Source organism: Bicyclus anynana, chromosome 26 (assembly GCF_947172395.1).
Source record: "Bicyclus anynana chromosome 26, ilBicAnyn1.1, whole genome shotgun sequence".
Lineage (NCBI taxonomy): Eukaryota > Metazoa > Arthropoda > Insecta > Lepidoptera > Nymphalidae > Bicyclus > Bicyclus anynana.
In genome coordinates this window covers 4,448,153-4,582,170 of record NC_069108.1, presented here as the reverse complement: position 1 = coordinate 4,582,170, position 134,018 = coordinate 4,448,153, and the positions used below count along the sequence as shown (strand labels likewise).

Sequence of the window (134,018 nt, the reverse complement as noted above, 5' to 3'; positions counted from 1 at the left end):
GTACTTTTTTTATTGAAAGAATATTTGCACTGTGATATTTGCACATCTAGACTGTGATAGGAGTGGGTATGAGAACCATCTCCAGGTGTTGAGTTTAGCCTCTGTACCACTGAGCTATTGAGGCTCAAGTTGTGAAAAATTATCATACCATTTTATGTTTTGAAGTGTTAAAATAAACATGCCCAAAATATAATGTTATCTCTATTGTGTTTTGTTTCACAGATACAAACAGATCTATGGGTATCCAGCCCTGAGGCGAGTCCGGCGCCATCTACGGTGGCAATGGGTTGATTCCCATGACCGTGTTGATGAGCCCATTAATGACTGGGTCATGGACGACTCCGAAGAGTGCGATTCCGTCTTGACATTTTGATGCACGCGTCTTAATTCATTGTAAACTTTTTTTCACCAAGATGTCTGCCTCTACTTACCAAAAAATATAAAAGAAAGAATTACAACTTCTGCAAAAATCTAAGTTGCTTTCAACGCTGCCACAAAGTCATTAACAAATTCTGGCGACTGTAATCTTCGAGAAAACACTCGTGCGCTTCGGTCGACTCAAAAAGACAAAGGAAAAAGGAGCGAAGACGCCATTTCGGTGCTCGACGGTGATGCCAACAATCTACTCAAAGTGAGCCAGTTCCTTAACCACCCTTATCTTACTAATGTGGTCCCGGTTTCAAATTGTTGCAACTATATTGTTTCGAAGGTCTCAATCAATCACGTGCTTTTCGCGAGCGCTTATGCCCTAATTATTAACAGTTTAAACATAAATACTAATATGTCCAATGTATAAGAACTCAGTTATTAATAGTAATATCGAACTTTTTCAGGCCCCATGTCTGGCTCGACGCCTTAAATCTTTAGGGTTTGCCCGCAGGCCTTCCATAGTCTCACGAAAAGGAATATGCGCCCAGGAGATATCAGTGGTGTTACCTCAGGGGACGTTGACATCTTGGTATGGAGAGACGCTATTAAGATGGCCATGGCCATGTTCTCTACATATCATGGCAACGTCAGCAAACTTTCAAAAGATCCTCCAAACCCATACTGATATTGGATTACAATATTATGATGGAAAGTAGCGAAAGCGGACAAGGGTTTGGTACAAAAAAAGTTTTTAGAGACTTCTCAACGTCTCCGTGCTAAATTCATAAGTCATTCACAGACAAGTATATTCTTCTTCTTCTCCTCCAATTAAGCATCGTAACTTGTGATCGTTTCCGGGTTCCGATTTTTCGAGCCGCCAATTTGACTACTGCGACGTGTTCCCTTTGTTGTCGCATTGTTGTCGGTCTGCAAATATAGAACTGTTATTGATCATACTGACCATACTGATATTGGATTACAATATTATGATGGAAAATAGCGAAAGTGGACAAGGGTTTGATACAAAAAGGTTTTCAGAGACTTCTCAACGTTTCAGTGCTAAATTCATATGTCATTCACAGACAAGTATGTTCTTCTTCTCGACCAATTAAGCATCGTAACTTTCGTATAAACCAGAATTGTACGATAATTTTCCAAATTGCCACTAGGAGAACTTTAGAAGAAAAGTCAAAAGGTATGAGAAATGAACTTTTCAAGACATTTTTGTAAGACATCTGTCTAGATAAAAAAGCGTGAGACCACGACTTTTGATATTTGACGGAGCAGCATGTCATTCATATCTTTCCATCTGTCTAGATAAAAAAGCGTGGGACCACGACTTTTGATATTTGACGGAGCAGCATGTCATTTATATGTTTCCATCTGTCTAGATAAAAAAGCGTGGGACCACGACTTTTGATATTTGACGGAGCAGCATGTCATTTATATGTTTCCATCTGTCTAGATAAAAAAGCGTGGGACCACGACTTTTGATATTTGACGGAGCAGCATGTCATTTATATGTTTCCATCTGTCTAGATAAAAAAGCGTGGGACCACGACTTTTGATATTTGACGGAGCACCATGTCATTTATATCTTTCCATCGTCGATTTATCTGACTCACTTGGCATACATTTGTACTATTTACCGTCAAACACTACACTTGAACTGCAGCAGACGGAGCCGTCTGTCGATCGTTTGTGCACCATTGGGATGCTGAAGTTTTTTCCAGCGTTTTAGTTGAAATGTTTGACACACAACAATATTGGCTGTAGCGCGACTGGCTGGTATCCCTACAACCCACAGGTGATACCAGAGTTTTCCGACCCGGGCACGTCGAAGGCCACCAAAGTCACCACCTTACTCCATAGAGACCTATATATCTTCTATTAGACAACAGTAAGCTTGGCTCAGATGTCGAGCCCCCCCCTCCCCCCCCGCCGATTTTTCAGATTACGATTATAAAAATCGATATTTTTTCGAAAGAATCACCATCGCTTGTCCTTCTTTACAACTTTAACTTTAAAAATACACGGTTTTTTTTGTCTCGAACCTCACCACGTATCACCAAGAAGGAAGGGGGAATTTGAACCACGTGATTAATGGACGGCCCTAAATATATTCAAATATGTCGAGGAAACCTGGCTCACAGAAAATTTCTCATACAAGAATATATGGAGTAGTGTATTGTAGAATATGGTATAGTGGTAAAAACGGTCGACGAGACAACAGGTACATCTGTAGGAAATGCATACAATGTAATTACGGAGTAAAAAATACTAAGATCAACTCCGACTCAACCGGCAACTAATAACTATAACTAAACCCAGTTTCTACACATTGGATCACATGAGCAGTCAGTCAGGAGAAAATTTAACACATTTTTAAAACAGGAATCAGTTCAGTACAAAAAGCCATGGAAAAAGTTAACAATGATGATAGCCCGCCTAATTTTAAAAGTTTTTTTTTTTTTTTAAATAATATTTCCCATTCAACTAGTCGGGAAAGACTGTATTAGGAATGGGTACGACAATAGATCAACGGGGCGGGGATGGTACCACCACCCCTGGGTGATGAGTCCGACCGCTCTTGCCGTTGAGCTATTGAGGCTATATTGAAAACCAATGTTTATTCGTCGTCATCAACCCATATTCGGCTCACTGCTGAGCTCGAGTCTCCTCTCAGAATGAGAGGGGTTAGGCCAATAGTCCACCACGCTGGCCCAATGCGGATTGGCAGACTTCACACACGCAGAGAATTGAGATAATCTCTCGTATGCAGGTTTCCTCACGATGTTTTCCTTCACCGATTGAGACACGTGATATTTAATTTCTTAAAATGCACACAACTGAAAAGTTGGAGGTGCATGCCCCGGACCGGATTCGAACCCACACCCTCCGGAATCGGAAGCAGAGGTCATATCCACTGGGCTATCACAGCTCAATGTTTATTAATCATGCATAAATTTCAATAACATATTGTGTAATACAACACCACCACAAGAAAATGAATATATGTATATTTTCCATAGATATAACAAAAAAGTCTCTGCATCGGCCCTCAAAAACATATTTTTTTTTATTTAAAAAAAAAACAATCCTTGCCGTAATGGTAAATGTAAGATCATTCATTACATAAGTTTTTATTTTTTAACATTTATCTAAACTGATATTGGAGACTCCGACCTTATATCACGTGAGTTTTAGCCGTGTTTCATAATCAGTTATTGTGTATTTGTTTGTTTTTCCTCTGATTCTTATTCTTGGTCCTTTGACAGGCTCGTGTCTGGTTGGCTACATGGCTCTGACAGCGAATACCACATGGACATTAGCAACGACGATGACGATCTTCTTGCCGTGGGCAGGCCTGGCGCAATCCATGTACAAGTACTTAATGGTCATACATGGTCGCACCGCATCGAGGGGGCGAATAGGGATGATGAAAGTTTTTTTTAATTGTATGTAAAGTAAGAGTATACTAATAGTAAAGCAATTTTGTAAAAGTAACAGTTTAAATCGATATAATCGACAGATATTTTAAGATTCAGCCTCTTATGGAAACAGTGGGGCAAAATTGTTTGAAGCTTCAAAAAGAGGAACCATATAAAAATTATGAAATGATGGTTCCCTACAGAGGAACAAGAGCTAGAAGTCGTCAGTACCTGTCCAAGAAGCCAAAGAAATGGGGCTTTAAAAATATTTGTACGTGCGGGTGTTTTAGGCTTTCGTGCCTTGTGTACGATTTCTAACCATATCGTGGCGAAGATACTTTCAGAAACGATTTATTTAACGATTATGAGAACAGTTTATTACTTGGAGCTAAGGTAATATTAGTTTTTTGCAAAACGATTATAAATAAGCCATCTATTGCCATATATATATTTTCTTTGTCTACGGCGTCTCTTCACGTGATTTGTGAAACTCGTGTGAAAAAGAGAATCCAAGAAATGTAAAGAGTTCGTGAAAAAACAAAAAAATAAATAAAAATCTAAAAGAAGACGATAAAGTTTCTAGTTTGGCGCCGCCTCCCCACCATTGAGCCGCCCCGTTTTAGCGTTGGTGTAAAAACACCCCCCACCTCGGATAGTATTCTAAGAGGTTAGTCAAAATACAAAAGCAGTTAGTTAACTCCCAACAATCAGAGTACGTTTTACTATTCTATCGGACGCATCATTCCATATTTTTTTTTAAAAAAGGAATGAAGCGTCCGATTACATTAAATCCATGGATCTACTGATATGATTCTGGAGGGAGGAGTAATATTTTGAAGTTCAAGTTATAGTGTGGGCATAATTTGGCTTCCCCCACCTCTGGCTGGAAGTTGTCTAAAGGTGGAGCAAAGTATAAAAGCTGTGGGAATGTTAGTAAAGACAGATCACTGTGTACTATTTTGTCCCACATATCAACTTGCATTTAAATGTTCTCTCCATGTGAAGATAGAATAATATTTTAAAGCAAAACAAAGTGCATTTTTGTTTCTGGCTTCCCCCACCTCTGGCTGGAAGTTTCCTAAAGGTGGAGCAAAGTATAAAAGCTGTGAGAATGCTAATAAAGACAGATCCGCTAGCAAGGTCACTGCAACCGAGAGCCACGCTCGGTCACACACCTCAGATTCTGATTCAGACTCCGGAAGTGAGGACTCTCCAATGGAGGAACCTCGCAAGGAGAAAATCCCTCCAATGTTCATTAGGGACAAGGACGCATGGGCAAACAAAATTGTTCCCATGCTATTAACAAATAACATCCCCATTCCAAACGCCCGGCTTACAACCTTAGGTATTCGTGCGGAATGCGAGACATCCGGCGACCATAGGCGTCTTACAGCCTTATTGAGGTCAAACTCAATAGGCTATCACACGTACGCTCTGAGTGATGAGCGAGTCCTCCGCGTAGTAGTCCGCGGTCTCCCCAAGGAGCTTGATACTGAGCTCATCAAAGCCGACTTGCTCACACAGGATCTCCCCGTTCAGAAGGTACACAGAATGGACCGCAACCGCTCAAAAGAGCCACTAGACCTCTGTCTAGTGATCCTCCTGAGGGCAAGAGGATTCACAACTTGAAGGCAATATGCCACCTCTCTGGCCTTTCCTTTGAGAAGCCTAACAACCGTGGCCGCATAGGTCAATGTCATAGATGCCAGACCTATGGACACTCCCAAAAGAATTGTTTTGGACTTACTCGTGAATTACCCGTTGCTGTCTACTTGCTTGCTGAGGGCCCTTTGATAACTCTTCTTCCTAGACACTACATACATAGACTGAAATATTACCTGCCCCCGGGAGTTCGAGCTCTAGCGGTTATCGCAGGCCCCCCAACTGCCATTCGCACCTTTTTGTGAGCATCTATGGGCCCGTACTCACTGCTGGGCGGCGCTGGATGTTTGCCTAGACAATATTCGACTGTGTATATGTATATATCAAATAAACTTCTAAAGTGGGTTATAGAAGACCCAGTATTCAAATCATTCTACAGGAAGAAATTTTTTTTAGTGCGGATATTTTTATATTTTGTACATAAACAAAATTTAATGATCACGTATTTTTTCTTTTTTTTTTTAACTCAAAAATAACAAAATTATCGTTAGCTAAAGTTATTTACTTTTGAACAGAATTTTAGGGTCACCCTATTGTGCGTTTATTTTATTTTCGTTTGATACCTAAAGGACGTCACCAGATCACTTTTAAGCTGAATATATCTTGTTTAGTAATAATATGTACATTATTTTGTTATTTTAGAGACATAAATTAAAAAAAAAATTACATAAAATGTATCGAACTGTTTGTAGATTTATATTCAATTAATGATACAGAACCACGAAAAAAAATATCCGCACTAAAGACCGAATCACCCTGTATACATATTGTAGTGAGCAATATGTATAGAAAAATACTATGTCAAATAATGCGGACGATGAAATTGATGTTGTTTTGCCAATGAAAGCATATTGCCAGATATGTGTTAAAAATGGTAAAATATACCTTCTACATACATGTATCGTATGAAGAGTGTTTTGTTGTTGTGTTTATATTAATTAAGAAGTAACTAATATTTATATATTTTATTTTAGCTCAAATCAAACTGGAGGAGGAAGTGTGAAACGAAGAGTTGACGGCACAATACAACCTCAGAGTAAACGTACCTGTAATCTAAATCCTTCCACGTCTACTTCTAAATCACGAAGCTCAAATGGTGAGGAGTGTTCAAATTATGTAAATCCAAACAATAGCACCGAGTGTCCTAGCTGTCAAATGTATGTAAGTCGAAGATACTTTTACAATCACCTCAGAACATTCGAAGTAAATTGCAAATGTCTAAAGTTCTAAAGAATTCAGTGGAAAACTTAGATAATTTTCGATTAATAGAGAATGTTTTCGTGTAGCGGATAACTTATAGAATTTCTAATTATCCTAGCAATTCCAATCTTTTGAGTGACTAAGAGTTTGAAACTCCAGAATATTTTCTTAATACCAGCAAAATAACCGAGTTAATCGATAAACTTTCAAAAGTTCATAATTCAATTACAATGAATTTGACTTTAAATGGAGATTTTATTCAACCATCGTATGATTTAGAAAATAACTTTGACATCTAAACGTCAAATTTCGTAAACATAGGCAACGAATTTAATAATATTTTTCTGACATATTTGAGCATATTTCAATGAAAATAAGTAACTCCGAAAAAAGAGATGGTTGTTGGAGTTTGAAAAAAAATTAAACACATTGATTTAAATATTAACAATTTTAGTCCATTAAAAGGCTTCTTTTATAGATTTCCCTAAGATATAAAAAATAAAAACGCTGTAATTATTGTCAAAAATAATGGAAAATTATAGAAAGGTATTTAATCAACAGCAAGAAACATGCGAAATGTATAGGTTTAAATCTATTAAACACAATATATTTACTCGACAAAACAACAAAATATCCTTATCTCATTCGGATACAAAACGTTTTTTTATTAGTAACTCAACCGATACCTTAGCTTGGAGTCATTATCAAATAAATGCAAATTAATAATGACGTAAATAAGAGTTATTCAGTGATGTTTGTGAATGTAGACTACTATTTGATAATTTATAATATTGTTTATTTCTTTTTAGTATGTCCATGGTCCAAAATTGTATGGATGGTCCACAATTGTATGGAGTCCATGATCAGTCATTGTACCCTGGCGAAAATAAAAGATAATATTTAACTATTTTTGATTATACAAATCTACAAATTTACTTCATTTCTTTCGAAATAACATTCATTCTCTCCCAAGAAATGCAACACTATTTATGGGTAATAATGGCGAATTGATGACGTTTTCAATGCAGTAGTCGATTTGACGTTTGCTGTCAATTGTCATATCATAGTTGCTTTAAGGGCGCCATTTTGTTATAACTCAAAAACTTGGGTTTTAATTGGCTACTATTGTCCCGGAAAAATAAATGAATATTGCGGAACTTGGGGAAAACTGAATTTCATGCGAGCGTCCGGATATTTTAGAGATAAACTTTGTGGTATTGTAGGTTGTATAATTATGTATTATATCCCCATGTTCTCAAGGGAACGGGAACAACGCAAGTGCAATCGCAGGGCGTTGACTAGTAATGAAAAGAACTAAAACTATTTGCTAGAGCTGGTGGTTGTTGGCGACGAAGGCGTTGAAGTAAATGGCACGGACTTCTTAGCTCCTGGTGCTCATGTCAGGCATGTGTCGAGATGTAATAAATGAGAGGTATGAAAGAAGAATGAGTGGGCGAAGAGGCGGACGAAGGGGTATTAGGAGCGTGCGAGGACATTTTTCACGGTTTTACAATAGGGAGCGCGGATATTGGTATCCCAGTAGTAAGGGAATTTGAAAAGCCCTACAATCGCTTCTTATTGCTAAAGAAATGCCTGCATTTCGTGGACAACGATTCGGACTAGTGATATTTTTTTCTTTTTTCTCTGGAGACCTGTGACCGGTTTCAGCTTTTTCTGTCCTCGACAAGGTCGCAGAAGATAGTGAGTTTTTGGATCGCATACTGTTCACTGATGAGTGTCCATTTGCTAGAACAGGTGTATTTAACTCGCACAATGAACACGTCTGGTCAGTCGTTAATGCGCATGCCATTAAACCGAGCCATTTTCAACACCGATGGAGGGTTACTGTTTGGGCGGGAATAATAGGGGACAAAATAATTGGACCCTATTTTCTAACCGAAACCATGAACGGTGCAAACTATTTACAATTCTTACGAGAGCAGTTGAGTGAGGATCTTGACGAGCTAAGCCTCGAACTCGTACGTCGTTTGTGGTTTCAACATGACGGTGCTCTACCTCATTTCGCACGCCCTGTGAGAGAATATTTAAATATGAAACAGCCCTTCCCAACCGTAGAATAAAAAATGAGAATCCTCCATCCTTTACTAACAAAATAGAGAAATATCTCCATCCTTCTCCTTGTTATGGGCTGTAGTTGGTGGTGGCCATACCTATCTCTTTCATCTGTACACATAAATAAACGTGCACACTGTTACAATTCCAAGTATCGAAGAACTGATGTGATTGGTCGAATTTACACAAAGAAAAATGGCTTTTTTTGTTATGAATCAAAGAGAAATGTGTGCGATTCTTTTACGATTGTTTTGAATTTTTTGCCTGCGCCGCCATTGTAATTTTACTACGAATTTGCGAAAGATTCACTTTTCATTAATTGAAATCATTGAAATTCGCATGAGCGCCACTGGAATTACCAATAATAAGGATATATATTTCTTGTTAATTAATTATTTTCACTATTTAAAATACATTTTGATTAATAAAGAGATATAGTGCGATTTGTGCTTGGTCACTGATAAAAGTAATTTTGTTTTAAATTAAAAATGAGGCAATGTGTTATTCCTAAGGGTAAAACACGATCATATTTACGTGCTGTACCTTTTACTGATAACACTAGATGGGAGGCATGGTTGATCAATTGTCCAATATTACGGAAATATATTCGTAGGCAGTTAGAAAACGTTAAAATTTGTGAAAACCACTTTCTACCCAGGTATGTAATTAATCATAGATTGACAAAGGATGCTATTCCTACTTTAAATTTAGAAATAGCACTATCTAGTCCTAATTAACCCCTTTCATATTCCATCTACTTCATATACAGACAGACATCTTCAAATCCATTCAATAGAACAGTTTTCCATATTGTCACCTGGAAAATGTTATTGAAAATTCCAATTTACTAACTGATGTCGAGTCTACTTTACATACCAGTGCACGTTAGGTCATATAACAGACTTAAGTCCTGTAGAAAGCTAGATTTTGTTCATAGAGTTCCGGAAGAAAAGTTTGAAACTCCTCGTAAGAAAAATTTACGCCAAGCTAACAAATCATTAAAGAAACAACTAAAGAATAAAACTCAACAACTTAACAGATTAAAGGCTAAATATCAATCATTAACTAAATTAAAACTTTTTATATCAAAGTATCCACTGTTAAGTCATTTTGGAAAGCTATTAGTAGACTCACAATTAAGATTATCTGGTGTTAAATTAAGAGGTGCTAGATATACCAATGATGAAAAAAATTTTGCACTTTCCTTATCTAAAATTAGTCCAAAATGTTATCGCCATTTAAAGAAATTCTTAAGATTACCAGGCACAAGTACTATAAGCTCTTTATTAAGAAATGTTCCTGTAAGACCAGGTATTAATGATTTTATTTTTCAACATTTAGCAGATGCTGCTAAGAAAACTGACACCATGGGGTTACAATGGGGGCACGAAAGTGCAAGACAAAGAATTCTATAAGCCAAGGAGTTGTGTTAGCACGACGCGAGATGAGTGGTATGTGGTGCAGAGGAGTCGAAACAAATGCCTGAAAATGGTTCCTTTTCGACATATTTCTTAATTGGCTGGTTAAATAATATTTTATTAGTGTAACAGTAGTAAGCAAAGTACAATTTTCAATACTTTCTCAAGACAGTGTTATCGAAAATTCCAATTTACAAACTGATGTGGAGTCTACTTTCCAGACTACAACTGTGACTCAAGCTGATCCCATGTCACGTAATAGACACAAGTCCTGTAGAAAACTACATTTTCCACAATACATCAGTACTGTAGAAAATTTTCTACCATCTACTTGCCAGATAAAGATATTTGTATCCCGTAAATAAGTTTGAAACTCCTCGTAAGAAAAAATTACATCAAGCTAATCATTTTATTCAAGAAACAATGAAATAATAAAAACAACTAAACAAATTATAGGAAAAATATCAATATTTAACTAAACTAAAGCTTTTTGTATCAAAGTATCCCCTGTCAAGTTATTTTGGAAAAATATTGTAGACTCACAATTAAGTTTAACTGGTGTCAAATTAAGATGTGCTAAATATACGAACGATGAACATTTTAAAATTAGTTTTAAATGTAACCGCTATTTAATGATTTTTTCAAGATTACCAGGCACAAGTACTATAAGCTCTTTTTAAGTGTTAATGATTTTATTATTCAACATTTAGCAGATGCTGCTAAGAAAACTAACACCATGGGGTTAAAATGTGTGTTGTTGTTCGATGAAATGGCCATTAATAAAAAATCGTTTTTTTTACAACTTTCATACAGGTGTTATGAAGGTTTGAGGATGTAGGAGGTGGTGTCAGAACAAAAATAATGTTGCTGATAAAGTTTTAGTTTTTATGCTGCGTGGGATATTTTCTTCTTGGAAACTACCTTCAACTTTTTATTTTGTCCGTGATGGAATTAAAACTTTAAATTTAAAAAAAATCTTTAAGAACTTAATATCAATATAGAATAATAGAAAAATATCAATATTTAACTAAACTAAAACTTTTTGTATCCAAGTATCCCCTGTCAAGTTATTTTGGAAACATATTGTAGACTTAACACAGCACACCCTGTGATAAACAATTAAACACCTATTTTCTACAACTAAAAGTGTTAATTCTTGAAGTACGGTTTAGTTGTCATATTTTGCAATAACTGTGATGCAAATTCCTAAACGCGGGTATTAAAATAATTAACACCGGCATCGCTTCGTTAAGCAAAATACTGCTCTTGGAGATCATATTCACCGCTGCATACAACCGTTGCACGGGCGTGTTGGTGATAACACTCGACTCGCCGTGCAAACCCTGCCTCGGACAAGAAAATATTTTTCAATTTTTAATTTGAATATAATATTATTATCAACAATGGTTGGTACATGCGGAGCGTGCAGAGAACACATCAGTGTCACTGTAAAGAGAATTAAATGTACTTCGTGTAATTATATGTACCATTCCGATTGCGTTGGATTCACCGGGGACTCGACAGCAGCTAGGACTGATAGGAGATGCCCAAACTGCGGGGGCTTCACGAAAGGGTAGAGATAATGGCAACACTCCAGTACGATCAGAAAAACCGAGCAAGTCGCCGCGTTCGCTTGGCGAACCCGATTCCGATGATATTGCTATTTCTGGCTGTCACACTACTAGCGCATCTAATGTAAATACGATTCTATTCCGACGCTTCTCCTCGAAGCGTCGGAAACCTAACTCTAAATCTAAATTTAAATGCACCAAACACGAAGTAATCAAGGAGCTAAAAATGACTTTTTTCACTGAGCTGAGAAACGAATTGATACATGATACAACGATTGAACATCATATAGTCAACTTCAAACAGAAAACGAACACCTCAAGACTGACCTTCAAGCCCTGCGCAGCGTGTCTCGGACTCTGAGGACCAGGTGTCCCACCTATGCTCCCTATATGGTAAGGTATGCTATTTTTTTATTATTACAATTTCTGCTATTGGTGATGTGGTCCAATGATAATTTTATACTATGGATATGTTACGTCCCTACAAAATCACCGCAAACGTGATCCGAATTTAGCTACACCACTGAGCGCACCCATGCACAATCTTGTCTTTAATTCCATTCTTCAGATTTATTCAGCAAACAGTGTAGAATAATTTTTACAGGTTTTTCAAGTTAATTAGGTGATATGATAAATTAGGTGATATTGAGTCTATGATTTTTTGCTTATCTATGTAAAACTTGTCAGTCTTGGGCAATCTCTTAATTTTCGATTTGAGTTGAGATTTTAGCTTGATTCTGTTCCTTCTTTATCTGTCGTCACTGACAAATTATTTACATTTTTTATATTTTATTAGAAATATTTTGTAATGAAATATAACTCACTCTCTTTATGGACAAACTTTTGACTTTGGTTATTTCATTTTGATACAATACAAAGATACTCTTTTGTTTTAGTATCTAATTTTTAAGTTGCCGAAATTAGTAAAAGTAGCTGTGTCGATACTTTTGTTTTGTATTGTTTCTTTATCTTTGTTGTCGACACTGTAACTACTTATCGTTTTTCTTTTTCATTGAATACATTGTGTATATAATTTATTTCCAGGGCACATCAAATTATGTATGTCTGTGTCTGGTATGACACAGACATAAAAAGTAGTCACCAGGCCTTTTAAACTGGTTTATCGACAGGCTCCAAAAATCCACAAAAAGGAAAGAGATTAATAATTACTCATATCGGTAGTAGTGAAGGAGTTTTGAGGCTAAAAAAGGTGACGGCGATAACCTTGGCGAAATGGATGCCCACAAGTTCGAAAAATAGTAGGCATTAAAAGCAATATAATCAGTCCATGCCTTTGTTTACTGGGCTTTTAAAGAGATGTTATATTTTCTTCAATAGGTTTAGAAAAATATTAAATATAATGGAACCTGGGTCTGTTATCGTCAGTGCACCACTCCCGACTTATAGATCGAGTGCCCAACATGAGTTGGGAGAAGGTAGATAAAAATATCAACTATGACGACACAGATATAAAAGCGCAAATGTAATTGGGTTACGCCTACCTACCATAGCGACTTAATTCCATTCCCTTCATTCCAATTGAATTAAAATGGGCACAATTAAAATCGTATGTCGGGAGAAATAGTAAAACGTTCAAAATAAATGAAATGAAAATTTTAATAAAAAAAAAAAGGAACAAGTCCAATTGGTACGATGCCTCAGTTTAATTGCATTGAGCACGTGAAAAAAAACAATGTTGAAACTTGATGGTGTCCTAGATGCTGCTTCAGATGGACCGACTCCAAGTTTACAGCCCTATTAAGGTCAAACTCAATAGGCAAAATAAAAAAAAGGAATAAGTCCAATTGGTACGATGCCTTAGTTTAATTGCATTGAGCACGTGAAAAAAGAAGAAGAAACAATGTTGAAACTTGATGGTGTATTAGATGCTGCTCCAGATGAACCGACTCAATAGGCTACCACACTTACGCTCTGAGTGACGAGCGAATCCTCCGCGTGGTAGTCCGCGGCCTCCCCAATGAGCTCGATACTGAGCTCATCAAAGCCGACCTCATTAAGCAGGAGGTAAATCGCATTTACCGCTCCCGCACAAAAGGTAATAACACCCAAGGTGTATGAGATAATAAGTCATTTGCGATGAGAAGCAACTTCTCATTAAACAACAGTTTGGATTTCGGTGTAGACATAGTGTTCACCAAGTGCACCGCCTCACGGAACACATTCTACCCGGTTTTAATAAATTTTACAATCCCATCGCCACCGGGGCTCTGTTTTTTAGCGTAGCGTTTAGCGTCTGACCGAGTTTGGCACGAAGGCTTAATAAATAAACTGAACCGGTTCGGCGTGCCAAATAAAATGATCCGCTTACTACAGTTTTCTATCCAGCCGCACCTTTAGGTACCGTATAGACTGCACTCTCTCATCCCCCAGACGGATTCGCCCCGGAGTCCCTCAGGGCTCCATGCTCTCCCCGCTTCTATACCTCGCTCTTCACAAGCGACATTCCCACCCATACACATGATAATACCCGAATCAAAACCTTCTGATGACAACGACTTTTCCACGCAAGCTCCATCAACTTCGAAAACAAAGGGAATAAAGAAAATCACATCTACTCGTAATGTTCATGATTGTCTTAATGACTAATTGTTGTTGTAGCGGTGGTGAGGTATATATGGATTGAAAATCCAGCTAGTAATAAAATAACGTTTACCGGGCTCTGTTGCCATTCGCATCCGAACATCGGAGTGAGTAATATTCAAAATAGATTATTATTTACGTGAGTTTCTTGTGTTAAAGAGTAAAGATGGATAACAGCGTCGAATCACAGAATTCATACAACGAAGACGACGATTGTGTGAAGATTGTGGTCTTCAACGAAAATCAGCAGGAAACAACGGAGAATTTACAGGACCTGAATATTCACAGTATGTTCTGAAAGTGAAACCTGCAAACAAGAAAAGGAAGATTATGAAAGCTAAAACTCTGACTACAACTCAGAAGAAAGTTATTCGGAGCAGTCCTTTGATAAAATGGTTAGAAAATTTCTGGCAAAGCGAAAGTACACTGAGAGTGATGAAACCATTCCTAAAGAAAATAAGCGAATACACATTGAAGACGAAGAACATGCATCTATACGGAGTGGGTAAGACTCTTCAGAAAATAATGAAGGAGTTTTTCGTGTACATGAAAACTCCACAAAACAGTTTAATAGACTTGTTCTTACAATATTTTCGAGGAGTGGTGTTTAAACGAAGGATTATCCATGACGTCTGGGAAGCTCCAAGCGATGAATTGGGTACAAGATTTAGAAACAATATTATTCGACCATTACAGTACAGTTTTAGTGGAGTTCGAAGCAAAGCAAGCTCAGATGGACGAAATGGAGGAGAATACAACCCAGGAGTCTTCATCGTCGCGGAACACGAAAAACATCTCCATGTCATCCAAGACTGTGCATACTCCGGATCGACGTGTCGCTGCATCCACATACAATGACTGCGGCACTACATCACCGGTTATTAAAATATATATATTAATAATACTTAGTAACCAGCTTAGCTCAACGGTTTAATCCGCGTCCAACGGTGGACTGGTCAGTAAGCTAATATTTCCCATACCAGTCATTATTTTATTTTTAATCGAAAAATAAATTAAGAAGATGGGGATTATTCTTACGCCGGAACACGTTGATTACGAAACAAACTTTCAATAAATTATTGCACACGAATTCCTTTTAGCTATGCAATATAAAATTTATGAGCAAGTACCTTCATTGTCAAATAATGCGAGAAGCCCTAGTATGCAACCTAGTATACCAGTGAAACCACGAATAAAAATACCTTAATAGTTTTGCCCAAAATTCAATTCTAACCCACCCTGTATAACTGTATAGATATTTTTAAATTATGGGAGCAGGTATTATTATGAGGTCAATTGACTTTGAAACGAAAAATAAAAATAGTACCACAGTATACGAAAAAGTTCCCTCTATTAATAATTTTATACACAAAATTCGCGTGTATAGATAATGTAGTTCTTTTTGCGAAATAATTATGGCATGACAAGCCTCCTCCCACGAAACTTGAATCAAGATCCGCTTGAAATTTTTTGCAAAATTCGTAGTAACGGTGTCAGAAACACAAATCCTACATGCGATCAGTTTATAAATTCATATAAAACTTTTATCATTAACAGCTTTGGAACCCCCCATTCTGTAAACGACAATTGTGAGGACGACAATAATGTTTTATTTAAATCAATGGAAAATTTCGTTGAGAAAGAAACTTGTGCTGACAATAAAGACGAGAAAATGTGCAAAATATAAAGGACATTATCAAAATTTGCACCAGACTGTCTAGTTACATGCATATTTACTAAACAATTTTATTAAAATACATCCACCAAAAACTGAAAATTTGTTGTGAAAGCTGGATCGAATAGCATATGATTTGAATCCCTAATATATGTCCAAGCTTCACTTTAATGTTTTATTTGATGTGAATTACAAGTGAAGAATAACAAAATACTATTATATTTATACTATTTAAACCTCATTTCAAAGGTCATCAGTCCATTTTCAGTCTATAAGTCCAATGTTCCCATTTAGCTAAATAAACACAAATGACAACCATGTCAAGTAAATGATTGGCTTATTCAGCACCACAAAGTAAGGAAACTAGTGACGCGAAGAATCCGTATTTTATTGCCGGTAACTTTGTATTATTCGATAAAATGTGAGACGTCCCAAATGGGAACATTGGTACCTAATGGGATAATAATAATAATATGCCACAAACATTTACGCAGGAACCTGCATAACAACAGGGTCGCAGATATTTTTAAGATTTTTGCCACAGGCAATAACCATAATATGGCTGAAGAAACCAAGGCACAACTGTGGCTCATTTTAAACCCATTGCATGAAATACTGTTGTTTCATGGAGTTACAGGCAGCAATGCCTCGAAGGAAAAGTTTAAAAAGATGCTTCCAATACTTTTAAAAAGCAAACAAATTCTTTATGATTAACATTGATTTTACATATACATACAGGAGTATGTATTGAAAATTAAGAAAAATCAATGTTAATATTAATAAATATTAAGTACCACAGACATTTGCAGACCCTACCACAGATATTTTTTAGATCTTTCCAGGAGCAACCAACTATAATATGGCTGAAGAAACCAAGGCACAACAATGGCGCATTTTAAGCCCATTGTCTTTTGTTAGTGTAAAGGTAGCAAGCCTTTAAAGAAAACTTAAAAAAGATGGAAGGTTTACAGGTTTTAGACCAGAGTGAATTGAAAAATTCAACGAATATTTCAATTCACTAGAATGTGAATGTTATGTTTATTCTTCACTTACGAGTAAATGTTCTATTTTATGTACTTCATAAGTGAAGAATAATACATGTCTAATTTTGAAAGTAGACACACCACACAACAGAAGACAACCTTCTTCTTTAGTGTGGCAACAGGCAGCAATTTTTTCAAGACCAATTATGTAGAACACGATTTGAATGTTTGACTACATTTGCAATGTGCAATGTACAATGTACAAGTTGCTTTATCTTGGCAGCAGGCACAAGTAATGTAACCGGTTTAGAAAACTTAGTTGTATTGTAAAACTGATGCAAAAAAAAATGGAAAAGAAAATCATGATGAAAATTTAAAATAATATTAAAAAATTTAAATTTTTTCATGATTAACATTTACAGACATGAATTGTATGTATTGAAAATTAATAAAACATATAAGTGTTAATATTATTAAATATTAAACGCTGCAGTCGTTTTGGAGCCTGCATAACAGAACAAATGATATTTTAAGATTTTTCCAGAGACAAGAAACCATAATATGGCTGAAGAAACCAAGACGCAACTACGGCGCATAATAAACCCATCGCATGAACACTGTCCTTTGGTACGAGGCAGCAATGCCTTGATGCAAAAAATCAATTTTTATCCGATCGTGATGTTTCAGTACACTTAAATATGTTCAAATTCATTTCCGCTTTTATGTCTGTGCTTCACTTATTTTATGTGTTTTACTAGTGAAGAATAAGACAAACATTATTTGAATGTAGACACACGAATGACAAGCATCTTCTTTGTTCAGTGAACAAAGAAGATACTTGCAATATTTTTCAAACCAAAGAATTTTCTTTATGATTACTACTACACTAACACATGAACATTAAGAAAATACTGTGTTAATTTTAATAAATATCAAATGCACAGTCATTTAAGGAACCTGCAAAACAGGGGTGTATATATTTATATGATTTTTCCAGAGGCCATACATATAATATGGCTGAAGAAACCAAAACGCAACTACGGCGCATATTAAACTCATCGAATGAAGCACTGTCTTTAGTTAGGCTGGAGGCACCATTGCCTTGATGGAAAAGTTCAAAAAGTTTTGACAGGTTCTGAATTAAAAAATTCAATTTAATGAATGTTTCAATTCACTAGACTTCGAATATTATGTTTATGCTTTATTTAAATGTTCTATTTTTATGTACTTCATAATTGCAGAATAAGAAATACATGGGTAATTATTAAAGTAGACAGAAGACAACCATCCTCTTTGGTCTGGCAGAATACCAAAATTTTGTTAAAACTAAAGATTTTTTTCATAATTAACATTGAATACTGATGTATGTATTGAAGATTAAGTAATATATGTGTTAACATTAATAAATATTAAACGCTGCAGTCATTAACAGAGCACAGATATTTTAAGATTTTTTGCCAAAAGCAAGCAACAACCATAATTTGGCTGAAGAAACCAAGACGCAACTATGGCGCATATTAAACCCATTGCATGCAGCACTGTCCTTTGTTACAGTAAACAAAGAAATGCCTTTATGGAAATATTCAATTTTTATCTGATCTTGATGTTTCAGTACTTAAAAACTTACTTAAAAATATTTAAATTCATTTCCATTTTTATGTCTTTGCTTCACTTAAATGTTTTGTTGTATGTGAAGAACACACAGAAGACAAGTGTCTTCTTTGTTCAGTGAACAAAGAAGATGCTTGCTTGAATATGTTAATTAATTAAACCTTTATGGGAAAATTAAATTCAATGAATGTTTCAATTCAGTTCAATTGGAATCCCTGTACGATGAGGCTGCAGACAATTTTAAGATTTTTTCCAGGGACCAAAAAAACATAATATGGCTGAAGAAACCAAGGCACAACTATGGTGCATATTAAACCCATCGCATGAAGTGTTGTCTTTTGTTAAGAGAAAACGGAGTAATGCCTTTATGGAAATATTCAATTTTTACCCGATCTTGATGTTTCAGTACACTTAAAAATATTTAAATTCATTTGCACTTTTATGTCTGTGCTTCACATAAATGTTTTGTTGTATGTGTTTAACAAGTGAAGAACACACAGAAAACAAGTGTCTTCTTTGTTCAGTGAACAAAGAAGATGTTTGCAATATTTGTAAAACCAAAGAAATTTTCTTTATGATTAACATTACAGTGTTTATATCAATAAATATTATATACCACAATCATTTACAGAATCTGCTTAACAAGACTGCAGATAATTTGGAGATTTTTAGGCAATAAACCATAATACGGCTGAAGAAACCAAGACGCAACTATGGCGCATATTAAACCCATTGCATGAAGCACTGTCTTTAGTTAGAGTAAAGTAATGCCTTGTTGGAAAAGTTCAAAAAGATGAAAGGATTACACGTTTACAGGGTGAATTGAAAAATTCAATTCAATGAATGTTTCAATTCAGTTCAATTTTAATCCCTGTATTATGGGATCGCAGACAATTTTAAGATTTTTTCCAGAGACAAGAAACCATAATATGGCTGAAGAAACCAATGCACAACTATGGCGCATTTAAAACCTTTTGCATGAAGCAACAATGTCTATTATCTTGATGGAAAAGTTCAAAAAGGTTTTCATAGGCAGAGGATGCAGAACGAATCTCTTTTCTGATCTCTGAATCTCATCTGGTTAAATTTCAAACTTGATCATAGCTGTTCAGTTGCAAGCATTTTGATATTTTTCAGAATATATTTTGAAGTCCGCACAGTAACTATTTCAGCTTGTACCACGCCACCATTTTAACTTCACACTGCAAGAAATCAGGTAAGTTCTTATCCACAGCTATTTCTCCGCTGAGACATATCCCATTCAAGCTCACAATTTGCCATAGATAAAGTTGTTTTTATCAGGATGGAGCAATAACATTTTGACCTGTCTGATCTTAAAATCTTTTTGTATAATGCAGCTTGTGATTTATAAAACTTCATATTGTTGGTAGTATGCAAGTGATCTGCTCATGCAGAAACCAAAGCCTCAAACCAAGTTTCTTGGCCTCCATTGCTGTGTAGTTTTCCTTTCAAAATTGTAGTTCTGATGACACAATCTTCAAAAACTAAAAAGGAAAAAGTCAATGTTAATTGATACTCTACTAACAATACTACCTGACTTATGTGTAAGTACTAAATAAAAACACCTTTACAAATAAAGCTTTGGGTAGATTTTTTCACTTTCTACAGTAATAGGGCTCCCTCCTTAAAAGAGAAGGGATACAGTTACAGAGCTTGGACTTCGACGTACTCCGCCTACGGACTAAGCAATGAGAGTTGGCGGGGTAGTGATTAATGTTTGCTAAATATTTTATTTATCTATTAATACTATCAACTTACTTCAGATTCACGGAGGCATCGTAGGTACGCGAAAGCTTTTGAAAGAATCATGATGAGTGCTCCGTATTCTTTGTTCTACAGTGTAAAACATATTACGTATAAAAACGAAACAGCATCAACTTCATTCACAATGGAGTTTCTGACTTCTGTTTCGTTTTCGTACTTATTTCACTGTAAATTGTAATTACTTTTTTAGATATTTTAAATTTACTATAATTTTTGCTCTTTATGCGCACTCAGCCACTCACTCCTAAATTATTAAACGAAATAATAATTAATAGCGCACAAAACGAATGAATTTACGAATCAATAAAAAACAAAATGGCGATTTGGCTTGGGTTGGGTCATAGAGTACATTGAATATAGGGTATAGAGTCCTCAGATGCCATCTCCGCTTAGCGCCATCATGTGAGCAGATAGAGAACTACACCAATTATAATATATACCCATAAGTATAAAATGAACGTCGAATTACGTATATAAACCTATATCCATAGAGACATAAACATAATGTTTACCTACTAGTATTAACTGTTCTCTAATTCTATTATTTGATTTAGGAATTCGGATACAAATAATAAAAACACAAATGGGATACATATAATTATTTATTGTTTCTCCTTTTGTGAACATAAACAACTCCGTCTCTTTGAATAGAGTCATCTTCGTCAAAACCTCTAGTGGTACCCCTTAACAATATATTTGTTGACTTACACCAATTAAATGTAAAAAATCTAAAAGAACTCTACTAAATCTCAAGACAAGACATATATAACAGAGTTCTCGGAATCCAAAGTAAAGCACAGGTCAAAACGGTTTATAACAGTCACCAAAATCCATAAAAAAAGCCAGGTCGTCGGGAAAGATCAACGCAAAAAAACACCATGAAGAAAGCAGCAGAAATAAAACCGTTTCGTCCACAAAATTAAACAAAATGTCACAAGCCGCACAAGGTTATAATTTTTTTTTTAATACTTTTTTTTTTTTTTTTTTTTTTTTATTTGTCCCCAACTTTGGGACAGGCAAAGATCGTTGACCATACAGCCTGTTCAGACGTCAATGAAGTTCTTTCTTGAGTTTGTATTTTATTAGGCATAGCCTTGTCTATCGTGTGTTATGTTATATATTTTCTTCTATAAATATTAATCTTTGAAGATTCATCTGATTGTATTAATAAGTATAAACTTTCCGATTTCCGATTGGTCCAATCCAATCTTGTAATGTCATATTTTTATCTTTAGAGTCTTATCTGTGATGTATTGTATCTTTGGGATTGGCCCATTATTTTCTCATATTTGGTAGGTATTTCCGTGATGTCAATGTCAAAGTCTAACTCTAAATAGTAAATCGTTAATCCGTGATCAAAATTAGATTCAAATTTCTTGAACTGTGTTAATAATAAAGTGATATAAGTATTTATAATTTAGAGGATTTTTTAACAAATCTTGCAATGAGCGCGGCAAGTCTTCTATCTTTTTGTAAATACTGATTAAGTGATCAATCAGCATTAGGCGCTGTATGCCGAATGATGCACAAGAAAAGAATATGTGATCTAGTGTCTGAGATTCATTGCAATTGCAGAAGTTACATGATGATGAGTCAATTAATTTTAATCGATATAAGTGTGAATTAATGCGGCAATGTCCAAATCTTAACCTGCAAATTATTGTATAGTATTTTCTGTTCTTATAAATTGTATCTTTACAAAACCACGGCTTTTTATTTATATTATCTTTGAAGTTATACCACAATCCTTTATTTACATGTTCAGGGGAGTTCCTTATCTCTTGCCATTCATTTACAAATCTATTTTTTAAATTGTTATGAATATCTGTATATGGGACGGCAGCGCAACTTTTGTTAGTTTGACAGTTTTGTATGTTGTAATTTGATATGGTTTTTGCTAAGAAATCAGCATTTTCATTGCCTCTCACTCCTGTGTGTCCAGGAACCCAAACCAAAATTATACAAATTCCATTTAAATAAAGCTGATGAATTTTATTCCTAATTTCATATAATATATAATTACTTTTAGCATAAAGCCTGCAACTGACTAGAGCCTTAAGAACACTCATACTATCGCTTGCAATCGTCCAATATGAAGTGTAGTCTTTATGATTTCCAATGTATTGTAATGCTGACAGAATTGCAAGTGCTTCAGCTGAAAAAATGCTTGTACTGTGATCAATTTGCTCACCAGAGCCAATCTTTGACTTGCTATCATAAATTGCTATTGAAGTATTGTTATCATTCTTTGATGCATCTGTATATATAATTCTGTGATTTGGCCAATTTGAAATCTTATCATAGAATGTCTCTCTTGAAGTAACAGAACTATCTATTTCTATATTAATATTAAAAAATTTGGAATCATAAGTTCCATCAAAGCATGGCCAGTTAGTTTCTGTTCTGTGAATATTAAAGGTTTCGAGGAACTGTAAATACTCAGATAAACCATGGAGCAAGAATGAGGAATTTGTGTTCAATATTATTGATTCGGCCCTTTTAAGATTCTTTAACAAATTATTGGATTTTAATGAGTATATTTTTAACAAAAATTTATTTTTTAAATAATTAAATCTAGCACATAGAGGAGGAATATTGCATTCTATTTGCAAAATATTAATTGGAGTTGTTTTGAAGGCTCCTGTAATAAGGCGTAAACTTGAGTTTTGAATGACTTCAAGCTTTTTTAATAAGTTTTTATTGAAAGCATAACATAAATAACCATATTCAAAGTGACTACGGATTAATGACTTATAAAGTAAAAGTAAAATTTTAGGATCAGCTCCCCAATATGTTTTGGTCAGTGATTTCAAAATGTTCAAAGCTCTAGAAGCCTTGACTACTATGCAATCAACATATTTGTTCCATGACATATTACTAGTTAGTAATATACCCAGGAACTTCACTTCCAATGCTGCCATTATGCAAGTATTATTGTAATAAATGTGTGCTAAAGGGAGGGTTCTTTTTCCAAAAGTAACTACTTTGGATTTTTCTGAATTGATATTTATATCTAAGTAGTTAAAATATTTTTGCAATTTGAGTAAACTCAGATTGATTCTGTTTGTTATTTGGTCTATGGAATTTCCAGTTGAATAAATTACTAAGTCGTCTGCAAACTGTAGATTGTTGATGTAAGGATCTAAATTTACATTTATTCTATGTATGTAAAGTATAAATAACAAAGGACTCAATATTCCTCCTTGACATACGCCTTTAGAAGAATATTGAGGACCATACAAACTGTTATTCCATTTAACAAATACTTTCCTCTCATACAAGAAGCTAAATATCCAATTAATCAATTTTTTAGGTAATCCAATGCTGGAAAGTTCATTACACAGTATTTCCAAATTAACATTATTAAATGCTCCCTCTATATCAAGAAATACAGAGACCATAAGTTTTTTTTGGGCTATTGATTTCTGAATATCAAGTTGTAATAAGCTGATACTTTCTTGAGCAGATTTTCCTTTTCTAAAACCAAATTGGTTTTCAGGCAAGATAGAGTTTGTTTCGATGTAGTATTCAAGACGTTGTTTTAAAAGCTGTTCAAATATTTTACCAACACAAGACGTTAAAGTTATTGGACGGTAAGAGTCTTCGTGAAATTCTTTTTTGTGAGGTTTTAATATTGGTATCAAACAGTCAACTTTCCAATCTTCAGGAATGAGATTGTTTGTCCATAAGTTATTAAAAATGTGACACAAGATTCTCAATACATTATCATCCAATTTTTTTAATAAAATATATGGAATACCATCTAAACCAAATGCTGTGTCTCTTCTGTAATGTATTGCTGTTTTTAACTCTGTAACTGTGAATGGGTTTAAGAGAAAGCTGTTGGTAGGATTAATAGAATTGTCAACAAAGTTTAATCTATTTATATTTACATAGTCAGGAGTATATTTATTTAAAAAATTTAAAACCCACTCTCTGTCATTGTTGTTAAATTTTTTTTTATAAGAATATGTTTTATTAAATTTTTTCATAAATGTCCAAATTGTTGTTAAAGGAGTGGTGCGATTAAAAGATTGACATAACTCATGCCAACTAGCTTCTCTTTCCCTCTTTAAAGTTAGTTTTTTTAAAACTTAAGTAATTTTCTTGTGTTGGATCATGTTTAAATTGTATGTATGCCTGCTTACAGTTTTGAACAGCGTTGGTACATTTGTTATTCCACCATGGAATACACAACTTTTTTTTAAAATTATTTGGGTATTTTTTATGTATTTTTTTTTTTGGGGTAGATTTTTGCACAACTTTATGAATTAAGTTAATAAATTTCATATATGTATCCAATGGCGAATTTTCCTCCAAAATAAAACCTGAAATCATGTCTTGCATTTCTTTATTAAAAATATCCCAATTTATAGTTTTATAGTTGGGGAATTTTGGTAAATTGTGACCTCCTCTTATATCTTCAATATCATTCTGTCGTACTAGTACATTTAAAATTACAGGCAAATGATATGATCCAAGAGGGTCATCATGAACAGACCAATTACAATTCAAAGCAAGAGATGGAGAAACAAGAGATATATCTAAAACATTAGGGCGCCAAGATAGCGAGCCAATAGTTGTCAGCTCCCCGTTATTTAATAAGACTAAATTGTTATCATCAATGACCTCAAGAAGATTTCTACCTCTACTGTTAATATCATAACTTCCCCAAACTGTGTGATTAGCATTAAAATCGCCACCAAGTATGAGAGGCTTTGGAATATTTTTAATTAATGAATCTAAAATACTTCTGTTAAAATTAGCACTAGGTGGGCTATAAAAACTAATAATACTTATTTCTTTATCATAAATCTTAATTCCTATGCATATATTTTGATGATCATTGTCACAATAAGTGTTTATATTTGTGTATGATATACTTTTGTGTATAATGATTGCGACACCATTATGTTTGCTGCCTATATCTTTTCTTTCAATATTGTAGCCCCTGATATTCAATTTTTTTTCTGGCTTAAGCCATGTTTCACATATTAAGGCAATGTGAATGTCATGTTCATATAAAAATTGTGTTAAAATATGTTGATTACATAGCAAACTCTGAGCATTCCACTGAACTATGTTAATATAATCCATTATTTTTTGGAAGATGGCTTTTTACTGAATGTTTCAAGGAGAATGTTTTTTATATTATTTGTACTAATTGGATTATTATCTGTTTTTGTTGCTATGATTTTAATGATTGATTCTACTAATAAATTTAAAAAGGTGTCAGACTTGAAAGCATTTTGTAATTGCTTATTTGGATCATTATGTAAGGGTGGAAATGACTTTTCATTGAGTAAATCTGAGTACTTAACAGCTCTCGCCTTTATTTTATTTTCGTTAATTTTATTCTTTTTAATGGGACACTCTGCGGAGACTGCTATGTGGTTGCCTCCACAATTGCTACATTTAGCATTGGTTTTATCGATAGTACAGTCCTTGAAATTGTGATTTTCTGTGCAAATACTGCATTTTACTGCATTTTTACAATACTTTGCAATATGGTCAAATCTTAGACATTTAAGGCATTGCTTAACAGGAGGTATATAAGGACTTACCTCGTGCCTCCAAGAATCCAAATGAACGTAATCTGGTAGCTGGGTGGCCGCAAAAGTGATTGCTACCGTCCCTGTAGGCTGAAATGTATATTGTTCTGATGACTTAACTCTTGACATTAATCTTCTTACTTGAATTATGTTGCATGTACTAGCTAGTAAATTAAATATTTCCTTATTAGAAAGTGTAAGAGGAACTCCCCTTAGTACACCTGTGACCTCGGTAGCAGATGCCGGGATACTAGGATTTAAGTTCAGATGTTTGTGGAATTTTTCATTTTGTATAAATACATTGGCATTATTTGCAATATCAAATACTATACCTACTTTAAATTTATTTATTGTTTTTAGATATTTCACACCGTTAACACAATACTGTCTGATTCCAGACGAAATATTTAGTTTTTCTTTTTCTCCTATGGGGTTTTCGGAATTATTGCTGGTTAAAAATACAATATATTCATTGTTGCGTGTATTTTCGAAGTATTTACGTATATAATTGCTGGATTTGAAGGGAGTAAATTTTTCCTGCTCCATTTCACAGTCACTTGAACCGCCACTTGGAGAAGGCGAAGCCTCTTTTTTTCTCTTAAACCTGGAGCCCCCCATGATAAGGGGCTCCCGAAACTTAAAATTTGGTCTAATAAATACTTTAAAACAATTTATCAGAAAATTATTTAAAAAGATGCGCCCACTTAGTTCAAACGTTCCCGCGCTTTTTCGACTTTTTTCTTTTTTTTAATACCTGGCTTAAGATTACCTCAGAATCCTGCTGGTCAAAGTGCCTTAAAGCGCCATCTATTGAGCAAATAGGGAATTAAGGAGGCATATGCAATTTGTACTGAGGTCGTAATGTACAGACTGATTACACCCTGGTATGCTGTATGGTGAATGGTGATTGGTATTGGTAAAATGGTGAATGTGGTGTGAAACAGTGTTACCAACTCTCAAAAATATTTTTCCCTAAAGTTTGTGTCAAAAACCCCTAAAATCGCCTTAATTATTGATTTGTCCCTCTAAAAAATATAAATTCATAATGATTTAGAAATAATATGCTCTAATATTGTTGGAAATATTGTCTATGCGTCTACATCTCTTTTATAATATTTTATGGAAACACTCATCTGTCATTCTATGTAAGCTTGTCATGTGTGTTTTTTCCGGCTCTCTCTTTTTGGTTTAGCCAGTCATGCGGTGACAACCTATAACCCATATTGTTGTAAACTTTATTTCAATAAAAGCAAGTTTGATTCTTGAATTGCTGTGTTTTATCGTGCTGATTTTTTGAAATCATACATGTTGACACTTTTTTTATTGGATAAAATTGCTGTCAGTCGCCAGAGTGGTTGTAGAATTACGTATTATATGTCGTTATAAGTCGCAAGATCAAGAAAGAAACATTGATATTATCAATTTAAAAATACATATTAAAGAGTCAAAAAAATTCCTGAAAATACCCCTAAATAAATCCCATTTCACTTATTTATCCCCTAAATCTGGGGGGAAAACCCCTAAGTTGGGAACCCTGGTGTGAAAGCTGGAACCGGAAGCGGAAAACGTGTATTTTTTTTTAATTTATTTTACGGCCTTGGATACAAGTTCTTAAAAAACGTTTATGTTTTACACAGAATGCAGATTAACCAAAGAACTAATGTTAAGAGGAAATTAAATAAGGTCACGTGATCTGAAGCAAAAAATTCTTAAAAATGGCGCCGTAACCGCGCACTTTTAATACCTATATACCTAATACCCACAGATTAAAGAATAATAGGCAGATAGTGCGCACGGAATTATCTAATAAATTGATCTGAGGTGGTAGTGGCAAGTGGTTGGCAACATTGCCTAGAATCAAAGCCACATCAACTATCAAGGAGGCGCTAAATTAAAATTTTCAAATTAATGGATGCAACTCATCCAAAAAGTATTTATTGTTTTACCAATTTTGATTTATGTCATAAGTCTTTTTTAGACAACCGAATTTCGAGTTGTATTGAGTTTGTGAATTAAGGACAAATCATTTATTTCGGAAATGGCTTTCGCTCCTGAACTTCGAACTCACGCCCAAAAAGTTTGCACTCTTTACAAGAAAGCTATGCGGCAAATAGAGAGCTACTATGTAGCAAGGTATGAAGATTAGCTTACTACCAGCGACATACTATAGGTACTGTACTAATCCGACGCTCGACCGTGCATGCAGAATAATTAGAAAGCGTGGGCGGGTGGCACACTCACTTCTCAGAAACGCCATATTTAATCTAATGAATAAAATCTTTTTTGATTTTGTTTTCAGTTTTTTTTTTATTCAGAAGACGAATAGGCTCAACTATCTAACACTAGGGTAATATCTGATCTAAAGTATCATGCTTTTATTAAAATGCATTTTGTATGGATATTCTACTATCTTTCGTCGCTCACCTGAAATAACAAGATAAATATTCAAGAAATTTGTTAATGAATGAGAGGGCTTAGGCCAATAGTCCACCACGGTGGCCCAATGAGGATTGGCAGACTTCACACACGGAGAGGATTAGGAAAACACTCAGGCATGCAAGTTGTGTAAAAAAATACATATAATTATGTGTAAAAACTTAAATAACTACTGCTAATGTAATCACCAACTAGACCCCCCACCCCATATATCATCAGAAACAAGCAAAACAAAGAAGGGGGCATAGGTGTATATAGCGGGGATGCCGGGTGGGTCGTGCCCACCCTAGAATAGCCCTGTGCCATAGGGGCGTAGCTACCGCCGTATCAGCCTTATGTACGGGGTATACGGGGGATACGGGCCCCCGGACCATAGGGGCCCCTTACGTGTGAAATAAAATTATAAGTAATCCAAAATCTCTCTTTTTCCCTGGTTAAGCGTGTGCCCAAAAGTTAGTAACATTCTACATAGGTTAGGTCACTGTCATATTGATTTTAAGCGAGCCTTTTTTATTTTTTTGTGAGAAATCTTGACACTTCATTGGGGCCCCTCAACTAATTTGATACAGGGCCCCTCCAAGGCAGGCTACGCCACTGCTGTACCCCCTAGGATTCTGGGCTACTGATATGGAATTCTACTATGATACTAATATTAGACTTGATGTCAGGGGCCAGGCCCACCCTAGGAAATAATCCTAGATACGGGGCCAATGACGGGGGTCTAGTGCTTTATAGAACTTGACCGGCGACCCCTTACTTAATTTTTGTCTATAGATTTGTGGTAAGGTACCACCAAGTGATACTCCGCGCGCGCTTCGATAAGCACAAGTGTGAGGCGGACCCCAAAGAGCAGCGCCGGTTGTACTGGGTCGGCCAACAAGAGCTCTTTGACACTACACATCCAGTACCTATCGCCAAATGTAAGGCTATCATCATTCATACACCAAAACGTAACACAATAGTTTTTTTTACATTCCATCTGTATATTATTGGTTATTTTGCTTTAAATTGGTTAAAAATAAAAAAAAAACAAATTTAGAATTTGTTTTTTTGTTTGTTTCTTAAATGTCACACAGATTAATCAATAATGTTGATGGAGTGCACGGAACACGACACGACGATGTCGTAACCGTCACAAATACGAAATTCAAAAACGAAAACATTCTCGAGACAGTACGACACGAATTGACGCATCAGTAATTCTCAATATTATTCAAGATGGCGTCTTATGTTTTTTTCTGTCTAGTAGCAGGGAAATGGGCTTACATAATATTTAAAAAGAAATGGAGTTTTTTAAAGTTCTTTATTAACGCCCTCTACTGGTAGTTTAAAGCACTGTTTCACTATGCCTGTAGAATTAATTGTAGATGGCACGTCGCTCGGTTATAACTGTATCGTCATTTTAGAATTTGTTTATTAATGAAGCAAAGATTACAGTGTATAATGAAGTGAAACTTCATTAATAAACATTTTTACAGATGTAACGTCACGCCGGTATGCAACGGAAATGTCGAAAAAGAGAAAGAGAGAGAGAAATCGCGCAATGTAAATATTAAAGAAATAAATTTAAAAAATTAAATTTATAATTTACATTAATTTTCAACACATTTTTATATTTTAATGACAATTAAATTCCTAACTTATCTTAAGCTTATCTTCCTTTTTCCCTTCCTCTTAGACTCAGAAATCTAAAGTTTTAGATTTGTATAAATAAAAATGTAATATTACACAGTCATATTAACGAATTAACGATTAACATTAACTTGCGTTAATTCTTCCGGAATGTAACGCTTTATCGTTTAACAAGGCTAACTTTTTTTGTAGCGGATTAACGATTAACAAAGTTAACTATTTGATTAACGGTGCCCAGCTATGGGGATAATATGGGGGCTATCTAACACTGAAATAAATTTTCAAATCGGACCAGTAGTTCCTGAGATTAGCGCGTTCAATCAAACAAACAAACTCTTCAACTTTATAATATTAAGTTTAGATGCATGATTTCAACATTTCAACACGATTTCAACTGTCGAATTCAATCGTTTGCGTTAGACAATTCGGCCGCAGTAGTTCCTGAGATTAGCGCGTTCCCGTGGCCCGTGTGCGACGTCACTAATAGATTGTTGTCGATTGTCGACAGTCGCCTCGTCGGCGGGCATAGCAGGTGGGCCGGCGCACGCGCGCGTGGTGACGCCGCCCGACTGGGTGCTGGACTACTGGCACCCGCTGGAGAAGGCGCACTACCCGGAGTACTTCTGCGTGCGCGAGCTGCGCAAGTGCGAGTACATCGAGCACTGGAACAAGGGCACGCTCATGTGAACTCAGAGTAAAGTCAGCGGCCTTATTATGTATCTCAGTGTACCATTCAAAATGAGTCACTACAAAGATTGTTGTATTTTCGTTTTTGTGATTATCTATTATAGTTGTTTCTATGAAATTACCTTGAGTATGTCATTTGTCATCAAATGGCAACTCAAACCAATTACAGATGAACCAGTATCGCACCCATATTCACAAACTAAATTTTCTGTCATTTTCTAAGGAAAACGTGCTTAGATTTGGTAAATGTATTTTAGTAAACTATAAGTTTTGCCCGTTTTTTACATTATTCAACTACACGAAAAGGTAGTTTTACAGAGCTCTTTAACCGACGAACACGATTACAACTATGAAACATCGATGCTATAGAAACAGTTTTATAATCGCAATAGATCGTTGATCATATACTTTGACAGAAAATTAACGTATAGCGAGGCAGGTCCTATACAATAGTTGGTCTGAGAGTGGCAATAATCTTTTGTTTTAACTATCGTCTAACATGAATATTTCAACAAAATTACGTAAATATCAGTTTTTCGTTAAAATAACCTAACTACTGCTAATACCACCACTACTAGACTAATGTTATTTTACGTAAAATGACGTTTATTGTGTCATTTCGTTGAAAACACAATCGTTAATTGCAAAAACGAAAATACGATGAAAAACGATTTAGTGACTGATTACTTGAATGGTACACCGAGTTACATAATAACCCTGCAGACCTATGTGCCTAGTGGCAGTTTGATACTGTTACGACAGCGTAAACATGAACGTGATTTTTTTAAATAAATTGAAACAGCGCCATCTAGTGTCACTATTGCACAATTGTTTCAATTCCATATAATAGGGGAATGATCAGTTTTAGGCTAGACAGCGGACAGCCCTATGTATTTATTCCAAATAGTATCAAAACTATAGAATAAATAATAAGCAATTATGATATTATTTACAATCGCGCTACTATTACTTAAATTATGTTAAAAATACAAAGAATTTCAATTGACTTTATTTATGCCATAAACAAAGCCAAAGATTTTAATACTCCAAAACAAAGTTCCTTGTATAAAATGTTGCCAGTAATTATTATCTAATCTATTAACTTTTTTATATAGAAATATCGTCGTACCGCCGTGAACTATACCGCTAAGGGAACGGTTATTGAATAAATTCTTCAAACATCCCGAATCCATTATTTGATGGTTATGTTTTTTAAATTAACTAATATGTATTCATGTAATTTAAATAAAAACATTCAGAAATAATAGGATGTTTTTTTTAATAATAACGACATTTGTACAAAGAACTGAAAAAAATCGCTCATTCCAATATAAAATTTGAATTAATAATAAGTACGCTTTAAGACATCTGGCTACCAAACACAACCAAACCATAGTATCTACTGTGACCAAACAAACAGTACAAACATCATTCGAGCCAGGTGTCAAAAAAGGTGATAATCCGCACGAGCTGTAGGTGTGGCGAACGAACTCTTTCGTTCGCCCACTTTAGGTTAGGCCATCTACATTCACATTCCAGATTCATTTCATATTTAGAATTCCCTCGACCGCGCATGCGTGGATAATGGATATATTGTTTCGCCCATTCATTAGATCTTTACCACTTCTTCATTCCACACCGTTTCATCTATTTGATAGTACTTTTATTTTATATTTATACAATTGTTATAATCAGTGAAATAATAAATATACCTACCAATCAACATCGCCTCATATCAATATACTAATATCTAACCTCCATGGCGATATAGGTACCTATAAATAATATACTTCTACTAGCACATTTGTAAGTTTGCTATTAGAAGTAGAGTCCTTTTCATGAAAGAAATCCCGCGGCTAAAACCTGAACTAAAATTGACAGCGACGTAGACAAATGACACGTCATTAATGACATTAGCGCCGCGTCTGGGGGACTTCTTTTATGAAAAGGACTATGACTACTATGTTGTAGGTACCTATTTAGTTTCGTTATTTTCTGCATTATGAATGGCGAGAATTTTTAAATGGCCCAGCATGTTATTTTACTAACTTTGACGGTTGTTAGTTGACATAAACGAAATTGAGATTCTGTAACAAATGCCTTCCGGTGCCTACTGACAACCTGTGTATAACATGCAGTAGGTAGATGAAATTTCTCAGTTGATTTGATGTTTATTTTGATAATTTGTTAATAAAGACCACATTACTGAATAGGCCAGCAAGGTCAGGCTAAAATAAATGTAGATAGTTACTTACTTTCTTTATGTAATTAAAAAAAATTAGGCACTTCATGTAAAATGAGGTCGTTCATGATTAATAAATGTATTAGAAATATTATTGGTGTTTTATATAATTAACAGCCAATTTTAAAGACCTGCAGCAGAATGGAGATTATGACAAGCTTTGAATATATCGATTTTTATGAGACATTCGGGTAAAAAGGTCAATATTAACTAATTACTATGTAAAAAAGATTGACTGAATGTTTGCAAAATAAATAAATATCAACTTAAGGACCTGCTTAATCTATATATACATCGATACATCGATACTAATATTATAAAGAGGTAAAGTTTGTGGTAGGGGGTAATCTCTGGATCTACTGAACTGATTTTGAAAATTCTTTTACCACTAGAAAGCCACGTTATTTGTGAGTGTCATAGGCTTTATTTAATCCCCGTATTATGTATATGACCTCTGTCTTCGATTCGGAGGGCGTAGTTTTAAATACCGGATCATGAACCTCCATTATTTCAGTTAAGTGCATTTTAAGAAATTAAATATCACGTGTCTCAAACAGTGAAGGAAAAACATCGTCAGGAAACCTGCATACCAGAGAACTTTCTTAATTCTCTGCGTGTGTGAAGTCTGCCAATGCCAAAAGTGCGTCGACGCACGTTTCTAAAACGCGCGTAAACGGTGCGTTTAAAAAACGTGGTGTGCCCAGGCCCTAAGGGCTAACCTCTCTCATTCTGAGAGACTCGCGCTCTATAGTGAGCCCGGTAAGCCGAATATGGGTTGTTAACACCTTCGGTACGAAGTCAATTGACCTCGTACGTCTAGCTACTTCAAGAGTTACGAGGTCGGTACCGCACCAGAGGAAAATACAGAAAAATCAGTGCCGCCGGGAATGTGTTATGATGATGACGATTCTCACAGGAACGGGAACTACGCTTGTTAAAGATAGTTCAGGAAGTCGATTTAAAATAAAATAAAACACAAAATAATGATTATATCTTTTATTTTTAAATTCGCCTAACAGATAGTAGTAATATTTCGTTACTTATTTGCAAACAAAGTCAGCTAACCCGGTCTGACGAAACAACGTATCTTTACAAAGTGAAAAATCTGAAAAAAAAAACGTCATATTGCAAATGATAAAAACTATATCAAATATTTAAATATATTTAAAAAAAACAATAAAATATATATATTCCAAAACTCATTTTAAAATATAGGACATGTTTATTATATTGGGTTTGAAATAAAATTTTCAATAAAAATAAAAAAAATCAGAAAGAAACAAAATATTAAAAAATATATATAAAGAAATATAAAATACACTTGGGAGCAAAAAGATCAAGGCACCAGTTTTCTATGTTTCATCGTTTCATTGTATTTTTAGTTATTCTAAACAAAATGTTATTTTTCTTCTAGATTTATTAACTGACTGACGAGAGTATGAACTGACTAATACTTTTTTTACACGTCATCACATTCAAACGGTGTCTAAGTCTATAGTTTTAATTAAACTCGATTGTGTAAAAATGTACGAAATTTAAAAAAAATGTAGGACTATTATTTTATGGCATATTTAAACCTAGTTTAAATTTTTTATTCATCATCACATTCAAACTGTGTCTATGTCTATTGTTGACTGATGCTCGATTTTTTTGCTGCCATGTATAATAATGATGTAACAATTTTTAATTAAACATGTTATATAACATGAATTTAAATTAAACATTGTTATACAGTATATTATGTATATTAATATAATTTAACGGGTCAGTACGTCAGATCGCTTCCTTGCAACAACAAAACATACAATTACATCGCGACTTCGCTTACTAAATATAATGGGTATTCTAGAAATAATGAGTGAATAAAAAATTAGCTAACAAAATTAGGCAAAAAATAATAAAACTAGAATCAAAATGGCGGCATTTTGATTTTAAAGCAGTAACGAATCGATCAATTACAAAGGACAACAAATACACTCACAAAAAAACAACAATTTGGACAGTAAAATGATTTGTTCTGCTTAATGTTAGTTTATAGACAAACTATCGCTTTAGAGGCAAAATTTAAATATAAATTGACGAAGTGAACAACTAAAAATTTGCGTTTGTTACACCGCCATTTTGAACTCCAGCTCATTCGAAGACAATTCGTAATGTTTATTTCTGTATTTATAAAACACTGTCCGTCCGTCACATTTTCAAAAAAAATATGGTGCAACCAATGATAATTTTATACTATAGATCGGTTACGTCCCTACAAAATCACCGCAAAAAGTGATCCCAATAATAGGCTACAACACTGAGCGACCACGTGCACAATTTTGCCTTTAATTACATTATATATATATGTATATATAGTTTTTACACTTCCTGAACACACAACTCGACATTGTAGACGATATTTAGGTATTATTTGTTTAAATAATAACGTTCGCTGTTGACCACAACTGACTATAAATTTCCTCTTTTGAGCGCCTCATTTCTCATGCGCTGGTAACACATCTAACAGTATTTAACATCATTGAGTGCAGCCATGTTTTAGGGTCATTCTTTTCATACCTGTTACCTGTTTGTTTAATACTTTTACAGACAAAGTACTCAAAAACACAGAAATCCATACGATTACGAATTTACAAAAAATTAAACACACACCAACGCTTGCCGTTTTGAAGGCGTTTTATTAAAATTTCATTAAAAATATTTTTTTAGAGCAAAAATGTTTCTTGTTTGGATAAGATTTTTTTGAAACGTTTTAACAAATTACAATATTACTTTCGAGTAAATTATGTTATTAGTTACGAGTGTTGACAAAAAAAAAATTCAACGTTTCATAGTTCAACCCAGAACATATAGTCAGAGATCCGTAGAAGATTTTTTACAACTGATTACTATCAAGTTAATTTTCATTGAGTAGCTTCATCTCAATGAGACAATCAACTTTATACGATTAAAAAAAATCTTTTTTATCTACGAAAATTCCAGCTGTTTTTTTTAATGTTGATTAAATAATAGTTACACAACTTAACAGCCACAATGTCCTAACGTGGTACATTATTTCCTGGTAACTCAGTTAGCTACCAGAACCAAGAATTTTCGTGAATATAAAAGTTGATTGTCTCATTGAGATGAAGCTACTCACAAAAATTAACTTGATAGTAATCACTTGTAAAAAAAATTCTACGGATCCCTGACTTATATTTCAGCTATCTTGTTGAATTAACCAGCGAATGTCCGCCTAGGCTGTACATTAGAAGCCGACATCTAATAAAATTCTGATAGTTAATTAAACTAGCATCACTCACACCCAATATATCGACGAAAAAAATTATAAAAAAAAAACACTTTACGCACAAAACCACAAGCGTTCGATATGTATATAATAAATAAACAAATCATTAACCTATGAGTCAACAATAAAAATTAATAATAAAAAAATAATATAATATTATAAACAGGCAAACATGAGTTACTTTATTTGTTGATGCAATATTGACTTTCCACAGAAAATTGACGATTTCAAAGATTAATTAAACAAAATTCCCCCTCACCGGGTTTATTTTGCATAAAAACGCTCAAAAAAGATTAAAAAATTTCAAGATATAAACAGACTTTTTGTCGGCGTTTGTCCGACAAGTACAACACTATAGCAAGGCAAGTTCGTAGATGACACTCTCATGATATGCGGGCGACAGGGGGAAACGACTCTGCGGGTGTGACGTCATGCGCGCGGTGCATCGCTACCCCCCTCCCGGCCCGCGCCCATCGGGAGTGTTACAAACGAATTTGCCAAGCTATAAATCCGCACGCTAAGGTTGCAAACAAGAAAGTGTCTGACAAACGCCGACTTTTTGTCATTCTACGTCAGTAAAAATCCGCCGACTGTCAAAATTGCAACTGTCAAAAAGTTTTCCCAAGCGGCCTGCAAAACTTAACCAATAAATTATTTTTACAATGACAATTTGGTACGACACATCCAATTGGAAGTTGGACAGAGTAAAAAATATAATTATAGTGTGTTTTAATTTAAATATCATTTAGTTTATATCATAATTCATAAATGTATTTAGTTATTTATATATACACTTTTTTTTTCATTTACTTTTCATTTAATTTAAATGGGGTGGGTCGTTTGCACCGATTCGCGTAAAAGAAAAATTAAATCAAACTTTATATGATGAGCGTTTAGCAAAAAAAAGTAAAGTAATGAAAAAAATATATAAATACATATTATATATAAAATAAAATTGTAATGCTTCAGTTTCGCGAGTTGAGATGTCAAAATTAACTATTTTTTGACTTACAAATGCACGCAAATTAGTTGTCTATTTACTTCTCTGTCTACGGAAAAAGACGCATTTTTGTAATATTTGATTTAATCTTTTTTCGCTTTTCGGCGCCATTTTTAGTGAAATCAATAAGTTTTCTCATTTAATTTTATATACAAGAAAAAAAGAAACACCAAACCAAATTAGTTGGACGGTTTGCATATTTTCAAATTCATGGTTGATTATTTTGATTTGAAACAACAACTATATTTAATTACAATTACATTTAAAAATTAAACTCCTAAATTACTAAAGATTGCCTCGAAACACTTATAAAATTAACGAATCTCTTTTTAATTATTTATTAATCCTAAAATTAATTCAATTTGATGTTATAGTTAACAATATCGGAATAGATGTAAATATATATAAATAAATCTAATCTATAAATAACTAAATGTGTTGAATCAATTTTCATAATACTATACAAAATCTAGAAAATTAATCGAAAATTCATTTTCTATAATCTAAATTACACTATCATTCATGTAAATAAAAATTGTTTGAAAATGAAAAAAAAAAAACATTTTAAAGCTATCTTAAAAACTAAATTCAGCCATATTATTACTATTTAATATAACTAAATAATGATAATAATATATTAAATTAATTTCACAGTGAATATTTTGTTATCAATTTATTTTTTACACGAATATTGAGTAACACAACATTATGTATATTTTTCTGCACATGTCATGATTACTCATGAAATAGCATAATATAACATGTTATAAAACTCATTTTAACATGGTTTAATGTCATAACATGTCACTGTAAAATGTCAAAAATGCCAAACAAAAGTCAATTTTATGGTTACAATTTCATTTGAAAATTAGAATTAGTCAAAGAGAAGAGAAAAAAAAAATATTATGTCGATATTTAGAATGTGTTCGATTGCAGTATCTAAATACGCTTTGAAAAAGGTAAATTTTTATCAAACATACTATTTGTGTTTTTTTCCAAATTTATAAATCAGCATTTATCTTGAATTTACATCATAATCTTTTTTAATATTTTTGTTATATTACAATAATTTTGTTATATAACATGTCGACATAATTTATGTGTTATAATATAACATAAATTATGTAATATAACATTAAGACATAAGTTCTGTATACACATAAACATATGAAAATTTTAGATACTTGAAAGTCCAATTACAATTAAGTTTGCAAAACCCACTGCAAAAAAAGACGTACGTTCCTATTTCATTGCAATCCTTTATAACATGTTATGTTTCTCAAAAAAAAAATACTTATTCAATATTCGTTAAAAATAAATCAATAGAAAAAAACACCCTCGAGTATTTGATAAAAACAAATCGCTTACATATAAACCTATGTTGGACATAATATGAGAGGAACAGTATTACTTCGTATCTACATAAAGGACATCGCTCACTGACACCGCACCGCACCGCACAATATTATACTCAGAGGCACAATTATCCGCCCTCTTTAATATGACGCGAGTATATTAAAGTGGGCGGATAATTGTGCCTCTGAGTATAGTTCGGCGTTACAAAACAACAGTATGGGCAACCTGTAGCTTTTCTTATCTCCCTGACTAATGTGGGCTACAAAATTTTTTGTTTTAAATTTAGATTAGATAAAACTGAAGATCTGTAGCCCGTATTTTACCAAAAAAAAATACAGAATTAATCAATTTATGATCAAAATTATGCCATAAAACTTAATTACACGTTATTTCACTTACATTAAAACTAAGAACAATATTGGGTTTCTTCTATACACAAAGACCAAAAATTTTCTACACAGCTGAAAAAGGCATAAAAATTTTTCGTTAAAAAGATCAATTTATATTGTATTAGTAAACAGAATGAATTCATTATATCCCCACTTTAAAATGACAATAAAAAATAAAATCCTGACTTTTTAGAATGTAATACTAATTTTTTTTTATATAATTTTAAATTTTAGAATACATGTTAAAAAAAACAGATATAGAAATAATTTGATGTGACAATTTTTCTTCAATGTATGAACATGAACTTAACTCATTCAAGTAAACATTGGTGCGAGCGATAAAAGTCAGCGGATGTCCTTATATCGACCGTGCAATTAAAAATATAAATGGTCAATACCGCAAAACTAAAACTTTAAATATATCTTAACAGGAAAGTTATGTTTTGTGTGAAACAGTCAGTCGTTGTGAAGACCTTCTTGATTAATTGTTACAAGTTCTTCGATTACAAGTGGTATTAAAATTCATTATTTAGGTTATTGTAGAGGGGAGGTATCAGTGTTGGTATAAATAAGAGGATATTTCATGACTTGAACCCAGTTGTTTGTTAGGCAGCGTAAACGCCGTCACGCTGCCAGTCGCGTTAGTGATTTTGTGCAATATCATAAATTCTTTTCTGTCACGGAGAGCATGTCGGGCAGGGAAGGTGAGTGTTGGATCCCTTAAACCTACTATCAAGTTCACAAGTCCTGGGACCTGCTCGAGGTGTTTCCTCTACCACATTGAATTGAATTTTTTCTTAAATAATTTTTAAGTCTCTAACGAAGGTTTGTCACTAAGCTAAAGGTCTGCCTAGTGGAGATATGATTCCTCATGATATAAAAATGGAAAAAAAATCTGTAAAAAATATCAAAAGATTACGTTTTATACTTAAGACAAACTTGGACAATATATACATATATATATAAATGAATCCATATATCCCTTGGTCACGCCATCACGCGTGAACGGCTGGATCGATTTCACTATTTTTTTTAATGTGTTTTACATTGTCATTGTTCTTATGACATAAAAAATTTGGGGTAGGGTAAGGTCGGTGTAGGGTAGGGTTAGTTGAAAGTTTACATCGAATTACACGCGGACGAAGTCGCCGGCGTCCGCTAGTATACAAATATAATAGACAATTTATTAGTAAATAGGCGAATATCAAAGTTTTAGTTTTCACGTGACTGTTTATTTTATAGCCGGTCGATATAATCATATTTATTTAATAATAATAATAATAATATAACTACTGTGCTATTGTACTATTATTAATAATAATAATTAAATTTATATATCATCATCATCATCATATCAGCCGATGGACGTGCACTGCAGGACATAGGCCTTTTGTAGGGACTTCCAAACATCACGATACTGAGCCGCCTGCATCCAGCGAACGCCTGCGACTCGCTTGATGTCGTCAGTCCACCTGGTGGGGGGTCGGCCAACACTGCGCTTACTAGTGCGGGGTCGCCATTCCAGCACTTTGGGACCCCAACGTCCATCGGCTCTTCGCACTATGTGCCCCGCCCATTGCCACTTCAGCTTCGCAACTCGTTGAGCTATGTCGGTGACTTTGGTACATCTGCGGATCTCCTCATTTCTGATTCGATCACGCAGAGATACTCCTAACATAGCTCGTTCCATCGCCCGCTGTGTGACTCTGAGCCTTCTTATGAGGCCCATAGTTAGCGACCAAGTCTCGAAAATTTATATATAATAATTAATAATAGTACAATGACAATTTATTAAAAATGAAGACACGTCTGTCAAACTAAAGCACTCTTACATAAATATAGTTATAGTTACATACATTATACATATTTTTCATATATTTTTCTTTTACATTACACTGTATTTTTTACATAGAGGTACTCTATACAAAAAAATATTGTTCATTATAGAAAAAAAAAGAAAACGGATTCTATTATAGACCATTGTCTTTGGTTCTAGGTTGTTGTAGCCTTTTATATGAAACTGAAGCCGTCATTGTCAGCAAATATATGAGTAGATATGAACAAAAATCATTTATATTATACTAGCTGACGCCGCGCGGTTTCACCCGCGTGGTTCCCGTTCCCGTAGGAATATGGGGATAATATATAGCCTATAGCCTTCCTCGATAAATGTGCTATCTAACAGTGAGAGAATATTTCAAATCGGACCAGTAGTTCCTGAGATTAGCGCGTTCAAACAAACAAACAAACTCTTCAGCTTTATTATATTGGTATAGATACTCTTAATATATTCGTGTAAAGTATGCATTAGTGTCGATATACCTTTATCAGCTATAATAATATATTAAACAATATCACTATTTTTTAATTTAGGTAAAAATATATTTTCTTAATATAATTCATATTAATGAACTGACAATATTCTTTAGTTAGGAATATTTACGAAATTCGGAGTTTTAATATTAATCAATATATATTTTGTTTTATTTTCAATTCAAATACTGTCAATCATTAATATATTATTCGATAATATACACAATATATCATTTATATAATATATACCGGTACATAATATATTATAACTATATATTTTTTTTAATATTACAATTTGGTCAGCTATATTTTGTTATTATTTACACGAATTTTGACAATTCGTTTGTCGACAAATTTTTTTTTTTTTTTAAACATGCTCAAAGACGTTTTTTCGTAAGTAGCAAACAGTATCATGACATCATTTACTACTTAGACAAATTAGTAGCACGCGTGTAAATACATAAACATCAAATACAAACAAGTTCGTTTATTGTAATAGGCTAGCTGATACTTTATTTATTTATTTATATTCGACTAGATTGAAAAAAAAAAAAAAAATTTTTAAGACATTAACATGCAAAATTTTAATTTTCTAATACTTTTTTGCCAAAATGCTATCCGCCATGATGGTATATATATTAAATGTTTCATGACGTCACTTAAACACTAAACCTTAACCAAACGAAGTTTTTAACTAAATAATTAGTTTGACGTTTATTCTTAGTGACATCAAGTGACGTCACAAAATGGACGACAGCGTTTGGAAAAAATTAATAAATGCATAATTTTTAAATTGAGTTTTCAATGAAATCCTTAACTTTTATTAATTGATGTCGATATATTTCGAACCCTTATTTCATATTATATGAAAATAATATTGTTTATATTAAATTTGATATGAGTCAACTATCCTCTTGTTTGACACTTCATTGTTCGTTCTAAAAATTTCGAAAATATATAAGCAATTTATTAATAATTTTTTCGTAAGTAGCAAATAGTATCATGACATCATTTACTACTTAGAGAACTTAGTAGCGCGCGTGTAAATACAACTATTTACTAATCATGTATTTGACAAGTCATTGATTTTAGAAAATCCGAAGTATATTTGCGAATAAGTAGAAACCCCATTTTTGCGATTGCGATTCAAGGTAGCAAATAAAAAGCGTGCTACTACATATTTGCTACTTAGACAATTTAGTAGCACGCGTTATGACAGCTGTTTATTTGTGTTTGTTTAACAGTTCATTTCGAAAATTTATGAAAATGTATGCGAAAAATAACAATTCAAAATAAAACCTCTTTTCTTGTGTTATCTGTATATGATTGTGACGTGGTTTGTGTCATGTGTCATTGACGTCACTGACGTTATGTTACGAGTAGTCACGTCTCGCGGCCACTACGACGACGTCGACGTCGAATTCAACAGCGATTGTTGTTGCTGGTGAAGTCCGTCGATGACGTCAACGGCGAGGTCGTCGGCGACGTCAAGGGCGAGGTCATCGGCGAGGTCGTCAGCGAAGTTAACGACGAGATCGTCGGCGACGTCAAGGGCGATATTGTCGGCGAGGTCGTCGGCGAGATCGTCGACGAGGTCATCGGCGAGGTCGTCGGCGAGGCCATCGGCGGCGTCAAGGACGAGGTAATCGGCTATGTTGTCGCCGAGGTCGTCGGCGGGATCGTCGGTGAGGTCGTCGGCGAAGTCAAGGGCGAGGTTGTCGGCGACGTCAAAGACGAGGGCGAGGATGTTTTGTTCACAACGCAACAATTGTGACGTAGGTCGCGTCAACGCTGTCAGTGACGTCACCGAGGCGGGCTTACTGGGCGTGTCACGAGTCGCTGCGGCGCGCGGCCACTATGGTGAGGTCGGGGCGCGTGCGCATGAGCTGCGAGGGCGAGGGCGAGGGCGAGGGCGAGGGCGCGGGCGAGGGCGGGCCGGCGGGCGGCGACGGCGGCTGCTCCGTGCCGCGCAGCGAGTCCAACGATGCCACGCGGATGGTGGGCCATTTGCCGCCTGGAACGATGGCGATGTATTATTTAAATTAGAGATGGGCCGAGTACTCGGTTAATACTCGGTACTCGGCGTACTCGGCGGATTTTTTGATACTCGTACTCGGCCGAATAACTCGGTCGGTGAATGTATACGAAAAGCATTATTTAGGTACATATAATTACAACAACAGTGTTAATCAAAAAGTATTTATTAGTAATTTAGGAAATCTTTGAAATCTCAAATAAATTGAAATAAAATTAAAATGAAATTATAAACTAAACATCTAATCAAAATACTTTAAATACATTCAAAATAAAAATTCATAAAATAAGACACAAAATAAAAAAACCAAAAACAAAAAACCTTGATAAGAGCGTATAAATAAAATGATAATAACATAAAGATAAATGCCAACATACAATAATTAATATGACATATATATACATATAATATATATAAATAGAAATATGAATACTTATACCAATTAATAGACTGTACCTAAATATGTTATTTGCATCTAAAGGTCCCATTAAATAATTGATGCCTCCACTGCATAATCCTCTAACTCTTTTTGCCTATATAACATGAACTTCTTCAACTTCTGAGAGAAGCTAAATTTGGATTGAGACTCGCGAATAGGTGGCGGAATGTTGTTCCAGCATCGAGTGAAATGAAATGGAATGAAAGATTTAAAAGAGCAACTGTTGAGTTTCCCGTCGCTCTTCTCAACAGGAGACTGCGCCTTCTGAGCTGGTGGTAGAGTCACTACAAATAGTCAAACTTGACGTTTCAAAAGCTTTTGCTTTTAACTTAAAACTACTTGAAAATACAATTTTGAATTGAATTAATACTTGTTTACGCGCGCGAAATGGGAATTTGATTGAACCGAGTCACTCGGCCGAGTACTCGGTTGAAAAAAAAAATTGAACCGAGTAAAACTCGGTACTCGTTATTCGGCAAAAATGTTACTCGGCGCATCTCTAATTTAAATACAGGGTTCTCGGGAGTATTTCCCACAACTTTAAAGCTTTTTTTTTTATTGAGAAAGAATACAATATGGAACTTAAGCTAACTTATCCTAATAACTATACAAATCATGCCCACGTGGAATGGTGGCAAGAATACTGGCTGCATTTCCGCGCTGGAGCCAGGTTGATCCTTTGCGCAACAAATGAGCCAGCCCTTCTGTCACCAGTCGAGGCAACTAGCCGCGGTGAAATTATTCGATAAAATTTTTTGGCGCTGCGACTCCATGGCCCAAGGGTCTCCACGGCAAAAAGTACAAATATGTAACTCTCTGTCAGAGAGGCATACTTGAGCCACTTACCGGTTTCAGCTTTTTCTGCTGCGGCTCCCGGTCTTGACTCTGTCTCCCTGATATGACACTTAGCCCTTTTTAATTTATCACTAGCGGACCCGGTCAAGCTTCACTTTGACTTTTGTACACTTCTTCCACACCCTTCCCCTCCCTACTCCTACCTTACTCCTACCCCACCCATACCCTACCCCTACTCTACGCCTACCGTACCTCTACCCTATACATATTAAAATTCAAATTATTACGAATCGTTTGTATGGGAGTATAAATTTTTTTTTAGTCCTTTTAAATTTTTCTTGCCGTAAAAACCATCCTAGAACTTCAACGAACATTTAAAAAAAAATTGGCCAAATTGGTTTAGGCTTTGTTGAGTTATGCGCTTACCAACGCATTTTGCGATTCATTTTTATATTATAGATTAAGAGAGCCATGCCGAAATAGCCTACCGCCACTCCTTTGGCGTGAAAGCCCGTGGGATCCAAAAAGTAATATTAAAAAAAATATCATACATCAAAAAATTTTTTTTTTTTTTTTTTTAATATTATATTTTTTGAGATATTATGCCCGACGCCTGCAAATGTTTACTTAGGGAGCTGTTACTCACTGGGGGCGGGCTGTGACGATATCGCCTTCTCCTGGGTAGTGATCACGCTGGCCGGTATCGGGTCCTCGTCAGTTAAGCTGCCCACGACCACCTTCTTGCCCGGCGCCTGCGAATGTTAAAAAAATAAAAATACGTAAACTTTTTGGAGTTTACTCCTTAAAAATCGATTTTTCATATACAGCCCCCGGTATGAAAAAAATATGGGCAGTAACATTCGATGAACGAATAACAGATTTTTAAAAACACAAGACTTTATTTTTCTGAAATAACATTGAAAGTTACTGATGCGACGGTTCGTGTCGTACTGAGTCGACAATGTATTCGTTTTTGAATTTTGTATTTGGAGCGGCTACGACACCGTCGTGTTCCGTGCGCTCCATCTGCCTATTATTGATTAATCTGTGTTTGTAATTAAATTAAATTGTGTAAATGTAACATTGAAAAAATTTAAATGCATTTCTCATTCGTTCTTTCACATAATGGACGACAGTTTTTTTTTAATTTCCTAGACAATTGAAATTTTCAAACATGTGCCCTTTTCGAAATTGCATTTTTTTTTTATTTGGGTCAACAAACAGTGAACGATAAGATTACAATTCAAAAAAATCAATTACTGACGTAAAAACTAAATCGTCAACCTACACCGTTAACCACAGATTAATTAATATACAAGAAAAGTGAAATTTTGAAAGTGAAGTGACATTGAAAGTTTAATTCAAATAGTCAAATAGTTAATATTCAAATAGTCTTTGTAGGAGATGGTTATGTGGTAGTTGATTGAATGGTAAATAGGCTACTGAAGGTTAATGCGTGTCTCTGTCAGGAATCCAATAATAAACTAAATAGAACGAATTATTATTTATTAACACACCGAGTAATATATAAAATTGAGATACTAACTTAACTTAGCGGACTGGTTATAATGAATAAACTAGAACACGAGCGTCGGTAAGGACGAGTTAGGAACGACTGCCTTAACTTAACATCGAAGCGAACGTTCTTACAGAAAATGTTTACATAGCAGTTTGCGTGCTTAGGGCTCACTGCAAACGGAATTTATGATTAAGTACTAGCGGACTCGCTCAAGCTTCGCTTTGACTTATTAATTTATTTATTTGCACTTCTTCCCTATCCCTACCTTACACTACCATACTCCTACCCCTACCCCTACCCTACCCCTACCCTACCTCTACTCTACCCCTACCCTACCCTACCCTACAACTACCCTACCCCTACCCTATCCCTATACCATAAACCTACCCTACCCCTACCCTACCCTACCCCTACCCTACCCTACCTAGACCCTACCCCTACCCTACCCCTACCCTACCCCTACCCTACCGCTACCCTACCCCTACCCTATCCCTATACCATACCCCTACCCTACCACTACCCTATCCTAGGATTTAGGGGTTTGAAAAATAGATGTTGGCCGATTCTCAGACCTACTGAATATGCACAAAAAATTTCATCAAAATCGGTCGAGCCGTTTCGGAGGAGTTCAAGTTCGAACACCGCGACACGAGAATTTTATATATTAGATAAGGCACGCTACAGTCTTTTATAAAAGTAAAGTGAAATGAACCTTGTCCTGTTTCTTGGCGTGCTTGGTGGAGTTGGTGGAGCCGTAGGGGCGACCTCGCATCTTCACGCCGGCGTCCAGCTCCAGCGGTATCTCGAACTCGGGACCTGAGACATTCACAATATTCATACATCATTATCAAACCATATTCGTCTCACTGCTGAGCTAGAGCCTCCTCTCAGAGTGAGAAGGGTTAGGCCTAGGGTTAGTAATGTAGGATGTGATAAGGTAAGCTAAAGGTAAAGTAATGTAGGATGTGATAAGGTAAGCTAAAGGTAAATTAATGTAGGATGTGACAAGGTAAGGTAAAGGTAGTGTAATTAATGTAAGATGAGATAAGGTACCTAATGTAAAGGTAGTGTATTTGTTGAAAAATAAGATAAGGTAAGGTAAAGGTAGTGTAATTAATGTAAGATGAGATAAGGTAAGGTAAAGGTAGTGTAACTAATGTAACATAAGATAAGGTAGTGTAATTAATGTAAGATGAGATAAGTTAAAGCAAAGGTAGTGTAATTAATGTAAGATGAGATAAGTTAAAGCAAAGGTAGTGTAATTAATGTAAGATGAGATAAGTTAAAGCAAAGGTAGTGTAATTAATGTAAGATGAGATAAGTTAAAGCAAAGGTAGTGTAATTGATGTAAGATGAGATAAGGTAAGGTAAAGGTAGTGTAACTAATGTAACATTAGATAAGGTAGTGTAATTAATGTAAGATGAAATAAGGTAAGGTAAAGGTATAACTAATATAAGATGAGATAAAGTAAGGTAAAGGTAGGGGTAAGGTATACCTTTCTCAGCCGCGTCGGCGACGTAGGCGGCGAGGTTGGCGGGCATGACCCCCAGCGCGAGGGCGGCGGCCTCTATGCCGAGGTCGCCGCGCTGCAGCCGGTCCAGCACGCCCGACGGACCCTTCGCCTGCCAGAACTCGCGCGCCGTCCTGTGGAACGTTGCAAACTTACATCAAAATCGGAATAAGCCAACATTTTAATAATGAAAGTAAGGACATAGTTATAACTATTTGACGGCCGCCGTGGCGCAGTGGTAAGCGCGGTGGATTTACAAGACGGAGGTCTTGGGTTCAATCCCCAGCTGGGCAGATTGGGGTTTTCTTAATCGGTCCAGATCTGGCTGGTGGGAGGCTACGCATACGCGTGTCACTCACGCACATACACGCACGCACGCAAACGCACACACATACACGCACGCATACTCACACACATCCGCACTCACACGCTCGCATGTAGCGTTCGCACACACCCCTCATTTCGGCGGGGTTAAAAACTGGAGGGTAACGATCTCGAGGGTTCTTACCCGAGTAAATCGTGGGGGAGGATTTCACCTCTCAGGATGTTCTTCCAGCCCTAATTCATCGCAGGGATTACAAGGAACACATTCTAAAACTAGCCTAAGGCTGTTAAGTTCTGTACTCCTCGCTTTCATACGCGGTACAGGACTCAGCGAAGCGTATAGCGCAGGGTTTCTCAAAGTGGTGTAGGAGTTCGCCATTTAAGGACAGGGGGGTTCGCGACAAAATTTACGTAATGGTGGCTTGATGACTGATACCGAGTCAGAATTAAGGTTAAAATTGTCAAAAATTACTCCTAACATTGAATCCATTTGCGACAAGAAACAAGCACACCCATCACATTAATATTACAAAGACATTTATTTAGGTACTTTATGTGTTACCAACAATTTAAACTACTGTTAATTGACTGTTGAAAAAAATAAGGTTTCATTAGTTAGTAAGGAGTTCGCTGTCACTTGGATATTTTAACAGGGGTTCGTGGAGCTGGAAGTTTGAGAAACTCTGGTATAGCGTATAGCTGTCGTGTCGTGCCCTCACCTGTAGGGCCTGTTGATGCAGCCGTACACGTCCCGGTAGCGGCCGTACAGCGTGCCGTAGCTCACGCCCAGGATCTCCGCCGCCTGCTTCATCTCCAACTCCTTCACCCTCACCGCCTCCATCACCTGCAATCGACGTAACTAAATTAGCATTCACTCTCATAATATTGAGTGACATAGTGACAACTCGTCCCAGAACTGCAACCGCCTGCAGTGCTGCAGGCAGTCGTTGAACTAAGGTCAAGGTAAAGTAATGTATGATGTGATAAGGTAAGCTAAAGTTAAAGTAATGTATGATGTGATAAGGTAAGGTAAAGGTAGTGTAATTATTGTAAGATGAGATAAGGTAAAGGCAGTGTAATTAATGGAAGATGAGATAAGGTAAGGTAAAGGTAGTGTAATTAATGTAAGATGAGATAAGGTAAGGTAAAGGTAGTGTAATTAATGTAAGATGAGATAAGGTACGGTAAAGGTAGTGTAATTAATGTAAGACGAGATAAGGTAAGGTAAAGATAGTGTAATTAATGTAAGACGAGATAAGGTAAGGTAAAGGTAGTGTAATTAATGTAAGATGAGATAAGGTAAGGTAAAGGTAAAGTAATGTAGCATGTGATAGGGTAAGGTAAAGGTAGTGTAATTAATGTAAGATGAGATAAGGTAAGGTAAAGGTAAAGTAATGTAGCATGTGATAGGGTAAGGTAAAGGTAGTGTAATTAATGAAAAATGAGATAAAGTAAGGTAAAGGTAGTGTAATTAATGTAAGATGAGATAAGGTAAAGTAAAGGTAGTGTAATTAATGTAAAATGAGATAAGGTAATGTAAATGGTGACGATATCGTACCCGTTTGACGTAGTTCTCCTCCCAGAACTGCGGCCGCCTGCCGTGCTGCAGGTAGTCGTTCAACTTCACCACGTCCATGAAACGAGGGTCCACCACGCCGTGTTTGCCGGCTGCAATGTAAAACCAATCCTGATCACGCTTTTTATGACTTTTCTTTATATATTACTGTCAGTGCGTCAGTGACTCAGTCAGTCAGTTTGTCAGTTTGGAAATTTTTTTATTATGTAATTCTATACTAATATTATAGAGGTCTTTGGCATTGTAGGAGGTAATATCTGATCTAAACTTTCTTGTTTTGCCTACTACATATTATCTTAATTAAGTAACAGATTATCAAAAAGTAACACTAATGGGAATCCACTGGCTCCCAAGATACAGTTACAGCTAGTTTGGGAGCCAGGGATCTAGTCTTTTATTGTATTAGAAATTTGTTACTGTGTGAATAATAAATATTTTTTTTTTTAAACTATCTACTAAATTGACTAATGAAGTTCTTTTACCACTAAAAAGGCACGTTTTTTGTAAATGAGTGAGTGAGTGTACGCATGTGACACTCGACTAGTGTATAATGTAGTGCATATCACGTATATTTCGTATGTTTTATGATCAGACTGTATAGTACATTGTCAGTAACTCAGTCAATGCACTGCAGTGCGGATGTATTGTACGATTTACGTCAATGTCGTTCATCAGTGAGTCAATAAGTAAGTCAGTACTGTACGTATAGAATAGACGCAGTGAGTGTACGTACGTTTAATGTAGTCAATGCACTGCAGTGCGTAAGTATTGTACAATTTATGTCAATGTCGTACAACAGTCAGTCAGTGAGTCAACGAGTCAGTCAGTATTGTACGTATAGAACAGACACAGTGCGTGCACGTACGTTTGATGTAGTCAATGCACTGCAGTGCGGATGTATTGTACGATTTACGTCAATGTAGTACATCAGTGAGTCAGTGAGTCAACGAGTCAGTCAGTCAGTACGTATAGAATAGACACAGTGCGTGCACGTACGTTTGATGTAGTCAATGCACTGCAGTGCGGATGTATTGTACGATTTACGTCAATGTAGTACATCAGTGAGTCAGTGAGTCAACGAGTCAGTCAGTCAGTACGTATAGAATAGACACAGTGCGTGCACGTACGTTTGATGTAGTCAATGCACTGCAGTGCGGATGTATTGTACGATTTACGTCAATGTCGTACATCAGTGAGTCAGTGAGTCAACGAGTCAGTCAGTCAGTACGTATAGAATAGACACAGTGCGTGCACGTACGTTTGATGTAGTCAATGCACTGCAGTGCGGATGTATTGTACGATTTACGTCAATGTAGTACATCAGTGAGTCAGTGAGTCAACGAGTCAGTCAGTCAGTACGTATAGAATAGACACAGTGCGTGCACGTACGTTTGATGTAGTCAATGCATTGCAGTGCGGATGTATTGTACGTGTAATATCAGTGTCGTACATCAGTGAGTCAGTGAGTCAACGAGTCAGTCAGTCAGTACGTATAGAATAGACGCAGTGAGTGTACGTACGTTTAATGTAGTCAATGCAATGCAGTGCGTAAGTATTGTACAATTTATGTCAATGTCGTACAACAGTCAGTGAGTCAACGAGTCAGTCAGTATTGTATGTATAGAACAGACACAGTGCGCGTACGTACGTTTGATGTAGTCAATGCACTGCAGTGCGGATGTATTGTACGTTTAATGTCAATGTCGTACATCAGTGAGTCAGTGAGTCAACGAGTCAGTCAGTCAGTACGTATAGAATAGACACGTACGTTTGATGTAGTCAATGTGCGCGGTGCTGGTGGTGGAGGAGGAGGACGACGCCTGCGCGACCGCGCCGCACGCGCTGCCGTCCGACTCCTCGTCTGCGAAAGACAAATTATCCAGTTACATATAAAACTGAAGCTAGAGAGTGAGAGCCGTGGAAGCCCAGTGGATATGACCTCTGCGTCCGATTCCGGAGGGTTCGAATCCGGTCCGCGGCATGCACCTCCAACTTTTCAGTTGTGTGCATTTTAAGAAATTAAATATCACGTGTCTCAAACGGTGAAGAAAAACATCGTGAGGAAACCTGCATACCTGAGAATTTTCTTAATTCTCTGCGTGTGTGAACTCTGCCAATCCGCATTGGGTCAGCGTGGTGGACTATTGGCCTAACCCCTCTTATTCTAAGAGGAGACTCGAGCTCAGCAGTGAGCCGGATATGGGTTGATAATGATGAATGATGATATAAAACTGAGTGCCGTGATGGTCCAATGGATCAGTGTGCCTCGTGGCAGTTTGATACTGTGTCGATCGCGTTGACGTAAACGCGAATTTCTATGGAATTGCAACAGCGCCATCTATTGGCACTACTGCACAACTGTTTCAATTCCAAATAAATTCACGTTTACGTGTACGCGATCGTCACAGTATGAAAACTCCCACTAGGCCTCTGAGTGCCTAGTTTTAAACGTTTTCATACTGTGACGATCGCGTAAACGTAAACGCAAAGGAGGTGGTCCAAAATTGTATGGAAAATCAGTCATTGTAACCTGGCGGAAATAAAAAAAAATATTTTTTTCAACTATTTTTGATTATTCAAATATACGAATTTACTTTAATTATTTCGAAATAATATTCAATAACTCCCAAGAAATGCAACACTAATATGGTAATAATGGCGGATTGATGACGTTTTCAATGCAGTAGGCGATTTGACGTTTGCTGTCAATTGTCATGTCATAGTTGCTTTAAGGGTTTTAATTTTATTTATTTCTTTTTATTTAGTCACATTTATTCACTTTATTAAATTTTAATAAAATCCTTGTATTTTTAAATTTTAATGATACGGAGTATAAGAGTGGACCTGAAATAGACCATCTCCTTTGGTAAAAATTTATGAGAGGTGCTGAATTTTCAATATAATACAATAAGTGTTTTGACTTAATATATCAGAAGTGGGACCTTTGGATCCCACTTCTGATGTTTTTTTTTTTTTAAACTGACCTCCGCTATTGTCGCCGTCGACGCGCAGCTTGGTGCGCAGGAAGGAGCCGATGTCGGCGGGCGGGTCGGCCCACTCGTCGTCCGACTGGTCGCGCGACCAGTGCGCCTCCTCCTCCCCCGCGCCCCACCCCACCACCCGCTCCGCTGTTATGTCCTGCGCAGAGACACACTGTTTGCCGTTATACACCTTCACTGGGTTGACAGATTAAAAAAAAAAATTAAGGAGTATATAAATTAACCAGCTGACGCCGCGCGGTTTCACCCGCGTGGTTCCTGTTTCCGTAGGAATACGGGAATAGTATATAGCCTATAGCCTTCCTCGATAAATGGGCTATCTAACACTGAAAGAATGTTTTAAATCGGACCAGTAGTTCCTGAGATTAGCGCGTTCAATCAAACAAACAAACAAACAAACTCTTCAACTTTATAATATTAGTATAGATAAAACTTTGACGGCCTCCATGGCGAAGTGGCAAGCGCGGTGGAAATCCACCGCGCTTGCCACTTCGTCTTGTAAATACAAGACTGAGGTCCTGGATTCGATCCCCGGCTGGGTCGACTGAGGTTTTCTATGTGTTCCAGAGGTAGATCCAGAGTAAAATCTATTTCCATTCCAAAATTCAGCTAAATCAGTAATAGCTGCGTTATAGAGTAACAAACATCCAAACATACATCCAAACAAGCATACAAACTTTCGCGTTTATAATATTAGTAGGATTTTATAAAAAAAAAAAGTAAAACTCACCAGGTTGCCATGCCTCCATTCTGGATCTCTTTCACTGTAAAATGAGAAAAGTTAAACTTTACTAACGCAAAATCACTATCGCGACTGGCAGCGTGACGGTATCTACGCTGCTTAACAAACAACTGAACTCAAGTCATCATTTGATGACTCTTATTTATACCAACACATCATTTCCCAACCTTTTTCAGCCACGGACCACTAGGACTAAAAAAACATACATACAGCCGAACTAGAACCTCCTCCTTTTTGGAAGTCGGTTAAAAAGCAGTGTCCCGGTCATAGTCCGAGCACCGTCAGTACTACATATGCAAGCAAGTTTGCATAATTTCTTATATCTGTGCTCTCATCAGAAAAGAAAAAAATGTGCCCGCTTTAGGTAAGATTACGAGAAGAAGAAAGATTACGAGATATTAGCATTTATGTTTGGTTCAGAGATGACACCGCGGACCCCAATACACAGTTTAAGAAACGATGACCTAACAGACTGTAGTTACGTGTGGTCGTTGCCTAAGACCAATACTCACGTCTTCAAATGGCTGCTGTTCTCGTCGTCCGTGTGGTCGGTGCCGCTCGCTAGCCTCTGTCGCTTAGGACTCGGACTGTCCCTGGAATAATTAAATTTATTTCAAATATTGGATAGAAGCAGGCGTTACTTTGCGGAAGTTCATCATGATTATATAATGATTTATTTATTTTGCTATCATCCGCGAAAAGTCGACGAACCCATGCGACAACGTCACCCAGGTCCGACAAAATACTCTCTACGTACGTTTCACCACGAAACCGGAGCATCCTCAGGAGATGTTTGCTTTACTACAACGTGCAATTGCAAAGTAAAGTAAACATCTCCTGAGGATGCTCCGGTACGTACGTACGTACGTAGAGAGTATTTTGTCGGACCTGGGTGACGTTTTCGCATGGGTTCGTCGACTTTTCGCGGATGATAGCAAAATAAATAAATCATTATATAATAATAAATTCATTTCATTATATTAAAAAAATATAACTACTAACTATACCCATTTGAATTCATTCAAATCCAATAAAAAAGAATAAAAAAGGGGTTATTAATTTTAACAATAAAAAAAAAAGACCAGAGCTTGTAGCCTAGTGACACGTCGATTCACTTTCTACAAACGCTAACACTTCGAAAACTAGAAAAATGTATAGGAATGATATAGATCTAATATATAAAATTCTCGTGTCGCGGTGTTCGAACTTGAACTCCTCCGAAACGGCTCGACCGATTTTGATGAAATTTTTTGTGCATATTCAGTAGGTCTGAGAATCGGCCAACATCTATTTTTCAAACCCCTAAATCCTAGGATAGGGTAGCGGTAGGGTAGGGGTAGGGTAGGGGTAGGGTAGGGTAGGGGTAGGGTAGGGTAGTGGTAGGGTAGGTTTATGGTATAGGGATAGGGTAGGGTAGGGTAGGGGTAGAGTAGAGGTAGGGTAGGGGTAGGAGTATGGTAGTGTAAGGTAGGGATAGGGAAGAAGTGCAAATAAATAAATTAATAAGTCAAAGCGAAGCTTGAGCGAGTCCGCTAGTAATATATAAAATACAGATCTATTCCTGTATATTATTTCTGTATTTTATATACAGGAAGAAATTTTTTTTAGTGCGGATATTTTTATATTTTGTACATAAACAAAATTTAATGATCACGTATTTTTTCTTTTTTTTTTTAACTCAAAAATAACAAAATTATCGTTAGCTAAAGTTATTTACTTTTGAACAGAATTTTAGGGTCACCCTATTGTGCGTTTATTTTATTTTCGTTTGATACCTAAAGGACGTCACCAGATCACTTTTAAGCTGAATATATCTTGTTTAGTAATAATATGTACATTATTTTGTTATTTTAGAGACATAAATTAAAAAAAAAAATTACATAAAATGTATCGAACTGTTTGTAGATTTATATTCTATTAATGATACAGAACCACGAAAAAAAATATCCGCACTAAAGACCGAATCACCCTGTATATACAGATAATATATAAAATACAGAAATAATAAATAATATACAGATCGGATCGAGAACATGATCACATGACCTGTCGATAGCGAATAGAGTTAGCGTTTGTAGAAAGTACGTACCACTTGGCTACTTTGTATTTACATTTCTGCGACAAAAAATTGTCTATGTTGTACATAAACATTTAATTTATATGTCGAGTCTCCCCTCAGAATGAGACGGGTTAGGCCAATAGTCCACCACGCTGGCCCTGCAGGTTTCCTCACGATGTTTTCCTTCACCGTTTGAGACACGTGATATTTAATTTCATAAAATGCAAAACTGAAAAGTTGTAGCTGCATGCCCCGGTCCGGATTCGAACCTACGCCGGATTCGAAGGCAGAAGTCATATCCACTGTGCTATCACGGCTATCAAGGGGGAATGCCCAATAAATATCACTTCAAAAAGCTCACCTGTCACAAATATCCCTCTTAATAGGACTAGACAATTTCTCCTTGGTGGGTAATTTGATCAGCGGAGGGGGGCCTCCTGGAAACAAAAATATAGTTCATCATATTATAGGACTCAAAAGTGATTATTAATATAAAAAAACTAATGTTGAACAAAGGTTATGATTCACAACACTTGTCAGGACAACTTAATTAACAAATCAAACTATAACCCAAATAAGATCCTAGAATGGCAGAGAATGACCTTGAGTGGAGTCACGTACTTGTGAACGATGTGCGTAGGGTTCAAGGTACCTTTGACTGTCAACAAACACTCCCCTTTTCCACTCAAGTCACTCTCTCCGCCTATCCCAAGTAACCCATAAAGAATTACACAACAAGAGATGTGGACGGCTCGAACGCCACGAGCACACTGAAGCCAACACGAGATCGAGCGACGTCATATCCGTCACAGACTACTATTTCCAACACTAAACGGCGATAACAATCATTTTCATACTATTATAACAGCCTTTTCAGAGGTTAGCCCAGACAAAAATTTTAATAAAGTTTTTATTTGAAATTTTTGTCTGTCAACACTTTTGGTAAACTACCCTCCTCCCAACTCGTATCAATAACGAGGTTATTAAAAGTAGTTTCTAATCAGCTGTTTTTTTTTCTCTTGCAGTGTAAAACAGTTATTAAGTAATGTGCTACAAATTGCGTGGTACATAATCTATACTATAGACATAGCTGGGCACCGTTAGTCAAATAGTTAACTTCGTTAATCGTTAATCCGCTACAAAAAAAGTTAGCTTCGTTAAACGTTAAAGCGTTACATTCCGGAAGAATTAACGCAAGTTAACGTTAATCGTTAATCCGTTAATATGACTGGTTAATATTGCATTTTTTTATCATTGTGTGACATTGGAAATTTACCACTGGAAAAATAAAGGTGGGCACTGGGGAAAAGTGCCATAATTTGTTTTTAGTTGATTTTATCAATAATTTTAACATAAATACAGTAATTTGTTGATTTATTTGAAAAAAAATCTTTCATAATTTCTTACTTGTCTAAACCACGTCGCGCGGTAAATAGTAGGCATTGGATTAACGATTAACGGAAGTTAATATGCAGAAGAAGTTAACATTTTGATTAACGGATTAACTTTTAAGTTAACTTTTAAAAACGTTAACGGCGGGTCCGTTATTAACTTCCGTTAATCAAAATGTTAACTTCGTTAATTAACGATTAACGAATTAACGAGTTAATGCCCAGCTATGACTATAGACTGTCTTGATGAGTACTGTTTACCAACAAAGAAATTAGAAATGAAGTTAGTAAACGCATATCATTTCATAACTTATTTATTTTAAATTATGTATGATTTGTTTATAAAATGTTATATAAAATATATTGATCATATCTAACTGCTCTAGGCATATTAATCAAATTTATTTTCATTAATTTATGAATAACTAGTGATTTATACTATCATTTTTAAATTGTTTGTTGGTAAACAGTACTCATCAATAAAGGCTGTTCTGACGCTCGGAATTTTTTATTATCTGGTAATCCAGTTAGCTACCAGAATCAAGAATTTTAGTAAATATAAAAGTTGAGCGCCTCATCAAGATGAAGATACTCATGGAAGATTAACTTTATAGTAATAAATATGTGATCCCCGGATCCTGGGTAAGCTAGAAGTTGATGACTGTTTTTTATGCCATTCAAATACACAAACCAGCATTTTTGGGGAGCTCTTTACACGACGAAAACGATAACAAAACAATGAAACATCGATTCTATGACAGTTTTTATAAACGCGTTAGATCGTTGATCTTATACTTTCACAGCGGGCGATGGAACGAGCTATGTTAGGAGTATCTCTGCGTGATCGAATCCGAAATGAGGAGATCCGCAGAACCAGTCACCGACATAGCTCAACGAGTCGCGAAGCTCAAATACATTCAAAGAGCCGACGTTGGGATTCCAAGGTGCTGGAATGACGGCCTCCGTGGCGCAGTGGTTTGCGCGGTGGATTTACAAAACGGAGGTCCTGGGTTCGATCCCCGGCTGGGCAGATTCAGATTTTCTTAATTTGTCCAGGTCTGGCTGGTGGGAGGCTTCAGCCGTGGCTAGTTACCACGTACGTAGCGTTCCGTTACGATGTCGTGTAGAAACCGAAAAGGGTGTGGATTTTCATCCTCATCCTAACAAGTTAGCCCGCTTCCATCTTAGACTGCATCATCACTTACTATCAGGTGAGATTGTACAGTGCTGGCCGACCCCCCACCAGGTGGACTGACGACATCAAGTGAGTCGCAGACATTCGCTGTATGCAGGCGGCTCAGTATCGTGATGTTTGGAAGTCCCTACAAAAGGCCTATGTCCTGCAGTGGACGTCCATCGGCTGATATGATGATGATGATGATACTTTGACAGAAGGGACGGGTAACATCTAGCGAGGCAGCTCCTTATGTAATTTGTCTGAGGGTGGTAAAGACTCATAAGACTCACCATTGACATTAAACTTCTCCGCAACCGGTTCGCGATAGTCCATGTCTTTGACCTCCCGCTCCGGCGAGCTGCAATCTGATCCGTTGTCCGGAAGGATCTTACTCGGCGACGTCTCTACATTCTTGACGTTCGTCTTGACGTCCTGCGTCCTGTCTGGCGTTTTGACGTTCACCGCTTTGACGCTCGGCGGCCTGACGTCCTGCGGCTTGACGTCGGGCGTTTTGACGTCTGCCTTGGCGTCGGTGAGCCTGTCTGTTTTGTTGGCTTCATGTTTTTGTGTGTCGTTTGTCTTGTCTTGCTGCGTTCTCTCGTGAGGCGTCGTCGTGACTGCGCCTGTAAAGGAAAAGTCCGAATATGAGCCCACTTTTCAGAAAAATATTTATTTATTCTTTTACAAGTTAGCCCTTGACTACAATCTCACCTGATGTTAAGTGATGATGCAGTCTAAGATGGAAGAGGGCTAACTTGTTAGGTGGAGGATAAAAATCCACACGACATCGTACCGGAATGCTAAATCGCTTGGCGATACGTCTTTGTCGTGGACCATTTAAACACCCAATTAAACACAGATGAAAATCCACACCCGAAAGGGGTGTCGATTTTCATCCATCTCCCAAACAAGTTAGCCCGCTTCCTTCTTTGATTGCATTATCACTTTCAATCAGGCGAGATTGTAGTCAAGGGCTAACTTGAATTAAAAAAAAAATTAAAAAAAAAAAATTAAAAAAAAAAATTAAAAAAAAAAAAATTAAAAAAAAATTAAAAAAAAATGTACCTGTAGCACAGTCAGGCGGTTCATCCTTGTTGTTCCATCGTATATCCGTGAGGCCCTTTATTCGCAACTCCTCGGCCGTCTTCAGCAGACCGGCCAGTTGGGACTGAAAAATAATACATCATTGTCTGCCTTATTTTTTTTTTTTTTTGGAGTTTCGTCGTCATCAACGCATATTCGGCTCACTGCTGAGCTCGAGTATGCCAATAGTCCACCACACTGGCCCAATGCGGATGGCAGACTTCACACACGCAGAGAATTTTTCCTTCACCGTTTGAGACACGTGATATTTAATTTCTTAAAATGCACACAACTGAAAAGTTGGAGGTGCATGCCCCGGATCGGATTCGAACCCACACCCCCCCGGAATCGGAGGCAGAGGTCATATCCACTGGGCTATCACTGACTCGGATCGCGACATAACAACGTTGCGGCGCCGCACCGCTATGTGTGCCCGGTGATACGGTGAAATCTTTGCTAAGCGGCGACGCAACGCATCGTGTGCCCCCGCTCTGAGGGTGTATAATTCTAATGCCAGATCTTAAGAGTATAAATAAATAAATAACCCACGTGATGCACGTTCATCTCGCCGGTGTACATGTAGTCGAGCAGCGCGCGCAGGTGCCGCGGCTCGGCGCCGTCGATGACCAGCACCGGCTCGCCGAGCGCGTCGTGCGCGCCGAGCAGCGCGCCGAGCAGCTCCGAGCACGCCGCGAGCACCACCCTGTCACACACAGTACATACAAACACCTGCTTTGTATGATTGTATATCTTATTTTAATTTATTTTATTTATTTAGAAAGGAAAACTTACAGCTAAATACAAAGATAATAAAAGTAACAACATAGAAAACAGATTATAGCCAATTACAAGTTTCCGCAAATAAATTTTACATATTAGATAGCAAGCTCGCAAGGAAAACATACTTCAATAAAACATAATGCAATATAAAAAAAGAGATAATGATAATAATAATAGAGATAAATTAAAAGAAAAGTCGAAAGAGAAAACAAAAACAACAAAACCAAATTGATAAGTAAACAAGCTAGCTTAACATAAACTTAAAGTGTGTGGCCAGTGATTTACGGGCAGTGGTAGCCGAGGTACAGAAGAGGTCAATTTCCTGGTCAGTCAATCTCAATTTATTAAAAGAAAGACATGACCGAGGTATATAAGAATTGTTTCTAAATTTAGTATGCGCAGATGCCTTAAACAAAATTGAATGTGATCGAGGATGAGTAAATCTTCTTCGAAAGTGTCAAAAAAATACCAAAGGAAATGGTCCAAAATTGTATGGAGCCCAGGATCAGTGTACCCTGGTGGAAATAAAAAAAAATATTTTTATTAACTATTTTTGATTATACAAATCTACGAATTTACTTTAATTCTTTCGAAATAATATTCATTTTCTCCTAAGAAATGCAACACTATTATGGGTAATAATGGCGGATTGATGACGTTTTCAACGCAGTAGTCGGTTTGACATTTATATTTATATTTATATTGACATTTATATTAACATTAATTAATTCGAACTTTGTTTGTATTTGTAAATTAATTTGTAAGATCTGTTTTAACTTTTGCACGCCAACTATGCCAGGATATGTGTTTAAATAGAATATAAAACACCTATGTAAACGTACCATATTCTGGCGAAATAAAAAAAATTGATTGATTGATTGACGTTTGCTGTCAATTATCTTGTCATAGTTGCTTTAAGGACGCCATCTTGTTATAACTCAAAAACTTGGGTTTTAATTTTATTTATTTCTTATTATTTTGTTAGATTTATTCACTTATTTAAATTTAAAAAAAATCTTTGTATTTTTTAAATTTTAATGATACGGGGTATAAGAATGGACCTGAAATGGACCATCTCCTTTATCAAAATCCCACAAAAATGGCCGGATGACGGTGTATAGTTTATCTTTTTTTACCTTTCCTCTTGTTTATTTATAATTTTATCGACGCCACGTTGTTTGCGGGTGGAAATAATCAAATGCGCTGAATGTAAACACAAGTTAAGATAATATTAACGATGTATTCGTAAGCAGCGCCTGTGTATGTATGTATGTATCTACACATGTTATAACCAAATCGTATGAGATAAATAAATAATTTACTCTTAAAAGCGACAAAACACTAAGATATACAGAATGATATATTTTTTTTATTCTTTACAAGTTAGCCCTTGACTACAATCTCACCTGATGGTAAGTGATGATGCAATCTTAGATGGAAGCGGGCTAACTTGTTAGGAGGAGGATGAAAATCCACACCCCTTTCGGTTTCTACACGGCATCGTACCGGAACGCTAAATCGCTTGGCGGTACGACTTTGCCGGTAGGGTGGTAACTAGCCACGGCCGAAGCCTCCCACCAGCCAGACCTGGACAAATTAAGAATATCTCAATCCCCCAGCCGGGGATCGAACCCAGGACCTCCATTTTGTAAATCGACCGCGCATACCACTGCGCCACGGAGGCCGTCAAAATATTATTTTAATATAAATATTTTTATTATCTTCAGAATCCAATTGTTAAAAATCCAAAATAGGAAAGATGTTACAGGAAGTCTACAGCTAATTAAGAAGATGATGAAGATTGTAATGATAAGTACTAGATTTGGCCTTGCAATAAAAACCTTCAAAACATCATCCTGTAGATCACAAATAAACGACGCCTTAATGAAAGCATTATCATATAATAATCACGTTAATTGCAAAACTCCGATACAACTCTGCAATCAAACTTTTTTTGGAATCGACGCCGATTATAATATTTTCCACATAACGTCGCGCACTTATCTGCCTATTTGCATTTTATTTCGAAAATATATTATCTAAAATTCCACCTGTTTTAACGCTTTTATTTATTGTAGGCGATAAAGGAAAAAATATATTTATTTGAAACATCGCAAAACCATTCAGCGGAGGTGTAAATCCGGTGTCAACTCGTGTTCGCGATCGTTTTTGTAATTTGAATATGTGAGAGGCGTAATGTAGAACATCCTGTATTAAATCCATTACATTGATCACTGACGAGTCGATCGTTAATCAAGTGACATGTTTTAACATATGTATATTTAAATACATATATAAGAAAAGAAGGTAGTCCATTTAGACGATGGGCCGATGACATTAAAGCCGTGGCAGGTGGTACATGGACAAGAACTGCACAGGATAGAGAAAAATGGAGAAAGTTGGAGGAGGCCTTTGCCAACAGTGGCATACAGACAGACAGAAGATATTGATGCAAAACAAATAATTAAGTGTGTAATAGAGTGTAAGGAATTAAATATAATATTTATGTTAAACATGTCAATAATAGAATACTTAAGATAGATAATAATTTTAACTGCTTTTGTACTATATATATACTAGTGGACCCGCTCAACCTTCGCTTTAACTTATGTTCATTCCTACCCCTACCCTTACTCTAACCCTATACTTCTACCTGTTAACATTTACAGTGATAATTGTATCAATGACTTCCACATTATCTGTGACATGGTAATCGTTTCCTTCCATATTTTGTGCCCGTAGAAAATATACTTCTGATAAAAAATCGAATCAGTCAGCAAAAACTGTTGGACTGTTTCGAGTTTTTTGATGAGCTTGAAACATGCATCCTCACAGATATCATGATCCAAACTCCATAGTTGCCTTCCGTATTTACCTATGGCGCTACTATATGAGCATACAGCTCAGCAGCAGGAGATATGAAATTATGTACATGCACAAGCATATAATCGCTATTCGCTTATCGCAAATACGCATAATCTATTAGTCGGTAATCTTATTTGGCAATTGTACAGGTTTAATACTTTATCGGTTATCTAATATTATTTAATGTCACCTCCCGGTATAATCCTATTATATAAGTTTGTTATGAACTGTCTCGTTGGGCCATAAATGTCTATAGATATAAAGATGTCCAGCACACCGGGACCGGGTAAACGGCTACTGCTATTTATTATACTATAATGGATCTCATCTCATTAGATAGTCAACAACAATATACATGTTAAACAACAGCGGCGCTACCTATCCGCCCTGAACGACTCCCCGAAAATATTCTTCTGCTTCATCGTGTAGATACTTGTACGGTTATAACACTCGTATGTAGGTCCAGTTCTAAGTCTAACTTTAAGCCATGTAGATAAAGTCATCAACGATATACATGTGAAACAAAAGTGGCCCCACCTGTGCGCCCTGAGCGACACCCCGCGTATGTTCTGCGGCTCCACCGTGTCCTTGTTGGGCACTTGCGTCGCGAAGCTCGGCGAGCAGTATAGCGTCACGTCGCAGAAGCGTTCTGGAATTATACAAAAAAACATAGTTATTCTACATTCATATATTCTATGTATACAGATAACTGAAGTGTTTCAGACAAATAAATACAACATTTTTTTTTATAAATAAGTACTGTATATTTTTTAAAATGCATTAAGTGGAAAAAACTGTTGATTTAAAATCTATATTCTTTACTTTTATAAAGAGGTTAGGTTGGAATGAATGAATGAATGAAATATGCTTTATTGTACACCAAAAAATAATAAAAATAACAAGCAAGAAATTAACTTAAATCTAATGCACAATGCGTGGTCTTATCGCTAATGAGCGATCTCTTCCAGACAACTAATCATAAAAGAAAAAATAAAAACAAAGAATAATCGACGGTTCAGTTAGTGTTATTGTAGGGGATAATATCTAGATCTCCTGTCCGATTTTGAAAATTCTTTTACCACTAGAAAGCCACTAATTGTGAGTGTAATAGGCTATATTTTATCCGCGTATCACACGGGAACGGGAACTACACGAGTGAATTCGTCGCCTAGTAGACAATAAATTACGTTTTTAAAAATCACAATCTAATGAAACAGCAGATCACTGACGAAACATAATCGCTCCGAATAATAAAAAGCTGCCGATTATCAAGAGGAATTTTCGAAACGGCGATATTTACATGAAAATAAAGAAAAAAACACAGCTAGGTATTTCGAAATCCAAAACGTTTTTAGAACACACGTGCAAACGCGGCACCGAAACTAGTATTCTATTTTTGGATCTTTCCGAACGTGTTTTTTGAGTCGGCACGTTTTTTTATAAATTCAACGTTTATGATATTTTAATTTGTTTTACAATATGTCATAAAACTGTGACGACATTACCGTCTGTGTATGTATATTTATATCATACGTGTATATATAACTTTTCAGTTGTGTGCATTTTAAGAAAATTAATATCAAGTGGTTCAAACGGAGAAGGAAAATCACCTGCATACCAGAGAATTTTCTTAATTTTCTGCGTGTGTGAACTCTGCCAATCCGCATTGGGTCAGCGTGGTGGACTATTGGTCTAACCCCTCTCATTCTTAGAGGAGACTCGAGCTCAGCAGTGTGCCGAATATGGGTTGATAAAGATTATATACTTAATAATATATAGAGGTAAAGTTTGTGGTATTGTAGGGCGTAATCTCTGGATCTACTGAACCGATTTTTCGTCCTTTTTCGCCCTTTTAATACGTAATCGCATTATAGTCTTTTTAACTTTATTTTTTTTTAATATTATATTATTATAAATATTATAAAGCTGAAGAGTTTGTTTGTTTGATTGAACACGCTAATCTCAGGAACTACTGGTCCCATTTGAAAAATTCTTTCAGTGTTATATAGTCCACTTATCGAGGAAGGCTATAGGCTATATATATTATCCCCATATTCCTACGGGAACGGAAACCACGCGGGTGAAACCGCACGGCGTCAGCTAGTTATGATATAAGTGCGGTAAGTCGAAAATTACAGCCGAGGCGATATTACAGCTCGAAACACAGTTTTTGACGGCCTCCGTGGCGCAGTGGTATGAGCGGTGGATTTACAAAACGGGTCCTGGGTTCGATCCCCAGCTGGGCAGATTGAGATTTTCTTAATTGGTCCAGATCTGGCTGGTGGGAGGCTTCGGCCGTGGCTAGTTACCAACCTACCGGCAAAAACGTACCGCCAAGCGATTTAGCGTTCCGGTACGATGCCGTGTAGAAACCGAAAGGGTTGTGGATTTTCATCCTCCTCCTAACAAGTTAGCCCGCTTCCATCTAAGACTACATCATCACTTACCATCAGGTGAGATTGTAGTTAAGGGCTAACTTGTAAATAATAATAAAAAAAAAACAAAGCCGAGAGCTTTAGTAAAAAAGCAGAGGCTGTAATTATCAAAGCGCACGTATATCATACGACGTTTTATAGCACATTTTCGAGGAAACACACTTTCTGAAAATGAATTCGCATCTTCGCCGGCTTTCCTTAAGATGACGTTTTGATACGGTTGTCATTTTTGCACAGATAGCGAAGTGCACACACCAGCGTTTTTTTTTAGGCAAATGCACCAAAAACAGTCAACATTACCCATAAAGTAAATTAATATTTTTGTGTTTCTGTTAATTATAAATAGTTGTCATTTATTGTCAAAATTATTAAAATGAAAGAATTAAATGTTTATTTATTATATTTTATCTCACAAAGTTAATTTTATTCATAAAATATTGAGCACTTTTCTGACATAAAAACTCTCCGCTAAAATTTAAAAAGTACCGTTAATTTTTAGACGGATGATAAAGGTTCTATATTACATTACGGCTCATGTGCATTTTACATTACAATACGGCACATGTGCGTAATGAGATACATTACGATATTGAAATTGGTGATATAAGAGATACTTTACGAGTAAATGTGTTATAAACAAGTATATAATTTGGCTTAAACAATATGATATACTCGTATATACATATTTGTAATGTGCCCGGCAAGAACTTTATGATTGATGATTAATCATTATGAAATGATTATCTCTGTTTAAATTTTTATAAAATCTATATGGCCTATGTCACCCGGGCTGTTATTACGAATCTTTTGACACCCCATTCATTAAAATCGGTTCAGTAATTCATACATAGACTGCCAAAATCATTACCGCCGTAGTCGGGTCAAAAAGCGAAGTAACTAGCGATTTATACCCTCATTCTTTATGAGCCGTGATAGCCCAGTGGATATGACCTCTGCCTCCAATTCCGGAGGTTGTGGGTTCGAATCCGGTCCGGGGCACGCACCTCAAACTTTTCAGTTGTGTGCATTTTAAGAAATTAAATCACGTGTCTCAAACGATGAAGGAAAACATCGTGAGGAAACCTGCATACCAGAGAATTATCTTAATTCTCTGCGTGTGTGTAGTCTGCCAATCCGCATTGGGTCAACGTGGTGGACTATTAGCTTAACACCTCTAACTGAGAAGAGACTCGTGCTCAACAGTGAGCTGAAATTGAAACTATTTCTAGATCATATTAATTGATTATGAAACACGGCTAAAACTCACGTGATATTACGTCGGAGTATGCCCGACTAGTTTCGAACCCATACGGGGCCCTTAGTCATGAGCTGGTTCTTGCATCGCGTGAATAACACTCACGATAGTTTAAATTCTAAAATATTTCTAGATCAGTATAATTAATTAAAAAAAAAAAACGGAAATTATAGGGAAGTCAGGAGCTAAAGCTTGTCAAGTTGTTATATCGATATGATAATTATTATGTATGTATACTATATATCATAGGCTTTGCCAATGTTAAACGGTTTTTTGTGAATATCATTTCAACGAAAAAAAATATAAAAATGCAAATTTATAGGTAGGCAATATAAAAATTTAAATATTTTGAATTCCGCAAATTTTAATGGTCGAACGAAGCGTTTTAATAATAGAGGTTACCATTTTGTAAATTGACTATCATATTGAATGAGATCTTTATAAATTGGTGACATTTTTCAAAATGTTGTAAATACAAATATAAACAAGTGTTCCTTGTACATTATGATAATTATGTACATGATTTGATGTTTTACATGTATTGTATATATTAATATTATAAAGTTTTTGAGTTTAAGATAAGATAAATAAGATAAATATACTCTATTTGCACACCACAAAGACAAAAACAAGTGAAATAAAAAACAAATTAAGAAGAGATCAGCATACAAAAGGCGGCCTTATCGCTAAGTAGCGATTTCTTCCAGGCAACCTTCGGTTTAGGAAAACTTAAGAAACTAAAGAACATCAGCAGGTGGCGTAAAACAAAAATAACCATAGTATTAGTAATACACATACATACAAATAATTTACATCCTAATATATAAACAATATTACACAAATACCTACAATAATGAATAAAATACATATCAAAATATATAGTTTGTGAGGTTATAGGGGTAATCTATGGATCTACTGGAGCGATTTTGAAAATTCTTTCACCAAAAGAAAGCCACTGTATATGCGAGTGTCAAATGCTATATTTTATACCATGGGAACAAGAACTACGCGGGTGAAACAGCAAGGCGTCGATTAGACCATAGTATGTGCGAAAATCCCAATTTTTCGTTTTTTTTTCTTTAATATTTGCTACGTCTTTGAAATATGACCAATAGTCCCATTCCCCTCCAACAAGTTGAAAAAAGCTGAAATAAGCTGAAAGAAATCCTTTCATCAATAGAAAGCCGTTTTATATGCGAGTGTCAAAGGCTATATTTTATCCCATGGGAACAAGAACTACGCGGGTGAAACAGCGGGGCGTCGACTAGACCATAGTATGTCCAAATATCCCACTTTTACGATTTTTTTAAATATTTGCCTCCAAAAATCGGGAAATGCTGTATTAGGAGTGGGTACGACAATAGACCAACGGAGCGGGGATCGAACCACCACCCCTCGGTGATGAGTCCGGCCGCTCTTACCGTTGAGCTATTGAGGCTCTACTTATTATTATTACTAGCTGACGCCCGCGACTTCGTCCGCGTTAAAACCCTACTACTACCCTACCCTACTCCCACTCTACAGCTACCCTACCATACAGGCGATGAGTAGGAACTCAACCCTACCCCAACCCAACCCTACCCTACCTCTACCCCTACCATACCCCTACCGTACCCTGCCACGCGACGAAAGCTTAAAAAATGGAGTAACTTCTCCCGTTTTCCCAACATTTCCCTTCACTGCTCTGCTCCTATTAATCGCAGCGTGATGAAAAGTATACTATAACCTGCCCAGGAGTATGAAGAACAATTGTACCGAGTTACGTTAAAATCCGTCGAGTAGTTTTTGTTTCTATAACGAACATACAGACAGATTTAACTGATTGCATTTTTGACATCAGTATCGATCAATAATTGCCCCCTGATAATGATTGATGATGATGAATGATGATTTTGGAAATATATTTCATGTACAGAACTAACCTCTACAGATTTATCAGATTTATTATAAGTATAGATTTATTACTATAGCTTAAATTACTCCAATTAATCGAATATCCGTTTTATCAACTTTCGATATCGGAAAAAAATATCGAACAGCACGTATTATATCGAATTCCCACATTATGTCGACAATTCCGTCACAATTTCGGACACCAATCGCATATTTAATGCTGAAATTTATTTTTCATCCTCTCTCTATACATATAATTTATCGTAACTCGGTTGACGTTAATGTGACAATCAATTTTTCGATATGTCGGACAGTTTGATGTCACATTTTATTTTGCGACATATTAAATTGAACTGGCAAAATTCGTCATGTAACGCATGACTGTCAAGAAAAGTAGTGGACGTTATAGTATAGGAGATTACAAATAAACCTCTTATGAAAAAATTAAAAATGTTGCAGTTAATTGTATACTTTTAAAATGTTTATGAAAAAGTCTAAGCACACAATTCTAGTCTATTTCAAATAAAAAACAAATCAATGGACAAAATGTCATCCAAATACTATGATACAAATTACAAATGTCATCCGGTGCTTACGGTAATAGCATAATAGTGTATCATAATAGGACAACAAAGTGTCATCTACATGCTATTATGATATACACCGTAAGCACCGGATGACATTTGTAATGGTAATATATTGTACTCTGAATTAACACATAGGCTACATTTCATCCCGGAAAAGTCCATAGTTCCCGCGGGATTTGTGAAAAACTGTATTCCACGAGGACGAAGTCGCGAGCGCCCGCTAGTAATATTATAATACTATATCTTGACAAGTTCGTTTATGAAACTCCCATAATATGCGGACAACGGGCAGAAAGGAATGCTCGGGTGTGAAGTCGTGCGCGCGGGGCAGAGGGAAGGACTGCGCGGGTGTGAAGTCGTGCGCGCGGGGCAGAGGGAAGGACTGCGCGGGTGTTAAGTCGCGAACGAATTTGCCACGCTATAAGTATAAGTCGCGAAGGAATTTGCCACGCTATAAGTAGTATATATTTTGAGTAAAAAGAACTTTTTTCCCCACGTAGCTCGGCTATATTTATCAGTCTTTCCAAATAATTTAAAAATCCTTGTATTTTTCCAAAAACCATGGTCACTTTACAGGCACGTGGCACCGCGGTATGCACTTAACGCGCGCACTCGATCCCATTCCGAGGAATGCGTTAAAAAATGAATAAAAACGGGTCCAATTTTGGTTTTAATCAACCAAAAATTGGGCCCAACTGCTGGCAGAAGTGCTTTTACCGCATTTCTTTTGGTAATTTGATCGATTTAAAGCAAACAAGTTAAGGTACTGCCTTTTTGAAATTAAAATGAAGTACGTGATAAGTTATTTTTAACCGACTTCAAAAAGGAGGAGGTTCTCAATTTGATCGGTTTATTTTTTTTGTTTATTTTTTTTATTGACAAGCTTTAATGGTCTACTGAAAGGCTCAAGCAGCCTCAAGCCTCCTCTCCCCTATTAGACTAATAGTAGGGTAGCGAGGGATGCTAAATTTGCATTTACTAAAGCTTCATAGCGACCGATTATATTTAGTAGATTAGATGATATCAAGGATAAATCAAAGCCGTGACAGCCCAGTGGATATAACCTCTGCCTCCGATTCCGGAGGGTGTGGGTTCGAACCCGGCCCGGGGCATGCACCTCCAACTTTTCAGTTGTGTGCATTTTAATAAATTAAATATCACGTGTCTCAAACGGTGAAGGAAAACATCGTGAGGAAACCTGCATACCAGAGAATTTTCTTAATTCTCTGCGTGTGAAGTCTGCCAATCCGCATTGGGCCAGCGTGGTGGACTATTGGCCTAACCCCTCTCATTCTGAGAGGAGACTCGAGCTCAACAGTGAGCCGAATACGAGTTGATAACGATAAGGATAAATTTACCTAATTTTTCGCTTTCAGCAGCGGGGAAAAATAATGATGATGAGATACAAAATAAAATTATATTTCTGTTCTCGAGCCAATTATACCTATTATTTAAAAAGGATATATTATAATCGCAAATAAAATAAATATTTTCAGTAAACCGAAGTAATAAAAATTGTCTGTAAAGTCTGTAGTTTTCTCCCCCACCGCTGAAAGCGAAAAACGTATCCATTTATTCTTTCTATCATCTTATCTGCCAAATTTAATAGATTTCAATGACTCTTTAGTAACTGCAAATTTAGCATCCCGGGCTCCCCAACTATATAATTAAATCTTAGCGACCGTGTGCAATGTATTAAAAAAAACCAATAACTTATTGTTCAATTTGAACTCGGGACCTTTTGGATCCATTGAACTACCACGGAACCATTACAAAAACATGCCAAACAAACGAATCAAATACAAACTCGTTTTTGAAAATCTAACCAGGTTTTCGAAAAAAAAAAAAAACATTTATTACAAAAATATTCAAAACATTTTCCCACAGTAATAAAAAAAGCAATCCATTACAAAATTAAATGAATCAGAATAAATTTGAATGTGTGAATATATTAAAAACAAAAAAAAATGTATACATAATGTCAATCCAACCGATAAGCGATCAGCGAGATGTTAATGAAAAACAATATTTTGGAAAAAAAAAAAAACTCGAAAATTTAATAACTCGCTAACGTGGAAACGAAGTGACCTTTGACGAATACGAGATTAGATTATACCGGTATAGAAGAAGACTTAGTAGCCAAGTGGGTTTCTCTTTCTACGATCGCAAACGCTTCGAAAACTACACTACATCCTTTCTTGATGAGTACTGTTTACCAATGAACCAATTAATAATGAGGGTATAAATCACTAGTCATTTCATAACTAATAATAATTATAATTAACTTGTTCTTAAATTAATGAAAATAACTTTGATTAGTTAGCTCTCGACTACAATCTCACCTGATGGTAAGTGATGATGCAATCTAAGATCAAAGCGGGCTAACTTGTTAGGAGGATGAAAATCCGCATCCCTTTGGTTTCTACACGACTTCGTACGCTAAATCGCTTGACGGTAAGTCTTTGTCGGTAGGGCGGTAACTAGCCACGGCGGAAGCCTCCCACCAGCCAGACCTAGACCAATTAAGAAAATCTCAGTCCGCCCAGCCGGGGATCGAACCCAGGACCTCCGTCTTGTAAATCCACCGCGCATACCATTGCACCACGGAGGCCGTCAAAAGCATGTAAAATCTGCCCCAATAGCCAAGTGGCACGTCGATTCTCTATCTACGATCGCAAACGCTTCGACGACTACAAAAGTGTATGCGAATGACATATTATCTGGATCACGTGACCTGTCGATAGCAAATGTCATTCCCATACATTTTTCTAGTTTTCGAAGCGTTTGCGATCGGAGAAAGAGAATCTTTATTTTAAAAGGCAGATACTTTATTTTAAAACTAGTCTATAGTGCATGTCGGGCCACGCGCAGTGTAGGGTTCCGTAGATTAAGTTTGTACTTTAATCCACAAAAATACCTATCCCCACTTTACATGCAGGGGAGGTACCCTAATTTTTTTTTTCAATATTTTATTTTACATTTTTAATGTACATACTCATGCTAATTTACAAATTTTAGTAGTTATAGTCTCTGCACTAAGCCGCGGACGGACGGACAGACGGACGGACATGGCGAAACTATAAGGGTTCCTTGTGAACTACAGAACCCTAAACTCTGTAACTTTGTCATAATCCTACCATAAGCACCGTAGGTAACGATTTTCAAGAGTGTTTGTAACAAACTTTTCTGCTTTCTAATATTAAATAGGTAGGTATATAGATTACGAGTATAAAGCTGAAGAGTTTGTTTGTTTGTTTGAACTAATCTCAGGAACTACTGGTCCGATTTGAAAAATTCTTTCAGTGCTAGATAGCCCATTTTCGAGGAAGGTTATAGGCTATATCTGGGTTTCTCAAAGTGGGGTACGCAAACCCCTAGGGGTTCGCTATTCGACGTCAGGGGGTTCGCGACAAGATTTACTTAATGGTGACTTAATAACTGATACCGAGTCAGAAATAAGGTTAAAATTGTCCGCAATTACTCCCAACAATGAATCCAATTCCCTTCAACAGTCAATGGAGGGAGGGGGAGGGGGGGGGGAAATTAGTAAGTAAGGGGTTCGCTGTCACTTGGAAATTTTACCAAGGATTCGAAGAGCCGTAAGTTTGAGAAACCCTGCTATATATTATCCCCGTACTCCTACGGTATACGTGAACCACGTGGGTGAAACCGCGAGGCGTCTGCTAGTACTAAATAAAATATAGACACAAAACCCACCTTTCTCGAGCAGCTGCGCGAACATGCTCTGCACATTGGAGTGGTGGTGCTTCCACCGCAGGCAGTACTGCTGGGGCACCATGGTCACTTACTACCTAATAGCACTTTGGTTTTTTGGTACAAAAATTTTGGTCGATCGCCAACCAACGCACAGTCAGTCGAGCGAATATTTTCTACATATATATAATATACTAGGGGTTGTTGGAATGTTGTCCGTCGGTGGATCCCATGATACCTAGAACAAAGGAAAGCGGTATTGAGTTTTTTATATACTTATGATTTACTAAGTGATAGCCCAGTAGATATGACCTCTGCCTCCGATTCCAGAGGTCGTAGGTTCGAATCCGGCCCGGGGAATGCACCACCATCTTTTCAGTTGTGTGCATTTTATGAAATTAAATATCACGTGTCTCAAACGGTGAAGGAACATCGTGAGGAAACCTGCATACAAGAGAATTTTCTTAATTCTCTGAGTGTGAAGTCTGCCAATCCGCATTGGGCCAGCGTGGTGGACTATTAGCCTAACCCCTCTAACGGAAAAGAGACTCGTGCTCAACAGTGAGCCGAAAATGGGTTGATAATGATACTCAACAATTTAGTAGTGACCAACAAATTTGTAGCGGTCGCCTGCCCGCCCTTATATTTCCTTAGCGGGCGTCTACTAACCTAAACTACATCCCTGCCAAATTTCATCTTTATACGACAAGTGGTTTTCGATATTTCGGTTTGGTTTATTTATATGTACCTATGTGTGTATAGATTTCTAGGGATTATTAAAAACATTGGAGTGGACCACTTATCCCTTAGGGGTATGAAAATTAGATATCAACCTATTTTTCAGACCTCGCGAATATACCTATTGAACTTCATCAAAATCGGTCAAGCCATATCGGTCAAGAAATTTTTATATGTTAGTCGTATTGTAGGTAATTTCTGGATCTATTAAACCGATTATTATTTTACCACTAGAAAGCCACGTTATTTGTGAGTGTCATAGGCTATATTTTATCCCCGTATGCCCACGGGAACGGGAACTACACGGGTGAAACCGCGTGGCGTCGGCAAGTGTATTTCATATAAACGTAGTTGGTAAATAATTAAGTAGTTTTATATACCCAATCAATTTTTAATATCGTGGGAAAGCTTTTCATGTTTAATTATGAAATGGCATACATAGTTGGGGGATCTGGGGTTTTGCTAATTAAGGCGAAGATAGTGCAAAAAATGTAGTATTAACAAAAACAAAATTATATTTAAAATAGCGGACTTATGTGCACTTCTTCCCTATCGCTACCCTACACTACCCTACCCTACCCCTGAATTCATTTGTTACAAAAAATGTGATAAATGAAGAACCGTTCGACCGTTTTTGTATGTACAATGTACATAAACCATCTACTAAATAATCCGAACAACATTTGGTTTGGATAGGTGAGCCCGTTCATCTAAATATATAAAAATGAATTGCTGTTCGTTAGTCTCGCTAAAACTCAAGAACGGCTCAACGGATTTATCTTATCTTGGTCTTGAAATGTTCGTGGAGGTAAAGGGAAGGTTTTAAAGGTAAGAAAAATTAGTATAACTGCCGGGAAAACCATAAAAACAACCCTTTTCTATTTCCCATACAACGTTTAAGAGTCAAGCGGTAGGGGTAGGGTTGGGGTAGAGGTACAGAAGGGTAGAGTAGGGATAGAGAATAAGTGCACTAATGTCAAAACGAAGCTTGACCGGGTCCGCTAGTGAGTTATAAAATTACAATGACAAGTGTCATCTATACCAATATTACAAAGCTGAAGAGTTTGTTTGTTTGATTGAACGCGCTAATCTCAGGAACTACTGGTCCGATTTGAAAAATTCTTTCAGTGTTAGATAGCCCATTTATCGAGGAAGGCCATAGGCTATATATTATCCCCGTATTCCTACGGGAATGTGATTCACGCGGGTAAAACCGCGCGGCGTCAGCTAGTTGATTTATCTATATATATAAAGAAAGTCGTGTTAGTTACTCCACTTATAACTTAAGAACGGCTGAACCGATTTAGCTGAAAATTGGCAGGGAGGTAGTTTAGAGCCAGATAAGATACTTTTTACTTTTTTTTTAGGGGTAGGATAGAGGTAGTTGAAAGTTTACATCGAGTTTCACACGGACGAAGTCGCGGGCGTCCGCTAGTATTTATATAGATAAAAGTTTTTCAGCCCGTGCATTTACAATTTTAGGTACTTAAATGGTTAAGGTACGCAACTATGGATTTTGAACCATACCGTTGAGCAGTAGCAGGTTTCATAGATTCAAGTGGATGATAGAGGATTTGAATCTATGAAGCGATTACGCTGTATATTTTTGACGACCTCCGTGGCGCAGTGGTGTGCGCGGTGGACTTACAAGACGGAGGTCTTGGGTTCGATCCCCGGCTGGGCCGAATGAGTATTTCTTAATTGGTCCAGGTCTGGCTGGTGGGTGTCTTCGCCCGTGGCTAGTTACAACCGCGATTTAGAGTTCCGGTACGATGTCGTATAGAAACCGAATGGGTCTGGATTTTCATCGTTTCTAACAATTTAGCCCGCTTCCATCTTAGATTGCATCATCACTTCCCATCAGGTGAGATTTTAGCCAAGGGCGAACTTGTAGAAATCAAAAAAAATATACAAAGCCTATTTTTTTTTCTTTTTTTTATAAGTTCTTCTGCATAATATAAGAACTCACATCGTTTCCGTTTTAGCTTCACCATAGTCGGCCAAACCTCAATAGCTCAACGGTAAGAGCGGTCGGACTCACCACCGAGGGGTGGTGGTTCGAGCCCCGCCCCGTTGGTCTATTGTCGTACCCACTCCTAATACAGTCTTTCCCGACTAGTTGGAGGGGAATGGGAATATTGGTCATATTTAAAAATATGGCAAATATTATTTAAAAAAAAAAAAACCGCATGGAGCACCTCGCCTTAACTCGACATATTTAATAATAATCCAAAATGAACGTCAACTTTTGACATAAATAAGTCTTATTTACAGTAAACACTTTATTAATTTATATAAAACTGTAACTGGTTATTGTCACATAATAAATTATAGCACAAGAGCCTGTGACATTTTATCAGCACTAGTTATTACATTGGGATAACAACCGTTTTAGTATTCCATAATCTACTATACTTATAATAAGGGGTATTATATACTACAATTCTTATAATAAGGGGTGAATTAAGCGACATGTCAAAACTTGTTAGAAGTTTTGCTATACTTATTTATACTTTTTTACTATACTATACTACAGCCTTTCTTGATGAGTACTGTTTACCAACAAAGAAATTAGAAATGAAGGTAGAAAACGCATGTCATTTCATAACTTAATTATTTTAAATTATGTATGGTTTGGCTATGAAATGTTATACAAAAATGTATTAACCATATCTAATTGTTCTAAGATTATTAATCAAAATTATTTTAATTAATTTAAGAACAAGTTATTTATAATTCTCTCATTTATTTATTAATTCCTTTTTTTTTTAAATTTTAACAATGTCAATATAAATATAAAATACAAAACACTATTAAAAATTTATAAAAAAAAATCTACCCTCCCGCTGCGGGACATTTGAGTGCCCAAGCAACCGATGGTCAGGGCTCCAGAGTGAGGAACAAAACAAAAAGTTTACCAAGATTTTTAAACTTAAGCTAGCTTATACTAAGAATGCCGGCTGCATTTCCACATTGGAATGCCAGGCTGATCTTGTGCGCAAAATATGAACCAGTCCTGTCACCAGTCGAGGCAACTAAGAGTCACCTATTTACCACATAGACATATTTTAATTTTAAACACAGCGGTGTAATTAAGATTATTTACAGTAAAAGCTCCTTATTCACGCTTCCTTTATTCACGTTTTCACTATTCGCGGTTAAATATTTCGTTATTGGCGGAATTGACTGACGAAACTGACGTAAAATCTGCAAAGGAGAATGCCAGATCCTGACCCAGTCCTAACTCGGAATTTTGCGGAAAATGTAGATATACTAAATATATTAAATTTTTAAATAATTGTTTTTTAATAAACCATTTTTACTGTTAAACTCCGGAATGAAAATCTGCCAAAAAAAAATAATTATATCCATTACGTTATTTCCTCATAGCTGACATTGTTTACTTGTTTTTTAAAAATCTTATTTCGACCTTAGGTTCGAGCCCTTTAGAGCGTTTTTAGTGCATTCTAATTATTTTATGTTCAAAATGGCTAGAATCCAGAGCTGCGAAGTCAGATCAAAATGTAAAAATAAACTGTCATAACACTGTCAAACTATCAAAACTCGTAATAGACACCTCGGAGTAATTTGAAAATAATAAAATCACGTTTTTTTGTAATGTATTGCATGTGCTAAGTGCTTCTGTATTTACAAAAAACCAATCACGACGCTTTATCGTTATTTATTTCATAATAAACTGCACATATACTTAACCTTAAAATCAAACTTCAACTTGGATTTATTTTTATACCCCTAGTTATAAAGGGTTAAAAGGTAATATTTGTTTAATAGTACAAAAAATCCAATAAAATGATATATAATATATTGTTGCAAATTATTTTTTTTAGTGGGTCAAACTTCTATACATTGTCTGGCATTGTCCTTTAAACTTTAACTTGCAAACACCTATTGCCGAAATTGCGAATGGATGGTTTAAGAATGCCACTGCTTAAAATCAATCTGAGTAGAAGCTTTTAAAAAATGTCAAGCAAGAAAAAATTTCAACATTGTTAAACCAGTGTCTAAGACTGAAGTTAATAGTTAATCAATAACTTCAATTAATTGTTTTTTCTTTATACAATTTGTTTTTTATTTTGTCACCCAAGAACGTATCTATACTAATATAATAAAGCTGAAGAGTTTGTTTGTTTGATTGAACACGCTAATGTCAAGAACTATTGGTCCGATTTGAAAAATTCTTTCAGTGTTAGATAGCCCATTTATCGAGGAAGACTATAGGCTATATATTATCCCCGTATTCCTACGGGAACCACGCGAGTGAAACCGCGCGGCGTCAGCTAGTCCCATATAATCCAATATAAAATACCATTCCATATTCACGGTTTCTGTATTCGCGACACATTTATATAACGTATCCCCCGGGAATAATGAGCTCTTACTGTAGTTAAAGAGCCGTGATAGCCCAGTGGATATGACCTCTGCCTCCGATTCCGGAGGGTGTGGGTTCGAATCCGGTCCGGGGCAAGCACCTCCAACTTTTCAGTTGTGTGCATTTTAAGAAATTAAATATCACGTGTCTCAAACGGTGAAGGAAAACATCGTGAGGAAACCTGCATACCAGAGAATTTTCTCAATTCTCTGCGTGTGTGAAGTCTGCCAATCCGCATTGGGCCAGCGTGGTGGACTAATGGCCTTGCCCCTCTCATTCTGAGAGGAGACTCGAGCTCAGCTGTGAGCCGAATATGGGTTGATGACGTATGACTGTAAACAGCGCGGGACGACCAGAGACTATAGTCTCTTGCACTATATGTATACGTCCGAACCGTTCCTTACATTCTCATCACGTCATTGCAATTTACAACCGCTCACGCGCAAAACTAACTACTTTTTACTATATTTTGACGGCCTCCGCGGCGCAGTGGTGTGCGCGGTGAATTTACAAGACGGAGGTCCTTGACTGGGCCAATAGGGATGATGACAGTTTTTTAAATTGTATATAAATTAAGAGTACGCTAATAGTAAAGCAATTTTGTAAAAGTAACAGGGTATCTGCGACCATTACTTTCGGAGCTACAGGGACTTAAATTACAAAATGGTCCGAACTTATGACGTCGTAGGCAATTAATGATCGATAGATTTGTATGGGCGTTTAAATAAATTAACTAATATCTTTGTTATTTCTGCGTTTATGTTTATAGTTCATTTATTAAAAAATGTCACATTTAATGTAAGGAAGCCGTAGGAATACAGGGATAATATATAGCCTATAGCCTTCCTCGATAAATGGGCTATCTAACACTGAAAGAACTTTTCAAATCGGACCAGTAGTTCCAGAGATTAGCGCGTTCAATCAAACAAACAAACAAACAAACAAACTCTTTAGCTTTATTATATTAGTATAAAAGTATAAATTAGTTAACATTGACCCCATTTACCCGAATGTATCATAAAAATCAATATATTCGAACTTAGTCATCATCCCCATTGCAAAACGGAGGTCCTGGCTGGGCCAATTGCGGTTTTCTTGATTGGTCCAGGTCTGGCAGGTGGGAAGCTTCGGCCGTGGCTAGTTACCACCCTACCGACAAAGACGTACCGCCAAGCGATTTGGCGTTCCGGTACGACGTCGTGTAAAAACGCGAGGAAACCTGTATACCTGAGAATATTCTTAAGCTCTGCGATTGTGAAGTCTGTCAATCTGCATTGGTTGGGGCGTGGTGGACTATTAGCCTACCCCTTCCATTTTGAGAGAAGATTCGTGCTCAATAGTGAGCCGAATATGGGTTGTTAATGATGATGATAAAATTTTGTGGCATTGTGGGGGGTAATCTCTAGATCTACTGAACCGATTTTGAAAATTCTTTTACTACTAGAAAGCCACGTTATTTGCGAGTGACATCGGTTATATTTTATCCCCAAATTATCACAAGAGCGGGAACAGGAACGTCTGCTAGTAATTACTACAAAAATCCAAAACATGTGATTTATTCCTCAAGCCACGACCTCCGTAGCGCAGTGGTATGCGCGGTGGATTTACAAGACGGAGGTCCTGGGTTCGGTCCCCGGCTGGGCAGATTGAGGTTTTCTTAATTGATCCAGCTCTGGCTGGTGGGTGGCTTCGGCCATGGCTACCACCCTACCGACAAAGACGTACCGCCAAGCGATTTAGCGTTCCGGTCCCGGTGTAGAAACCGAAAGGGGTGTGGATTTTCGTCCTCTTCCTAACAAGTTATCCCGCTTCCATCTCAGATTGCATAATCAATTACCATCAGGTGATATTGTAGTCAAGGGCTAACTTGTGTAGAATAAAAAAAAGGGTAGGGTGGGGTAAAAATTCAATTAATTTTTAAACGTGTCCAAGTTAATTGGCAGAAGTCACAGAAGTCAAGCAATCGGCACAGGCAATTAAAAGTCACGTGAAATAATTGTATACAATTTTCTAATCCCATTTCGTACTCGACTCAATATGAAACCTCAAACCTATTAATTCCTACAGGTAGGTAAAATTTTTGTATTAACATTATAATATTTTCTACCTATTGATAACTTTGAAGTCGGTGCTAAGCCACTTGGAAGAAAATTCAAGGAAATCATGATCTAGAAAGGCAATCTAATACAGTTAAATTAAGAATAAAATAGATAAGATAAGAGCCGTGATAGCCCAGTGGATATGACCTCTGCCTCCGATTCCGGAGGGTGTGGGTTAAAAACCCGGGGCATGCACCTCCAATTTTTTAGTTATATGCATTTTAAGAAATAAAATATCACGTGTTCAAACGTTGAAGGAAAAACATCGTGAGGAAACTTGCACATTTAATTGTGTGCGTTAATCTGCTTGTGTGAAGTCACTGCTGAGATCGAGTCTCCTCTCAAAATTAGAGGGGTTAGGCCAATAGTCCACAACACTGGCCTAGTGCGGATTGGCAGACTTCACACACGCAGAGAATTAAGAAAATTCTCAGGTATGCAGGTTTCCTCACGATGTTTTCCTTCACCGATTGAGACACGTGATATTTAATTTCTTAGAGTTGTGATAGCCCAGTGGACATGACCTCTGCCTCCGATTCCGGATGGTGCGGGTTCGAATCCGGTCCGGGGCATGCACCTCCAACTTTTCAGTTGTAAACAAATAAATAAGTAAATAAATAAATAAATAAATAATAGTTGTGTGCAATAGTAGAAAATCTTTGCCTAGCTAGGACTCGAAATCAGGACAACTCGATCCGAATCCCCATAACCTAACCACTATACCAATAAAGCAGTACATTGACGTAATTGAATGTACTCATAACTTATTATTATTTGTACTGCAGAGGAAAATTTTCGTTTTGTCTATACTAATATTATAAAGTGGAAAACTTTGTTTGTATGTTTGTTTGTTTGATTGTAATGAATAGGCTCAAAAACTACTAGACCGATTTAAAAAATTCTTTCACCATTCGAAAGCTACATTATCCACAAGTAACATAGGCTAAATTTTATTTTGGAAATAAATAGGGTTTCGTAAGATATTTGGGTTTTTAGGACACAAGGTGTAAAAAATCAATCAGAAAAATAGGGTAGGGGTAGAGGTAGGCTAGGGGTAGGGTAGGGGTAGGATAGGGGTAGTTGAAAGTTTACATCGGATTTCACGCTGACGAAGTCGCGGGCGTCGGCTAGTAAATAAATATACTTAAACAATACACATCAATATCTAGCCCCAAAGTAAGCATACAGAGTAGCTTGTGTTATGGGTACTAAGACAGTTGATATTATAATATTAATATACAATTATATACTACATATAAATACTTATATAATGTATAAATACACACAGACACTGGAAAACACCCATGATCATCACACAAATATTTTCCAGTTGTGGGAATCGAACTCACGGCCCTGGATGCAGAAATCAGGTTCACTGCCCACTGCGCCACGCGGCCGTCGAATAAAGCAGTACATTGACGTAATTGAATGTACGTACTCATAACTGTTGTCGCCACGTTGCAACGCCGCCGCCGCATTTTAATTTACATGTTTTTGATTAGTAGATTATTAGGTTAATTATAAAATATTAAATATAAATGTATTGTATAAGTAAAATAACAATATTAATAAGATTAATATAGACTAAAAACACTTGAGTCAAATTGGCAGCACCGTCTAGTGCACTTGACAGCTTGCAGTATCGCTATTGGTTCCCGCCAAAAGCGCTGAGTCGCGATTGGCTGCCGCCAAAAGTGAATGTTGATAAAAAGAAGTATGGTGGGAGGGCGCGACGGAGACGGTCGGGACCTCCGATAATTTAGTGAGTTGAGTGTCGACTGTCGTCGAGTATACGTGTTCAAGTAAAAGTATTTCATAGTTAAACTAAAGAAGTTAGGTTGTTAAAGTGTTGTTTATAGTCTATAGTGTATAGTGTATCCGAAATATATAATTAAGTCAATTTAATGTAGTGATGAGTGGCTAAGGATACTGTGAAGTAATGTTGATATGGTTAAATGTTTAAATAATATAATTCTGTTTCTAAAGTGCTAGTTTTATTGAGAGTGCGATAACATCAGAAGTGGTATAAAGAACTTGTGCCCGCATAGTGAACAAAGATAATGACGTAGTTTAAAACTACCCTAAATCAGGCCAAATGTTTTTCATTTCTTTGTTATTCTAGTATGAGAGAGCACTTTTCATAAAAAGAGGGTAACAAATTAATTGAGTATAGTACGCCGATGAGTTTTACATTACGATATTGGTAAATTCGAATGTTAATAGTGTGTGAATCGTGATTTTAAGTTTAAAGTAAACCAATGAGTTTTACATTACGGTATTATTAAATTCGAATGATAATAGTGTGTGAATCGTGATTTCAAGTTTTAAGTACACAGATAAGTTTTACATTACGATATTGGTAAATTCGAATGTTAATAGTGTGTAAATCGTGATTTTCTATCAAGTTCTAAGTATTGACGGAAACAGTTTAGAAATTGTGTTACACGGTATTCTCGTTGAAACTTTGCGTTTTAATATTATGACATGTTGCTGTATAGATTTCGTGTTAATTTAATTGCGACTTATTTTGAAATTTGATGAAAATAATTTTAATTGCAACTACCTTCAGTCAATTCTTACCGGTTTTTCTTGTGGTAACTAAGTTGGTCTTAAAACCGTAAAATGATTTTGACAATTTAATAGCAGACAGCGTCGTTGAGTTAATGTGATGTCTGTAATCAAAGTGTTTTATAACTTGTATGCCTAAACGCGTGTAACTAGGGTTGAAATTTTAATTCATTTAATATCGGAGTATAATCGTGCAAAGGTGATCTTATTGGCTTAGTATAGAAGAAATGATGAACGTGTTGATGAGTTAACGTGTGCAAATGTTATTTCACAAGTAATTCGTCGTTTGCGAGTAGAGTAATTTTAATTTAAAATCGCGATGGTTTGAACGGTGTGCGATAGTATGCCAGATCGGTGTTCGTTATCGATAAATTCAGGATAAATATTGAGTTGCGTGGCGTACGGCATTACGAAGTTAGATTGTCTCTTACATCTCGTTTAATTCAGTAGTAGTATACTTTGGCAACTTGGTGTTGCTTGGGTCTACTGTAAGTAGACTAATTTTGCGTGACCGATGGGACAAATGTGGTAGTGACCTCTAGTGTATAATTTATGTACGGCTTAACAAATCCTGTTTCTTGTATGGGATTGTTTAATATTTCGTTCGAATTTGACAATACAAAACTTTTCATTTGGTAAAGTAAAATTTTAATTTAAGTTTGACGGCGTTTAAGTAACATGTCAGATAGGCTCAACTTTGCGGCTTGTTCAGCTTCTCTAGTATGCTAACATATTAGAGATTGTGATTAGTGCGTAGCAAAGAGTTAAAGCTTTTCACATTGAAGGTTTTTGAGCCAAAAATAATCATTGACTAGACTAGAGAACAAGTGACATAGAATGTAGATAAGTATTAGTTTCATGACATTGTGAAAATCAATTTCGATGTTGCGTTTATTTAGTTTTGATTTGAAATGAAAACTGTAATTTACCAAGTGTGATAATGAAACTGATGTTTCGGAACAATTAAAGTAATTTTTATTGACTCATTTGCTAAACATTGGTCACGGGGATGTGTTTATATTGTCACAGAGATGACAATTAGTGTTTGATCATTTAAGTCACAGCGTTGAGTTACGTGTGTGTGGGTGCACAATGTGTCTAAAATACTTGGTTTGCATTAATTAAATGCACAGAAATTTCAGTGTTGTTTAGTTACTTATTTTCTGTGTTGAGGAGTTTCAATAATTATGTAACAAAATATTTCTCGTAAACCGTTTTTAAGATACATTTGTTAGATGTGAAGATGTTACTTAGAATTTGTTTGAGTTACTTAAACAAATAGATCACACACCATGGCTGTATGGTAACAGGGCATGTTTTAGTGTTTGTCGTTACTATTAATTTCTTCAGAGTGGTTCAGGAAACAATAGGCTAGCTGACTTAGCTGCAGTGTAGTTAAGACTTGAGTCTTTGAAGAAGACTATTGTTGTATGTCGGTCTTGTTAGAGTTACAAACTTTGGGTAAAGTGAAGTATAATTCGCTAAGAGGTGATGACGATATAGTCAGTAATGTGAAAGCTGTCTATAATTGCCGTGAAAGCCATGAACGTTGTGTATGTTATTTCAGTAATGACAAACAGTTTGTAGATAGAAACTTTGTAGACTTTTATCTTGAGATATTAGAGAACGTTTAATTTAAAGTTTGGTATGATGTAGTATGTGAGTCACTTAGAGAGCGATAAAGATTGGCTTGAGGAAGCAGGTAGTCGTTGTGAATTTTGGTTACCGTATTGAAGTAGACTCATGAGTGTGAGTTGCTAGATGGAGGCAGCGTTTTGTGAGTTTTGGTTACCGGATTGAAGTAATCTTATGAGTGTGAGACGCTGTATGAAAGCAACGTTTTATGAATTTTGGTTACCGTATTGAAGTAACCTTATAAGTGTGAGTTGCTGGATGGAGGCAACGTTTTGTGAATTTTGGTTACCGGATTGAAGTAACCTTATAAGTGTGAGTTGCTGGATGGAGGCAACGTTTTGTGAATTTTGGTTACCAGATAGAAGTAACCTTATAAGTGTGAGTTGCTGGATGGAGGCAACGTTTTGTGAATTTTGGTTACCGGATTGAAGTAACCTTATAAGTGTGAGTTGCTGGATGGAGGCAACGTTTTGTGAATTTTGGTTACCGGATTGAAGTAACCTTATAAGTGTGAGTTGCTGGATGTAGGCAACGTTTTGTGAATTTTGGTTACCGGATTGAAGTAACCTTATAAGTGTGAGTTGCTGGATGGAGGCAACGTTTTGTGAATTTTGGTTACCGGATTGAAGTAACCTTATAAGTGTGTGTTGCTGGATGGAGGCAACATTTTGTAAATTCGGGTTACCGAATTGAAGTAACCCTACTGCCATCTGTGTTTGACTCCCTGCCATACGATAGTTAATACTGCTTTCCATCTAATAGTATCAGCGTTATATTTGATGGCCACTGGTGTTGTCAGATGATGCTGAATTGTACTTGCTCTGATAGATTAATATTTTCAACATGGGTTTTATCTTCACTTATCTTCTTAATGTCTAGTGCATTATGCTTCGAACTTGTATGCCTGTACTTGGACGACACTTTGTAACGGTATTTATCCGTGTAAAATAAATACGTTACAATTAAAAGTTAATATTTATAGCGAGATGCAACTAGGGTTGGCCAAAGGCATCGCCTAGGGGAAGCTATGATATTAACAACTGACCGTTGATGGAACAGTTTATAATAAGCCTAAGGTTCAGGTATACAATATTAGATTTTCGTTAATCCCGTTCTTAAATTATTTCAGTGTTTTGAAAAGTATTGGTGAAGTGGACCTCTAGTTGCTGGCCGTTGATGGAATAGTAGATTGGGGGCCACTTCCTTTGTTAAATTGATTTGAGTGTTTGAAAAGTTTTGGTAGAGTGGACCTCCGGTTGCTGGCCGTTGATGGAATAGTAGATTGGGGGCCACTCTCAGAAATTATGCGATCATCAAAAGAATTTGTGAATATGACGTTCTAATATGTTGTATTGTTCTCGGCAACTGCACCAGACACAAACGCTATCCAGGGACGGATGCGTCACCAGGACGGCCGAGTGTTGTCGCCACGTTGCAACGCCGCCGCCGCATTTTAATTTACATGTTTTTGATTAGTAGATTATTAGGTTAATTATAAAATATTAAATATAAATGTATTGTATAAGTAAAATAACAATATTAATAAGATTAATATAGACTAAAAACACTTGAGTCAAATTGGCAGCACCGTCTAGTGCACTTGACAGCTTGCAGTATCGCTATTGGTTCCCGCCAAAAGCGCTGAGTCGCGATTGGCTGCCGCCAAAAGTGAATGTTGATAAAAAGAAGTATGGTGGGAGGGCGCGACGGAGACGGTCGGGACCTCCGATAATTTAGTGAGTTGAGTGTCGACTGTCGTCGAGTATACGTGTTCAAGTAAAAGTATTTCATAGTTAAACTAAAGAAGTTAGGTTGTTAAAGTGTTGTTTATAGTCTATAGTGTATAGTGTATCCGAAATATATAATTAAGTCAATTTAATGTAGTGATGAGTGGCTAAGGATACTGTGAAGTAATGTTGATATGGTTAAATGTTTAAATAATATAATTCTGTTTCTAAAGTGCTAGTTTTATTGAGAGTGCGATAACATAACTTATTATTTGTACTGCAGAGGAAAATTTTCGTGTTGTTTGAAATAAATACCTAGTTTAGTACCCGGGCGGCGTGTTTGTCCAACTCTAAAAATATGTGATAACGCTTATCAGACCGTCTGGGCGTGTTTTTTAAAAAAAAATTATTTTGTTATACGACCCAACGCTATATTAAACCCAAGATGTGTACGGTGAATTTGGTAGACAGACTTACAATTGTCGTAGATTAAAAAAGAAAAGAATGTACGTAATGGGGATGATGACTAGGTTTGAATATATTGATTTTATGATACATTCGGGTAAATAAGGTCAATGTTAACTAATTTATACATAAAAAGAAAAAAATGTCTGGATATTCGCAAAATAAATAAGATTAAAAAATTTTCTTTAATCGTAATTAGATGAAAATTCATACAGTTTTAGCTTCCTTACATTAAATGTGGCATTTTTCAATACATGAACTATAAACATAAACGCACAAATAACAAAGATATCAGTAATTTTGTTTGAACACTCATACAAATCTAACGATCATTATGACCTACGACGTCATTAATTCGTGCCATTTTGTATGGGGCGTAAATCTGACCCTTTAAATCACTGTAGCTCCGAAAGTAATGATCGCAGATACCCTGTTACTTTTACAAAATTGCTTTACTATTAGCATACTCCTAATTTATATACAATTTAAAAAACTGTCATCCCCTATTGTAGCGTTAGTGTCTAGACACTGTCCCTAAGACACTGTCTATGTAACCACGTTCCACCAAGCACACATAATAATAATATGATAATAATATTTATTAATTAACTAGTATACATAAAAATAATTAACATAAGTCTGTGATCTCCACACTAAGATTCCCTGTATTGTGGTAATCACTTTCTTCCACAGTTGTGAAACAAGAACATAACAGTTTAAAAAGTGTTTTTTTTTTTTTATTCTTTACAAGTGAGCCCTTGACTACAATCTCACCTAATGGTAAGTGACGATGCAGTCTAAGATGGAAGCGGGCTAACTTGTTAGGAGGAGGATGAAAATCCACACCCCTTTCGGTTTCTACACGGCATCGTACCGGAGCGCTAAATCGCTTGACGGTACGTCTTTGCCGGTAGGGTGGTAACTAGCCACGGCCGAAGCCTCCCACCAGCCAGACCTGGACAAATTAAGAAAATCTCAATCTGCCCAGCCGGGGATCGAACCCAGGACCTCCGTCTTGTAAATCCACCGCGCATACCACTGCGCCACGGAGGCCGTCAAGAAGTGTGTGACAAACAAGTTAAATTAGGTAATAAAGTTAAGTTAAAAGGTAAGTTTTTAATGCTAAGTTTATATAACGAAAACACAACTCTCCCTTTTCACAAGTCGGTAAGAAATTAAAAAAAAATTCCACTGCTCTCTCGGTAAACATTAAAAATGTGTTATCAGCGTCATTTGTATTTAAAAAAAAAATATGTTTTCAACTTCGAAAAAATTTGATAACGTGCGAGCGTGAGGCGTTTTGGAAAGATAACCGTGTCAGAGGTACGTACGTCGTACATGCGTGCGGCATATCAGGCGGCTTTATTGATAGGTTCGGTGTTCTGTCCGTCTGTCTGAGCTACTAGGTCCTAGTAACTAGGACAGGGGTTTCGATACCCTACACATAATAATATAGTCAAACTAGCGGACGCCTGCGACTTCGTCCACGTGGAATTTTGGTGCGCGCGAAAAATGAATAAGGCGCCCGTCGTACGACCGGCTTCAGTATGCTCGTGGTGTTGGAGACAAGGACAAGTCGGCGTAGTTCTTTATGGGTTACTTGGGATAGGCGGGGAGAGTGACTTGAGTGGAAAAGGTGAGTGTTTGTTAACAGTCAAAGGATCTTTTAACCCTACACACAACGTTCACAAGTGCGTGACTCCACTCAAGGTCATTTCATGGTATTATTTTAGTTACCGTTTAATTTGTTGATTAAGTTGTCCTGACAAATATAACCTTTGTTCGACATTGATTATCTTATTTTTTAAATCCACTTTTGAAGTCTTCTGCTAAATATGTTATTACGTAACAATGAAATTTATAATACTAAACCAGACTTATCCTACTAATATTATAAACGCGAAAGTTTGTATGGATGTTTGGATGTTTGTTACTCTATAACGCCGCTACTACTTAACCAATTTAGCTGAAAATTGGAATAGAAATAGATTTTACTCTGGATTAACATACGCTACTTTTTATGCCGAAAAAATCCATGGTTTCCCGAGATTTCCGAAAACTGAAGATTTTGATGATATGAATGTTTGTTACTCTTTCACGCCTCAACTACTGAGCCGAGTTAGCTGAAATTTGGTATTAAGATATATTATAGCCTGGATTAACACATAGACTACTTTTTATCCCGGAAAAATCCATGGTTCTCGAGGGATTTGTGAAAAACTAAATTCCACGCGGACGAAGTCGCGGGCGTCCGCTAGTACGCTAAACAGTCTTCTACGATTTGTCAGCATAACATTTTTCAGTAAAAGGTGGTCAAAGAAACAAAATCCGTCGAGGCCTGCCATCCGATGGATTGACGCAACAATCGCGACAGTTCCGTGCGCGGCGCTGTCGCTCCGCATACATCTCGCAGTAAATTGCCCAGCACTGAGGCATTGTAGAGCGACAGCCTGCCGCAGCCAGACCTGCCTCATTATACGAAGGCTTAAGGTTTGCCAGTCCTCATGCTCCTACCAAACGTAAGTAGCCACTTACGGAGGTTAGACCGTGCTGGTTATGAAAGGTAGCAGGTTTAAGTGTCGAGATTGAAATTAATTTTTTTGTTTGATAGAGTATACTTTCAGGTTGGTCCCATTACATTTTCATATTTGCATGAAAATGTTCAGTAATTTTGTGTTAAAATCAAAATAACTGAAGTTCCATTTTCATTTTAAAAATATTATATGAAGGCTGAAAACCTATCAGCCCACGCTCCTACGTGCGTATTTTTTATTTCAACACACTGAATAAACTGAAGAGCCGTGATAGCCCAGTGGAAATGACTTCCGCCTCCGATTCCGGATAGTATAGGTTCGTATCCGGTCCGTGGCATGCACCTCCAACTTTTCAGTTGTGTGCATTTAAAGAAATTAAATATCACGTGTCTCAAACGGTGAAGGAAAACATCGTGAGGAAACCTGCACACCAAAAAATTTTCATAGTTCTCTGCGTGTGTGAAGTCTGCCAATCCGCATTGGGCCAGCGTGGTGGACTAAGGCCTAACCCCTCTCATTCTGAGAGGAAACTTGAGCTCAGCGGTGAGCCGAATATGGGTTGATAACGAACGACAGCACATCACAACATCTCTCATATGCCTACAACACCCTGCGATGTGTGGAACAACCTAGAAATTGAGGTGCGTCTGGCTCTCGCAAGCTCAGTTAGTCGGGGCATCGAGGCCGCGCTGTCAATTTGGACAAAAAACCCGAGCGCTGCCTGAACCGCCGACTTTGATCGCGCTACTGACTCCCGCACGTCACGCCACTAAATTGACAACTGAATTGACACTACATGACGTGTGTTTTTTGGTTTTTCAACCTACATGAAAAAAAAATCATCAATTCAAAATTGGTGGTTCTCAAGAAAATGCATCTCCGACATAATCAGTTGAACATAAGACAGTTGAAAATAAATTTGCTTTTTTATTCTTTACACAGCGGGCGATGGAGCGAGCTATGTTAGGAGTATCTCTGCGTGATCGAATCAGAAATGAGGAGATCCGCAGAAGAACCAAAGTCACCAACATAGCTCAGCGAGTTGCGAAGCTGAAGTGGCAATGGGCGGGGCACATAGTACTAAGAGCCGATGGACGTTGGGGTCCCAAAGTGCTGGAATGACGACCCGCACTAGTAAGCGCAGTGTTGGCCGACCCCCCACCAGGTGGACTGACGACATCAAGCGAGTCGCAGGGATTCGCTGGATGCAGGCGGCTCAGTATCGTGATGTTTGGAGTCCCTACAAAAGGCCTATGTCCTGCAGTGGACGTCCATCGGCTGATATGATGATGATGATGATAGCACTCATGTACTTATACTACTTATACTAAAACACAGGTAGTTTTAATGTTAATAGTATGGTTACATAAGGCCCTGTCAGGGCGTTACTAATGCTTAATAATATAATCGGCCAACACTGCGCTTACGTCCATCGGCTCTTCGAACTATGTGCCCCGCCCATTGCCACTTCAGCTTCGCAACTCGTTGAGCCATGTCGGTGACTTTAGTTCTTCTGCGGATCTCCTCATTTCTGATTCGATCACGCAGAGATACTCCTAACATAGCTCGTTCCATCGCCCGCTGTGTGACTCTGAGCCTTCTTATGTGGCCCATAGTTAGCGACCAAGTCTCGGAGCCATAAGTCATCACTGGCAACACGCACTGTTCGAAGACTTTTGTCTTCAGGCACCGAGGAATTTCGGACGAAAAGATGTCGCGAAGTTTCCCGAATGCAGCTCAGCCGAGTTGGATTCGACGGTTCACCTGTCTCGAAATTGGGCCTACCTAACTGGATCACATGTCCTAGGTATATGTATTCGTCTACAATTTAGAGTGCAGCGTTCTCAACTATAACTGGGTGGAGCGATACATGAGCATTACACATTATTTTTGTTTTGCCCATGTTCATTTTCAGGCCCACCTGTTGAGAAACGCTGCTGAGGTCATTGAGCATGGTACTAAGGTCATCCAGAGTCTGTGCCATGATGACTACATCATCCGCGAACCGCAGTTGAGTGATGTACTCGCCATTGATGTTGATGCCAAGTCCGCCCCAGTCCAGAAGCTTAAAGACGTCTTCCAGTGCGGCGGTAAATATGTTGAGAAACATGAATGCTATAAATAAACAATTAAATAAATAAATGTTTGGCTTGACAAACTTTCAGATATTATCCAGTCCGCGAAGATCTGGCCACTGCAGATCCTCGATCTATTACAATATAACGGAATACCAATTCGCAGTAGACGGCGGATATTAGGGAAGCAGTTTGCGTTAAACTGAACAGTTTTTATACCGTTTTGCATGACCAACCAAGTATTTAACGACGAACCATTTTGATCTATTAGACATTACCTCGTTGGTCCAGTGGTTAGCGTGTGTGGTTGTTTTTTTTTTTTTTATTCTTTACAAGTTAGCCCTTGACTACAATAATCACCTGATGGTAAGTGATGATGCAATCTAAGATGGAAGCGGGCTAACTTGTTAGGAGGAGGATGAAAACCCCTTTCGGTTTCTACACGACATCGTACCGGAACGCTAAATCGCTCAGCGGTACGTCTTTGTCGGTAGGGTGGTAACTAGCCACGGCCAAAGCCTCCCACCAGCCAGACCTGGACCAATCAAGAAAACCTCAACCGGCCCAGCTGGGGATCGAACCCAGGACCTCCGTTTTGTAAATCCACAGCGCATACCACTGCGCTACGGAGGTCGTCAAAAAAAGTCGGTTGTGGATCAGGAGGCCCTGGTTTCGAATCCCGGGTCGAGCTATATGAGAATTATTGAGTATTTATATGTTGTAAGAACCATTCAGAAACTAAACTACATGGAAACACAAAGTTGGCAAATGTAATTAAAATGCTGGAGGCGGGCAGCCCTATCACATGTTTACGGAGCGCGCGGCTGTAGGTATTTATTTCAAAAATACGGCCGAGTTATTATACTGCTTGTTATATCTACTGTGTCATTACTTTGAATAATGTTAGGTAGTTACACAAACTTATCATGTGGAATTCCGGTTTCCAAGTTTCGATTTATTTAAAATTACAATCACAAAACTAAAGAAACTAAAGAATTATTTTTTGGGACAGCCTGTGTAGCGTCGCAGCACCGGTTCACTCACACTTTTATTTAACTACCCTATAATGATTATTCTTGGTATTTATCCTCTTCTGTTTGTTAATAATGTTCTGTTTGTTCCTAAATATTGTATTATGCAATAATAACCAGTGCACAGTAAAACTAACTGTGGTTTGTGTTGCACTATGGTTAGGCTTAATTTCAATGTGTTGTTTGTTGAATAATAAATAAATAAATAAATAAATGGAAACACAAAGTTGGCAAATGTAATTAAAATGCTGGAGGCGGGCAGCCCTATCACATGTTTACGGAGCGCGCGGCTGTAGGTATTTATTTCAAAAATACGGCCGAGTTATTATACTGCTTGTTATATCTACTGTGCCAGTAGTCCAAGTAAGCAAAGTGGCGAATTATAAAAATAGTAGTTTATTAAGAGTAAGTAATAACGAAACGTAGGCGGTACCAGAGGGCGGAGCTCGTTCGAGCGATAAAGGGCCTCGGAATTAATCCGTTGAAATTCGTGACCTCATTCTTTTTTTTTTTTTAATTATTTTTATTAACGTCCACCCAACCGACCGCATTACGCAAGATCGGGTTTTTGAGTCTACAGTGGTCTAAGATTGTAATCTACACTATATAATAAAAATATAAATAAAATTGAAGTGTCTGTTTGTAATTTTAAATTGACAGATTAATGATAGGCGTCCACATATCATCATCGTACGTATCGGACGCAATGCATCAAACGGATTTTTAATTTCGATTGGTAGATAAAATCCGTACGATGCGATCCATACGATAAGGATCAGTGGACATACTTTTATGACTTACTATGCAAAGAATACTAAAATCCGTTTGATGACAATAGGCTAGTTGACATTTTTTTTAAATGGTCTTAAATGGTTCATTATCGTTCTACTATTAATAAGTAGTATTTTTTTTATTTTGTTTTGGCTAAAACAGTAATTAAAAAACAATAATAAACTAGTTAAAAGAAAATACAATCATAATAGACTATTGCCGAAAAAGTACTTAAAAATATAATACAGAGTTTTGAGCATTGAAACATCGGAAATAGTGAGTACAGGAGTAATTTAGTAAAATATACAAGATTTTTATTACATTTTTCATTTCAGTATCGTTCTGAAAAGTGGGCCCAATTTCGGACATCTCCTTTTGTACAGGGTGCTCGGGAGAATTTCCCTCAACTCTAGGGTTATATTCTCTATGGAAAATTATTTAAAAATTTCTAAGGAACGTGTGTTTTAAGTGAACGTGTTTTTTCGGAGTAAATAATATTTCTTTTTTGTAAATAGATCTTAAAATGTGTCCCTTAAAGAAATGTAGGTATAAGGGACATATTTTATCACGTATTTATATTTTTAAATGCAACATTGTCGTTTTGTTACCTAAAAGCGTGTGTTACATGGACAGTCGATATTTTTTTTATTCAGAAAGAATACAATAAAGAATAAATACTAATGAGAATACAAGAATATAATTATCCTAATAATTATACAAATCATGCACACGTGGAATGGTGGCAAGAATTCTGGCTGCATTTCCGTTGGACAGCCAGGCTGATCCTTTGCGCAATGAGCCAGCCCTTCTGTCACCAGTCGAGGCAACTAGTGGCGGTGAAATGATTCGATGAAATTTTTTGGCACTGCGACTCCATGGTATTATTTGAATAACTTTTTATGGAAACATAATTATTTGATTTTGTAGATAATAAAATATTAGTTATGCAGTTCGGCTCCTATAAGTGGACTTGTCAACACCTTGAAGTTATGGGAAATACTACCGAGCATCCTGTATATAGACAATGCCAAATGCCGCCAGATATGTCCCGGCCCTTAGGCCACCCATACCGTACGATGCCAGTTTAAGTAAATTTCTCGTGAATTTTTTCATGACGGGTATGTAACTTTTTAATTTTCGATTCTTCCAATCAGGTATTCATAATGAGGTTCTTCAGCGCATTCCTCAATCAGGCGCAATGGTCTCATTACAAACACCAGGTCGATGCAAGTTCAATATTACTGATTTTAAATACCTCCCTACATGTACAGGGTGTGCGGAGTTTTGACGACATTTCTGGTGCAGGGTATAATTATTTGTTTATTTATTATAGCACAAATAAAAAATTACAATGGTGAAACCTAATGCCGTTAGGCATTTTCTATGCTCTACTAACCTACTTTTTTTTTTAAATTTATTTTATTAACCTACTAGCAAAGGCGTACCGCCAACTTTTTTTAATAGACATAATAATGATGACAGTTTTTCAAATTGTCTATAAATTAGGAGTCTGCTAATAGTAAAAGTAACAGGATATCTGCGATCATTGCTTTCGGAGTTACAGGGATATAAAGGGTCGTTTGCGGCGCTGCCGCGGATCCCTGAAAGACGTCCTATACAGAATGGTACGATTTGATAACGTTGTAGGTACCTAAATAATGATACGTGATAACATCATTCGGAACCCTTTTTTTACGCGAATTCAACATTGTATTTTTGTTGAGCTCGCACTTTCCCATTTATAATAAGACTAGCGGACGCCCGCGACTTCGTCCGCGTGGAAATCAATGTAAACTTTCAACCCCTATTTCACCACTTTAGAGGTTCAATTTTAAAAATTCTTAAATCACATTATTTTTCATATTTTTATCATGATTTATGAACAAATGCTTAAAACTGTAACTCTAAAAATGAAGGACTTTCGATACAAAACTTTCAACCCCTATTACAGCCCCTTCTATTTTTATTTTAGGGTCAAAAAGTACCCTATGTTTTGCTCCAAGGTCCCACCATTATACCAAAATTAATCTTGATCGGTTCAGCCGTGAAAAGGTAACAAACAGACAGACTTACTTTCGCATCTAAAATTTCACTAGCTGACTTCGGTTTCACTCGCGTGTTTCCCGTTCCCGTGGGAATGCGGGGATAATATATAGCCTATAGCCTTCCTCGATAAATGGGCTAACTAACAATGAAAGAATTTTTCAAATCGGACCAGTAGTTCCCGAGATAAGCGCGTTCAACCAAACAAACTAACAAACTCTTTAGCTTTATAATTTTAGTATAGATAATATGATACATTTTACGAGTTACAATTAAAGTAACTTTTTATAATACTCCGCGTTGTTGTGCAAAAGAGAACCGAGCCGACTGCTTCCAAAAATAGATTTTTTTCAGTAAATACTTTACATATTAAGATCACTATCTTGCCTACCTGACTAATTAGTAATTTATATTTAACTTGAGCATATATTTTTAAAAGTACAAGGGAAACCCGCAATTCTGTTTGCGTGATTTTTAAATACAATGTATCTATACTAATACATTGTATTTTGACGGCCACCGTGGCGCAGTGGTATGCGCGGTGGATTTACTAAACGGAGGTCCTGGGTTCGATCCCCGGCTGGGCAGATTGAGATTTTCTTAATTGGTCCAGGTCTGGCTGGTGGGAGGCTTCGGCCGTGGCTAGTTACCACCCTACCGACAAAGACGTACCGCCAAGCGATTTAGCGTTCCGGTACGATGTCGTGTAGAAACCGAAAGGAGTGTGGATTTTCATCCTCCTCCTAACAAGTTAGCCCGCTTCCATCTTAGACTACATCATCACTTACCATCAGGTGAGATTGTAGTCAAGGGCTAACCTGTAGAGAATAAAAAAAACCCGCAACTCTGTTTGCGTGATTTCTTATTACAATTATTATATTGCTATACTAATATTATAAAGCTGAAGAGTTTGTTTGTTTGTTTGTTTGTTTGATTGAACGCGCTAATCTCAGGAACTACTGGTCCGATTTGAAAAATCGTCTTTCAGTGTTAGATAGGTCATTTATCGAGGAAGGCTATAGGCTATATTATTACACTAAGCCCAATAAAAATGTTACAAAATCGGGGGATGTTTTCCAATTGAGAGATTACGCTGCGTAAACGGTTAGAGCAGTGTTCCCCAAAGTGGTCTATATCGACCCCTAGGGGTCTATGACAAACTGCAAGAGGTCTATATTAGCGAAAAAAAATTTGGGGGTCCATTAAATGAAAATGGTTGCCACGATAGTTCATAACACATACACTGATAGTATCTATTTTTTTCATCATATTATCTTATAACATCCAAACATATACATTATTTTAAAATAAACTATGGAGTAAATATAATTATAAAATTGTATAAGTTGTAGGATACAGAAAATCAATATCAAATAAGTAGGGGGTCTACTCAACACGGAAAAACATGGCAAGGGGTCTACGACACAAAAAAGTTTGGGAAACTCTGGGTTAGAGTTTCGCAAAAATCATGTATGACAGAATTGTTCCCCTTTAAAAGTTCTAAAAAAAAAGTCCGCGACAGTTCCCGTGGGTTCTGCGTAAAACTGAAAACCACGAGGACAAAGTCGCGGGAGTCCGCTAGTGATATACATATATTATCAGGGATGTAACGGAGTTAATTTATCGGAACCGAAGAAGGAGTCGGAGTTTTTAAATATGATTTATCGGAGTCGGAACCGAAATCGGAGGCAGGGTCAGAAGTAGTGCCAGGAGAGATTTTTTATTTACGGACCAATAAAACATTATTTAGTATATTTTTTTTAATCCTACTAATATTATAAACGCGAAAGTTTATATGGATATATGTTTGGATGTTTGTTACTCTTTTACGCCGCTAGTACTGAAGCGATTTAGCTGTAATTTGGAATGGAAATAGATTTTACTCTGGATTCACACACAGGTTACTTTTTATCTGGAAAAATCCATGGATTTCCGATTGCGAAAACCTGATGATGGTGATTTGATGTTATCAATGTTTGTTACTCTTTCACGACTCGGCTACAGAACCTGGAATTTGAAGTAGAAATAGATTATAGATATTTTTTATTCCGGAAAAATCAATGGTTCCCGAGTGATTTGTGAAAAATTAAATTCCACGCGGACGAAGTCGCGGGCGTCCGCTAGTTAAGTATAAAATAAAAGAGTCGAAGCTCCGTCACATCCCTGTTAACTATTGCTGGATAGCGTCTGTTTGTCGTTAATTTGTCATTAAACCCTCAATCCGAGCACCCTGTATATCAGCAGTAAATGAGAGAACACACCCCGCTGCGTTGTCAGAGATAATTAGCATCGTCTCGTGATGGCTGCATACCAACTAATAGGCATTTCCAAAAACTCGCGTATCGAGTAAGCCGTTAAAAAAAGTTTCCTCACGATGTTTTTCTTCACCGTTTGAGACACGTGATATTTAATTTCTTAAAATGCACACAACTGAAAAGTTGGAGGAGCATGCCCCGGGTGTGATTTAAAGACATGACGTCACATGCTTTAAGAATCATTAACGTTACTCGAAATTAGTGAATAAACCAGCAGATCGTGGTGTTTAGCACTCCCTACAAAAGGAATTCTACTTCTATTTTAAGAAATTAAATATCACGTGTCTCAAACGGTGACGAAAAAACAACCTGCACACCAGAGAATTTTCTTAATTCTCTGCGTGTGTGAAGTCTGCCAATCAGCATTGGGCCAGCGTGAAATTAAATATCACATGTCTCAATCGGTGAAGGAAAACATCGTGAGGAAACCTGCACACCAGAGAATTTTCTTAATTCTCTGCGTGTGTGAAGTCTGCCAATCCGCATTGGACCAGCGTGGTGGACTGTCCTGTCTCTCGAGTCCCCTCTCATTCTGTGAGGAGACTCGAGCTCAGCAGTGAGCCGAATATGGGTTGATAATGATAACAAAATGTCTATGTCCTGCAGTGGACGTATTTCATCTGATCGTGATGATGATCATTTAGTCTAAAAATTAATGAACACATAAATCACATATAATTAATTACAAAATCAACAATAATTAAACTGACGTTCATACGTTACGGAATTCACAAAGTGACAGATTTGGACGAGCGCTGTTCAAAAATTAAGAAAAAAGAAAAAAAAGGCAGCTGAATTTCTATCATCGTTAATGAGTGGTACTTAATTAAAAGTAATTAATTGATTAATTAATGAAGATAATGAGACTGATTGGGTGAGAGAGAGAGGCGGCCGCGAAACGAAACGCCGGTAAAGGAGGACTTCTACTGGACGGAGAATCTCCGTCCGATTCTAAATCTCAAAGAAAATATAGGGATAATAAAGCCGTTTCTGAAAGAACCACAGAAATTTTGTAATTTAAACGGCTTAAATTAAAACATCACTGGCTTGGCACCGTCTTCAAACTGATCAGAAGGTAGCACATAGGTAAGATGTTATTTTTTGCTTTTTAGTTTAGGTTAATTTTTGAGTTGGAAGTCGGTTGAATTTTTTTTATTAAAATATTTATTAATTGTATATAAATTAGGAGTATGCTAATAGTAAATCAATTTTGTATAATAAAAATTTTAATAAAAAAAAATACAACCGACTTCAAAACCTAAAAACATACCCACTAAATTAAAAATTGAAAAAAAACATCATAATATGTTCTACCTGCTGATCAGTATGAAGGCGGTGCTAAGCCGGTGATGTATTAATTCAAGCCATGTGAGAATATCTTATAGATTAAGATTTTGTTGTTTCATGTGGTCCTGTCAGAAATGGCTTAAATTAAGACAACACCGGCTAAGCACCGCCTAGGCGTTTATGTTTATAGTTCAAGTATTGAAAAATGTCACATTTTATAAATAAATATATTCAAAACTAGTCATCATCCCCATTCTTAAAGGTACCTAATGCCTATGCCAGAAAAGGATTAATTATATCTATTTTTATTTGAACTATTTCTGTTTAATTTATATGATCAATCTATACTAATATTATAAAGCTAAAGAGTTTGTTTGGTTGAACGCGCTAATCTCAGGAACTACTTTGATTTGAAAAAATATTTCAGTGTTAGATAGCACATTCATCGAGGAAGGCTTTATATTATCCCCGTATTTCTTCGGGAACGGGCACCACGCGGTTGAAACCGCGCGGCATCAGCTAGTCATTTATAAGGATTTAAGTATTTCCACTCGTGAGAACGCAGCCTAGCAACGGAAAAATCGGCAAGTGAAGAAAGATGCTTGTTAAAATTTCCTCCGTATGCAACTAAATGCCGCCGATAATTAGGCGCTCGGGAACCGATTAATCGACGCACCGATTGTTTGCTCTCGAGTTACGAATGACAAATCGATTATTTACATTTTTTTTATTCATTACAAATAAGCCCTGCTAGCCCAGAGAGAGCAGAGCCGTGATCGCCCAGTGGATATGAACTCTGCCTCCGATTTCGGAGGGTGTGGGTTCAAATCCGGTCCGGGGCATGCATCTCCATCTTTTCAGTTTTGTGCATTTTAAGAAATTAAATATCACGTGTCTCAAACGGTGAAGTAAAACATCGTGAGAAAAACGCATATTAGAGAATTTCTTAATTCTCTGCGTGTGTGAAGTCTGCCAATCCGCATTGGTGGACTATTGGCCTAACCCCTCTCATTCTGAGAGGAGACTCGAGCTCAGCAGTGAGCCGAATATGGGTTGATAACGACGAAGTTAGCCCTTGACTACAATCTCACCTGATGGTAAGTGATGATGAATCTAAGATGGAAGCAGGCTAACTTGTTAAAAGGAGGATGAAAATCCACACTCCTTTCGGTTTCTACACAACATCGTACCGGAACGCTAAATTGCCCAAAATCCCACCAGCAAGACCTGGACCAATTAAGAAAATCTCAATCCAGCCGGGGATCGAACCCAGGACCTCCGTCTTGTAAATTCACCGCGCACAAAACTGCGCCACGGAGGCGGTAAAAAAAATCGTAAACGCTATCCGAAACTTGGGCGATGGTGTAGGTTGAATGAAATTCCTTACCATGTTATAACTGACATCTGAAACCTGTGACTGAAATCGACAGGAAAATTTAATAAAAAACAAATAAAAAACAAATGAAAACATTTTTAAAATTTAACTGCCTTTATAAAATTTAATTGATTACATGAAAACGTTACGTGATTACATGAAAATCTTAGTTTTTAAATATGTTTATGACAATTCGAGCCAAAACGCCTGTCGGCCATGACATTCTACATTTTAACTGATTCATGACGTCACTATAATATATCCCATACAAATGGAGCGTTTGACAAAAATACTAGTTAACAATTAGTTCGATGTCACTTGTGTTAGTGACGTCACAAAATAGACGATAACGCTTTTGACGTTTGGAAAATTTGAAAAAATACCTGATATTTCAATTAAACAAATCCTTAACTTTTTAAATTTATCTATCCTAAGATTATAAAGCTGAAGCGTTTGTTTGATTGAACGCGCTATTCTCAGGAACTATTGGTCCGGTTTGAAAAATTCTTTCAGTGTTATATAGCCCATTTTTTGAAGAAGGTTATATATTATCCCCGTATTACTACGGGAACGGGAACCACGCGGGTGAAACCGCGCGGCGTTAGCTAGTTAGAAATAAAATAATAAATAATTAAAAAACACTAAAAAAATGTCTTTACGTTGAGCTGGATTCGAACTCTGGTTTAATAAGTTTCGCCCCTAAGTTTCACACCACTTGTCCAATAGGGATGATGACAGTTTTTTAAATTGTATATAAGTTAAGAGTATACTAATAGTAAAGCAATTTTGTAAAAGGAACAGGGTATCTGCGATCATTACTTTCGGAGATACAGGGATTTAAAGGGTCAGATTTGCGGCGCTGCCGCGGATCCCTGAAAATAGGCATAGGCAATGTAGTGATCGTTAGATTTGTATGCGCGTTCAAACAAAATTACTAATATCTTTGTTATTTGTGCGTTTATGCTTATAGTTCATATATTTAAAAATGACACATTTTATGTAAGGAAGCTAAAACTGTATGAATTTTCATCTAATTACGATAAAATATTTTTAATAGATTTTGAAATTTTATAATCTCATTTATTTTGCAAATATCCTGACAATCTTTGCTTTTTATGTATAAATTAGTTAACATTGACCCTATTTACCCGAATGTATCATAAAAATCAATATATTCAAACCTAGTCATCATCCCCATTGACTCATTAGGACAACGTTGAAATGTGTTAACCTAATGCATAGCTTGGGTGTTAGGTTTATTTTCGTTACGGAATTTCTTGATTCGATCGCCGCGACAAAAGTTACGCAATAGCTTAAAAAACAAACTACTGAATTTAATTTTAATTTTTCAAAAAACAAACTTCCCAACGTCGCGCCTTGTAAAATGTGTCGATCCTTAAAAACCTTTTTTAAGGATCCAACGAATTCCATGGTCAGTGTTTAATATGTATTTGCTTAATTATAATGACCACGCTGGAATTTGACCATTTCTTTTGGCGATCTTATCTTAATTAAACGCACTGGCGTATCGATTTTCCTCCAAAACCATCGATATTTTTTCTGAATCGATTCCCCTTAGTTCGTCGGGACGACATACATATTGAGTACTAGTGGACGCCCGTGATTTTGTCCGCCCTTAGATCTCTTTAATCCAGCCCTTACAGTAGAATCGCTGTAAAAATGGAGTAACTTCTCCCGTTTTCCCAACATTTCCCTTCACTGCTCTGCTCCTATTGATCGTAGCGTGATGAAAAATATACTATAACCTGCCCGGGAGTATGAAGAATAATTGTACCAAGTTACGTTTGGCTGGTGGGAGGCTTCGGCCGTGGCTAGTTACCACCCTATCGACAAAGACGTACCGCCAAGCAATTTAGCATTCTGGTACGATGTCGTGTAGAAACCGAAAAGGGGTGTGGATTTTCATCCTCCTCCGAACAAGTTAGCCCGCTTCCATCTTAGACTGCATCATCACTTACCACCAGGAGAGATTGTAGTCGAGGGCTAACTTGTAAAGAATAAAAAAAAATCTGTCGAGTAGTTTTTCTTTCTATAACGAACATTCAGACAGACAGAACAAAAAATTTACTGAATGCATTTTTGGCATCAGTATCGATCACTAAAATCACCCCCTTAGTTATTTTGGGAATATATTTCATGTACAGAATATTGACCTCTCTACAGATTTATTATAAGTATAGATTACTAGGTATAATTTATTTATTTGTCCTATTTTAAATTTTCAACAATGTTAATAAAAAATATTAAAACAAAACACTATTAAAAATAAAAAAAAAAAAATTGAGTATATTATTAACTGGCGGAACCTCGTGACTTTGCGTTTAATTCGGGTTTTTCGAATATCTTTCTATGCATATACATATACATAAATTTGCAGTGTCAATTTGTTTTATGAAATTAACAGCTTTTCCTCCTTTCCCCCCGTCGCCCGCATATCATGGGAGTATCATCAACATAGTCAAAGTCAAAATTCATTTATACGATTCATATTTTAGTTTACAAGCTCGAGCTCAGCAGTGAGCCGAATATGGATTGATAATAAAGGTGTCTACCATACGTAACCTCTTTATTTTATCTAAAACTACTTACCTCAGCGGCGTCACTGGGGGGCTTAGGGCGATCTCAGACGTACCCTACTGAAAGCCCATTTATTTTTTTAATTTTGTTTAGTGCTCTAGCGTCAGAGGGATTTATTTGTATAAAATTGACTCTTAGATACTTGGAATTTTCAAAAAAAGCCCCTCCCACCGGACGCGACCAGCGATAAGTTAATATTTGAAATGCCTTTTCAGAAACGCTTCGTCTATTTTTAGCGACTGTTACGTAAATTTTTAAGGACGCAAAAGTAACGTTTTCGACCTTGTCCACATTTGACAGAGGAATTTGAACTTTATTACTGTGTGATATTACGTAATATTATCGCTTGCACGTGTTAACAGTTACCTATAATAAGACCGTCGAAGCTACCGTCAGGGTTGTCAATACAATTAAAATTAATTTAATGAATGTATTAGCGTTATTTTTATTTATTTATTTATTTATTTAATACTCTTTATTTGTACACCACAAAAAATAAAAGAAAACAAGCAAAACAGAAACATCAGAAAAAGTAGAATACAAAAGGCGGCCTTATCGCTTAGTAGCGATCTCTTCCAGGCAACCTTAGGCTTAGGAACTTATTAGGACAACTGTAGGTGGTGTGTACGTAATAATAATGTACAAATACATACATACAAATAACTACACACTAATACATAAACCATAATACACAAATTATACAATAATTATAAATATCATAAAATAAACTAATATATATAATATATCATTATGTCGTATGAAAAATATATAGCGTTAATATTATTAAGAGAAATTTATAAATTGACATATCATAAAAATGTGGATTTACAATGGTGAATTTATATTTTAATGAAAACCATATATATAAGTGAGTTCACCCTGAAAACCAGCGCTACAGTATTTTAGTTGTAGCATAGAGGCAGCCGACACAAGCCGTGATAGCCCAGTGGATATGACCTCTGCCTCCGATTCCGGAGGGTGTGGGTTCGAATCCGGTCCGGGGCATGCACCTCCAACTTATCAGTTGTGTGCATTTTAAGAAATTAAATATCACGTGTCTCAATCGGTGAAGGAAAACATCGTGAGGAAACCTGCATACCAGAGAATTATCTTAAGTCTCTGCGTGTGTAAAGTCTGCCAATCCGCATTGGGCCAGCGTGGTGGACTGTTGGCCTAACCCCTCTCATTCTGAGAGGAGACTCGAGCTCAGCAGTGAGCCGAATATGGGTTGATGACGATAGAGGCAGCGCCCCATTCAGCTGAATGTTTAATATTAATTAAGTATTAATAGACTAACTTAAGATTGTACATCGTTGTAATTTTAATCTTTTTTCTTAGTTTGTAAGCTAGTATATTGTAATTTCTCTTTTTTTTGGCTGAATAAAGGACACTATTATTATTATTTAGTATTTTACCATTACAACAAAAATAAAAATCTACTAAATATACATCATATATAAATGGACATTAACAGTCTGTGATGATTAGCGTATGTGAAGCCTCGAACCCAGGACCTCATGATCTAAAATCCTGAATGAGGTCCTGGATTCGAGGCTCAGACTATCAAAAAACGACCTTTTATTTTCTTCTTCAAGAAAACAAAATGGTTTGTTTTATTCAAAAAGTATTTGCCTTTAAATTATTATAGGAGTCAACAAGAGTTTCACTGAAAAAAATACATTTAAAGCCGTATTAAAATCGGATCACAATTTGAGATTATGGTTCAATTTGCGGACATACGAGTGGAAACTAATGATTTTAAACTTATTTCGTGGTTGTTCATTACGAATATTATTTAAACGGATACATACCACGATAAAACGACGAGATTTTTAATGTCCCTATTTCGACCCAGTTTCATAGATCGTGGTCAGGACGGGTCTTTAAAAATCTCGTCGTTTTATCTTGGTATGTACGTGAAGTTAAAATATACGCGTATCTAAATAGACAACACCTTTTTTGAAGTCGGTTAACAAATAACGCAATTAAATTTAATTGGATACCGTTTAATAGAAGAGTGACAACCCTACATAGCTTTTGAGCAAAAAATTAACTTTACAAGAAATTCTATATTTGTTTTAAAATAATATCATGTCAATACGTGGTCAATGGACATTTAAAATTTTATTGGTATTTTATATCTTAACTAGCTGACTCTACGTGGTTTCACCCGTTCCCGTGGATAAAATATAGTCTATGTTGCTAGCTTATAATATAAATTTGAATTGGAGAATAATAATAATAATATAATCATCATCATCATCAGCAACCCATTTGCGGCTCACTGTTGAGCACGAGTCTCTTCTCAGAATGGAAGTGGTTCGGCGTGAATAAAATGTAGTCTATGTTGCTAGCTGATAATATAGATTTGAATTGGGGGAAAAAATATTAATAATATAATCATCATCATCATCATTAGAATACCCATTTTCGGCTCACTGTTGAGCACGAGTCTCTTCTCAGAATGGGAGTGGTTCCGCCAATAGTGGCCCAATGCGGATAGGCAGACTTCACACACGTAGATATTAATAAAATTCTCAGGTATGCTGGTTTTCTCATTATGTATTTCTTTCACTGTTTGACACAGGGTGGTGGACTACTGGCCTAACCACAGATATAAGAGGTAACTAGATTTATAAAGTGTCAATTCTTTGTATTGCAACCAGCGTAGGGGTCGTCGCCTAAATGGCTGTTTAATATTTAATGAAAAATGAAATATGTCACCCTTACTTTAGAGTTGAATATTATTTATTTCTTTTGTCACAGAACAAAACAAGACTGCCAGTACATGCGCGGACACGCTTGCGTTGTTCCGCACACTCGGGTGTACGCGGACCACGCCCCCTTGCTACTTTAGCGTTGTCTGTTCTGTGGGCCTAACCCCTCTCATTCTGAGAGGAGACTCGAGCTCAGCAGTGTGCCGAATATGGGTCGATAACGAAGGAGACACCAAAACATTTCGTCTGTTTGCCCAAATTTGAGTAGAGGGGGGGACATTAAATGGTAGGTGTCTACTATACGTAACCTCTTTATTTTATTTATTTAAAACTACTCAGCGGCGTCACTGGGGGCTTAGGTCGATCACAGAAGTACCCTACTGAAAGCCCATTTATTTTTTTAATTTTGTTAAGTGCTCTAGCGTCAGAGGGATTTTTTTTGTATAAAACAGTAATTGACTCTTAGACTACTCGTTATCTAGGTACTTGAAATTTTCATAAAATTAAAAGAGGGATTTTTTTTTAATAATCACGTATTTTACCAACATTTAAAAAAATTAAAAGAAAAAAATATTTTTAAATAAATAAATGACAGATTCAAAAGCTAAAGTGAATAAAACACCGCACTTTGATCAAACTCATTAAGGTTCGCGGCTAATTAACAAATGACGAACGTTTTTTTTTTCATTTGATTTTCATTGCTAAAAATTTTTTTTTTAATTAGATTTTCATTGCTGAATACACATTCCTGACGTCACGCTGCCCGTCTCAGTAATACTAGCGTCAGGGGTATTTTTTTTAATAATCACGTATTTTACAAACATTTAAAAAAATTAAAAAAAAAAAATATTTTTTAATAAATAAATGACAGATTCAAAAGATAAGTGAATAAAACACCGCACTTTGATCAAACTCATTAAGGTTCGCGGCTAATTAACGAATGACGAACGTTTTTTTTTCATTTGATTTTCATTGCTGAAAATTTTTTTTTTCATTAGATTTTCATTGCTGAATACACATTCCTGACGTCACACTGCCCGTCTCAGTAATACTAGCGTCAGGGGTATTTTTTTTAATAATCACGTATTTTACAAACATTTAAAAAAATTAAAAAAAAAAAATATTTTTTAATAAATAAATGACAGATTCAAAAGATAAGTGAATAAAACACCGCACTTTGATCAAACTCATTAAGGTTCGCGGCTAATTAACGAATGACGAACGTTTTTTGTTTTGTTTAAACACATCGCAAGTTGTCAAGTGAAATGCCGATTTTAAAGATAAGGCTCCAGTTAGTGTAATAAGCACGTTTCAGCAGTATAACGAGCAAAAATATTCGACAAGTTAGCGCTTTACTGATATTTTTTGTATACAACGAGCTCGCAGTTTTAATTTTTTTTTATATTTTTTTTTTATTTTTTTTTTTCAAGAAACATGATAGCCCAGTGGAGACCTCTGTCTTCGATTCGGAGGGCGGAGTTTCGAATCCGGTTACCAGGCAACACAAACAGCTACCCAGAGGTCCCGATATCTGAGGTCACACGTGAGCTTTTTATTAAAACTCACGATCTCGGGCCCCGGATTGATACACTCAGGCCAATACACCCCCCTTCCCGAACAGCCCCCTAAGCCGAGGTCCGAGTCTCAGAGGAGACACCCTTAGAGTCGTTCCACCCTTCTACTCTGCTTCTGGCTTATTCCCTCGTCAGGCGATGCTTCTGCGCTCGTCTAAAGCCCTGGTGACGTCTCTGAAGTTAGGGATGATGACAGTTTTTTAAGTTGTATATACAATTATACATATATGAGTATGCTAATAGTAAAGCCATTTTGTAAAAGTAACAGGGTATCTGCGATCATTACTTTCGGAGCTACAGGGATTTAAAGGGTCAGATTTGCGGCAGTGCCACGGATCGCTGACAAACGCCCCGTACAAAATGGCACGAATTAATGAATGATCGTGATGATCGTTACATTTGTATGGGCGTTAAACAAAATTACAAATATCTTTATTTATTTCTGCGTTTATGTTTATAGTTCATATTATATTGAAAAATGTCACGTTTAATGTAAGGAAGCTAAAAATGTATGAATTATCATCTAATTTTATAATATTTATCTATTACATAGATAAAAAAGTATTAAAAGATTTTGAAATTTTACAATCAATTTTTTTGCAAACATCCAGATAATCTTTGTTTTTTACATATTAATTAGTTCTTATTGATCTTATTTACCCAAAGTTGCCAGTGATGACCTATGGTTCCGAGACTTGGTCGCTAACTATGGGCCTCATAAGAAGGCTCAGAGTCACACAGCGGGCGATGGAACGAGCTATGTTAGGAGTATCTCTGCGTGATCGAATCAGAAATGAGGAGATCCGCAGAAGAACCAGTCACCGACATAGCTCAACGAGTCGCGAAGCTGAAGTGGCAATGGGCGGGGCACATAGTTTGAAGAGCCGATGGACGTTGGGGTCCCAAAGTGCTGGAATGGCGACCCCGCATTAGTAAGCGCAGTGTTGGCCGACCCCCCACCAGGTGGACTGACGACATCAAGCGCGTCGCAGACATTCGCTGGATGCAGGCGGCTCAGTATCGTGATGTTTGGAAGTCCTTACAAAAGGCCTATGTCCTGCAGTGGACGTCCATCGGCTGATATGATGATGATGATGATGATGAAGTCATCATCCCCACTACACAATCAGTAAAATACAATGCTGCAAAGCGGCACAAACAAAAATGACGGTATTACTTAAAAAGTTATTATTTTTTCTGTAGAAAACTCAGGCCTACGATAATAAAATTAACTTATTATCTACATAACACATGAATAATGGATATCCTCGAGAAAAAAAAAATACCCCAAAATTTACGATATAATATTTTTGCATTTTAATACTATTATGATAATTAAATCGGTTTTTAAATCTAGTTTAAAACGCTTTGTGCGAGATGAAAAAAAATTAATGAGATTTTGAATATTTTTTTGGATGGCTGTTTTTAGAAAACCCACCAACCGTTACTCTGGTTATTATTTTTTTTTTCGTAAAGTACGATAAATCGCGTGGGTTACTGTTATTTAAATTTAAAATAGCTTGGATATCTCGGAAGAAAAATATATCTTATTTTCTTCGAAGTAATTATTACTAACACGAAAGACTAAATGCGTACTATTATAACATGATTCGTACCTACTCGTAAATACAATTGAATATATACAATTATGACCTCTGCCTCCGTTTCCGGAGGGTGTGGGTTTGAATCCGGTCCGGGGCATGCACCTCCAACTTTTCAGTTGTGTGCATATTTTAAGTAATTAAATACGTGTCTCAAACGGTGAAGGAAAAACATCGTGAGGAAACCTGCATATCAAAGATTTTTTTTAATTCTCTGCGTGTGTGAAGTCTGCCAATCCGCATTGGGCCAGCGTGGTGGACTATTGGCCTAACCCTTCTCATTCTGAGAGGAATGCTCAACTCTCAGTACAAGTCTCCTCTCAGAATGAGAGGGGTTAGGCCATTCCCGTTTTTATTCGTACTGACGAATAATGTTGGATACATTAGTGGGTAGTACGGGTAAATAATTTCCAAAAAAATAACTTTGCTCCCATTTTACGCACACAGACACCGGCACCCGTTAGTGTACAGTTAACATAACCATAGTTAAAGCGAAAAGGAGTCAACAATTTCAGTAACCATTATTATAGGGCTCAAAAGGTGATTACAAATATATGAAAACTAATGTCAAACAAAGGTTATGATTCACAACACTTGTCAGGACAACTTAAATAACAAATCAAACTGTAACCAAAATAAGACCCTAGAATGGCAGAGAATGACCTTGAGTGGAGTCACGTACTTGTGAACGATGTGTGTAGGGTTAAAGGCGCCTTTTACTGATATCAAACACTCCCCTTTTCCACTCAAGTCACTCTCCCCGCCTATCCTAAGTAACCCAGAAAGAATTACACAACAAGAGATGTGGACGACTCGAACGCCACGAGCACACTGAAGCCAACACCCAACAGAGACCGTGCGACGTCATATCCGTCACAGACTACTATTTCCAACGCTAAACGGCGATAACACCGTAAGAAATATAATAACCACTTACAAATAAAAAGTCGTTCAATCACGTCACAATTTTTACACGATCGATATAATCAGTGCAAGGAGGTAATTATTATAAAACGCATTGGAATTTTTAGAAAGTAATTGAACTTAACAATGAGAGTCGTTAATATTAAACGTATGGCATTTTTACAAGCTTTTATTTCATCACTAGCGGACGCCCGCGACTTCGTCCGCCCTTATATGAAGAACTAAGACCTCTCCCGCGACTACGTCCGCCCTTAGACCTCTTTAATCCAGCCCTTACAGTAGTATCGCTGTAAAAACGGAGTAACTTCTTCCGTTTTCCCAACATTTCCCTTCACTGTTTTGCTCCTATTGATGGTAGCGTAATGGAAAGTATACTATAAGCTGCCCAGGAGTATGAAGAATAATTGTACCAAGTTTCGTTGAAATCCGTTGAGTAGTTTTTGTTTCTATAACGAACATACAGACAGACAAAAGTTTTACTGATTGCATTTTTGGCATCAGTAACGATCACTAATCCCCCGCTGATAGTTATTTTGGAAATATAGGAGCCGTGATAGCCCAGTGAATATGACCTCTGCCTCCGATTCCGGAGGGTGTGGGTTCGAATCCGGTCCGGGGCATGCACCTCCAACTTTTCAGTTGTGTGCATTTTAATAAATTATATATCACGTGTCTCAAACGGTGAAGGAAAACATCGTGAGGAAATCTGCACACCAGAGAATTTCTTAATTTTCTCTGCGTGTGTGAAGTCTGCCAATCCGCATTGGGCCAGCGTGGTGGACTATTGGCCTCTCATTCTGAGAGGAGACTCGAGCTCAGCAGTAGCGACGATTTTTACAAGCTTTTATTTCATCATTAGCGACCAGTTTAACTGCCCGGTACAAGGTCACGCCTCCTTCCATATAGGACTAACCGACGCCCCGCGGTTTCACACGCGTAGTTCCCGGTCCCGTGAGAAAAGGGCGATATAATATACCCTACAAGCGGACCCGGTCAAGCTTCGCTTTGACTTATGTGCACTTCTTCCTTACCCTACTCTACCCTACCCTGCAAGTACCTTACCCTGAATTCATTTGTTGCAAAAAACGTGATAAACGAGCAATGGCTTGACCGATTTTGTGCAAACTTCACATAAACCATCTCCGAACAAACGCTAAACATATGATTTGGATAAGTGAGCCCGTTTTTGAGTTCTAAAATTACAACGAAAAATGGCGTTGATTTTTATATTATGACACTCACAAACAACGTGGCTTTCTAGTGGTGAAAGAATTTTCAATATCGGTTCCGTAGACCTAAAGATTACACCCTACAACACCACAAACTTTACCTCTTTATAGTATTAGTATAAAAGTTTAGATATAGACCACCACCACTAACTTCCTATCTCGGGAACCCCAATTTCCATTTTTAAAGGGAATTAATCTTTCAAAACATCGTAAAATAAAAACGTCCTTTTTCCAAATCGGTCAAAAAATGTGAAGATTTTTAACTTTTAATAATCCCTGTGTCGACATAATTGAATATAATACCTTTTTTGTGGACACAATGGCTCGTTATGTCAACACACACTTCCTCAAAGGCTTCGCCGATCGGCACGTTTCAGTAAAAAAATAAACGCATGTACAATTTTTTTTTAGTTTAACTTCTTAATGAACCCCTGCGTGAACATCCAATCCTCCTATTAAGATGACCCCCCACTGCTTTCCTCCTACTTTTTCTTATCCTAAGTTTTCAGAGTTCCGAACCTAAAAACAAAAAAAAGGATAATTTTTCAAAGACCTGACCAACAATGTAAAGTGATTTTTTAAATCGGTTCATTACTTCTAGAGCCTATTCAAAACATTCAAACAAACAATAAAATCTTTTCTATTTATAATATTAGTATAGAAGTATATATACGTTTTTCAGTGCATTTTTTTTTTATTCTTTACAAGTTAGCCCTTGACTACAATCTCACCTGATGGTAAGTGATCATGCAGTCTAAGATGGAAGCGGACTAACTTGTTAGGAGGAGGATGAAAATCCACACCCCTTTCGGTTTCTACACGGCATCGTACCGGAACGCTAAATCGCTTGGCGGTACGTCTTTGCCGGTAGGGTGGTAACTAGCCACGGCCGAAGCCTCCCACCAGCCAGACCTGGACAAATTAAGAAAATCTCAATCTGCCCAGCCGGGGATCGAACCCAGGACCTCCGTCTTGTAAATCCACCGCGCATACCACTGCGCCACGGAGGCCGTCAAAAATCTGTGATCTTCGTTTTCTGTATTGTATATATGTATGTATATATTCGCTTCATACTTTACGTTTTTTTCTGATCTAAAACATACTTCGTTCCATTGATTTTTGTGTATTTCAAATATATAGAATATCCATAATCTTGATCCAATAAGAGAAGTATTTCATTGTCCCTTTATCTGAACATCTCAGAAGTTTACGCGCCAAAAAAGTATGCGGATGTTTTCACTGTCACTTTCAAAAACACCAAAAGGTGCATTCTTTTCCAAAATCCGGTCGAAAAAACGCATCAAATTCGCATTCCGCGCGCGTACGCCAAATGATTCGCCAACCGGTTAGAACGCACTCGTAGCGATTGCGTTTACCGACTTACCCACTTAACGCTATTCATGTCAGATTAGCGCTTTTTTTTGACTAGCTGACGCCGCGCGGTTTTACTCGCGTGGTTCCCGTTCCCGTAAGAAAAGCCTCGATAATTGGGGTAACTAACACTAAGAATGTTTCAAATCGAACCAGTAGTTCCTGAGATTAGCGCGTCTAAACAAACTCTTTTGCTTTATCATATTACTAGCTGACGACGCGCGGTTTCACCCGCGTGGTTTCCGTTCTCATAGGAATAGTGGGATAATATATAGCCTATAGCCTTCCTCGATAAATGGGCTATCTAAAATTGAAAGAATTTTTCAAATCGGTCTAGTAGTTCCTGAGATTAGCGCGTTTTTTTTTTTTTTTTAATCTTTACAAGTTAGCCCTTGACTACAATCTCACCTGATGGTAAGTGATGATGCAGTCTAAGATGGATGCGGGCTAACTTGTTAGGAGGAGGATCAAAATCCACACCCCTTTCGGTTTCTACACGGCATCGTACCGGAACGCTAAATCGCTTGGTGGTACGTCTTTGCCGGTAGGGTGGTAACTAGCCACGGTCGAAGCCTCCCACCAGCCAGACCTGGACAAATTAAGAAAATTTCAATCTGCCCAGCCGGGGATCGAACCCAGGACCTCCGTTTTGTAAATCCACCGCGCATACCACTGCGCCACGGAGGCCGTCAAAAATCTGTGATCTTCGTTTTCTGTATTGTATATATGTATGTATATATTCGCTTCATACTTTACGTTTTTTTCTGATCTAAAACATACTTCGTTCCATTGCTTTTTGTGTATTCGCAATATATAGAATATCCAAAATCTTGATCAAATAAGAGAAGCATTTAATGTCCCTTTATCTGAACATCTCTCCGTTTACCGTCCAAAGTGATTTCGCGCCAAAAAAGTATGCGGATGTTTTCACTGTCACTTTCAAAAACACCAAAAGGTGCATTCTTTTCCAAAATCCGGTCGAAAAAACGCATCAAATTCGCATTCCGCGCGCGTACGCCAAATGATTCGCCAACTGGTTTATAACGCACTCGTAGCGATTGCGTTTACCGACTTACCCACTTAACGCTATCCATGTCAGATTAGCGCTTTTATTTGACTAGCTGACGCCACGCGGTTTTACTCGCATGGTTCTCGTTCCCGTAAGAAAAGCCTTTCTTGATAATTGGGGTAACTAACACTGAAAGAATTTTTCAAATCGGACCAGTAGTTCCTGATATTAGCGCGTTCAAACAAACAAACTCTTCACCTTTATAATATTAGTATAGATGGACTAATTAGGAGGTGGTTCAAAACATAGAGGAATTAGATATAGAGATGCATCTGTTTTCATTCACCAACAAAATTGTGTGTCGTTTTTTGAAGGGGACGAGGTAAAATCACACATCGGAAATATAAAACACCAATAAACCAATAAATATATTCTGTGTCCTTACACTATACTAGTAAAATGACATTATTTTATAATCAACAAACGCAGAAAAAGCTGAAACCGGTAAGTGGCTCAAGTATGCCTCTCTGACAGAGAGTTACATATTTTTTGTACATACCTTTTGCCGTGGAGACCTTTGGGCCATGGAGTCGCAGTGCCAAAAAATTTCATCGAATAATTTCACCGCGGCTTGTTGCCTCGACTGGTGTCACCAGAAGGGCTGGTTCATTTTTTGCGCAAAGGATCAGCCTGGCTGTCCAGCGCGGAAATGCAGCCAGTATTCTTGCCACCATTCCACGTGGGCATGATTTGTATAGTTATTAGGATAAGTTAGCTTAAGTTCCTTATTGTATTCTTTCTCAATAAAATAAAAAACAAACGCACAAATAACAAAGATATTTGTAATTTTGTTTGAACGCCCAAACAAATCTAACGATCAGCGAACCAGCGACGTCATTAATTCGTGTCATTTTGTATGGGGCGTTTTTCAGGGATCCGGGGCAGTGCCGCAAATCTGATATCGCAGATACCCTGTTACTTTTACAAAATTGCTTTACTATTAGCATACTCCTAATTTATATACAACTAGCGGACTTCGTCCGCGTGAAATTCGATGTAAACTTTCATCATCCCTACCCCTACTCTACGTTGAAATTTTTCCTGAATTATCTTTGCCATAAACCTCACGGAGCCCGAGACCTTTCCAACGAATGCAAAACCGTGGAAATCGGTTCATGCGTTTTGGAGTTATAGCGTCAGGAAGGAAAACTAGATTTTATATAGTAGTAGTATGATGATGATGATGATGATGATGATGATGAAGCTGATAAGATTATAGATATAGCCCAGTGATACGACCTCTGCCTCTGATCTCTGATTCCGGAGCGTGTGGGTTCGAATCCGGTCCGGGGCATGCACCTCCAACTTTTCAGTTGTGTGCCTTTTTTTTTTAACCGACTTCAAAAAGGAGGAGGTTCTCAATTCGGTCGGTATTTTTTTTTTTTTTTTTTTTTTTTTTATGTATGTACACCGATTACTCAAAGACGCGTGGACCGATTTCAAAAATTCTTTTTTTGTTTGAAACGGTATAGTCCCCATTTGGTCCCATTGTCATCATGACAAGATCTGATGATGGAATCCTGGAGAAATTGAGGGGAACTTTCGAAAATTATATGGGTGTCTAGTGTGTTCGTGAACTTTTCCATTTAGTGCCTTTAAGAAATACAAAATTATGAAGGTTTAAAATCGATCTGATGATGGAGTCATAAATAGACGAGGGAACTCCTTGGCGATTTACAGCAGTAACCTTGTGTTTGGGCTTGATTAATTTGTCTTAATGAGAACTTTCCACATAAATAGGTTGTGACTGTCATTTAGGGGTTTGGTGATGAAGACCAAGGACAATTAAGGGAACTCCTTAACAGTTAACAGTAACTACCTTGTGTTTGGCCTTGATTAATTCGTATTGCTGAGAACTTTCTACCTAGATGAGTTGTGTCTGTTATTAGGGGTCTGATGATGAAGACCAAGGTCAATGAAGGGAACCCCTTGACGGTAGCTACCTTGTGCTTGGGCTTGATTAATTTGTATTGCTGAGAATTTTGTACCAAGATGGGTTGTGACTGTCATTAGGGGTCTGATGTATTCGTTTGAGATGAAATTTTACACTAAAAATTGAAAAATAATAAAAATTTTAATAAAAAAAATACAACCGACTTCAAAACCTAAAAACGTACCCACTAAACTAAAAAGCGAAAAATAACATCATAATATGTTCTACCTGCTGATCAGTATGAAGTCGGTGCTTAGCCGGTGTTGTCTTAATTTAAGCCATTTCTGACAGGACCACATGAAACAACACTGTCTGCAAAATCTAAATCTATAAGATATGCTCACATGGCTTGAATTAATACATCACCGGCTTAGCACCGCCTTCATACTGATCAGCAGGTAGAACATATTATGATGTTATTTTTCGCTTTTTAGTTTAGTGGGTACGTTTTTAGGTTTTGAAGTCGGTTGTATTTTTTTTATTAAAATTTTTATTATTTAAATATCACGTGTCTCAATCGGTGGAGGAAATCATCGTAAGTTTAGTTTAGTAATATTACATCTGCTGTGATATGGATATGCACCCTCTAACTTTTCAGTTGTGTGCATTTTAAGAAATTAAATATCACGTGTCTCAAACGGTGAAGGAAAACGTCGTGAGGAATCCTGCATACGAGAGATTATTTTAATTCTCTGCGTGTGTGAAGTCTGCCAATCCGCATTGGACCAGCGTGGTGGACTATTGGCCTAACCTAACCTAACCCCTCTCATTCTGAGAGGAGACTCGTGCTCCGCAGTGAGCTGAATATGATGTTGTTTTTTGTCAACTCGCCCGTGAAATAACGCAGCACTGTCTCTTGGTGTAACTGGAACACTGCCACTGGGGAAAGGCAAAGGGAAGGTTTATGATTTGAAGCCTTAATATCATCATAATTTTTTTTTTAAAGAATCATCGTCGTCGTCGTCATCAACCCATATTCGGCTCACTGCTGGGCTCGAATCTCCTCTCAGAATGAGAGGGGAAGACCAATAGTCCACCACGCTGGCCCAATGCGGATTGGCAGACTTCACACACGCAGAGAATTAAAAAAATCTCTCGTATACAGAATTCCTCACGACGTTTTCCTTCACCGTTTGAGACACGTGATATTTAATTTCTTAAAATGCACACAACTGAAAAGTTAGAGGGTGCATATCCATATCACAGCAGATGTAATATTACTAAACTAAACTTACGATGATTTCCTCCACCGATTGAGACACGTGATATTTAAATAATAAAAATTTTAATATATATCCATATCACAGCAGATGTAATATTCTCGTAAAACAAGTTTCATTAGAAATTGAACTTTATTTCTATGGGATGATGATGGAGCGAGCTGGTCCATCGGCTTATAATGATGATGATATTAAAGCTTAAAATCATAAATAGACGGCCGCGTGGCGCAGTGGGTAGTGATCCTGCTTTCTGCATCCACGGCCGTGGGTTCGATTCCCACAACTGGAAAATATTTGTGTGATGAGCATAGGTGTTTTCCAGTGTCTGTGTGTATTTATACATTATATAAGTATTTATATGTAGTATATAATTGTATATTAATATTATAATATCAACTATCTTAGCACCCATAACACAAGCTACTCTGTATGCTTACTTTGGGGCTAGATAGTGATGTGTATTGCTTAAGTATATTTATTTATTTATTATTTATAAATGGGGTCATGCCTGAAAATCAGCGCTACAGTTTCTTAGCTGTAGCATAGAGCTGAGGCAGCGCCCCATTCAGCCGAAGCCTTAGTATTAAGTTAGTATTAATTCTCATGTTTTTTTCTTATTTATGTTATGTTGTTTTGGCTGAATAAATGTTTTTATTATTATTATTATTATTATTATTATTATTATTATTATTATAAACCTTCCCTTTGCCTTTCCCCAGTGGCAGTGTTCCAGTTACACCAAGAGACAGTGCTGCGTTATTTCACGGGCGAGTTGACAAAAAACTGAAAAGTCGCATTCCGCGACTTGTTTCTGACTTGCGTTGCATTCAGGCCGCGGGCACATTCTCCGGCGGTAGCGGACGTTAGGGCGCGTTCCCACTGTCACCACCCACCTTCATATAAAATTATGTTTTATTCTGACGGCCACCGTGGCGCAGTGGTATGCGCGGTGGATTTACATGACGGAGGTCCTGGGTTCGATCCCCGGTTGGGCAGATTGAGGTTCTCTTAATCGGTCCAGGTCTGGCTTCGGCCGTGGTTAGTTACCACCCTACCGGCAAAGACGTACCGCCAAGCGATTTAGCGTTCCGGTTCGATGCCGTGTAGAAACTGGAAGGGGTGTGGATTTTCATCCACCTCCTAACAAGTTAGTAGGTGGTAGGTACTAGTAGACTGCATCATCAGTTACAATCAGGTGAGATTGTAGTCAAGGACTAACTTGTAAAAGAATAAAAAAAAAGTAGTTCCTGAGATTAGCGCGTTCAAACCAACAAACTCTTCAGTTTTATAATATTAGTATAGATGAATCTATATATCCTTTGGTCACGTCATCACTCGTGAACGGCTGAACCGATTTTACTATATTATTTTTGATGTGTTTGTTATTATCAGGAGAAGGTTCTTATGACGGAAAAATATTAAAAAATTACGCGGAATATTAGAAAATGGGGTAGGGGTAGGGTAGGGATAGGGTAGGGTATGCGTAGAGTACGGGTAGGGTAGGGATAGTTGAAAGTTTACATCGAGTTTCACGCGGACGAAGTCGCGGGCGTCCGCTAGTTTAATATAAACAACATTAATTTCGTATAGTACTTTGAATAAGGGTCTGAAATATAATAATGTTAATAAAAATATTAAGAGGTTACTTTATAAAATCAAGTTAAAAAAGCGCTTATTTTGTCTTTTTCCAAACTACATATTTTTATAAAACTAGCGGACGCCCGCGACTTCGCGTGAAACACGATGGAAATTACCTTATTTCACCCTCGTCTATAAATACTAAATCTTGATTTTTACAAATGTAACTTAAATATTAAGGACCTTCCATACAAAACTTTCAATTCATGTTTCACAAAAATCGTGCTAAGTTTCATTTAAATTCATTGCCCGGCCCGGCCAACAAAAAACACGGACAGACAGATAAAAAATAGAAAAAAAAAATTTTTTTGGCTTCAGTATTGATCATACAATAATACCCTCCAATTAAATTTTTTTTTGGAAAATTTAATGTACCAAATTTGACCACTTACAGTTTTATTATAAGTACTTATACATTTTTTTTATTTATTTATTACTATTCAAAAAACATATTTAATTAAAAAAGCCACATTTTTAAAATTAAAAATAGATATAAATAAAATCGCACCTAATAAATCCTATCATCTGACGTTTTGAAAGCACAAATTTATTATAGAACAAAATAAAAAATATATATACTCGTCGAATTAAGAACCACCTCCTTTTTTGAAAACGGATAAAAAGAAGGGAGCTATTCTATTAGGACTTCCGACTTTCTGACGGCCCGGCGAAACAGACGGACAGTAGAACAGTGGGAACAAACCCAAAATGTAATATATACAATACCATTGGAAGAACATTAAAGCCTGCATCACATGTACAAATCAGTCAATCACACGTCGATATCAAGAGAACGAAAAAATGCAACCGGATTTTTGAAAATCACAATATTACAAGTACACGAGTATTATTGAGTTTAAAGAAAGATAAATTAATTATGAGTGTGAATAAAGTTTTGAGAGTGACTTTTTGCAACTTTTTATTTTATTTTATTTAACTTGCTCTGTTAGTGTTTGAAAAAAAAACAACTTTTTGAGAAAATATATATTATGTTGTTTGACGATCTCCATGGTGCAGTGGTATGCGCGGTGGATTTACAAGACGGAGGTCCTGGGTTCGATCCCCGGCTGGGCAGATTGAGATTTTCTTAATTGGTCCAAGTCTGTCTGGTGGCTAGCTACCATCCTACCGACAAAGACGTACCGCCAAGCGAGTTAGCTATCCGGTACGATGTCGTATAGAAACCAAAAATTGGTGTGGATTTTCATCCACCTCCTAACAAGTTAGCCCGCTTCCATCTTATATTGCATCATCACTTACCATCAGGTGAGATTGTAGTCAAGGGCTAACTTGCAGAGAATTAAAAAAAAACACAACCTCACAGGGTTGTACCATTGTAATAATTATATAATGACATTTAATTTATGACATGTATTTTTACGTAATAACAAAATAGAATATTAAGAAATATATTTATTTTATTAAAAGAATAAAATAAATATATTTTTTAAAACTGTATGAATTTTCATCTAATATAAATTAATTCATCTATTATAAAAGATTTTTAATAGATTTTGAAATTTTATAATCTTATTTATTTTGCAAATATCCAGTCAATCTTTGCTTTTTATGTATAAATTAGTTAACATTGACCCTATTTACCCGAATGTATCATAAAAATCAATAAATTCAAACCTAGTCATCATCCCCATTGCTGGAGCATACAGCCGAATTCTTTTTCCCTAGAAATTTTCAGTTAAAATTGTCGTTATCATTAACATCGGACAGTGATCGTTAAATAGCTAAACATTACCACCATCACCAGTTTTTTTTGTTAATCAATAAAGAAAAAACAATCGAAAATAAACGAATCTCCAAAACATACTAACTTTTTGGAAAAAAAACAATATTTCGATCTTAAAAGCGCTTTTACAACATAATACAAAATGCCTGAATTTATAAAAAAGAAATGTCAAAATCCATTGACAGATATTAACGAGTAATTGAAAACTTGTTAAATGTAGGATCCCCATTTTGCTTACTTTGCAAGAATACCTTTACCTAAAGAAAAAAAAATACCTCTAATCTTGCTCAGAAATTGCTTTTTTTTCTTTTATCTACGTTACATGTATACTAAGTAAATCTTACCAGAGGTAAAGTTTGTGGTATTGTATGGGTTTTCTCCGAATTTACAGTACCGAATTTTAAATTTTTTTACCACTACCAAACCACGTTATTTGTGAGTGCCCTAGGCTATATTTTATCCCCGTATTCTCACGCGAACGAGAGCTATGCGAGTAAAATCGCGGTGCGTCAGCTAGTAGGTACTAGCCATATTTTATAAAGTAAAAAAATAAATACCTCTGATCTTGCTCAGAAATTTATTTTTTTATAATGAAAATTTATTTTCAGGATACATTTACCATTACCATTTACAAAAATATTACAGAGGGCAGTTTTAAAATCAGGTAGATACGACCTGATTTTAAAACTCAGGAGGACTCAATAACAACACGTTCCAATAAACACTGTGACTGTTAATATTCAAAATCAGGACGAGTCCGGAGAAAAAATCCCCAACTCATGGCCAACGTTAGTAAATTAAAGTAATAATTGGTAATAAATAACTCTCTGAAACCAGAGCTCGGGTCACGTTTGCGGTGAAAAAAAAAATTGCGGTTCAGAAAAAGAAATATTTTTCAAAATACTCGTTATTATTACCAGAGGCATAAGTACCGGAGTGTGGCGGAATTACAGTTTTCATAAAACATAAAAGCACTCAAAAAGTGTCAAGTAATTTTTGAAATGTTTCGATTTTATCTGTGAGAGATATCGCGGTATTTCTGCTTACAAATCGATGGGCGAGTTCCAGTATTTAACTTGCCCTGATTGAAGGTTTTTTATGATTTTTCAACCCCGCGTGGTTCCCGTTCCCGTAGGAATACGGGGATAAAATATATCCTATAGCACTCGGGTATAATGTAGCTTCCCAACAGTGAAAGAATTAATCAAATCGGTTCAGTAGTTTCAGAGCTTATTCAATGCAAACAAACAATCCAATCTTTCCTCTTTATAATATTAGTATAGACTAGTCGAAATTCCTCAGTGCCTGAAGACAAAAGTCTTCGAACAGTGCGTGTTGCCAGTGATGACCTATGATTCCGAGACTTGGTCGCTAACTATGGGCCCCATAAGAAGGCCTAGAGTCACACAGCGGGCGATGGAACGAGCTATGTTAGGAGTATCTCTGCGTGATCGAATCAGAAATGAGGAGATCCGCAGAAGAACCAAAGTCACCGACATAGCTCAACGAGTTGCGAAGCTGAAGTGGCAATGGGCGGGGCACATAGTTCGAAGAGCCGATGGACGTGGGGTCCCAAAGTGCTGGAATGGCGACCCTGCACTAGCAAGCGCAGTGTTGGCCGACCCCCCACCAGGTGGACTGACGACATCAAGCGAATCGCAGACATTCGCTGGATGCAGGCGGCTCAGTGTCGTGATGTTTGGAAGTCCCTACAAAAGGCCTATGTCCTGCAGTGAACGTCCATCGGCTGATATGATGATGATTAAAATATAAAAATAGTAATGTAAAAAAACATAAAATGCCACAAAAACTTCAATTATATAGTTTCCAAAGCGCTTCAATACATAATTAATTCATAACTTTTCGACATCACTATAACTTAAGTAGCCGTTTTTCCATTTCAAAGCGAGTACGGAACTCTAAAAAAACTTATAAATTAAACAGCCAACCAAGGACGTAGGGTCAAGAACCCAGCGCGCCCTAGAAAAGGTTCACGCGGCGCGTTACTTCGTTAGAAAGGCCATCATATACAATTCCTACAATTATTAACTCGGGTTCGGTTGAATTGAAAGGTTTCTTAACGGCCTCTGTAGCGAAAACTAATACAATATTATGTTATTAGATGCATAAAACAACATAAAACTACTCTGTACCATAATAGTCTATCATTCTATCATCATCTATCATATTCTATCATCATTGCGGCAGTAAGAATTTATAATAAGTTACCAAAAGAAATTAGGAAAGAAAAGAATATAAATAGCTTTAAAAATTATTTATATAAATACCTAACTCAACAGGCATTCTACAGTGTAAATGAGTATTTAAGTTAATATTATTGTTATTTTCATACATATTTTAATTGTAAAGATGTAAATTTTAAATAAATGGTGAAATTGTCATTTGAATCATTAAATACTTAATAAATAATTTGCATGCCTAATTGGCAAGATACATTTACCATCTACATCTACCGACCACCTGTATATATAATGCATGTATCTGCAAAGAAATAAATTGATTGATTGATTACTTTAAAAACCAGTATTTGTGGTAGCTAAATTGTTTTTCAGATAGCATGGGTATGGTGACAGTTGCCTTATGACGTTCATAATACGTTCTATTATCGTCTCAGACCAATTATAGAAGGACCTGTATCGCACTCATAGTCACGAACAAAATTGTCTGTCATTTTCTGAAGAAAACGAGCTTAGATTTGGTATATATTTTATACTAAATTAGAAGTTTTTGCCCGTTTTTTACATAATTCAGTTACATAAAAAGGTATTTTTACGGAGCTCTTTAACCAATGAACACGATTAGAACTATTTAACATTGATTCTATAGAGACAGTTTTTATAATCGCATTAGATCGTTGATCATATACTTTGACAGAAAAGTAACGTCTTGCGAGGCAGGTCCTATACAATAATTGGTCTGAGTATTATCGTGGATCGCGGCAAACTTTCAATAGTGAAACGAACTGTCACCGGACCCATGCTATCTGTAAAACACTATAGTGTACAGTGGAGTGTAAAAGGGTAGTTGACAAATTTAATGTTTAAACAATACTAGCTGACACCGCGCGGTTTCAACCGCGTGGTTCCCGTTCCCGTAGGAATACGGGGATAATATATAGCCTATAGCCTTCCTCGATAAATGGTCTATCTAACACTGAAAGAATTTTTCAAATCGGACCAGTGGTTCCTAAGATTAGCGCGTTCAATCAATCAAACAAACAAACAAACAAACTCTTCAGCTTTATAATATTAGTGTAGATTAATTTCACATAGTACATGGAATATGGACCCGAAATATTAATTAATATACTACAATACTAGCGTGGAATTTAGTTTTCCACAAATCCCTCGGGAACCATGGATTTTTCCGGGATAAAAAGCAGCCTATGTGTTAATCCATGCTATAATATATCTCGATACCAAATTTCAGCTAACTCGGTCAAGTAGTCGAGGCGTGAAAGAGTAACAAACATTCATATCATTAAAATCATCAGTTTTCGGAAATCTCGGGAAACCATGGATTTTTTCGGGATAAAAAGTAGCCTATGTGTTAATCCATAGTAAATTCCATTTCCATTCCAAATTTCAGCCAAATCGCTTCAGTAGTTGCGGCGTTAAAGAGTAACAAACATCCAAACATCCTTACAAACTTTCGCGTTTATAATATTAGTAGGAAGTAGGAATTGACGACCTCCGTGGTGCAATGGTATTTACAAGACGGTCCTGGGTTCGATCCCCGGCTCGGTTCGAGGTCTGGCTGGTGGGAGGTTTCGCCGTGGTTAGTTACCACCCTACCGACAAAGACGTACGCGATTTAGCGTTCCAGTACGATGTCGTGTAGAAACCAAAAAGGGATGTGGATTTTCATTCTCCTCCTAACAAGTTAGCCCGCTTATCTTAGACTGCATTATCACTTGAGATTGTAGTCAAGGGCTAACTTGTAAAGGATAAAAAAAAAATTATAAATCCAACCGAACCACCACCACGCGGGTAAAACCGCGCGACGTCAGCTAGTGATAATTATATCCCTAAACGACACTAATTATCCTGATAACGTCTCTTACAATACCGATTGATCGACATTTAAATCGATATTCAATTCGATCGATAATCGATATACAATTTAAATCGCTCACAATCGGTTCACAACTCCGCGGCACCACAACATAAAGTAGCCGATGAAGTATCGACTGTCGAAATCGGCATCGGGGAAAAAAGAGAACGCAAAACGAAGCCCTTTTTTGAATTCAAAAAAAAAAAACGGCCATCTCGATCGATTTATAAATCGATTCCCGATCGATTGTTTCGGATATTGACAGCACGATGTCAGATGTCTCACGCGATGGGTGATTTCGGTCAAATATTTTAAAGTCTTTTTCAAAAGTCGAGTCCCAGTCTTTCTTAGTGAATATATTGATTTTTATGATACATTCGGGTAAATAAGGTCAATGTTAACTAATTTATACATAAAAAGCAAAGATTGTCTGGATATTTGCAAAATATATAAGGTTATAAAATTTCAAAATCTATTAAAAATATTTTATCGTAATTAGATGAAAATTCATACAGTTTTAGATTCCTTACATTAAATGTGACATTTTTTAATAATGAACTATAAACATAAACGCACAAATAACAAAGATGTTAGTAATTTTGTTTGAAAGCACATACAAATCTAACGATCATTACATTGCCTACGACGTCATTATTTCGTACCATTTTGTATGGGGCATTTTTCAGATATCCGCGGCAGCGCCGCAAATCGGACCCTTTAAATCCCTGTAGCTCCGAAAGTAATGATCGCAGATACCCTGTTCCTTTTACAAAAATACTTTACTATTAGCATACTCTTAATTTATATACAACGCGGACAACGGCGGCTTTACATCGAGTTTCACGCGAACGCCCGCGACTTCGTCCGCGTGAAACTCGATGTAAACTTTCAACTACCTCTACCTACCCCTACCCTACCCGTAAAAAAAGTATATAAAAAAAATAATAAATTAAAGAAAAGTAAAAAGTATCCTATGTCCTTCTCCTGGCTCTAAACTACCTCCCTGCCAATTTTCAGCTAAATCGGTTCAGCCGTTCTTCTCTGGAATTATATTATAAGTGGAGTAACTAACTTTCTCATATATATATAGATTTAAAAAACTGTCATCATCCCTTTTTGTCAGACGTAGAATTAAAAAAAAAATTGGTGGTATGCAGTTTGATTTTAAGGATAAACACTAGTCTCTTTAAAAAAACATTATTTTTTTTTAATACAATTAGGTACTTTTTCTCTTCCCAATACCCAAGTTACAATTACGACGCCATTTTGAATCAAAAGAAGCCATATGAAAGAAAATTCGCAACGAGAACCGAAGTAGACTCAGGGAAATGCGTTTAAAAATGTTTGGATAATTGGATTATACGTTGGAGTAAGTGTATTATTTTAGAAGCCCACTCTAAAGTCGGTACAAAAAATTTTAAAGAATCACACAAATATTGTAAAGGCCTGAAGTTTGTGTGTGTGTGTGTGCCTGTGTGAAAGTGTGTATGTGTGTGTATGTTTGCTCCTCCACACCCCTTTCGGTTTCTACATATCGTCGGAACGCTAAATCGCTTGGCGGTACGTCTTTGTCGGTACGGCCAAAGCCTCCCAGCAGCCAGACCGGGACCAATTAAGAAAATCTTTTTTTGTTTTTTTTTTTATTCTTTACAACTTAGCCCTTCATTACAATATCACCTGATGGTAAGTGATGATGCAGTCTAAGATGGAAACGGGCTAACTTGTTAGGAGAAGGATAAAAATCCCCATCCCTTATCGGTTTCTACACGACATCTTCGTCGTCATCAACCCATATTCGGCTCACTGCTGAGCTCGAGTCTCCTCTCAGAATGAGAGGGGTTAGGCCAATAGTCCACCACGCTGGCCCAATGCGGATTGGCAGACTTCACACACGCAGAAAATTAAGATAATTCTCTGGTATGCAGGTTTCCTCACGATGTTTTCCTTCACCGATTGAGACACGTGATATTTAATTACTTAAAATGCACACAACTGAAAAGTTGGAGGTGCATGCCCCGGACCGGATTCGAACCTGACACCCTCCGGAATCGGAGGCAGAGGTCATATCCACTGGGCTATCACGGCACTGATAGCACGACATCTTACCGGAACACTAAATCGCTTGGCGGTACGTTTTTGCCAGTAAGGTGGTAACTAACCACGGCCGATGCCTCCCACCAGCCAGACCTGGACCAATTAAGAAAATCTCAATCGGCCAAGCTGGGGATCGAACACAGGACCTTGTAAATCCACCACGCACACCACTGCGCTACGGAAGCCGTCAAAAACTTGTATGAATTTTTAAACAAAGTATACTTAAATCCGTTTGATGCGATGCGTCCGATACGTACGATGCGGATCAGTGGACGCCTACCATAACTAAGCCCTCATTCGCACGAGAGCTTTTTAACGGACGTTAAAAAAACGGTCAGATACAACAAATGCATTTCCAAGTCAGTTGGAAATAGACCTTACACGCAATTTAACTTCATACTATATTTGAACACTAGCTGACGCCGCGCGGATCCACCCGCGTAGTTCCCGTTCCCGTAGGAATACGGGTATAATATATATTCTATAGCCTTCCTCGCTAGATGGGTTATCTAACACTGAAAGAGTTTTTCAAATGGGACCAGTAGTTCCTGAGATTAGCGCGTTCAATCAAACAAGCAAACAAACACTTCAGCTTTATAATATTAGTATAGATTACAACGTACAGCAAAAATTTGGAATGCCCTTCCGACGTTTGTGTTTCCTGACACATATAATTTGAACACCTTCAAAGCAAGAGTGAATTGGCATCTTATAGGTAAGCGCGCTCCAACTTAGACAGCATTAATGCTTACCACCAGGCTTAATGGGTATGATGACTAGGTTTGAATATATTGATTTTTATGATACATGTTATATAATAATATACATGGTAAATAAGGTCAATGTTAACTAATTTATACATAAAAAGCAAAGATTGTCTGGATATTTGCAAAATAAATTAGATTATAAAATTTCAAAATCTATTAAAAATCTTTTATCGTAATTAGATGAAAATTCTTACAGTTTTAGCTTCCTTACATTAAATGTGACATTTTTTAATAAATGAACTATAAACATAAACGCACAAATAACAAAGATATTAGTAATTTTGTTTCAACGCCCATACAAACGATTATTATGTACCTACGACGTCATTAGTTCGTCCCATTTTGTATGGGGCGTTTCTCAGGGATCCGCGGCAGCGCCGCAAACCTGACCCTGTAACTCCGAAAGTAATGACCGCAGATACCCTGTTACTTTCACAAAATTGCTTTACTATTAGCATACTTTTAATTCATGTACAATTTAAAAAAAAAACTGTCATCATATTGCACAAAAAAAGAACGCTTTTTTAACGTCCGTTAAAAACCTCTCGTGCGAATTAAGGTTAATCAGTAACCAAACGTTTGTTACTATTTTGAAAAAATACTTATTTACACAGTACACAGCGATAATGAAATGGGCCAGAGGTCAAAATTTGGACTATGAATTCCAATTTTGTTATCGCCAAGCATTTTCGATAATAATAACAATTAGTTCTGTTGGTGGAGGGACTTATTTACATTTGAAATATTGTTATCTTCACATACGGTGTACTAGCGTCTGCATTTGACTTCATACGCGTAAGAACGAAAGCTTGGGTTAGTTATACCTACATTTTCTATTTTTATTTCATCATCATCATCATATCAGCCGATGGACGTCAACTGCAGGACATAGGCCTTTTGTAGGGACTTCCAAACATCACGATACTGAGCCGCCTGCATCCAGCGAATCCCTGCGACTCGCTTGATGTCGTCAGTCCACCTGGTGGGGGGTCGACCAACACTGCGCTTACTAGTGCGGGGTCGCCATTCCAGCACTTTGGGACCTCAACGTCCATCGGCTCTTCGAACTATGAGCCGCGCCCATTGTCTCTTCAGCTTCGCGACTCGTTGAGCTATGTCGGTGACTGGTTCTTTTGCGGATCTCCTCATATCTGATTCGATCACGCAGAGATACTGCTAACATTTTTATGAGGCCCATAGTTAGCGACCAAGTCTTTCAATCATTTTTATTTATCTATACTAATATTATAAAGCTGAAGAGCCTCAAAGTTGTATATTCAGACCACATACGGACTGTGGACTGTTAACCTGTTAATAACGGCCTCCGTGGCGCAGTAACGGAGGTCCTGGGTTCGATTCCTACGCAAGGATCACTGACAATCTGTCAGGGTGTAAGTTAGGTATGAGCTGTTGCCATGATAAAAATTCTTAATTAATGTTGCCAGCTGATGAAAAAATGCTAAGTCAAATGGACTATCCGGATTAGATTGACTATATACCTACTTAATATTTCGCATTTAATTTACATAATTCTACAAAATGCAATAATAGTAGCATAAGTAGCTAGGTTATTTTAAGAGCGCGCAGCGCGTCGGTACGATATGGATAAAATTCGAAGCGCGAACGAGACGCCGAATTATGACTTTCACGTGAGTGAAAAGCACGGAGCGATTGACGCGCGACGCAAACTTTACGACGTGAGCGCCAAAACCATTTTTACCTAATTGCAAGTAAATTAAACAACATAACGAAAAACAAAATTGCCATGTTCAAGATATATACCTAATTTTCTATACAAAACAAAAATTTAAGAAAATAAGTTTGCTTCTCCTGAGATTGAAAGCAAAATGTGAGTAAAACATGTATTTTTCAAAAAAATAAACTATCGAGAAAAGTTTTACAAATTGTGTATTTTGTATAGTCATAACGAAGCTAACACTTTGAAATATCATTTACCCAAATATCAGGCTCCTAACTTTTCCAGAACCTGAGATCCAGAACCATTTGTAACCACCAAATTACATATTGCACACTCTTAAGACGGTGTTGAGTTTTTTTAACACTAAATTACATATAAGTAATAAATATTTTTTGAAAACTGACTTACATTTACATACTTAATGGTAATAGTTCCTGAGCGAATCTAAAAATACAGATATCTATTTTCGTTACAAAATGAATTTTAATTAACCGAATCGAGAATAATAAATATTTAGATACATTATTAATACTCGAATGGAGATAAAAATACATATAAAAATAATTATCATTGATCTATATTATTGGCATTCTATTTTAGTTTTTGTTTTTAGTAATGTATTATAATATATGAAATCAAGAATATGAGCTTAATATTATTTTTGACCTCGCTTATGCTGACCATTTGAGCATTTTATTTTAAATAATAAATTATTAAGCTCGTCAATCCGTTTTGCAGCAGAATGGTGGTATATCCTTAATCTGATAAGTTAATATTAAATTAGTTTCAACTAGGCTTAGTTTACAAGCACTTTTGAAAAGTCAAGTTATGTTACGATTTATTAGTGGTAATTAAATTCGAAAACTTAAAATTTAAAAAAAAATACAAATTCTCGTAATTTGTAATTTTTTTTAATAAAGAATATTTACCAATATTCTCATTCCCTACTCCTAAAACAGTCATTCCCAACTAGTCGGAAAAGACTGTGTTAGGAGTGGGTACGACAATAGACCAACGGGGCGGCGATCGAACCACCACCCCTCGGTGATGAGTCCGACCGCTCTTACCGTTGAGCTATTGAGGCTTTAATTATTATTAAAGTTACAAAATTTTGAATTTTATAAGGTAGTCTAAAAACGAGTATATTTACTTAAGGATTTTTCTATCTTGACGCACTTTCAAAAATATATAGAAAAAAAACATATAAAACTGCACTAAATATTTTATTTTCTCGCAATCGTACTGAAAAGAAGTGTGAGAAAGCTATATGTGGCAAATTCATTCGTAGCACTCCCAATGGTCCGCGCAGGCCGGGGGGGCGTGTAGCGATGAATGAAAAACCCACGACTGATGCACCTCACTTCGCACGCACGATTTCACACCCACTCAGTCCTTCCCCCCCCCCTGTCGCCCGCATATCATGGGAGTGAGAACTTGCCTTTATTTAGGCTCTCGCCTAAGGGCTTGGGACTGAAAATAGTACAAGTCAGTACAAGTATTTTTCGGGTCATTTTAGCAACAATCTACTTATTGATTGCCTCTATATATCCTTTCAACATGCCTTAAATTTGCCTATCCGTGTTGGGCCAGCATGATGGACTACCATAGCTAGCCTTAAGCCCTCTGTGAAAGGAGACTCGTGCTCAACAGTGAGCTGAATATGGCTTGTTGATGGCACAAAACATAAACTTTTTTTTTTTTGTTCTGTTGAAAAAAAAAAAAAAAAGTTTATAATTATAAACTAACTCATAAATTAAGTACTTAAATGCCTATTTCTCATAAAAAAAAAGTAGAAACCAAGAAAAAAAATTCAAAATCTAGCATAGGAACCAGTTTAATTATTTAGTATTTACTTAATTTATAGCTAGGTATTATTTTTATATTATCTTGAAATACCGAATAATCTGGCTTCATTACTTATGTACATATAACAAGTTTTTGAAATCCTGACAAGATTTGCTACAGTCAATCTGTATATAATTCAGGTATTCTACACAATACCTAGAGCCGTGATAGCTCAGTGGATATGACCTCTGCCACCGATTCCGGAGGGTGTGGGTTCGAATCCGGTCCGGGGCATGCACCTCCAACTTTTCAGTTGTTTGCACTTCGTAGGATGTGTTTCTTGCATGCATGTAGACCTCCCTAGCGCAGTGGTATGGTAGATTTACAAGATGGAGGTCCTGTGTTGGGATCCCCGGGTGGGTCAATTGAGCAAGCAATCAATAAGCTGTCGGCGACAAACGGAAAATTAAGCCTCTTGTAGTAAGAAGTTCCAGTATTTTACATATTTTCTGGACTACCTAGGTATTTTATTAATAGCCCAGGTATTGTGTTCTTTCGTTATAAACTCATTCGGCTCACTGCTGAGCTCGAGTCTCCTCTCAGAATGAGAGGGGTTAGGCCAATAGTCTACCACGCTGGCCCAATGCGGATTGGCAGACTTCACACACGAAGAGATTAAGAAAATTCTCTGGTATGCAGGTTTCCTCACAATGTTTTTCCTTCACCGATTGAGACACGTGATATTTAATTTCTTAAAATGCACACAACTGAAACATTGGAGATTTCGGTCTGGATTCGAACCCACACCCTCCGTAATTGGAGTGGGCTATAACGGCTCATATTGACTAGATATTGTATAGAAAATCAGATTACACATTATGACAATAACATTCACAACTAGTTTTAAGAATTTATAGTTATATACAGTTAAATTTTGAATACATTAGATTATATTCTTTAATCCTGATTCATAATGAAAGCAGTTGAGAAAAATTACCATACTAAATTTATTATTTTTTGGTTTCAATTTTTTTTTCAACATAGCTGTTTCTGTCTCCGATCATGTTAAGCCCCAACTGGTTTTTTTTGAGTTATTCAAAAATAATGAATGACTACCAAATGATGAATTATATTGTAATTTTGACATATGTTTTCTAAGTGTTGCTATTTAATCAGTTACAACTAGCATAATGGACAAGTGGGGCTATCCATGGCGTGCATAAGGTTGTCGATCACTGTATGCACTAGTAACAAAATTAAGTAAACTGGAAAAATCTGTATTTAATAACAAAGACAACTCTTAGGGTATGCAATACTTTATGCATGTATGCAGTGCACGCCACTGGGGCTACTTACTTGTTCCAACAAGCCTACTGCTTCAGGTCATGAATTCCCGGGTTCCAGTATTGGGTCAGGTTATGAAATATTGATTTTTTTTTATGGAATACTCAATAACAGTCCAGATTTGGGAAAGCGATGGTGTTACCACACAGTGAGTCAGAGAGCATATTGGGCCATCTGCCTCGTGGCACTAACATTTGACTGAGAGATCTTGTGTAGAGAAATAGGCAAATTTCAATAAATTACGGTGCAACCAGAAATACCGCTCCCTTTCATTGTGTTGGAATGAAAGAGATGGGAATGGGACAACTCCACTGCCAATGGATGGATATTTTGTCTATTTCTCATCACTCAGTCCCATGTTAGCACCACTGTTCATTATTATTAAGATATGGCAATATTACCCCACCAGAGTACATTAGAGCACCATAGAGTCACTCACAGCTGTATGGTACTTACCAGAATTTTATAAAAAAAAAATCACCCTGGGCTTCTTCACATCAGGCTTCACTCGCAAACATAGGAATTAGGATGCAATTTTTTAATCCGGGAATAGTGAAAATGTGAATAAAGGAAGCGTGAATAAGGAGCTTTTACTGTAGGTACTAATATTATAAAGAGGTAAAGTTTGTATGGGGTTATCTCTGAATCTACTGAACCAATTTTGAAAATCTTTTTACCACTAGAAACCCACATTAGTTGTGAGCGGTTGGACTCGCCAAGGGGTGGTGGTCCGATCTTCGCCCATCGGAGATGAGTCCAAGCCCTCTTACCGTTGAGCTATTCAGGCTATTCGGTTTTGGCAAGGCCTCATACCATGAGTACACACAGTGAAGTCAGAACTAATTTACTAAAGTAATATTTAACTATATCCTAAAGTAAAAGTATTTTTATGTGCAAGAATTCAATTGAATTTTTTGATTGAATTGAACTCTTGCTCGAAGTATTTCTTCTTGTTCTAAAACCTACATGACCAATTTTCTGGGACTCAATCTAAGAAATTTACCTATCAGCTATTCTAATATAATCAGTAGCGTGCACAAGGCTTTCAACTAGGGTAAGCACCATACATACAAATTGTAGAAAATGGATTTCCTTCTACAATACAGGTTCGCAATGAGCCCTCTGGGTAGAGAGTGTGTTATTGCATCTATGAGGTGTATCTAGGTTTTATAATTAAAACATCAAGCAGCAGTAATTTTTGTTTTTGTCTTTTCTTAATCTTAATTGGCTGTTTCAATGAATGTATGTTTTTATAATCTATTCATAGGTTAATTAAGTTTAAAGATCTAATTTTAATTTTTATTTAATAAAAATTATAAAGGTAAACTTTTAGTTTTATCTCTAAGCAAGTTACAGTTAATTTTACTAGAACATACTTTAATAATAATTTATATGTTACATGTTCTATTATAGGAATAGAAATATGATATAGTAATTTACTCTGTAAGAACCTAAAGATTTTTTTTATTGAGTGTGATTATATTTATATTCTCAAACTATAATAATATAATGTTTTATTACAATGATATTATAACAAAATGTTAGATAACTGTAAAAAAAAAAACAAGGAAATAGTTGAGGCAATGGAAAGGTCATTTTGGTTAAAGTCCATGATTCATATTGGAAAAAAAAAAGTTGTACACAACACATAGTGTCTTATTTAGTCTGTTCTACTCATCATTGACAGTGGCATAGTCTAGAAAAAAAAATGTTTACTACCTGTCTATGTACTTATTATTAGGTATGCATTTTTTTAGATCGCTCGAGACAGACGTAGCTTTAGTAGGCCTAAAATAGAAGTAATAATTAAAAAGAATACTCACGGGAAATATAGGAACGTTTGTAAATCCACATTCGCACATCCAATACACAAACCAAACAGCGAAACACAAAAAAAAAACGAAGAAAATTCTACTATTAACTTTCACAAAAGGAATGCACTAGACACAACTTAGAAAAACAAAATATATATTTCACTATAGTTACACTGTTCAAACATCGGAACATAGCATGTCATCACCACGTAGGGGCTGCTAACCCATATTTCAACTTTAAATTACACTGTAGTCTGTAATGAATGGAATTATAACTAATTTACTGCGTGCCCGACGTCCGTTCGCTACGACAAAAATATTATAAAACGATTTTCGAAAGCGCTTATTAGACACCGAGACGTTGGTCTTTCGAAAATGTACAATATACAATGACGCGGTAAATAGGAAAATCGATAAAGCCGCCGCCGCCGGATCGAAACTAGAATAATAATTTATCAAAAAATGTAATAAAAACGACATTATTTTCGTGACGGATACGTTCTGTCAGAATTTTCTACGCGACAACCCGACCTATTTATATACGAACTCTTTCGACGACACGATTAGAGTTAAAAGGGGACGTCTAAAATCCGCCGGTTAGGCATTTTTATGCCAAGGGATAAGCGACGTTATCGACTTTCGTTTAAAGCGGAAAAAAAAATGCAAACCGAACAACAATTTTGTTTTTGTTACAACTGGATGGGGTAATGCGAATTGGAAAATTCCAAATGGTGGGCCGAGCGCGCGGCACCCTTGGACGAACGCGTCGAGAAACTGTTTTCGAAACCATTTGGTGCGACGTCATTTTTGGCGTATTTTGAGTTGGTACGGACGGGAAAACTCGAAACCGTTCGGATGCGCGAAAGAGACGGCCGCGCGTCTATGACAAAGAAATGTAGACTCTAAACGTTGTAATAGTTCATACTTTACCGTTCAAAATTCCTATCTAAGATGCGAAGAAATCTACTGAAGCCGTACTATTTCGAAGTTTTTTTTTCTATATTACGTGTATCTATGAGGAGAGAACGGCTGGGCCTGTTTTTCTATGTAATTATGCGCTTGTGTGTGTGACTTCCCGTACGTATAAGTAGTTTATCGTTTTCGTTACGTATGTGTTTGTGCATATTACACAAAAAATGTATAGTCACTGGCTCATTCAATCAATAACTTATTTTTATAATTTCAAATATTTTTCCATTATGTCACGTTTACTTATGAAAGTTCTCAAACTGGCCTATGTAGGTACAGTTAAGTTAACTGCGTTCTAAACAAGTAGGTAAGCAAGTACTTACCTACCTACATAATTGCGTTGTTTA

General features: G+C 36.7%; 2 protein-coding genes across 4 annotated transcripts; one reads left to right on the top strand and one right to left on the bottom strand.

Moving 5' to 3' along the window:
* Positions 1 to 27,842: 27,842 nt before the first annotated feature.
* LOC112049377 (NADH dehydrogenase [ubiquinone] 1 beta subcomplex subunit 9-like) lies at positions 27,843 to 30,807 on the top strand. Its single transcript, XM_024087234.2, has 3 exons — positions 27,843 to 28,064; positions 29,142 to 29,287; positions 30,508 to 30,807. The coding sequence occupies exons 1-3, from the start codon at positions 27,970 to 27,972 to the stop codon at positions 30,684 to 30,686; spliced, it is 420 nt and encodes a 139-aa protein (XP_023943002.1). The 5' UTR covers positions 27,843 to 27,969; the 3' UTR covers positions 30,687 to 30,807.
* A 3,102-nt stretch (positions 30,808 to 33,909) lies between these two features.
* On the bottom strand, positions 33,910 to 133,526 carry LOC112049369 (protein tramtrack, alpha isoform). 3 transcript variants are annotated; one of them, XM_052889477.1, is made up of 18 exons: positions 133,379 to 133,526; positions 132,712 to 133,007; positions 72,458 to 72,692; positions 63,108 to 63,219; positions 59,475 to 59,628; positions 58,908 to 59,010; positions 58,133 to 58,465; positions 55,636 to 55,711; positions 53,728 to 53,808; positions 53,204 to 53,237; positions 52,459 to 52,627; positions 51,243 to 51,335; positions 49,457 to 49,566; positions 48,618 to 48,742; positions 47,560 to 47,708; positions 46,776 to 46,879; positions 45,191 to 45,296; positions 33,910 to 43,289 (listed from the first exon to the last, which is right to left on the bottom strand). In XM_052889477.1, exons 3-18 carry the CDS (start codon positions 72,537 to 72,539, stop codon positions 43,105 to 43,107), a joined length of 2,016 nt encoding a protein of 671 aa, XP_052745437.1. In that variant the 5' UTR covers positions 72,540 to 72,692; positions 132,712 to 133,007; positions 133,379 to 133,526; the 3' UTR covers positions 33,910 to 43,104. The 3 variants fall into 3 exon arrangements, with proteins under 3 accessions (XP_052745437.1, XP_052745436.1, XP_023942994.1); XM_052889476.1 differs by having other exon boundaries at positions 133,371 to 133,524; XM_024087226.2 differs by lacking the exon at positions 133,379 to 133,526 and having other exon boundaries at positions 52,459 to 52,612; positions 132,712 to 133,341.
* Positions 133,527 to 134,018: the final 492 nt, after the last annotated feature.

Coding starts and splice junctions, on each gene's coding strand:
- LOC112049369 (XM_052889477.1), bottom strand. CDS start 72,539: ATGGTGCCCCAGCAGTACTGCCTGCGGTGGAAGCACCACCACTCCAAT. Junction 48,743..49,456: donor AGGAGAACTACGTCAAACGG/GTACGATATCGT, acceptor CGTCGATTGCAG/GTGATGGAGGCGGTGAGGGT. Junction 45,297..46,775: donor ACGCCAAGAAACAGGACAAG/GTTCATTTCACT, acceptor TAACATTCGCAG/GCGCCGGGCAAGAAGGTGGT.
- LOC112049377 (XM_024087234.2), top strand. CDS start 27,970: ATGGCTTTCGCTCCTGAACTTCGAACTCACGCCCAAAAAGTTTGCACT. Junction 28,065..29,141: donor GAGAGCTACTATGTAGCAAG/GTATGAAGATTA, acceptor TTTTGTCTATAG/ATTTGTGGTAAGGTACCACC. Junction 29,288..30,507: donor TCCAGTACCTATCGCCAAAT/GTAAGGCTATCA, acceptor GATTGTCGACAG/TCGCCTCGTCGGCGGGCATA.